At 42.1% G+C, this 144,179-nt stretch overlaps 1 protein-coding gene across 3 annotated transcripts; it reads right to left on the bottom strand.

Moving 5' to 3' along the window:
• Positions 1–43,118: 43,118 nt before the first annotated feature.
• On the bottom strand, positions 43,119–123,040 carry gria1a (glutamate receptor, ionotropic, AMPA 1a). Of its 3 annotated transcripts, none has more exons than XM_034092612.2 (16): positions 122,754–123,040; positions 122,510–122,644; positions 95,106–95,345; positions 90,245–90,429; positions 83,531–83,584; positions 80,604–80,762; positions 79,913–80,080; positions 78,860–78,964; positions 77,845–77,955; positions 71,526–71,732; positions 70,041–70,483; positions 55,206–55,404; positions 54,116–54,363; positions 50,939–51,053; positions 45,827–45,961; positions 43,119–43,455 (listed from the first exon to the last, which is right to left on the bottom strand). In XM_034092612.2, exons 1-16 carry the CDS (start codon positions 122,839–122,841, stop codon positions 43,288–43,290), a joined length of 2,760 nt encoding a protein of 919 aa, XP_033948503.1. In that variant the 5' UTR covers positions 122,842–123,040; the 3' UTR covers positions 43,119–43,287. The 3 variants fall into 3 exon arrangements, with proteins under 3 accessions (XP_033948503.1, XP_033948505.1, XP_033948504.1); XM_034092614.2 differs by lacking the exon at positions 50,939–51,053 and adding an exon at positions 50,116–50,230; XM_034092613.2 differs by having other exon boundaries at positions 43,367–43,455; positions 45,672–45,961.
• Positions 123,041–144,179: the final 21,139 nt, after the last annotated feature.

Here is a 144,179-nt window from a genome sequence, read left to right as displayed (position 1 = left end):
GCTGGGTCTGAGCGATATGGACATAAACGCGAGTGAAGTATAACCGGACGAGAGAGAGAGATCAGATCAGCTGCTGAGTCTGACCGAGACACGCAGCTCTGCATAATCACCTGAAGCCCCGCCCTCTGTTTAGCGGGCTGCATGAGAAACTGACGTGCTGTCAGGAGAGAGGGAGAGGGGAAAAGAGAGGCTCCGTTTCTCCCGTGTTATTATTCAAAGTAATGTAAACTTCTGAATAATGTACGTTATCTACTACAAGTAGTTTGTTTGAATGTAATAATTATGTTGTTTGTGGAATCATTTATTGAAAAATGAATCTGAATTTTTCGATCTGTTACGATTATAAACTGAACTGAAGCAATATAAAAATGAGCCCGTGAACTGAGTTTTAAACATCAGCATATCTGCTCATAGTCCGGTAATAACCTGCTAACGGCAACTCTGCTACACAACTCTTATTATTATTGAAATATGACCGGTAAGTTTCAAATTAGTCCGGTAAAATAAATTCTGCCCGGACATTTGACCGGTGAGAAAAAATCCTAGCGGAAACCCTGGTGCGGTTGTTGCTCCTCACTAGCACATGTATTAAGGGTTTGAAGTCTAGGAGGTTGCTGTGCCGAGCCTCCTGATGCCGTCTGCAAACTGCCCGAAGCAGGGATGCCTGTCAGGGTGGCACGTAGTCTGCCTGCATCGAGCATCACCCCCATATATTCTACCTGCTGGTGAGGTATGGGACTGCTCTTCTTTCAATTGACCGCAAAACCCAACTTGGTTAGGTGTAGGATCAATTGGGCTGTGTGAAACATTGCCCTTTCCCTGGAACTGGCCATGACTATGAGGTCGTCCAGATAAAAGAACACCTTCATGCCATGGTCGCGCAGCGGCTGCAGCGCCGTGGCCACACATTTGCTGAACGTGCGTGGGGATAGGGAGTAGCCGAGCGGCAGTCTGTTGTACTTGTAGGCCACCCCCTGGAAGGCAAAACGCAAATACTTTCTGTGCTTTGGAGCAATTTTGACATGAAAGTAAGCGTCCTTCAGGTCGATGGTTGTGAACCAATCGCCTGGCTGCACCAGTCCCAGTAACTGTTTCATAGTTAACATATGGAGTTGTTTGCATACAATGTGGAGATTCAGGCTGCAAAGATCCAGAATGGGCCTGAATGGGTCTTGAGAGTGCACAACAGACACCGCCTGTTTTTGCAACAGGGCCTGACTCTCTGCCGAGAGGAAACCTATCTCCTCTTGGGATGATAGCTTTGCCTCTCTTATGCCTCTGAACGGAGGAGGGATGCTGCAAAACTGGAGTGAATAACCCAGTCTCAGCGTCCTGTCCATCCACTCCGTTAACACGCAGCTGCATTTCCATTCCCCATAACAGTGTGTTAGGGGATGTGCAATCAACTGTGGGGCCCCAGCAATAAAGCTGTGGTATTCTCTGGCGATCCGTCCCGCCGCAAAAACTCCCCGTGAAGGGGAAGCTCTGCCCATAGGGGGTCGACACAGAAAGGGCCGACTCTCTACTGAGGTCCTTGAACACGCAGCGGCACACTCCTGTGGGAGCGCGCGCTCCGCCATGATGTTTTCACCCTAACAGTGAAAAACATCAAGCGGAGTTTTCCACTTGGCGGCGTTAATTGTTTCTTAACCCTGCTACGCCGGCCATAATGTCCCTCTACCTGCATAGCGCGGTTTATCACTCTCACCCGCGCATGCGCACTAGCTGCCTCCTTTACTGGAGTAACAACCTGGGCAGCGAGTGGGGAAACTGTACTGTCAACATTACGTGGCTGTGTATATAATTTATCTTTTTTTATTTGAGAAAGATGCCATTGTAACCAAAGGGTCAAACTGGGTGACCGAGGATATCGATCCGAAGAGCCCTTCCATGGCAACGGGGGCCCCAAGGAGATCATCTCAGTCTTTTCTGGTCAGTGCGGTCAAACCTAGCCACACGTGACGCGACGCCACGGTGGTCAGGGACATCACTCGACCGGCTGCGGTAGCCATACCGTGGACCAGATTATTCATCTGGCCCACGCAGCGGTCCGAATAATCACTCCCGTCCTCAGGCGGGGGGGCGGGAGTGTCCTGCTGAGGGGTAATCAGCGACACTCCCAACACACCTAGATTATTGGCCGTCGCCGCCATCTGCGCCCCGAGCCTGAATATCTTATCCAGATATTCAAGCATCTCGCGGTCACGCGACAGCGGGGTTAGGGGCCTTCTCCCCTCTGCCCACCCGGCTGCCTGCAGAAGCAGATGGGCCACTCTGAGGATTCCAGCCCAAGTAGCCTTCGTTCTCAGTGGCTGCCGCCACGTGGCCTCCTCACACCGCCAGATGTCTGGCAGGGGGGGTGAAACGAAGGCCGGCTGTGCTGGACGGGCCGGGCCATAGACTGGCCTCGGTGGCAACGGTGAGGGGAGCGGCAAGCCTGCACGCTCCGCCGCCATAGCCATCACCGCCGAGAAGTCCTGTCGCGCAGACCTGTCGCGCAGACCTGTTCTGCTGATGGCCTTCCTGGCGGTCACCGGAACTCTCGGACGACGAGGTGTCATCATCATCGTCCCTCTCTCCGACGCTCGAACCCGTCCGGGCCGCTGGGATGGCGAAGATGAAGGGCACTCCCTGCTCGAGGTCCTCCATCTCCGCCACGTCGAGCTCTGGGTCCTCCACCGGTGGTCAATATACAAGGAGGAAAACATGACAGGGAGAACAGAACAGCAAAAACCCATTACCCGACACACCAAACTAAAACCGTGACATGACATATTGTAGCAGGATAGACTGTTCAGCCCTATCACCACACGGGGCAACCTTTATAAAGAGAGGTCAGTGTCGCTCTTGCTCCCTCTTGCTCTTTGGCACGAAGGCCACTTCTGGGTTCCACTGACGTGCTTTCTCCGCTGGCACCGGTGAGTTTGCAGTGGCTGCCGTTTGTTGTACACCAAGCATGACAATTAGCCTAAATACTAAATGTATCGCTGGTTGTAGACCCTTGCAGGGATCCTGCAGCCCATGTCTGCTGCCGCTATAAATGAAGCTCTCATGCTGTGTGTTTGTCTGAACTTGGCCTGATCGGTAGATAGACCTTCTGCTAGTATCATTCTTCCTGAATGTTCTTAACCTAGTATTGTTATCGTAACATCACCTTAAACTTAATGTTTGCTAGGCTCTGCGCTGGAAGCGTGATAAAGGACTGCTGTTTTGCCTCCACGTCTGTGTTGCATCCACGACTGCTCTAAGTCTACGAGTGTCTTGCCTGCCTGACTTTTGCCTGGACGGCTGGTCTGCCCTCACGGCTGTGTCTGTCTGCACAACCTCCTTCTTGCCTGCCCTACTGTGCTTCACCGCTACACTACTGTCTGGCGGGTGTTGCTCTTGGCCTCTTGGTATCACTGTGCCTTTGCTCTTCATTACAGGTTCATTACTAAGGGCCATATTTTAAACATTGTTATCACGGACTGTTCGATTAATCTCTGTTCATGATTAGTTATTTCATTGAGTTAAGTTTGTTTTGTTTATTTAATTCAAGATTAAGTAGACTGTTAGGTTGATTTTCGTTTCTTTGGTTTAGTTTTCGACCCTGTTGCTTTAAATTTGTTTTGTTTAATTCAGTTACTTGAAATCAGTATTTTGTAGTATTCTTGACTTGTTATTGTCTTATACTTATCTTATGTGTTGGTCTGTGTATTAATTTGTGTTTACTGTTTATCCCAGTAATTGTTTCTTGTTTGCCCCTCTTAGTTGCTGAGAGCCAAAGGTGTGGTGCCGGTGGTGGCTTCCCCCTTTGTGTGTCTGCTGTGCTCCCCCCTGATTTGTGTTCCTTCGTGTGAGTGTGTAAGTAAGTAAGTACAACTTTATTTATATAGCACCCTTCTCAACACGGATGTACAAAGTGCTTTACAGTACAGTACACAGGACACAATTCAAAGTACAACTATAAAATGTAGAATAAAAGGCATAAAAAAGCAGCAGGTAATGATAAAACATATGACAAAACACCAATAAAAAAAGACAGCCTCTAACTCACCTCCTCCGACGACCCAAAGGCCTGTCGGAACAGGTGTGTCTTTAACGGCCCCTTAAAAATCTCTATTGAGGCAGAGGTTTTTTATTATCTGGGGGAGTTTGTTCCAAAGCCTTGGGGCCACCGCCTCAAAGGCACGGGCACCCTTAGGAGGCCTTGCTCAGAGGACCTTAGGGCCCGGGTTGTGATGTGTGGGTGGATAAGGTCATTGATGTAGGCTGGGGCTTGGCCATGGACAGCTCTATATGTGAAGACCAGTACTTTGAATTGGGTTCTGAGATGGACAGGGAGCCAGTGCAGGGCAGAAAGAATCGGAGTGATGTGGCATGTTTTTTTGGACCGAGTCAGTAATCTGGCTGCAGCATTTTGGACCTGTTGTAACCGGTGTATTGATGTTTTGTTGAGGCAGGAGAATGGAGCATTACAATAATCAAGCCGGGATGAAATAAAGGCATGGATAGCCATCTCCATTTCTGCGTTGGATAGAACCCCCCTGAGCTTAGTGTAGGGATCACGGGTGCCTTAATTTACTTTGTTGGGATCCCTCTCACCCCTCGTCACCTCCATCCAATGTTAAGCCTCAGCATCCCTGAATTAAGAGTTCCCCCCCTTTATTTTCAGTGTGTATAATGATCTTATGGTGTTTTTAATGATATTTTAATGCCAGAAATAAAACATTTGATAAATTGGAACCACGTCTCCTGCCCCTCAGTATCACGAACCTGAGTGCCTTGTTGGTACTCAGGTTCCCTAAACATTTCCCTAATATCTTCAGTTAAATATCGCTTTGTGGTTACCTATTTTTGAAACATTTGTGTGAACAGAAATAGAGCTCTCAAAGAAAACACAGGAATGATCAGAGAGTGAAACATCAGTCACCACAACCTTAGAGATATTCAGACCCTTTGAGATAATTAAGTCCAGAGTGTGTCCCTTATTGTGCGTGGGCTCCGTCACATGCTGAGTCAGTCCATAGTTATCAAGAACACAAAACAGTTATTTAGCCCCTCTGTCCTGGGGGTTGTCAACATGGATGTTAAAATCACCAACAATGACTAGACGGTTAAAGTCAATACACACTATAGACAGAAGTTCAGTAAAGTCATCAAACAAGCTTGCACAGTATTTGGGTGGTCTATAGATATTTAGGAACAGAGCTCGAGAGGAGCATTTCAGCTGAAGGGCCAGATATTCAAAAGAAGCAAAGTTCCCATAAGATGTCTTCCTGCATTGAATGGAATCATTGAACAAAATAGCAACTCCACCTCCTTTCTTATGCATTCTTTCCTGACTCATAAAACTGAAGTTGGGAGGGGTTGATTCGATAAGAACAGCTGCACTGTTATTTTTGTTCAATCCAAGTTTCCGTTAAAAACATAAAATCGAGATTGTGCTCGGTGAAAAAATCATTGATTAAAAACGTTTTTCCTGCCAAAGACCTGACATTTAATAAAGCTAGTTTAAGTTTGTTAAACACAGTCAGGTTTTTTGTGACAAGCTGTGGCTGACATGGAATCACTGCTACATTTGATTAACTCACACAAACGTTTGAGCGCTTCCTGTTTCTAAGCTGATTCACCACTCTCAATCTATTACCTATCAACACAGATATCGGCAAAGCTACTGGCAGGCAGGGTCCCGGCTTGTCCTGGAAAGAGTTGAGAGTGCCATACGTGTTTTGTACACACACATTCTTATCAGGCTTCGGTTGACGTAGGCATGGATATGAAGACGGGGGAGATGGTGCGCATCTCTGCTTCAGTGATTGTGGTGGGCATCGTTGAGGGGCGGGGGTAAAGGACATGCTGCCAACCCTGCATATCGCCTTCATGCGGTCATTGATCTCCAGGAAGGACTTGGTGCCAACCCTCTGTATCTCCTTCATGTGGTCGAACTCCAGGAGGGTGGGCGAGGGTGAAAGGGTGAACGGAGAGTAGAGAGAGCTGGGGGGTGAAGGAAGAGTATCCTCAAAGGTGATAGGGGGGGTGAAGGGCGGTGGAGACTCCTCCATGTGTGTCATAGGTCTCCCATAATCAAGACATTTCTCAGGCGGGTGCAGTGATACTTCTTCAGGGTTTTCTGCACGATGTGTTGTGTCTTTCTCTTTTTTTGATTCGTTTTGTTGCTTGTCCTTGGCAGAGGGAACAGATTGATGACGCAGGCAGTTGAATATGTTAGAGATAAACAATTTCACTCCTGACTTGTTCAGGCAAACCATCTGCCTTAAAAAGATGTCTGCGGTCCCAGAAAAACTTAAAATTGTCAATAGAATGGTCAGTACAGACAGTTGAAAGCCAGATGTTCAGTGCAAACATTACATTACATTACATTACATTGCATTTAGCTGACGCTTTTATCCAAAGCGACTTACAATAAGTGCATTCGACCAGGAAGACACAACCTTGAAGAAAACAGAATCATATAAGTATCTCAGATCTGTCCACGTGAAACTGTCACTGCGTCCAGTTTCTGTCTGGGCTGCATTTAAATACGCACCCCTCTGCGTTGATTGTGCGTGACGTGTAGAAACAGCTGGAGAAACCAGTTCCCAGCTGACAAAGCAGTTAAATAGTGGTCTCAAAAACGAGTTAATTCAGTGTACTCCTTTGACCTGGCTGCTACACCTCCTCGGACGCAGAAACCGCTGTAAGTAATAATCTTGTTTAATTAGACTTCTCTATTTCAGTTATTCTACTCTGTATAATTGTTCTGTAGTTGTTGTAGCTAAAAGGGCACTTTTGAGAGAATTTAAATCTCAGATCTGTCCACGTGAAACTGTCACTGCGTCCAGTTTCTGTCTGGGCTGCATTTAAATATGCACCCCTCTGCGTTGATTGTGCGTGACGTGTAGAAACAGCTGGAGAAACCAGTTCCCAGCTGACAAAGCAGTTAAATAGCGGTCTCAAAAACGAGTTAATTCAGTGTACTCCTTTGACCTGGCTGCTACACCTCCTCGGACGCAGAAACCGCTGTAAGTAATAATCTTGTTTAATTAGACTTCTCTATTTCAGTTATTCTACTCTGTATAATTGTTCTGTAGTTGTTGTAGCTAAAAGGGCACTTTTGAGAGAATTTAAATCTCAGATCTGTCCACGTGAAACTGTCACTGCGTCCAGTTTCTGTCTGGGCTGCATTTAAATACGCACCCCTCTGCGTTGTCGCCCATCAGCTGTTGAGAGTTAACTAACTAGAGGGGCGTGGCACCTTAGCTGTGAGAACTCAGCAATCAGGCGTCCATTTAGGCAGCTGTTTCTTGAGCGTCAGCGGCAGCGTCAGACAGCCGAAGACATTGGAGTCCTGCGGGAGTCACGAGGGTGGCAAAGAGGAGTCAAATCCTACTCTAATTTGAGCTAAGTATCACTGGTGTCTTATTCCTATTTTTCTTTTGTTTAGCTTTCCAGCCCCTCATGCTATAATCATGTGTATTTTCTCCATTCCTGTTCATGTGTCTTCTCGCAATTATCACTGGCCCCGTGTATCTCCTAATCGCTATAACCGGCCCGCTCTCGTCTATCCCACGTGCTCCACTGAGATCCAGCACCTAGTTTCAGGCGGCCTGTGGAACTGCCAGTCAGCTGTTCCTAAGGCTGACTTCATCTCTGGCTACGCCTCCCTGCAGTCTCTGGATTTCCTTGCTCTCACTGAGACGTGGATTACTCCATCCAACACATCCACCCCAGCAGCTCTCTCCACAGCATATTCCTTCTCCCATACACCCAGACCCACTGGCAGAGGAGGTGGCACTGGTCTCCTGCTCTCTCCCAAATGGAGCTTTTCCCTCTTCAAGCTACCTAACTTCACTCCTTCCACCTTTGAATTCCATGCCGTCACTGTGACCCATCCTATACAACTGACCATTGTTGTTCTCTACCGTCCACCAGGAGCCTTGGGGGACTTCTTGGATGAATTAGATCATCTCCTCTCACACATCCCTGAAACTGGCCCTCCCGCTGTACTTCTCGGAGACTTCAACCTCCAGACGGGGAAGATAGACGAACTAACATCTCTGTTAACCACCTTTGCTTTCTCACTGTCTCCGTCCCCACCAACTCATAAAGCTGGCAGTGTCCTCGATCTCATATTCTCAAGGAACTGCACTACTTCTAACCTCTCTGTAAACCCGCTCCACACCTCCGATCACTTCTTCATTTCATTCTCTTTACCCCTTTCCAAACATAACAAACTAATCTCTTCTCATCCTGCACTTGTCCGCCGTAACCTCCGTTCCCTCTCCCCCTCTACCTTTGCCTCCTCGGTGCTCTCAGCCCTCCCTTCCTCTGACTCGTTCCAACTCCTGCCTCCAAACTCTGCTGCAGAAACTCTCCTCTCTACTCTCTCATCCTCTCTGGACTCTCTCTGTCCTCTCACATCTCGGCAGGCTCGTCAGTCCCCTCCTGCTCCCTGGCTAAATGACGCACTGCGTGCTAATAGAACCGTCCTTAGGGCAGCAGAGCGGAAATGGTGGAAATCCAAACACCGTGACGACCTCCTAACCTATCAGGCTCTCCTCTCCTCTTTCTCTGCTTCCATCTCTCAGACAAAAAGCACTTTCTTTCAAGATAAGATCCAATCTTCCTATTCCAATCCTAAAAAACTATTTTCCATCTTCTCCACCCTCTTGGACCCCCCCAAAGCCCCTTCCCCCTCCTCCCTTCTGTCAAGCGACTTTGTTAACCACTTTGAAAAAAAGGTTTACGACATTCGCTCTTCTTTTTCTGACTCACCCCTACTCACCGCCGGATCACCTGAGCCACCTTCAACCGGCACACTAACCTCCTTTTCCCCTCTCTCTCCAAGTGAGGTTCTTACCCTCATTACCTCTGCCCGCCCTACCACCTGTCCTCTGGACCCGATCCCTTCAAACCTCCTTCAGACTATCGCTGCTGATATTCTACCGTTTCTCTCCCATTTCATCAACACTTCTCTAACTTCTGGTCACTTTCCACACACTCTCAAGGAGGCGAGAGTAAACCCTCTCCTGAAGAAACCCACTCTCAACCCGTCTGATGTTATAAACTACAGGCCTGTCTCTCTCCTCCCGTTCCTGTCTAAAACACTTGAACGCGCTGTCTTTAAACAACTCTCCTGCTATCTCCATCAGAACAACCTTCTGGATCCGCACCAGTCTGGTTTCAAGGCAGGTCACTCCACAGAAACTGCTCTCATTGCTGTCACTGAGGAACTGCACACTGCTAAAGCAGCCTCCCTCTCCTCTGTCCTCATCCTGTTGGACCTGTCTGCTGCATTCGACACGGTGAATCATCAGATCCTCCTTCGCACTCTCCAAGAACTTGGAGTTTCAGGCTCTGCACTTTCCCTCCTCACCTCATACCTCAAAGACCGCACCTACAGGGTTACTTGGAGAGGGTCTGAGTCCGACCCTTGTCAATTAACTACAGGGGTCCCTCAGGGCTCTGTTCTTGGTCCCCTCCTCTTCTCCCTGTACACAAACTCGCTCGGATCTGTCATTAGCCCGCATGGTTTTTCATACCACTGCTACGCTGACGACACCCAATTAATTCTGTCCTTTCCCCGCTCAGAGACCCAGGTCGTCGCACGCATCTCTGCTTGTTTAGCTGACATCTCTCAGTGGATGTCCGCTCATCATCTCAAGCTCAACCTTGACAAAACTGAAGTGCTTTTCCTTCCGGGAAAAGATTGTCCCTCTCTTGACCTAACTATCAACATCGGCCCCTCTGTTGTTTCCCCGACTCTGACTGCAAGGAATCTGGGTGTTATCCTAGATAACAACCTGTCGTTTACTGCAAACATCGCTGCTACAACCCGCTGCTGCAGATACACGCTTTTCAACATCAGGAAGATACGCCCACAGCTGACCCAGAAATCGACGCAGGTTCTGGTCCAGGCTCTCGTCACCTCACGCCTAGACTACTGCAACTCCCTCCTGGCTGGTCTACCTGCATGTGCCATCCGACCTCTGCAGCCAAAATTTTCCCACACCACGCCGCTCCTCCGCTCCCTCCACTGGCTTCCGGTAACTGCTAGAATCCACTTCAAGACACTGGTACTTGCGTACCATGCTGCGAATGGATCTGGCCCTTCCTACATCCAGGACATGGTTAAACCGTACACCCCAGCACGTGCACTACGCTCTGCATCAACCAAACGACTCGCTGCACCCTCGCTGCGAGGGGGACCCAAGTTCCCATCAGCAAAAACACGTGGGTTTGCTATCCTGGCTCCAAAATGGTGGAATGAGCTCCCCATTGAAATCAGGACCGCAGAAAGCTTACACACCTTCCGGCGCAGACTGAAAACTCATCTCTTTCGACTCCACTTCGAGCGATAGAATGACCAACAAAGAACTGCTAACAGAGCACTTATATACTAATAAAGGACTGGCTTAGCCAGTTGAGCAGCACTTGAAACGATTGGCTCTTTGAAACCTGATGTTCTTATATGATTCTGTTTTCCTCAAGGTTGTGTCTTCCTGGTCGAATGTACTTATTGTAAGTCGCTTTGGATAAAAGCGTCAGCTAAATGCAATGTAATGTAATGTAATGTAATGTAATGTAAGTACATCAGGTTTCATAGAGCCAAGTATTTCAAGTGCTACTCAACTGGCTGTAGATAAGCCAGTCTTTTATTAGTATATAAGTGCTCTGTTAGCAGTTCTTTGTTAGTAATTCTATCGCTCGAAGTGGAGTCGAAAGAGATGAGTTTTTAGTCTGCGCCGGAAGGTGTGTAAGCTATCTGCTGTCCTGATGTCAATGGGGAGCTCATTCCACCATTTTGGAGCCAGGATTGCAAACCCACGTGTTTTTGCTGATGGGAACTTGGGTCCCCCTCGCAGCGAGGGTGCAGCGAGTCGTTTGGCTGATGCAGAGCGTAGAGCACGTGCTGGGGTGTACAGTTTAACCATATCCTGGATGTAGGAAGGGCCAGATCCATTTGCAGCATGGTACGCAAGTACCAGTGTTTTGAAGTGAATTCTAGCAGTTACCGGAAGCCAATGAAGGGAGTGGAGGAGCGGCGTGGTGTGGGAAAATTTAGGAAGGTTGAAGACCAGACGAGCCGCTGCATTCTGGATGAGCTGCAGAGGTCGGATGGCACATGCAGATAGACCAGCCAGGAGGGAGTTGCAGTAGTCTAGGCGTGAGGTGACGAAAGCCTGGACCAGAAGCTGGGTCGCTTTCTGGGTCAGCTGGGGACGTATCTTCCTGATGTTGTAGAGCGTGTATCTGCAGCAACAGGTTGTAGCAGCAATGTTTGCAGTGAAGGACAGGTTGTTATCTAGGATCACACCCAGATTCCTTGCAGTCTGAGTCGGGGAAACAACAGAGGTGCCGATGTTCATAGTCAGGTCAAGAGTGGGACAATCTTTTCCCGGAAGGAAAAGCAGTTCAGTTTTGTCAAGGTTGAGCTTGAGATGATGAGCGGACATCCACTGAGAGATGTCAGATCTTCTCAAACAATCTGCTGAATCTCTCCACTCCTCTTCTGACTGGCGGTAGAGGGCCACTGATGAACACCTCCGCATTTATAGGGCTGACAGTTTCCAACAGACATTTAAAGTCTTCTTTCAGCACTTCATTTGTTCCAATGTGCAGTACCACATTTTTCACAGTCGGATGTTCAGCCCCAATATGCAGGATCTTCTCAGCAAAGTCAGAGACCATATCCTTGGGGAAACAGAGTACTTTGGTGTTGTTCTTACTACACAGACATTTTACATCTCTTACAGCAGAATCACCCACAATCAGAGTTTCAGGCCCAGTCGTTAGCTTTCCCTCTAGCCTTTTAATTTTGGAGTAGCTATTGGTCCTTACCCTGCTGTGTGAAGAGGACAGGTTATCCCAACCCAGTCTCATAAAAAAACGTGTAATAACTACGTTGGTCCACAACGTAGGACGTAGTATTTCTACAAAAACGCCTCTGAAATTGTAAGATCCCTACGTTTTTTTTTCACCATTCATTCCAATGGCTGGCGTCTATGTCACGTGATCTTCTCATTTGGCCGAACTTCGTTGTATTCTCGGTGTAAAATGCATATTTTAAAATTAGTTTGGCCATTAAAATGCCTTTTGATGTCATTTGATGCGAGAAATATGAGTTGTTATTTCAGATTATGTGTGCAGTGGATGTACATGATCTTTAGTTTGCTAGTTATTACGAAGATTACTTCAGGAAATGGTGTCGATACAACGTTTTCATTGTTACCAAGGTGGTTGCTATGGACGCTGCTATCGATATTATTTCTGTTATGTTGTGTACCTGTTTAATGGTGTTATCTTTATTGCTACCCCCTTCCCCGTCAATGTATAGTGTTGGTCCACAGCGCAAACGTATTAGTTTAACAAAATCCGCATCTAAAATTGTGGCAAAGATACGTTATTTTCCCCTGTGCAATTCCAGTCTCACATCTCACATCACATCGTCATAAACAAATACCGGAAACAGACCGAAAACACTTTATTCCGCGTGTGCTTGCTTTTATCTTTGGAGGTCATCACATAACGGCATTGTAATACACGGTTTGGCTGCATTAAATATGACATATCTGCCGTAGTTCTCTATTTATAGAGCCCTGATGAGAATACTTCTAGACAAACATGAGGAACTGAAAACGTGACGTGGATCATAAATATAGCAGCAATAAAAAAACATTTCTTTTCACACAATACGTCTCCTTGCTGTATCAACACTAATTCGGCTGACTTTTATATTTGATCCAATTGGTAGATAGGCTGTATTTACACCATAAACGTGCACAGCTGATATAAAGGGACACCTAGTGGTTAAAGCATGTTATTGAATTTAATTATTTTTATTATTAGATATTAATATCTATTAATAGCTGTTAAATAAAGCTCTTCTGACCTTAGCTGGCATGTGGGTATATATATTAATGTTGCCCATTATGAGCACAAGCAATTTTCACCCATTTATTAATTATATGTTTTAAATTTGAGTGTTTCCTATCCCCTAAACCTCCAGGGATGTACACAGTTTAATACTGGCAACTTCTTATTATGGACGAAAACGTTTTTTAAAACTACAATTCCCAGTAGAGACGTGCCATAGAACATGTTGCGAAACACACAATAGCCAGCATGTGTAGTTCTGGGGACGGGGTGGACCCGTTCAAATCCAGTTTTGGACAGTCTGCCGTGGTTCCATCCCATTTCAAGTGCTGTTCGACGCTCGGCACACTCTCCAATCACAGAGCTTGAGGACTATCACAGGGTTTGTCAAGCGAAGCGGAGAGAATACTTATTTCCGGGTGTAATATTCTGTAAAGCAAATGAGCTGGTCCGACCCTCGGTCCTGACGGACCGAGGGTCTTGTGTTTATTAATCAAACAAATAAATAAACACAAGGATAATTATGTGTTATTGTTGAGTAAATGGAGAATTGCACAGGGGAAAATAACGTATCTATGCCACAATTTTAGATGCGGATTTTGTTAAACTAATACGTTTGTGTCAGGATTCTTATGATTTGTCACATTTGTAGTTTTGTATGTCTGGTTATGGGTATTTTCCTCCTTGTGTATTGTCTGGTCCTTCTTCCTGTGATTTTCCCCTGTCGTTAGTTTCCCTGGTATGTCTAATTGTCTGATTGTGTTCACCTGTTGCCCTTGTGTTTCTCCTCCCCTACCCGGCTGTTTCTCGTCTTGTGATTACCCCTCCCTGTATTTAGTCTGGTCTCGTCCTGTGTTCAGTGTTGGTTCGTCTTTTGTTTGTGAATGAGTTCACCGGTGAGAGTTCTGTTTTGTCCAAGTTATTTTTATTTATCCTTGAAATAAAGGCATTTTTCAGCGTTATCTGCATTTGGGTCGTGCTTGCTTCACTCACCGTAACAGTACGAACCAACCAAGGATGGGCCCAGCAGATCCATTTGAGCAGGAATTATTGGATTTTTACTTTTCTCTGGCTTACTGCTCTGATCGATGGAGGGGAGCGTCTGGAGTTCAGCAGCGAGAGGCTGCTCTGGCTGAGGCACACCAGAGGGCTATGGAGAAACCAGGTTTAGTTAAATTCTTACCTGGCTGGATTTTGGACTTCCTCTCGGTGTGTGATTCCTGGCCTGCTAGCCCCAGGCATGCTAGCTCCCTGCCTCCCAATTCCCAACCTGACACCATACGCCTCGGTGTGTTCCGTCTGGAGTCAACCTCTGCTTCTTCCCCAGTTCCTGCTCCTGTCCAGGAGCCGGTCTCTGGAACTCGTCTGGCTTTTGGAGGTCCACGGAGCCTCCAAAAGGCTCCTAAGAGAAGGAGTTGCAGGTCCAGGCTACCAGCCCTAGCCCCAGAAGCCATGCTTTCGGCTCCAGTACAGGCCCCAGCAGCCATGGTTCCAGCCCCAGTTCTGGCCCCAGCAGCCATGGCTCCGGCCCCAGTTCTGGCCCCAGCAGCCATGGTTCCGGCCTCAGTTCTGGCCCCAGCAGCCATGGTTCCGGCCCCAGTTCTGGCCCCAGCAGCCATGGCTCCAGCCCCAGTTGTGGCCCCAGCAGCCATGGTTCCGGCCTCAGTCCTGGCCCCAGTAGCCATGGTTTCGACTCCAGCCCCTCGTCTCCGGCCGACACCAGCTCCCCGTGTCCTGTCGGTGTACTGGCCGACGCCAGCGCCCCATGTCCTGTCGGTATTCCGGCCGACTCCAGCCCCCCGTGTTCTGTTGGCGAACCGACCGTCTCAAGTCTCCTCTCAAGTCCCCTCTCAAGCCACAGCTCCCTCTCGAGTCACCTCTCGAGTTCCCTCTCAAGCCTCCTCTCAAGCCTACTTTCAAGTCACCTCTCGAGTCCCCTCTCAAGTCACCCCTCCAGCTCCCTCTCGAGTCCCCTCTCGATTCCCTACTCTAGTCCCTACTCAATTCCCTTCTCAAGTCCCTCCTCTAGTCAATTCCCCAGTCCCTTCTCCAGTCCCTTCTCTAGTCACTTCTCTAGTCCCTACTCGAGTCCCCTCTCCAGTTTCTTCTCGAGTTCCCTCTCGAGTAACCTCTCGAGTCCCCATTCTAGTCACCTCTCGAGTCCCCTCTCTAGTTCCCCTGTGGTTCCCCTCAAGTCTCCTCTCGAGTCTTGTCTCAAGTCCCTATATCCTATGTCCGTGCCGTTGGAGGTTCCACTGGGGGTCCTGCCAACCCTATGTCCTGTCCCGTTGGGGGTCCCGTCGACTACTCTTCTGCCGGGGGTCCTGCCAACCCTATGTCCTGTGCCGTTGGAGGTTCCGCTGGGGTTCCTGCCAGCTCCATGTCCAGTCCCGTTGGAGGTCCCGCCGACTACTCTCCTGCCGGGGGTCCTGCCAACCCTGTGTCTTGTGCCGTTGGAGTTCCCGCCGACTGTTCTCCTGCCGGGGGTCCTACCAGCTCCATGTCTTGTCCCATTGGGGTCCCGCCGACTACTCTCCTGCCAATCCTATGTCCTGTCCCGTTGGGGGTCCCGCCGACTACTCTTCTGCCGGGGGTTCTGCCAACCCTATGTTCTGTCCCGTTGGGGGTCCCGCCGACTACTCTTCTGCCAGGGGTCCTGCCAACTCTATGTCCTGTGCCCTTGGAGGTTCCGCTGGGGGTCCTGCCAACTCCATGTCCTGTCCCGTTGGGGGCCCCGCCGACTACTCTTCTGCCGGGGGTCCTGCCAACCCTGTGTCCTGTGCCATTGGGGGTCCCGCCGACTACTCTTCAGCCGGAGGTCCTGCCAACCCTATGTCCTGTTCCGTTGGAGGACCCGCTGAGAGTCCTGCCAATCCCATGTCTTGTTCCGTTGGAGGTCCCGCCGTCACCTGTCTCGCCGGGGGTCCTGCCAACTCCTGGTCCTCTTCCGTGGAGGATCCTGCCGAAGCCTGTCCCACCGGCTCCGGTTCCTGTCCGGCCGACACCGGGTCCTGCCCGGCCTCCGGAGCTGTCCCGTCAGCGCCTTACTGCCCGGACTCCGGAGCTGTCCCGTCAGCGCCTTCCTGCCCGGCCTCCGGAGCTGTCTGGTCTTCGCCCTCGAGCCCGGCCCCCTGAGAGCCCGGCCCCCTGAGAGCCGCGGTCTTCGCCCTCGAGCCCGGCCCCCTGAGCGCCGCAGTCTTCGCCCTCGAGCCCGGCCCCCTGACTTTCCCGGCCGCGGTCCTCGGGCCCGGCCCCCTGACTCTTCCTGCTGCTGCCTTCACGCTCGGCCCCCTGAGTTTGCTCGCTGTGGCTTTCGCCCCCACCTTGGACTTTGCCTTGCCCCGGGGCCGTCTGACCGAGTCCCCCTTCTCAGCTTCTGCCTTGCCCCCGGGGCCGTCTGACCGAGTCCCCCTTCTCAGCTTCTGCCTTGCCCCCGGGGCCGTCCGACCGAGTCCCCCTTCTCGGCTTCTGCCTTGCCTCCGGGCCCTCCGCCCGAGTCCCCCTTCTCGGCTTCTGCCTTGCCTCCGGGCCGTCCGCCCGAGTCCCCCTTCTCGGCTTCTGCCTTGCCCCCGGGCCGTCCGCCCGAGTTTTTTTGTGAGACTGGGTTGGTTATCCATGCAGGTCATCAGAAAGAAATCTCCGGTTCTGGGTCAGCGGAGCGTATCTGTTCTGGATTGCACACTTGGTGGTTTAGGAGGATTGTTTGTAGTTCTCCCTTTAGCAGCTGTCCACGGCTGTTTCCTAGTACGAAGAGGGGTTGAAGAGGCGCTCTTCCTGGGTGAAAACAATGCAGGCCAGCCGGTCGCATCACAGATTTCAGAGCGCTGGGCTCTGCCTGTTATTCATCCTCAAAAATCCCATGGAACTGATTTACTCTTAGGCTTTGCACCCAGAGAGTTCCAGGGAGGACTACCACTTGTAGATGTATTACCTGGTACACAGCCCTCCTGTTCCTTGGAATCCTTGTAGCTGCTAACTAGCTGTGAGTTAGCATGCCTTTGTCCATTCATTTGCAACACTGGTAAAGTGGTGTCATTCCAACCTAGTCCATTCACTTCCACGTTAACTTCCAACCGTTGCATTTTCATTTCCAACACGGCCATCTTCTGTAGAAGTTTGTGGAAGTCATCTGTAGAGAACGGAGGCATTTTGCTGCTAACTAGCTTAAGCTAAATAGCTTGCAGTACCAGGCTTTAGCTGTTGCTAGGCCACGCTACTATAAGACTGAGGTCGTCGTACACATATTGAAATATGGCTGAAACCCTCCATCTATTTATGAAGAATAACTGTCCAAGTGATAAGTTAATGTCCAGGAGCCGCTGCTCGAAGTGTTCAGAAAAGAAAATAGGAAAATCAGCATAAAAAAGTAAGCAGAGGCAAGAGCAAGCAGAAAAGCGTCTGCACAAAAGGGAGCCTTGTAAAGTGTTAAACTTTTTAGAAAGTCTTCCTGCTTTCTTACAAGTTTAACACTTTACAAGGCTCCCTTTTGGCAGTTATAAATGTTAGTAACTCATAAATGAATGGTCATAAAGAGAAGCCAAGAAACATCAAGATGGATGGGGGGATAATCAACTCAGTTAACAACAGATACCAAGGATGCTGGCTGATGAAGAAGATGAAGTAAGCTAGTGCCAAATAGTGAGCCTGTTGATGTATGCAAACTATGTTAGAACTGGTTTATACATGGTTCCTAATGATTAATAAAGTGTTTACAACCTAATTAATAACCTAATTATAAACCCTTTATTAATCCTTTATAAGGGTAGTCTTAAATGCAATGTGGTACTGTGCTCTGTGCTGCAGGATGTGAAAAAACGCTGTTTTCTAGTTTTTGGGTTCTAACAGCCTCAAGTGTCCAGAAATATAAGTATAAATAACGTTTTTGCTCAAATAAAAGGATGACAGGAAGCTGGGAGACATACTGGGAGATTACTTTTGAAAAATGACCATCTAAATTGTGAAAAACCTTGTGAAAGATCATATCTCCGCGTTCCAAGACATTAGAGAGGATAATGATCACTATAACAATTATGAAAGAAGGAAATAAGTTGTATGAGGTAAAGTGAGAGGATGCAGAAGAAGTGCGATGAAGTCATTCAGGGAGAAAAACAAGATAAGAGAAAACAGCGATTTAGAAGCCAGCTCAATCTGACAAATATGAACACATCAGTAAATACAGTGATATCAGTCTATTTCATCTCATCACCTCGGGTCGTAATTTCCCCAGCGGCAAGTCATCACAGCTTTCTCACAGGAGAGAGTGCCAAGCCTCACCTCGGGCGAGTTTGGGATTTAAGTTTGTTGCAAAGCAAAGGTGTGTCTGGAAGATAAGGCCCCATGTGAATATAAACAGCAGGAGCCAAAGCTGTGGATAATATCATTTACTGTGCAGCCTTTGGTTCTTATCACTATATTCCTGTAACAATTGAACAATATAGCCCACAGCAACACAAAGAAGTAAAGAGACAGATGTGATAAAATAAAGACCAAAATAAATTAAGCATGTTTTCCCCCCCTGAAACATGAAATATAACACCACCAACACTGATTTACTGCTTTGATTTGAAGCTTCTCGGCATCAATGAGCGCAGGGACTTTCCCAGATTTGGATTTCTGGTTGTCATGGAGGCATAACCACAGGCCTTGGTTACTGTTGGATTGATAATCTGCTCACTGGGCATTTCTTAATTTAGCTCTGGATGCAGATACCATGTGTTCTCAGATACAAATATTTAAAGCTGTGTTTGCATGCAAATACATTAAGGTCTATCATTACATCTGCATATCTCCACTCAGAGATGTGAGCATGTGAGTATTCAGCGTACATCCTCCCTGAGGCTGCTGTACAAACACTTGAAGTCAGCATCTTGAGAAAAACAAACAGTGCTCTCATTTCTTAAATCGGTACTAAGTGCTGCCACAACAAAACAACTAAATCAGTATACTAAGTTTATCACTCTTGGCCAAAAAGAACAAAGGGTCTTTTATGCCCGGAACAACATTTTTTTATATTTTAGATAAGGGTCCCCCCCTTATATAGAAATGTAACTTTTTAAATAAGGGTCCTCCATTATGTCCGGAACTAATTATTTAAATAAGGGACCCTTCTTATGTCCGGAACTAATCATTTAGATAAGGGTCGCCCCTTATATAAAAATGTAACTTTTTAGATAATGGTCCCACGTTATGGCCGTAACAACTTTTTTTATATACAAATGTAACGTTACAGATAAAAGTCCCCCTTATAGAAACATTTTCTTTTAGATGAGGGTCCTCCCTTGCATAAAAAGCTTTTGAGGACTTTTGATCCTTATGGTCTAAAGATGATACTGACCAATTTGAAGTCGATCGGATTTCATCTATAGGAGGAGTTTATTGAAGTATGAAGCCTGAAAATTGCCAAAGATATGCCATAAAACACACTCAATTCCAGATAGCGGTGCTAGGGCCGTAAAAAGCAATATGTGGTCATCCTTGTTAAATGAGACCCAATTCGCCCTAATTGTTCGTCACCATGACGAACAGTCACATCTGTCCCATTTTACGTAAGTAGTTTGGTTGCACTCAAAAACACAGCAGGCACAAAGTTAGCTGACTAGAAACACTTCATTAGATCAACACGACCCAACAAGACGCCACAGTGCACTAAGCGCTAATGTTCATTAGAGGAAGTTTACCTCATAGTATTTCTTTTTTTTTCTTTGATATTGAGAGTTTTATTAGGTGGTGGAGGGAACTGTATGAGGCTATTCTGAGCCAGATTTTCAATTATACATGCTTTCCAACATCTGAGAAATATTTGTCCTTTATGGTCCCCCACAAAGAGAAGTAGAACTGCAGCAAAGCTACTTCTCACTGGGATGTGAGAGAAAGAGGAAGCAAACGCTGTATGGTTGTTACATGCGTGTGTGTGTGTTTGTTTGTGTGTGTGTGCGTGCACATTAGTGTCTGAATATTCATATGCAGCTGAGTGTTTTGTATCTGCATGAGGGAGCACTTACAGAGACATATGACAACACTCACAGAGACTTTAAAGTGCATGACAAAGATGCATAATGACTCTAAAGCTATTGAAAAACACAGGGTGACACATTAGAGCAGTGTTTCTCAAACTTTTTCATACCAAGGACCACTTAACCAATAAAAAAACACTTGCGGACCACCTAACTCCACAAATATCCAAAAACACATCGTTTTTTCCAAATCGCCTGAAAATGGTACAAACAAGTGGCCACATGTGTGATGAAGGTGTTTATCTGGGCTATATCATGCAATCAAAAGTGAAACTTAAGCTCGCTCCATTGCGGAGATATTCCCGCGAGAGTGCGGAACACTTACATTTATTTATTTATTTCAAATGTGAAATTTTACCAATATACTCACGGACCAATAGGGGGCGCTCACGGACCACCAGTGGTCCGCGGACCACACTTTGAGAAGCACTGCATTAGAGCATATATGTAGCCATATATATTTATTAGAGCCGGGACTCGATTAAAAAAATTAATCTAATTAATTCGAGGCTTTGTAATTAATTAATCGAAATTAATCGCATTTTTAATCAAATATACATATTTGACCTGAGAACAGTGAGAAGCAATTTTCACATGGATTTTACTCCAAGTGGAGTGAAACCAGTCATCTAGTTGAGTGTGGGTTGGGGTCAGGGTGTGGTTCCTTGCACTCGGAGTTGGGCTAACGTCCACGCTAGCTGCTACATGCTTTGCATTTAGGTGATACTTTAGGCTTGATGTGCTGCGGTGATATGCAAATTCCTTTTTGCATACTTTGCACACAACCGTGCTCTTATCGACGCTTCCATCCGTCCGTTTTTTAAAACAACATTTCCCATCCACGGGGCCGACCAAAGCGGTCTCATCAGCTTGTTCGTTCATGTTTGACTATTGTTCACCGTGGTTTGTTGTTGTTTGAAGTCCCATGCTGAAGTCATGAACGTTAGTTGGTGCTCCAGTATAATCGGTACGCCTGAAACTCATCCAGTGAGAAACGTTCCGCTGTGCACAAATAAGTGTGATTAAAGTGCGATTAAAATGCGTTAATTTTTTTAACGCGTTAATTTTTGTGTAATTAATTAATCTTAATTAACGCGTTAAAGTCCTGGCCCTAATATTGATATATATATCATATCATATGAGTGGAAGTATACACTCTCACATGCACTCTCAGACACAGAAACATGTGCTGTATCTTTGCCAGTGCGGCGTGTGTCTCCTGTGGGGGATTTGCAGGAGATAGCGGTGAACATAGCGCAGGATTTCTGTCATCATTGAACACATGGGGAGAAGAGCCTGCCTAGGCAGCAGCATTGACAGATTGCATGAATAATTTAGGAACAAAGTGAGAGGCCTCATAGACCTCTGAATCACTACCAATGACAGCTGCCTGCTCTGACTTTGCCTCTTCTCTCCTCTTTTTTAATGCATATTATTTCCATAAATTCTTCTCCTTACATGTCTGAGCTCTGTCCAGATGTAAAGAGAAGAGTTGAGGATGTCTAACACATGAGTAAGGGGTGTGACCTGAAGGGTAACGCAAAGTGGCTAAACTCCATGGCCAAAAAAGGATTCGTGGATGACCTAGACCGGAAATGATTACCATCACAAAGTTACTGTAGAGGATCAGAGTTAGATCATGAGCCTTTTATTGATTTGCAATGTCATTTCAGAGATAAAATGGGGGATGGTGATTAGTAGACTTGTTGATTTCATAAGAGGAGGAGAAAATGTCTGCAGGGGAGAAGGAAAAAAAAAAAAACTGGAGGAAAGTGCTTTAAAAACGGATGCTGTATCGCAGAGGTCCTGTTTTTAAGCTATACATCAGAGCTGTGCTGAAACTTTTAAAGAAGCAGATGCTGTCTGAACTCCATATGTTTTACTGATCAAGCCTTATCATTGTTACCCCATCATTGTCACCTGATTACAAATAAAGCTTTTACTACAGTTGTGCCGAGTCATTATTTATGTTTGTATGATCATCACAGCATTTTTTGGCCAGCTAAGGTAATGTGCCTTATATTTCCTGTGATCACTTCCAGGTTCAGTTGTAATTACAACCCATACGGTTTTCTGAAGTAATTGTACTTTAATTGATAATGATTAAGTTGGATTAAATGGCACTATTAAAGGTCACCTATTATGCAAAATCCAGTTGTTCATGTCTTTCATACATCAACATGTGTCCCCTCTGTGTAAAGAGATTCTGAAAGTTTCAGGAAAAAAGATTCACTCACTTTTTGTCCTGATCCATTTATATGAAAACCTGTCTGAAAATGAGCTGATCAGATTTTGGCCACTTTATGATGTCATAAACGATTTTTTTGCTTGTAACCATTAGCCAATCACCAACCAAGGTAACCTCCCGCCCCCCCCCCCCCCCCCTTATTACCGGAATCTCCTCCTAGAGCACCATTGTGTTCTTTTTAACCAAATATTTCGCAGAGGGGCGTGGGGAGGGGCTCCTTATTTTTCATCTAAAGTAACAGACAGAGAATCAGCACTTTTGAAACAGGGCTGAAACAGAGGGGATTATGGGTAATGCTGCAATGCATGATCTGTTTGGTGTTTGGAGCCAAACACTTCAGAGACATGTTTTGTATATATTTGAGACCTATAATATATTGACCTTTTAAAATAAACTTTTCTATCCATTTCCACTCCAATACATTCCTGAGGACAGTATTGTGCTTTTTATTACATTAGACATGTTTTATTAACTTTATTTGAGCAAAGGATATGCATATATTGCATGCCGGTTAATGTTTGGTTATCTTGATTAATTTCAGACAGATTCTAAACTACTTGACCTGACTTTGGCTCAATGTCCGAGGATTTGCATTAGTTGAACTATTATGTGGTTAAAAATACATTAACTATTAATTGAAAGCTTCTTTGAGAGTCTTTTGAAAATATTTTTTTTTTACAAACATACATAAATACACACAAAAGTTAGTGGGGAGGCAAACAACTGTCCCACTCCACTGCACCAAGTTTGCAATTTAAGCCATGCTGCAGGGGTTGAAATATTCATTTGAGCTCATGGTTTAAGATGGTTTAAAATCCTATCTGCAGTGTGTGTGTGTGTGTGTGTGTGTGTGTGTGTGTGTGTGTGTGTGTGTGTGTGTGTGTGTGTGTGTGTGTGTGTGTGTGTGTGTGTGTGTGTATGTGTGTGTGTGTGTCAGGACAAGAAGGTTGGACACGGTAGTCATAAAGGATTGCATGCTGCAGCATCAACGCCTTCCAGCTTGATTGCTAACTTTGGACAACTTCCATCAAATGCAATGACTTCAGAAGTGTGTTCCAAGTCACTTCTCCCAGGGAACCAAAAACAAGGTACACCCATCACTAAATCCCACTAGGCGTTTTATAATCCCCATAGCCTTTATTAAAGATTGACCTTTCTCAACGAGGATTTAACACAAAAAAGTCACGGAATCCAATGATTTTTAAATAGACTTTTTGCACCAGAAGTGATTAGAAACAGCATTCCTGTTCCAGAGGTCACGTACAGAGGGACTGGCAGAAGGACCTACTGTAATCTGCATTTTCCCCACCACCCTCCTCCATCCTTTTTTCAAAGAGGAAGTAGAAAGTTTATTAGAGTTGGTGGCCTGTGATTGTGTTTTAATGAGAGAATGACTGCGGAGGGGAGATAAGGCACCCCCGTTCAGGAAGAGAGGACCTCGTGGGATTAGAATAATCATCAAAAAACGCCATGTCTTTAAAAAACACACAATGGAACAGGGCCACTCCTGTCATCCTCTACTCCTCCGCCCATTCATCCCCTCGACTCTCCATCCCTCCACCCTGACACCAGTCGGTCAATTGACATTCCAGTGTGATAGTCTCCTGCCTGCGTAAGAATGTGACATTTTCTCTCATCATCACTCTCTGTACTGAGCCAAACGTGCGGTTTTACAGATTAGAGAGGGGGGGGGGGGGGCAGTGAGAAAACATGAAGAAGTTGGGGGGTAGTGTGGAGAGAAGATGAGATAGATGTGCGAGGGGGCACAGACAGAGAGACAGAGGGAGAGATGGAGAGAGATAAAGAGACATTCAAGTACTAAATGAATGCAAACTCATGATAATGAGGCATTCAAATACAAGCAGCATCATTAGCCACCCTGATTTCAGTATTCCTGACTTTCCGTGCACACTTATTTACACATTCCCTATTTAATGTCAACAATCAGCTACTGGCGTTGCATTAAGGAAATCACCAGAGTGAGTGGTATAAATATCAGTGTTTTTTATTTAGGTTACTGTTAGAAATTTAAATCAATGTTTTATGGCATGACTTGGTTTGGACGTACCGTCAGCTTAAAAACAATTTTATTCTGAAAAAAAACCCGGAAGTTCTCGCACAATCTTAATGCCAAGCTTTTATTCTGGAAATCCTTCATGACCACATCCGGGGCTACCGTCCAGTATTATTAAAGTGGCTATTGAAGCCGTTATAAAGTATTAAATAAAAAGTTATGAAAGAGATAAGGAGGAGAAAAGGCGTGTGGATGTAAGCAATGAATGTCAAATGTCGAAATCCTCTGTTTGACGCGATGTCGGACATTGAAGACTAACGCCCCGTCCACACACAGGCATGAAAAAAATCTTTCAAAGCTTCGCCCATTCACTTGAATGGGGTGACGTCGAAGATTTTGAATCTTTGCCGAACTGCATTGTGGGGAGCGGAGCATGGCTTTGGAACTAGGGTTGCCAACTTCCAGAAATTGAGAAACGAGACGATTTTCGGGTTTCTGGCGGATTTAGTTACTTTTTTTTGTTACTTTATTTCGGTTTTAGGGTTAGGGTCAGGTTAGGGTTATGTTATTTAATTATTTTGGGGGAGGGCTGGCCCTAGGGTTCGAAAATGTTTTTGGGGGTAAAACCCCCCAAAACCCTCAAAATGCATAGAGGTATATGCATACCTATAACACAATACAAACACAATGGTCTTACACCTGCATTAGGCTAGCCTACTACATCACATTGTACATCAGCATGTTCAAATCGGATAGGTGGGCACTAGGGACCAACCTGATCTCACCAGAATGCGTGACTCCACCACGACTCCTTAACACCACAATGCGTGGTGGAGTCACGAACTTTGTTACATTTGCGTGTCGGCACCACGCAAACAACCCCAATGTAAAGTGAATGAGGCTCCTTTGTCGTGGTGCACACACATTTCTACAACGTCCCGCAGTGAGCTTTTATTCTATACAACGTTTTTTACTACTTTACTACTTTATAGCTTGTAGTACCTCACGGGAGGCTTCTTTTATTTTATTTGTATTCATAATTATTTTAATTTTTCGTCAGAATGTAAAAATGACATTAGTTACAAATTTGTGTTCTCAAAAAACAGTGCATTGTGTGTAATGCAACTGTGATTTTTATTAAATTAGTTAGTTTTTAAGGAAGGCCAGAGCTTCAGCTGTGTCAAATAGATTGTTCCCTTTAGTTAACGTTATTTAAAAGATAATGATCATGTCCCCTGTATTGTATTACGAGCGTCCATTCCCATTGGATAACGGAGAATTTTACACCCGGAAGTAAGTAGCCTATTCTCCTTACTGTCGATTGATTTTACAGTGATATCTGCACTACTCATCGACTAAAAAACACCAAATTGTCCTTGTTAATTACACAACATTGATTGGTTTGAATTGTGTACAATGCTTTTGTATTTTCCCCCTTCGATTCGGAGAAACAAATATTTTTTCGGAGTTTTAGGACGGCAGAAGACTACACTACCCAGAATCCTCAGCTATCGTTTGGGACTACACCATGTGCTTAGCTTGACAAACCCCGTGATCAGTCCTCAACCTAACCCTACCCCTAACCCTACCCCTCACACCAGATATTACCTGGTTTTCGGACCCCCCCAATAAAGCAAAACTGCACGTTTCAGAGTGGCCTTTTATTGTGGCCAGCCTAAGGCACACCTGTGCAATAATCATGCTGTCTAATCAGCATCTTGATATGCCATACCTGTGAGGTGGGATGGATTATCTCGGCAAAGGAGAAGTGCTCACGATCACAGATTTTTTCAGATTTGTGAACAATATTTGAGAGAAATGGTTATTTTGTGTATATAGAAAATGTTTTAGATCTTTGAGTTCACCTGATGAAAAATGGGAGCAAAAACAAAAGTGTTGCGTACTTGCGTTTATATTTTTGTTCAGTGTATTTACCGGGATACAAACCGTAGGAACCAGCCATGGAGGTAGGTGGCAGAGACAGTGGGTGAAACTGGTAGGTTTTCGCCTGTTTGGGGAGTTTATATCCAGTTTACTTCGTTGTAACATTGCTATTGCTTTGTATGTCGGGGGCGGGAGATTCATGTGATTGGTTGTTGGTCGCGTTGCTCTCAAAAAATCGGCAAGCTTCAGACACGCCCAGCATCAACATTTTTCAAGATTTGTTTCATGCCTGTGTGTGGACGGGGCGTAAGGTGGGCCCCCCCCCCCCTTTCATCACAGCACGAGAGCATATAAGGAGGCACCAGCAGCAGCTCGGGCCTCTTCTTCCTCCACAGCTGCCACACCAAGACAACACCGGCTTTTGTCTCTTCTTTACCTTCTGCTTGTTCTATTACCATGTTACTTAATCAAAGTACCCATTTGAACCTTATGCCAGAGACTCCATTGGTCTCTTTATTTTAAGTTTCTTTCCTGGGAGCGAGAGGAGCATCACTATTTTCTATAAATGTCACATGCTAATGTGACATTTATAAGACCTGTGATACAAAAAAAGAGAACTGACTGTGATGCAACAGCGTTGTTCATATACTCGGCTGCAGACTTTATTACATCAAATATTTCAGTCAATATAGTACAAATTACCTTGTTTCTGACATACTGTTTTTAACTTTAACTTAAGTTTCAATTGCAGAAACAATGGTTGATAATTTCTCTCCTTTTTTAACCACATTTTTGCTTTTTTTCGCATCCATATTTCATGTTGATATAGTCACAGAGTTTTCCAGCAATCATCTCGTTGTACTCTTGGAAAAAAGGGTTGGCCGAAGTTCTCGAATGACAGTCCAAAATCAAAAATAAACAAAAATCCCGTTCTCTAGATCCTCAAAAAACCCACCTCACCACTTCATGTGAAGAGCTTGTGTGGGATGAAGTGTGTGAGTATTATGATGTGATTACCGTGTGTGTGAGGGAGGGAAAGTTCAAGAGGTGTCTGAGAGCTTCTGCTGGTATATATAGTAACACCTCCATCACCATGCCTGAGTCCTTTTACTAATTTCACCTCACTTCGTATGAATTATGATCTGTCATTAATATAATTCTCCCATATTAGCTTAGCATCGACTTGTAGATGTGAGCAGAAGCATGACAGTTATTTTGAGGATTTGGTTATAAACAAGTCGTGATTCTGCAGATTAACATTGATACAAGCCACAGAGCCCAAACACAAAGATGCTGCAGAGAGCGTTGTTACTTTTATCCTAACAAACATATCTCCATGGGGAGGGGATAGGGATATGTGAACTCTGCTCAACTGGAACCCTCCCTTATTTACCGCTCATTAATTTCTGCTTAAATCACACCAGTTAATCTGAAAGGCTTTACCAGTGTTGATGTGCGTGTGCGCAGTGTGTGACAGAGAGCGAGAGAGAGAGAGAGGGATGGAAAGAGAAGGGTAGAGCTAGTTTGCGGTCTGTCTCTACAGGGACAGGGGATTATGTTTCTCTGCTGTCATGTGTTCTGACATTCAGAATGTTATTAAACTTCAATAGGCTGAGCTCAGGGTTCACTGATTACTCTTACTGAGGCTGAATCCATTAAATGGGATGTACTTCACACCGTTTGTTTACCGAAAATAACAATCACACCTGAACGCTTCACAAACCGATGCATATACACCTGCACATGCATTCAACTACGCATATGCATATATGCACGCTCCCTCAGACGGGCGCTCAAATACAGACGCAGGTAAATGCATTACTTGGAATGCTTTTTAGGTAATGTGACTGACTGTCCTGGCCGATTTGAATTGTGCACCTACTGGAATTTAAGTTTAAGTTAAGTTATGAGTTGAGAATGTTTCTATAGAGATGTGAGTTTCTTTCAAGTGAACTCCGGCTTTGAGAACAGAAAAAAATTCCGCTTAAACTCAATCAGATATCCCACTCACAGCTCATACACCACCATGCACTGACTGGTAGAATGAGAAATGTCTCCTATTCTCCAAAAACTGTTCCTTTTCAACAAATGGAAAATACAATTGAAACATTGCTTTGTGTTGAGGAGATTTAAGTCGGGATTTCTGGCCTATTGAGTGAAATATTACATTGCAATGGAGGGTATTTCCTGTTGCTTGGATTTCGACCCTATCCACCAGAGTGATTGGCTCGGAGTCTACCTGTGTTGTGCGGGGAGCCTCCCTAACTTTGATCACTGTGGAAAGCAGCCCTGCTCCATAATCCCCTCATCTGTCATTCTGTCTGAGGCGATGTGGGCTGCCATACATCTCTCCCTCACTCCCTTTCCTGTTCTTTTTGTACCCAGCGTCCGTTTACTACCGCCATCCATCTTCCCCTCAAGGCCGTCGTCTGCCTCCGTCGGCCGAGATAGACAGATGGGAAACGGAGGAAGAGGAGTTGGGCTCAGTGTGCCAGCTTTCCTTCAACTTCAGGAGGTCTGGCAGCAGAGCAACTTTTCTGTTCGCCCAACAACGAGGAAGCACATATCTCAAACAGGGACAGTTAATCTTGAGTGCATGGCACTAACAGGCTCTGTTTGGTGATTGACCGTCCATTTCAGGCGGTCCCGGGGTGACCCTCAACACCACAGAGACGCAGGAGGACCAATAAGGCTTCTACTGGATAATAACTCATCATAAACTCAGACGTTTTAATACAGAGAGCAATATAAGTTGCTCGTATTATGAGTTATAAATCAGCTGCTAATGGGATACGTGAAGCTTGAAACTGCAAACCTTGATGTGTGCACTGACCACTGAAGTGTTAAAGCAATATTTAACATTGATTGTCCAGCCTCGGCCAGTGTAGTATCTTTGTTCACCCACCTCTTTATTTTAGTCAGAAAGTACCTATTTTTTGTATTATTGTGTTTGCTATGTATTACAGCACAAGGAATATTCATTGAAATAATTCAAATGTATTTATAACTGATTTATAGCTTGAATTTTAAGCTTTTCACATCCACATCAGATTAACAGTGTGGCTCGTTTTACTCATACCCAACTAGACAGAAAATAGTTATTAACACAACTTAAATCCAGCATAGAGAGGCAAAGTCGCTCCATTTCAGAGTGCCTATTGGGACCTTATTTTGCAAGTCAACAAATTGCAGTTGGTCATATGACAATTTAGTTTATGGTAAACCAATCAATGAATTACATAATGTGTGCATAATAGTGTTATCTTATCTGACGCATTTTATCGAGATCTGGTGGACTTTATATTTGACATAAAGCAGAACATTAGCAAGAGTTGACCCTTGCCCACATGAGTACATCCAAGGATGAAACACTCAGAAAGAGAGAAAGTTATGAAATCACTTTCCAGACTTTTGGGTGTTTATAGTCTTTCAAATGTTTAGGTAGACAGTTTCACCATTCTTGGCACAATTCAAATATGATCGTTTTGTCCTTTGGCGCTAACTTTTGAACTAATCTTTTCCGTAATAAGGGTAAGGATTTGACATTTCAAAATTATGAATTATGTCAATTTCAGAATTTGTGTTTTGTTTGTACAATTGATACGTCAAGTGTGTGTGTGTGTGTGTGTGTGTGTGTGTGTGTGTGTGTGTGTGTGTGTGTGTGTGTGTGTGTGTGTGTGTGTGTGTGTGTGTGTGTGTGTGTGTCTGCGATGAAAGAGGCATGCACATGCATATACCAGTGTTCTTGTAAATCAAGCAAGAACTAAGACTGTCCTGAGGCGGTTTCTGTGTGTTGCCAATGTGCCGTTAGATAGTCTTCAGATCTCATCCTGCTGTGACGTAGAGATAGGGCCTCGGGCTGGATGGATGAGAGAAGAGGGGTGCTGCATACCATTGAACTCAGTCTTGCAGCATCTCTGTGGGCGGAGAGTGTGCTTGGGCTTATGTGCACCCATGTCCATGACTGTGTCTATGTCGTTGCTCGTGTTTACTTGCGGGATAAAACAACTCCCACACAGAAATGTGCAGCCACTGCCTGCAGCTGCTTGTGGGCAGGGACAACACTATTACAAGTGACTTCCAAGATAAAGTTAATGAAGACGAGTCAGCATCTATGAAGATATGTGTGACTCTGCCCTTTTGCTATAGACTGAGGCCATTTATCCAAGAGCAGAGCAAGCATTTCCTCCCTGATGGCGGCAGGACTTAACCTCGTCTCCCCAACCCGAGCGGGCAGCAGCATCTTCACCACTATCGATTTCCTTTCCTCCTCTATTTGGAAAAACATGGCTCATATGCCAGGAGGAGAAACTGATACAAAGTTAGACAAACTCTCTTCATGACTGCATAATTAAAATGCAAAGGAAACAAAGAAGAGAGTTTGGGAAAATACCTAATTTACAAAATAAAACACCCAAAGCAAAAATCTATATTATGCTTTTTTATCATAAAGAAGTAAGCAAATACTTTTTGCAAAAAATAAATGCAAGGCTGGTGGTGTGTTGATCGTCCCCTGCAGCAGCAATGGACCACGCATAGCTTAGATAGCGTAACTACAGCAGACTTGCCAAGCTCTGGATATTTGTCCGTGTTCTGAAGCCTGTGTCAGGTCTAAATTTAGTAGCATATATATTAGTAGTTCATGTAAAATGGTAAGTACATACATAAAGATACATGTAACTGAATATTGTTTGTTAACCAATGATTGTATCTTGCAGCAGCATTTCCTGAGTTTCGTCTTTTTCCTGGGGTGCAAACCCCCAGGTGGCGTTGTCGGTCCTTTATCCCCTTTTGAAGATTCACTCTAAATATTTATACACACCACCCCACCACACAAAGTTATATAAAGTTAAGATGACATACTGCACATGTTCCATATTATGAGTAGATCATTTGATATTAACAGGAGGAACACAACTGAGAGAATGGTGGGACTTGGATGAATCAGAGGTAGTCTACACTGAATTATAATTTCTTTATTTTTAATGTCTTATATTTGAATCATTATTGCATGTAGCCATTAAGTTTGTATTTGAAGTTTATTAAAGGGTTAGATAGCGACTGGAATCTGCTGGTTGACATCTTTTGAGAGTGTAAGAAAGTTGTTTCCTTTTATCTATCTGTTTGAAGTCTTTTTTTTAATAATTAGATTTTGACAAGTGTAGCCATAGTAGGCAATTAATAAACGTTACATTTTGGGTAAAGTATATATTTTATTTTGTGTGAATAAACTGTAGCAGATCCACAAGTGAACAGGTGAGTGAGTCAACACCTGTGTATGTCGAGGTCTCTTGGAGAATATCCCAGGTGCTAATAAACTCTCCCATTCAGCAGATCTGATTATTAGTATATGTGTGTGTCCACTTATCATCAAAGATCCTCTAATGAGAGACAGAAAGTGAGAGACATCTGCACCTGGACCAAATTAACCTGCATACACTTTCTATGACTGGCCCTGTACTTCACACCTCTTTGTTTTTATGCTTTTAGGTTTTTTTACAAGATGTATTCTTCACTCCTACATGTACTGCCTTCACCATCATCAGTGCAGGCTACACCTCTGGGTGTCTTTGAGACTTTTCATTATATCGACGATAGATAGACGAAGATATTACAGTTTTGAAGGACATCGTAATTAAAGATGATTTACTGGTCCTCAAATGATCCAGGGCAGGTGACACATCCAGATTTAATTTGAGATAAGGACTGATTAATTAAAACCTGGGGACATGATTTAATTCTCCCAAGATAAAATGTAATCTGAGCTCAGATCTACCATGTTTTGTGATGAAGTGGGTAGACCCTGGAAAATCATATACCAATCCTATAGCAAGGACAGAAAGTTAGTACAGTGTCTGTTGTCATTCAACTAAGTGGGTGCTGGAAATCACAGTGTATTACAAGTCTCTTCCAACAACTTTAAAAAAAAAAAGTTATAAACAGGAATATCTGTAGTTGAGTGAGAAAAGACAAATGCAAATCCCCGGTTGAAACACCTAGCTGGACAGAGAAAGAGAGATGTTAATTATACAGCAGGCCTTCGGCTGTCAGAGTGAGAAGGAGCTGATGTCACTAATCACAGGCTGTGACACAGCATGCCACCCTGCTATCTACAGTATTTGTAACGCACACAAATATAAATGTACACAAAAAGCATTTCATCAAACAATGACACATTCTATATTTGTATCTCCATCCTAATAGCCATAATTATAGCATACAGCATAGCTAAATGTATGCAATCAAAGTGAGAACAAAAACTAAACCTATTAAATATTCATCATGCAGAGATGTATAATCTTGCACATATAGGTACGCAGAGAATCTGTCAACAAACACCAGATAGTAATTGACATGTCACAGTATGTTTATGTTAATAACGTTCCGTTGAATTCATTTAAAAAAGTCATGTCACAGATGTTTCATAATGAACAGGATAAAGATTGGGAAAAAGCTTTGCAGTTGTCAAACTCCAAATGACTGTTGATATAACTGGCTACATTTAACAAGGTAATCGTTCTACAAGTCTTTAACATCTATATTCTAAAATGTCTCCACCTCACCTCCACCAGCATCTAGCTGTAGGCTCTGAGTTTTACATAACCCCCACTCCCTGCTGGGCTCAGCTTGCTGTTCCTTGCTGGGTGTGATGAGGACAGAGTCTAGTTCCCAAAAATGAATAGTGTAAATATTCAAGACTTACATAATAATCTATCTCAAATGAATGACAGGATTGAATTATCCCTTTATCGGGCGAGGAACCATATTTGGTTCCCCCCCGCGACTCAGTGAGGTCGAGAAGCATGTGGTTTTCTCCCAGCTAATCAGCGAAGTTCAGAAGGTTAAATTAATTCATCTGTCACAGCTGAGCACACATATTGTGTCAAACAGAGTTGTAAAGGCAACAGATATTTTTGTTAACATAATGATATGTTGTCTTAAAAGAAATATTACAAGTGTATTGGTAATACTGACCAACCCACGCAGAATTGACACCTTATTGAGTTAAGGTGAATAATAAAGCACCTTAACGAATTAGCTAGCTAGTGCTAACTAAGCATGTTCTATTCTAACCGCACCTAGCCCTGCTAGGCCTCGCTGCTCCTGAGCTCCCTCGTCCTCTTGTTCTTCCTTCTGGTTCAAGATAGACAAAATGGTGAAGGCCAAAATGGTGAAGGCCAAAATGGTGAAGGCTAAAATGCCAAACTCGAAGCTTCATAACAGCAGAACTAGTGGGTTTTGTCAACGTGAATCAACACAGTCTCACGGCATTTCGTGTTATAGTCAAGAAATTAATCTATTGATTTGTGTTCACCAACACGATTTCGCCATTTTTTTCGTGTCACACAGAACGATTTTAAAAGCAATAATAACAAATTAGAAGGAAAAAAAGATTTTAAAAAATACAGATTTCAGTATTCTGACACAGAACGATTTTAGAAGCAATGTATTTCTATTGGTATATGTTTCGTGCCTGCACCAAATATTAACAAATTAGAAGGAAAAAAAGATGACAAAAAATACAGATTTCAGTATTCTGAGGCTCTGTGTTATGATTCTGTTTAGTTGTATTTTTGTTGTGTGCTTTTGTGTGCTATTTCCTGTCTCACCCCTCTCTTCTCTGTGTTCCTCTGCAGGGCTGGTGTGTGACAGGGAGTTGGCTGGCTCCTCCCAGTAGCAGACGAGGCACACCTGTTTCCACTCACCTCTTCACCTGTAGAGATAAAAGCCCGGTCCTCATGCCACTTCCCTGCCAGATAATTCCTCTGTGTTTCGACCCTCCGGTGTGTCTCGCTGCTCTCCTCGTTGTTTGGATTATTGTTTGGATTTTTGCCAGCCAACTTCCTGACTCCACTGCCGTATTTTTTGTTCTCTGCTTGAATAAAGCTTTTTGTTTATCGACCATCTCTCTCCAGTCTTTTGCTTTGGGGTCCAAAATCCTATAGGCCGTAACAGAATTATCTGGCCAAAGCATGGACCCCGCAGAGACTGAGAGATTGAAGCAAGCTATTTCGACACAGGGAGCTCGTGTGGGGCAGCACGAACAAGCCCTACAAAGTATCATGGAATCCCTCCACAACCTTAATACCGGTTTCACTCAACTCAGCGGCCGCTTGGACCAGTCTTTCACCCAGCTCAACACTCTGACGGCTCCAGCTCCTGCGCCACCGCCTCCAGCTCCTGAGATTCCAGTCATTCATCCCGGCCAACCCCGTGAACCATTCATCCCCACCCCTGTGAGGTATTCAGGTGATTCAGGGACATGCAGTCAGTTTCTTCACCAGTGCTCCATAGTTTTTGATCAGCAGCCTTTAACTTACTCCTCTGACAGAACTAGAGTAGCTTTCGTTATGAGTTTGTTATCGGGTAAAGCAGCTGCATGGGCGGTGGCCATAGCCAAGAGTAACCCAGCTATCTATAACTCCTTTCCTGTGTTTGAGACCGAGATGTATCGAGTTTTTGACCACCCGCTTCAGGGTAAGGAGGCCGGTAATCGGCTCCTTTCTTTAAGCCAGGGTTCTGAGTCAGTCTCCACTTACTCAATTGATTTCCGCATTCTCGCAGCAGAGAGCGGGTGGGATGAGACGGCTTTACAGATAGTTTTTTCCCGTGGATTAAACGAGGAGTTAAAGGACGAGCTAGCTGCTCGAGATGAGACTTCGTCCCTTGAGGAGTTAATTTCTTTGGCCATTCGCTTAGATAATCGCCTCCGTGAGAGGCGTAGGGAGAGAACAGACAGGCAGAGATTCCCTCTCCCCTTTTCCCAACCCAAGTCACCATGTCCGCCTGGACAGTCTGCACCTCCTCACCAACGCCTGGAGCCTTTCTCCTACCGGGACCCACCCACCGTCTCCTCATCCCTAAGCCCAGAGGAGCCTATGCAGCTGGGGAGAATGAGGCTTTCACCTGCTGAACGGGAACGCCGTTTCCTCCAGAGGCTCTGCATATACTGTGGTCAGGCTGGCCACATTCGAGCCAACTGTTCCGCTCGGCCAAAAGAGCAGGCTCAGCAGCCGAGGGAGGGGCGCTGATGAGCCATACTTCTGTCTCCCCTTCCCACGCTAATCGTCTCCAGTTAAAGGGTACGGTTTCTAGTTCTCAAGTTTCCCTTCCTCTCCAAGTCTTAGTTGATTCAGGGGCTGATGAAAATTGTATTGACTCTGACCTGGTTTTCCAGTCTAATCTCCCCTCAGAACTCCTTCCCGAGCCCAAGAACATTTTTTCCCTTGATGGTAGGCTTCTTGCCCGTGTAACTCACCGTACTGCCCCAGTGTCATTGTTACTCTCAGGTAATCATCACGAGACCATTTCCCTGTATCTCATTCCCTCACCCCTTTCTCCGCTGGTGTTAGGTCTCCCCTGGCTTAAACTCCACAACCCACACATAGACTGGGCCACCTTATCCATCGTCAATTGGAGTTTGTTCTGCCACTCTCACTGTTTACACTCTGCCATACCCACCACTGTTACTTCAAAACCTGTTCCCCCCCCCAGACCTGTTGACCTCACGTCAGTTCCCTCTGAGTATCATGACCTCCAGGAGGTTTTCAGCAAGGATCGTGCCATGTCTCTACCACCTCATCAACCTTATGACTGTGGCATTGACTTGCTCCCCGGTGCTCCCTTGCCTTCGAGCAGACTTTATAATATCTCCAAGCTGGAGAGGGAGGCCATGGAGACTTATATCACTGACTCTATTGCTACTGGTCTCATTCGCCCTTCTCGCTCTCCATTGGGGGCAGGTTTTTTTTTGTTGACAAGAAGGATAAGACTCTACACCCCTGTATTGATTTCAGGGGCTTGAATGACATTACTGTAAAGAATAAGTATCCTCTTCCACTCATAGACTCAGCTTTTGGTTTCCTCCATCAAGCCACCATCTTCTCTAAGTTGGACCTCCGAAATGCCTACCACCTAGTTAGGATAAGGGAGGGAGACGAGTGGAAGACTGCGTTTAAGACGCCCCTGGGACATTTTGAATATTTAGTTATGCCTTTTGGGTTAACTAACGCCCCTGCTGTGTTTCAGACACTCATTAACGATGTCCTTCGTGATATGCTTAACAGATTTGTCTTTGTGTATCTTGATGATATCCTCATTTTCTCTCGTGACCCCCAAGAACATGTCCAACACATGAGGTTGGTGCTGCAGAGACTCCCGGAGAACAGACTTTATGTTAAGGCTGAGAAGTGTGCCTTTCATGTTTCCTCTGTTTCATTCCTGGGTTTTGTGGTGGAGAAGGGACAGGTCAGAGCCGACCCTGCCAAAGTCATGGCAGTGGCCGAATGGCCCACTCCTACAACGAGAAAGCAACTCCAAAGGTTTCTTGGTTTTGCCAACTTTTACCGCAGGTTTATTCGTGACTATAGTCGAGCAGCCGGCCCACTCACCAAGCTCACCTCAGTTAAAGTTCCCTTTGTGTGGTCATCTGAAGCTGAGGCTGCTTTTGCTATGTTGAAGTGTTTGTTTTCCTCTGCTCCTGTGTTATCTCACCCTGATTCTTCAGCCCCTTTCGTGGTCGAAGTGGATGCCTCCGACACTGGTGTAGGGGAAGTCCTCTCCCAGCGCTCAGCCTCCGACCAGAAGTTGCATCCCTGCGCCTTCTTTTCCCACCGGCTCTCCCCGGCAGAAAGAAACTATGATGTGGGAAATCGGGAGCTTCTGGCAGTAGTCTTAGCCCTGCAGGAATGGAGGCACTGGCTTGAAGGCACAACTCATCCGTTTGTGGTATGGACGGACCACAGAAACTTAGCTTATCTCCGTTCTGCTCGCAGGCTCAACTCTCGCCAGGCTCGATGGGCACTTTTTCTGGGCCGGTTCAGCTTCACCCTCACCTATCGGCCAGGCTCACGGAACATCAAGGCAGATGCCCTGTCACGTCAGTTCGCTCCTCCGGTTGAGGAGCCATCCGCAGGAACCATTCTTCCATCCTCCTGTGTGGTGGGAGTAGCCAGGTGGGAGGTTGAGAGGGTGGTCCTGGAGGCACAAGAGGACCATCCAGCTCCTGAGGGTTGTCCACCGGGTCGGCTGTTCGTTCCACCGCACGCCAGATCTTCAGTGCTCCAGTTGGGACATGATTCTAAGATAGCTTGCCATCCAGGAACACTTCGGACTCTAGGCCTCATCCAACAACGCTTCTGGTGGCCCTCCATGTCCTCTGACGCCAAGAAGTATGTCGCCGCCTGCTCCATCTGCGCCCGCAGTAAGGCATCCCACCACGCCCCTGCTGGTCTTCTCCGCCCTCTTCCCATTCCTCATCGGCCTTGGTCTCACATCGCCATGGACTTCGTGACGGGTCTTCCCCCATCGGAAGGAAATACAGTTATCCTGACGATTGTTGACCGCTTCTCCAAGGCCGTACACTTCGTTCCCCTACCTAAGTTACCTTCTGCTCTGGAGACTGCTACACTAATCACCCAGCATGTTTTAGATTGCATGGCATTCCTCTGGACATTGTCTGGAAAGCCTTTTGCCAGGCATTGGGGGGCGTCGGCCAGTCTGTCATCAGGTTACCACCCGCAGACCAACGGCCAGACTGAGCGTGCGAATCAGGACCTGGAGGCAGCCCTTCGCTGTGTCTCTTCTCACCATCCAGTCTCCTGGGCCTCCCACCTGCCTTGGGTTGAATATGCCCACAACTCCCTGGTTTGCTCCGCCACAGGAATGTCTCCATTCATGGCTTCTGTTGGGTTCCAACCCCCTCTCTTCCCCGCCCAGGAGAGGGATGTGGCAGTCCCCTCAGTACAGGGGCATCTTCGGCGGGCCCGCAGAGTCTGGCATGAAGCTCGGGCAGCTCTCGTTCGCACTGCTGCTCGCAACCAGAGGCTTGCAGACCGCCATCGCACTCCAGCCCCGGACTACCAGCCCGGTCAGAAGGTCTGGCTGTCCTCCCGTGATCTGCCACTCCAGACTGACTCCCGCAAACTGGCACCCAGGTACATTGGCCCGTTTGTCATTGAACGGATTATTAACCCCGCTGTGGTTAGGCTCAAGCTGCCTGCTGCCTTGAATGTCCACCCATCATTTCATGTCTCACTTCTCAAACCAGTTTCCTCCAGTCCTCTGAACCCTCCGGCCGAGCCCCCTCCTCCCCCCCGGAGTATTGACAATCATCCTGCTTTCACCGTCCAGCGGTTGTTGGATGTACGAAGGCGAGGCCGGGGGTTCCAGTACTTGGTGGATTGGGAGGGGTACGGACTAGAGGAGCGTCAATGGGTCTCCCGCTCCCTGATTTTGGACCCTGCTCTCCTTAGGGACTTTTATGAGAGGTACCCGGACAGGCCTGGTAGGACGCCAGGAGGCGTCCGTTGAGGGGGGGGTGCTGTTATGATTCTGTTTAGTTGTATTTTTGTTGTGTGCTTTTGTGTGCTATTTCCTGTCTCACCCCTCTCTTCTCTGTTTTCCTCTGCAGGGCTGGTGTGTGACAGGGAGTTGGCTGGCTCCTCCCAGTAGCAGACGAGGCACACCTGTTTCCACTCACCTCTTCACCTGTAGATATAAAAGCCCGGTCCTCATGCCACTTCCCTGCCAGATAATTCCTCTGTGTTTCGACCCTCCGGTGTGTCTCGCTGCTCTCCTCGTTGTTTGGATTATTGTTTGGATTTTTGCCAGCCAACTTCCTGACTCCACTGCCGTATTTTTTGTTCTCTGCTTGAATAAAGCTTTTTGTTTATCGACCATCTCTCTCCAGTCTTTTGCTTTGGGGTCCAAAATCCTATAGGCCGTAACACTCTGAGCCCCATTTATTTTCCTCACGGACGGCAAAAAAACTCAGACATTATACAATTTAAAATAAAAGGGATAGGGTTAGGCCTTGGGTAAGATATTGAGTAAGAAAATGTTTTTATGAACCACACAGCTTCTGGTATTCCAAGACTCGACTGGACAAAAAGACGTGGTGCAGGCACGAAACATACTACCAATAGAAATACATTGCTTTAAAAATCGTTCTGTGTGACACGAAACAAATGCGAAAATGATAGATCAAAAAATCAATAGATTAAATACATACGAAATGCCGTGAGACTGGGTTGTGTGAATATATCCACTGCTTTTATACAGTCTGTGATGGCCTTTTGTTACCTTAGCATCAATGCCCCCAAATTGAACCCGCCCATGAGTCTTTTTTTGCATGTCATACTGTAAGCCTCCCTCCCTCGCTCAGTCCCCCCACATTTATTATCTCTGTCTCACTCTGCCATTCAATAATGGAAAAATGGAAAACAAATATTCCGAAATAATACACTAAATACAGTTTTCTTCTTTTTGTCATATTGATTCTATTTACTTAGTAATTAACATGTAAATTATGTTTACATATGTTTGGTTGTTGTTGGATTATAGTCTATATTCCCCATAAAAAAATTAGGACTATCAAGACGACAGAAAGTGTTTATTTCGAATGACCTTTTATGACCTTAAACTATTCTATTCGATACCTTGCAGATCATGTAACAGAGGCTATTTCCATTTGTTATTCACACATGCTTTTTTTGGATCACAGCACTCTTCCCTGACCCAGGCAGCACTTTCTCTGCGTGTAATATCTAAAGTCATGTCATGCCATTTGCCCGAGGCAAGGAGTGATTTATACGAATCCCGTTGAAATAAAACTGAACAAATATTCATAGTTTATTCCTTTATTCAGTTACAAAAGCATGATGACTTCCTTCCAGGACACTTTGGTTAGAAAAAAAAAGTTATTTCTCAAAAGTCTGATTGCTAATAGTTTTTACTTTTCTTTTTCTTTTAAACTGTGAAACCATTTATTGATCAACGTTTTGATTTAAAACCGTACAACCCTTTCCAAAGTTTAAAAAAACAACTATGTTTCTGGTGATTAGATTCCAGTAGTAAAATACTGTGAAAAAGGAAAACGACAAAGAATATTCAAATGGTGTTAAATTTCAAGCACAAAACACCAACAGGAAATTATTTTTGAAATTGCAACAAAATAAGATGAAATGAACTCAAAACTGGCTTAAAACAACATTAGCGTCTACAGATTACTCAACATCATGTGTTTTATTTTTTACACTCGTTAAAGTGTATAACACTTTCCCGGCACCCAACTCTCCTTTATAATACAAACATTGAGTGTCTTTTTTTATTATTATTTGTTTTTTTAACAAATCTTTTATGGCATATAAAACATCTGTCTGAAGGTAAAGCCTCCGTTGGAGAGAGCTGTGCCGTGTTCTAATTAATACAACATCAGCAAAAGAAGACGCATAGATGGGGGAAGTAAAGGAAAAGTACAAACATTTCACCGGGGGGAGAGAAAAGCCTTTTATATACATAATAGGTGGAGATATGTATGATTTCAGTAAACTCTGACTGCCTATTTTTCTTGCTTGTATGACAATCTAGACAAAGAGAGACGTCATACATTGGATTTGGTACTATATTTTTTAAAGCAGAAACTCAGAGGAGAAGAAAAATAATATGCGGGCAGCAGTGGAAGCAGGGGGTGCCGCCTTTGTACAGGCGCTTGGCCTCTGCTGTGAGATTAGAGGTCAGCAAGACTGGGCCGTACATAATCTACAGCTGACCTCTGGCATCCAGCAGCAGCGAAAATCCCATTTCAAGCAACAACCTTCCAGTCACCTTAAAGTAAAAACGCACCTTTGGACACTGTCTGACTCAGATGTCGACCGTGAGTGGAGATGATGATGTTCAGTGCATTTCAAGGCTTATGTTGTGATGAATTACTGCAGTTTTACGATTTCTTATACATCATTCCTCATCTTTCATCTACCCGAAATGAGAGTGGAAGATTTGTGTAGGTGGAAAGGTAAGAGGAGCAGATGCTTGTTTTGGAAGAAGGCACAGAATGTACCCTTTATATAACCTCGGGCTGTGAAGCATTATTACAAGTTTTATTCCAGCTATGGCAGTTTTCACCGACAAGATTTAAAGTTTAAAGGATGAGGCTGTCCAAATTCAATATTCTTCTTCTTGTCAACATTTCCTATGAAAAGACTACAACTGACAATAAAGTAATCTTACAATCAAGTATCGCCTGTGTACTCAATTGTTTGCTATTGTATTTTATTTAAAAACATATGAATGAGCCACAGCTTCTGGCTGAAATATTCTTTAATTAACTTATAAATAAGGGCACTGTACTTTAGTACCACACTTCCCGGCTGTTATATATACTTCATATAGTATACCAGTGCATCAATTGTGTATTAATCCATCGCTGAATTATAGTATAGTATATGCTCTATGTTTTTCTGTTTAAGTAACATTTTCATAAAACTACATAACCAAGTCGGTTGTTTTAGCAAAAATACCAAGCATTCTTTAAATTTAAAACATTACATTTGTGAGATGTTTTTAATATGTACGCCTTCTGTAGACACAAACGGGGTAAGGAGTTAAGAAGTTTTAAATTCCATCGAAACATTACACATTCATTAAGACATGCAAAGTCAAAAGTCATAAAAACTTGTTAAATTCATTAATAGTTTAACACTGAAAAGTAATCAGCTTTGTTGGGATTACGTGGGTGCTGTTTCATCCGATTCGTTGGATGGCAAACTGAAAATGTCATCACTTATTGTGGCATATATTGCTTAATCCTCCAAATAGATGACATCCTGTTGTTGTGTGTTTTCACAATATTTGTTGACAAAAAGAAAATATATGATTATGCCAGCCTTATTCTTTTCTTTCATTTAAATGGCCTGTTATGACCCCAAGTCCGTTTTCTGCTGTGTGTACCACTAACGGACATAACGACCCGAGAAATGCAAAGCACATCACCAATAGTCATTTTGTGTTAGAAGTATTGAAATGGTGGAATTTTGGTTTAACATGCCAAACCGAGGCAGTCATTTTTTGTCATCTCTGCCCTCTGCTGTTCAGGACCCGCCGCTCTAATTCTGTTTACATGACATCTGAAAAAGGAAGAACTCTACAGCCAGGCAGTATGGGACAAACGGAAACCTTGACTGTTAATAAACACGGACAAATGTGAAGGTGAGTCTGCCAGTCACATCGCATGTTTCAATTCTAAGCTAGCTAGAGGAGGCCAATTTCCCCTTTATAGGTCGCGCGCGATCTGCCCGGGATGAATTGAGTGGCTTCACTGCCCATATCAATAACAACTGAATACAGCTGAAAATACATCACAGGAGGGAGGGAATTATGCAGCTCCAACAATAGTTTGAAGAATATTTTCTGCAGATTATATCTGAATCTGTCAATCATTGTTCTTCAATGTTTGCTGCAAATAGACTCCCCAGTATATCAATGGATATGCTATGAATGTCACAACAGTATAATACAGTGTAAGGTCACTCAGTACTGTACAAAGCCACGGAGTAATGTGTCAGTGTTTTGTTTTGTTCCTGTTTTATAGCCTTTGTTAGGTCAAGTGATTTCTGAATCTCTGACTAAATATGAACTCTTATGTGTATCTGTGTGTATGTGTGTGTATGTGTGTGTATGTGTGAGAATGGTCATATGGCACAAAGACAAGGCATGTTGTGTTAAATGAGGTGTAGCAGCAATGCATGTTTGTTGTGGCCTGGTCAACTGCTGATCTAAACGGTGTTCACCTTCAGTTGCGGATAAATCGAATCAACCTTGTGACAAATATCTTTGCGCTATTACAGTTTTGTAAAACCATATACTTTATCTTAAAATCTGTCTTTGCTCCGCAGAGCACTTTGTCATCCCAAAATGGCGTGTAAATGTGAGAGGGAAAGAGAGCAGGAGTGTCCCAAAACAATATGAAATCATCGTAGCAGTCACAAGTGTTTGTCCACCCCTGCCACATCTGTGCAAAGACATGTTCCATCAGCCATCAGAAAGCGTCTAGGTAGTACAAGGTCAGCAGTGGAAGTGAAGATATTGCACAAGCAGACTTACGTCAACAGCTCCATCGAAATGGCACAGCGCAGGCGTCACACTAAACAATAAAGTTATTTTCTTCCCACAAAAATTAACACTGTAAAAAATTCCAAAAACACGCCCCGTTGACGGCTTCTTTATTGCAGCACAAATCCCTTTTTTTTCCTCAGTGTCTGTTTTTTCAAACATCCACTTATTAAAAAAAATGTTGCGAGTCTCAGTTTTGTAATGAGCGGTTCGAGAGTGCATTTTGGCAGTAGGTAAAGTCTTGTTCAAGTCGGGCACGTTGACAGCCAGGAGGAAAGATGGGGCAAACCAAACAGCCATGATTTTTGAGATTTAGAGTCTTGTGCTCTTTTTCTGCCTCACCCTGCCGATTCCTCGCCGCCAGCACAGTCATGTGAGGATCACATGCCGGAGGCACCCAGTCCCATGCTGGCGGTGTGGCTCATACAGGGCAGCGTCTGAACGGTCTTGGGGAAGTCGTGGGTGAGGATTCGTCCGTTCTCTCCGCCGCTTCCGTTGCCACTCATTCGGGTCAGGGAGGAGCAGCGCATGGCGTCGTTGATGGATTGCTGAAGACAGAAACATAAAAGGGATTATAGTTAGTCCACATATCTCACTCTTACACACATGCATGCATTATATCCTAATCAGAGCAGAGTTAATGCAACAGTTAGAGGTAGCAGCGCAGACAATTACTATAAAGGACTTTAAAATATAGGACAATAAAGATAGGTTATGCAGTTTCTCTTTCTTTATAAGATGAATTTAATCAGCTATTTGTGTCTCTATCTAAATGTGTTGCTGGCCCGCCAAGAAATTCAGGAGCAGATGTAGCTGTTCGGAGTCACCGGGTGCCGGCTTTCACCCTCTTAATGTGGGTCTGAGTGATATTCGCGGGTGGTAAACCGTGGTGCCGGCCGATCAATGTCCCACTCTGCAACAGGAGGAGCAGAGCAAAGTGTGGGCAGTAAGAAGGGGGTTGAGGCTTCACTCATTGGTTTGATAGCTTCATTCCCCATTCTCGCGTCATAAAAGCCACTGAGCCTGAAAGCCAACCTAATGATGTGTGATACACATGTGTGTGTGTGTGTGTCTTTAGTGTTTGCCTGCACCCCCTATAGTGGATTCAATTGGGCAAAGCGAGTGAGATCTAGAGGAACTGGTGAGTGCTGCATGGGGTTTGGAGATTCACACCAGCCTCTAATTGGAACGCCATTGTTGTTTCTTTCAAGCCAAACAGCATAAAGGCACTTCTGCACTAATACACTGCTCGCAAATCTCATCAGCATACTGATCAGGAGCCTCTTCGTGGGCTGATTAAAACGTAAAAGAGACTCATGTTGAAAATCAGTCCTTGTCTTGGGCCTGTCTTGTCTTTTTCGCTGTTTACACTGAGAGTATATCAGCGGGGGCCTTTGATGTTGAAAGAATGAAACAAAGGTTGTTTGTTGCAAATTGGTCCATGAAGCAGATGACTAAAAGCTACAATACCACTGCTGTCAGGAGAAATCTCACATCTCCCGATAAAATATAACAAGCAACAAGTCCTTCCTTTTAGTTTCTGGACAGACAACAGTTTGAGTTAGACTGTTTGAGGTTCGAGCAGTGATAACACACATGTACCAGGCCTGCCTTATGGTATACATATAAAGGATGTTCACCACAATGGGCCCTGCGTTTGCGAGACAGTCAGCAAAAAGAGAAGAAGGAGCAAAGGAGAGATTTGCTCAGAGCGACAGAGGTAGATAGATGTACCACTGTAATTCAAATTGCCTTTATACCTGTGCTGTAAAAGTAGTAAAACATATTCATTTGTGAGATTATATAAATGAGCAGAGTAATGGGATTTAACTAGAATTTGCCTTTTTTATGTGCATTTAATTAGTTGGATTTCATATAATCAAACTCAGTGAGTAACTCATATAAATCAAATCTTTATATCAACACATTGTCAATATAATACTGTAAAGGGGATGAGAGCAAACGGTACATTTAAAGACAACCTTTTCTCAAGATGAGTTCAACCCTGCAAAACTAACGGCCATGAGAGGCATGTTAGAAAAATAAAAAACGTTTTCTAAGTTAGATTTAAATAGATTTATTTTATTCAGTTTGTTGTTGCAATACTCATGTCTGCCACAAGAGGCTGAAGGGCACCACTACCCCTTTAAATAAGAAGACTTAAAGAACTTGACTTTTACCTTATGGCAAATTAGCAGTAAAAAGTACTTAACACAATGTAAGTATATGTGTTTGAAGTGCACAGAAATATTACATCTTAAGGGAAAACGTGGGGTAGTGGTGCACTTTTAGTCTGTAGTGGGCGGCAAACACTTGTATTACAACAACAATGACATGTTTTAACCTAGCAAATATCGTTTCCCTTCCTGTTTTGGATGAACAAAAATAATTATGAATTTCAGAAAGATTACCCCCTATTTTTTAAAAAAAAGATGATCTTTACAGTATTGTTTCTCTCTTGGCTCTGTAGTTCTGTAATATCAGCTAAAGTGCTACAAATAAAAAACAGGCATAATGGCAATTTTAGAATTAAGTGATTCAACAACATTGCAGTAGATCAGGGACGTAAAGACTGAGCGAGGTAGCGGCAGAGTTAGAGAGAGAGGTACAGGACAGCGTTTGGACTGCGGTGGAAGCCAACAGAGGCCCTACTGTGATCACGGTTAGATGGGCGGAAGGGTGAGGAGGCGGATGTCATCATCATCATTATCATCATCATCATCATCATCATCATCATCATGGTTTGAATCACAGCGTTTCCTACCCCATGGCTGTGCTCTGCCCTTATATCTTAACAGTGTTGTTGGCGTACAGGCCGTAGCTCTGCAGCTCTGTGTAGGGGGCGCTAGCACCACTGTCTAAGGCTGAGCAGTGAAAGGCCTGAGCGGCTGAGGCGGCAGCAGCTCGCGCGGTGGACACCTTCATTCGGCGCGACTCGGTCCTGGACTTGTAACAGAACTCCACCAGCGCCACCAGCATGGCCAGGCCCAGGCCGCCGATCAGGATGTAGAAGACCCCCGCCACATTGCTGAGGCTCAGAGCGCTCGTCTTGTCCTGGAGGGGGAGGGAAGGAGGGAAGAGGGCAGAGCCAAGGGGTGAGGAAAGATAGTGGCAACAAAACAGCTTTAAACACACAGGACTAAAACACTGATTCATACACACTTAATTATAGACAAACATTTGTTTAACTTAAATACATTACAGCATAGGAACACATACATATACACAAACTCCAACCCATACACACTTAAGAGTACACACATTTTATACAGATGACCCTGAAGACGAACTAGGCCCACATAGAGACAAAATACAGCACATATAATATACAAATAACATGTATAGTAAAAGACCAGAGGACAACACACACACACACACACACACACACACACACACACACACACACACACACACACACACACACACACACACACGCACACGCACACCACACGCACACGCACACGCACACGCACACGCACACACACCAAAACATCTTTAACGGAACCATATTTTGGAGGCTTGTCTCACAAAGTAAGATTGAATGTGTAAGAAACAGTGAAACCATTGTATAGTTGAAAAAAGCAAATAATGAAATCCACTTCTGCATATCGTATGCATTGTAGACATCAACTTTGTTGATTTAAAAAAGGACACCCAAAATGATCTCCCAGTGATTTATTCAATGTACATTTTAGTCAAAGGCATTTATCAAGTATTTGTTTTAATTTGGGAAATCAAACTCCTGATCAAAAGCAAATGTATTGAAACCTTTCAATTGATAAAGAAGACACGTATTCCCTGTTTCAGGCTACCTAGCATATTCACGTGGGAGCCATATCTTAAAAGCTGACTGTATTGCACTCGCTTTGTGAGACAGGCCCCAGAAGATGACAATAAATACTGGTCTGGAATTTATATTACTTATGTATACAATACTAAGCTTTTTAAACAAAACATATATTAACATTAAAGTAAAATACTGAAACACATGGTTCTTTTTCAAAAATATATATTTTTTAAGGGGATAGGGGTAAAGTAAAATGCACTCCACAACACATGCATTCATGCAGCAACAGCACAAACAAATCTTGGTTTGACATTGCTCCATTTTATCGGTCATTAATCTCTAATGCACTTAACTCACATTTATGCCTATTTATAGTCTGCTATGAAAGGGAACCATTAAGACCTAAATGAGTCAACCTAAAGGGCTCTCGTGAAACAATGGGGTCTAATGAGGATGTTGTTTTATGTAAATCCATTTTTGGAATATATTTGTGTCACTTGAGGAGATTAATAGAACATGAACACACTTTATTATGCCTCTGAACTCTACCTCTACATTTGGGCTTTTATTTGTTCTATTCACTTAAACCAAACCTTTTCTAGCCTATGGGAACATTAGCATTTAAATTACATTAAGTCTGCATTTTGACCAACGATAAAGTGGATACCCTGTGAGTCAGTAGAATTATGAAAATACATTTTATACCAGGGAATATGTGTCAAACTATGTGCTATGGAGGACTGAGAGATTGCAGCTTTTTGCATCACACATGGACTACACTTCATTTGAATGACCATTTAATTCTCTTCTGCTACATTCTTGTTTATCCCTGGAAGCTATAGTTGCTAAGCTTCCTGGAGTCGGTCCAATTCATTAAAAAAAATTAAAATACAATGTGTGTCCAAACAAAAAAACTAAAATTATACCACCCAAAGTACTTATTAAGTCTCTAGTCTAAGCCCTTCATAAAGCTATTTGCGTAATTTAGGGTAGTGAGTTGGAGTAGTTTGGGAAAACTTGTGAGTTTTTTAAGCAGATGGGGATACTACTGACAGTCAAATATATCACATTATTCAGGTTGTGAGTGCTGACTAAATATTTAAAGAATAGCTTTTTCCCTTCTTGCAGAGTGATAGATAAAAAGATCAACAACACTGGCATTTAAGTAAGCTTATGTTAGCATAAAGACTTCAACATGTGTAAACAGCTAGGGACATTTGGACTTGTTTGTTTATTAGATAAAACACTCTTCTTTTTTTTGTTTTTATATATGAGGTTTACCTCGCTAATCAGTTAGCATTAGAGGTGCTGGTAGGCAGAATTGGTCCCATTGGGATAGAGATAGCATAGCTTTCCCATGATTATCCTTCTGCTAGCCTAAGCTAACTTTAGCTGTTGGCTGTTGTTAGCTACATTCAGGTAGTTAGCGGTATTCAGTGGTATGAATCGTATTATATAACTTTCTGCTCTAAAGCAACAAGACCATTTCCCAAACTGTCAAATGATAACTTACTGTACAAGTCAATGTATGTTGCAAAATTAATACATCTTTACTATAAAGGGATTTAAAATGTCATTGCGGAGTACATTTAAATATAGATGTGACTGTAGACTAGCAAAACTCTATTTTGTTTATGCTACAAAATCTCTCCTTAAATGGAACTCTATGATACATCCTTAGATACATCTCAATTTCTTCAGCCCGTCATGGCACATCATTTCACACCCCTGTCCTTGAGTATCCAAATGTAAGGAAAAGGATGACAAAAAGGTTGGCACTTGTACTGTGTTGACAGGTTCAGAAGGCCAGCTGGCAAACACATTCAAGCTTTTCTGTCAGGGAAAACTACTGTTTGAAACAGAAGACAGCATTAACTGATAATGTATGAGCACAGTGGCAGATTGGTGTGACTCAGGGTCGTTCGAGCAGATTGCCAGGGTTTACATCCACACATGGACACAGTGCAGAGTGCTAGGGGCAGGATTATTATCAGGACCAGAACGCAAAAGGTTACAGCTTAACATGTTTGAAAGGTTAAGCAAAGTCAAATGCCTAATGTCATCATCTGTCCCCCTCACGTCCTTCTCTGTTGCTTTTCTAAGTCTTTCTCCTTGGGAAGGAATTGCAGATTGCGTTTAAACTGATTCATATTCAATCTACAGTACAAACTCAAGGTTATCATCACACTTGATCTGTATGTTGGAGAGGTTGGAAATGCATTTTTAAGGGGACTGGAAGTGGAATACAAATTACTCATACCACTTTTTACTTGCAGATGACTGCAGAGGTTATATATTTAAAATAAATATTTTTTCTATTTACACACTGTCAATGAACATTAAATATCTGAAAAAAACAAACTCAGCAGGAAAAAAAGACACAAGAGAAACACGTGAGTAATGGCCCGAATATAAGACAATGATTTTAGCTTTTGATGGCTAATGTTTGCCTACCCCAGAATTGTAATCGCAATTACGATTATGGCTTGCAACGATTACGAAAACAACGTAATCGAAATAAAACGATTATTTTTTTATTATTACTTTTCTTTTTTAATTATTTTGTTTGTATTGGTTTTTCAGCTAAATTATACTTAAAGTTCAGGGTAATCAACTGTTAAAAACATACTGTTCAAATTTGTTTTCTCCAATAAATTGATGTTTTCAAAGTAAATGGATAATCGTTTTTAATAATCGTGATATCAATTATTGACCCAAATAATCGAGATTATGATTTTTGCCATAATCGAGCTGCCCTACCCCAGAAAGATATTGTGGTTCAACTGACATAACTGAGTCAGTCTGCTGACTTTATGAACCCGCTCTATTTCTACTACTGTTAAACTTTGCTTTGGCATTAACTATGGTCTTTTTATTGGCATTGGCCAGTTACAAATCAGGCAGACTCTGTTTAACTTATGGAACGGTTCTGCTGCCACATGTTAATGCTACAGCACAAATGGACTGGACTGTCATTCTAGAAAAATGTCAAACCCAATTAAACAAATTCCCACGTTTAAAAGTGCTTGCTGATCACGGCATTACACGTATGTATCATTTATTCTCAGCAGTAGGACTTTCAAACTAAAACAATTTTTTTAATTAAATCAAGAGGATTTAATTCAGTAATTTATTTTAGCAGATTTAAATATTGATTCTCTAACACAATATATGTTAAGCACAGTGTATCTGCCTACTGTATATTGTTCTGTATAGTGTTCAGCCGATGTTTAAGTCAATCCCAAAACTGGTACATGGGAGTTTGCCTTATGTTCGGGCCAATACAGCAGTACTGCTAGAACCACATGGGGGGTACTGCTCAGTGTAATAGAGGCTGAGGGCTGGACTTGGGGGATGGTCTAGGATCAGGGGTAGTGCTTGGAGGTGGTGTGAGGGGACAGGTTTTGGGTCGGAGACTAACCTTTCTTCCGGAGTCCTTGCTGCCACACTCCCCTTTATCGTACCACCATTTGTTTTTCAGTTTGTCTAAGACGGCTTGCTCATTGAATTTCAACACCGCTAGGTTTACTGGGATTCTTCCAACCATAAGAAAATAACATAAATAACATATTATACCATGTTATTTTATGTTATTGATTCAGAGACACAGAGCAGCAATTACATACACACGTTAATGCTTGCTTAAAATGTAAAAAACAATACCTTTTCACACACACCACACACACATGTATATAAAGCAGAAACATCATTATAAACATCAGAGTTAAAGTGATATGCATTAATACTCCATCTAGCTTGGTCGGTGGCTCCCTGAGACACTAGATGTGTATTACTATATCACTTCGGGGTAACCGGCACACTGCGAACGTCACTTAAGCAACACGGAGGTCCCAATTGCATCTTTTGTGAAAGGCGTAATTTGCTAAAGTTAACATCTAATTTTAACTAAATAGAAGCATGGGCTCTTAAAACACGATTGAGCACCGGGGATGCAGATGGTTTAATTAATAAACACTGATCACTTTTAAATCATCAATGCTGGTTTAGTTGAAGCAGGGGACATGATGCAAAATGTCCCTCTCTGTGGTTTGCAAATATAGCCACCGCTAGCCAAATAATCACCCCCCTTCGCCTGTTTTCTTTGCCCTTTCGCTACACCACAGAGAGATTAAGTGTTGCTAGAGTGGCAGTGCAGTGTGGGCCTGCCGGTTGCCCCCCTCCCCACAACCTCCCACTCCCAGTGGTGGTGGGTTACCCGCAGGGTTTATCAAACTGGCTCTGACCTTGGAGTCCCCGCCCCCGCTGCCGCACTCTCCCTTGTCGTACCACCACTTGTTTTTCAATTTGTCCAAGAGGCCCTGCTCGTTCAGTTTTAACACTGCCAGGTTTACTGGGTTTCTTGAAAATATGATAAAACGATAACCATTAGGAGACACTCTATGGGACAGATATAAAGAGATTGGTCGCATGGTGGTGGTGATTATGAAAAGATTGACATTGAAACTCCTGCATGTGCCTACTGATATGGAGCAGGAGTGCTGTCTTTAGATGCATGTTAGTTGTGTATCTGCAATGGGCTGAAGAGTGCCCATACAGTAGCAGAGTCAGGTTTTACCATCAGGGGCCTCAGAAGGAGGCAGAGCACAGACTGTGAATGGAGATGCCTTGGATGCGGAAGTCGATCTACAGATGGTAATTTCCTTTCAGTGGCATCAGCATACAGATTGCTATGGTAACTACCCATCAATATTCAAACCACAAGTGCTTCTCAGTGAATAGAAGCCTGTCTTGATTCATTTTGAACTGTAAGAAGATACAAATGCAGACTGAGGTTTTCAATGTTTTAACTGCCAGGTTCAATTCCACATCAAGCTGTTTCCTAATCAGGCTGAAAGGAAACTGTGTGGCCAACTGTAGCTGGAGTCCTGATCGTGAATCTATATGAAGCAGCTCATCCAAAGCATCTCCCCAAGGCTTGCTCTCTGTCTCTGGTGAGCGTGTGTGTGTATTTCCTATAGCTGACTGACGGGCCACGGACAAAGACTCTCTCCATCCACAAATCACAGAAAGGCACACTCTGCAATCAGAATTTGCATAAAAGAAGTGAAGATTACAGCCATTACCAGATGGTTTTTTCTCTCAAATCAGTGTCAATTCTTCTGTGGAGTGAAATTTGAGTTTGGTATTGTGTCTTTCCCCCCTAACCCTAATAAACAACACAGCTGTAGGGAACACAGGTATCCTCAGAGCTGGTAAAACCTCTGAATTCTTTCTCAGCCCAGAGTAAGCAGGCAGAATAAAAGAAGTCAAAGTGAGTGAACATGGAGACCTGCAGGTCACTTGTTACGTTTGAAGTGAGCAGACATGTCAGTCAGGCTACTGTACTGCATGTAAGGTGGGATGAGTTTAACAGTCAGGCAGGCATGGTGGTGGCTGGAAATCATACGTGTAAAAATGAAGCAGGGGGAATATATGCAGAACATTTCACAGACGTGTAGTTTGAAGACAGGTCGTCAGTACATCCTCTAAAATGAAGAGTTAGGTCATTTTAGTATCTTTATTTTCAAAGTGCTACTTTCAATTAGACCTGCACTGCAATACGCATGTTAGAATGCATATGTATTGTCATATATCCAGTGGCTCAGATCTGTCAGGTCAGAACAGCCCCAATACTGACCTTAATAAGCAGATTGAGTATCATATTACATATTTTCTTTTCTGCTTTGTTTATGTGCTGCAGTGAGCTTACTTTGATGTGTTAAGGTACTACTGTTACTCTACACTTGTGAAAACATTCGTAAGCTTTTAATAATATATTGACAGTGTCATTATAACTTAGCTTTATAACCAAAAGTGGATGCATGGAAGTTTTCTTAAAGTATATTTTCTGCACTTTGTCCCGGAAATTAGTTTGAAAAGTTGGATGGACAGACTAATACGTGTGCTGTTTGTAAGTACTCTATCCATACACATCACCAGTAATCAAATATCGTAAACTGTGTATGTTACTGTACGGTATGTATTTAAAATGATAACCAGATCCTGAGTTAAAGGTTTTAAAGAGAGAAAAAGTCTAATCAATTGCAAATCGTTGCATTAACAATGCATTGCAGGTATCATTGAACCCAACTCTTTGAATTCAGTGGACATCCCCTGATGTGTGACCCCAGGTGACAAGTAGTCAAGTTCTCCTTTAACCATTAAAATGTATGAATTATTAGGAACATACTCAGTCATGAATGTTTGTCATATGTGGCCAAAACTCAGTATCAGACATATGCGAATGTCCACAGAATATAAAATATCACATTAACAGAGAGAGAAAGAGATAATGGGGACATCCTCGGCTGATCAACACAGCAGCACATTGCTACATTATAGGTTTGGACCAATCTGAAATGACCTGTGAGCAGATTACTCTCACCAGTTACATTGTCACTAATACAACACTTAGTTGCTGCTTGAACTGTGTTTTTAATGAAAATTGAAATGGAGCCTTGAACAAGACGTTAACGACATCTCAAGACAGCGGGCTCTTTCTTGGGGCTGCCAAACAAGGTGGAAAGCCTGAATGTATCTTTAGTACGTTTGAATAACATCTCCCCATATGGCCCATTGAATGAGGCCTAATAAAGATAGATTAAAAGCTTCAGATGCCACCAGCTCCAGCGCTCTCTCTGTACTTCCAACACACATATGAATGGGAACTTAGTTTAGGGTGTTAATGTAATATGAAAAGGTAGCACATCAAGTATGAATTATTGTTCATTACATTCATTATCACATTGAATGTGTCAAATATAAATGCATCTCCGCTGACATCACATTTGAAGTGTGAGCCTTGGCGTAAGTGGAAAAGTAGCCATATGGATTGAAGCCCTCCATAAATGGTTATCCTGCTTTTAAAGGCCTTGTTGGTTCGTGAGAGGTGTATTTACATGTTGTACGAGTTTCTTTGTGTTGAAGGGGACACTTCAGATTCAAAGCAGTCACCAGCCACAACACATGCTCATCAAGGTCGAGAATGTAATTATATGGCAGCAGGAAAACAAGTGCTGCTTAAACAGGATGGTGCATCTCATAGTCCTACTTTACACTCCTGCTACTGCTCACAAGTCAGCTATGAATAGGCTATCTGCATACATTCATATGCAGGCACAATTAAAGATGGTTGGTAGTGTTGAACATTGGAATCATGAAGATGTAAATGTGACAGTGTGCAAAAAAAAGGCCAAGTTAAATGAAGCTGGACAAATGGATGCCATGCGTTATATTTCTGAGCATAAAACAGGATACTAATACTGAAATGTTGTTTTATTATGATAAAAAAGTATGCATAAAGGCTTCAATAACTAAGGTCAATGGACAAATCAACAGGTCACGGATGAGGCTCATGCACAAGCTCCACTAAAAGCTCTCATAGGCTTTTATCTAGCCATGCTGCAGTGGCAGGGGCTTACCTGAGAGGGGAGCCCTTTGGTGTGGCGATGCCATAACCTTTAGAGTCAAGGTTTCCTCCCACCTTCATAGTGTCGCACGGTTTCCTCTGCTCTATGTACTCGTTCATTGTGGACTCCAACAGGTAGGCATACTTGCCCTTAGACTTCCTGACTCTCATCACGCCCTCGTCTGTCGTCTTGACAAACACAGGCGGGTCGGCCGACTTCATGTACGACCACATCTTCTCAAACACGGCGATCTTCGACCTCTGAAGGCCAGAGTTGTTGAAGAAAGAGATGGGAAGACAGAGAAAGAGACATTGTCAGTGTGAATACTCTAAGTTAAAGATATATGATGCTGTTTTGAAGCTATAATTATTTACATTTTCATACAATAATTAGATTTTAATCATATTAATTTGAACCTGCCTCGACTGGTGACCGGCCTATCAGTTTTACATTTCCGTGAAGAATGAAGAAGAAATCAAGATTGTAAAAGGGTTTGACAACAAGAATACCGCCCAACCTGTTGCCATTTTGGATAAGTCAACATTTAAACAATTCTTTGAACATTTTAAATTGAAAGGTTACTGAACACTGTCAATTTTAGTTCTCAGAGAGAAAATAAATCGATCCAGTAAAAATCTGAATTGGCCAATCAGATTTTGAAATTTGAAGAAGAAAATTGCCATCAGGCATCTCTAGTGTTATTGTTATAATACTTCAAATTTCCATTTTATCATTTTGAAATACTTTCTATGGTTGGCATTTGTTTTGTCTATGGTTGGCATTTGTACATTTTGTAGTTAGCTAACTATCTAGTAATTTTCATTTTAGCGGCATAGCAGGCCATTCCTATTCTGGATTCAACGGGAAATGAAGGATGCATGATATCCAGTATTACCGTGAGTAATTTTATCTTGCGGATGTGAGCCTTACTGTTCGCTGTAACTCCTAACATAACTTCTGATGCTTCTTCACATTAAAAGCGTCCAACTGGCTGCTAACCACAGGGTTGATTTCATTGTGAAGCAGTAGCAGGAATGCTGTGTATCTGTCACACAGGTAGACATTGATGGTCTGAATGAATGTTTCAATCTCGGTTCCCCACCCTGAAGAATTCTTTGGTGGAGCCAGCATCCAGCGTTCCATAGGCGATCTCCGTCTGCTTGGCCAAATCCTCAGCGCTCTCTATAGGAGACACCATCCTCTCCACTGTCAGAAAGGCAGCCAAGTTGGCAGTATAGGAGGAGATGATGATGAGGGTGAAGAACCACCACACGCCTCCAACAATGCGGCCCGACAGAGAGCTACAAAAAGAAGGTCAGGACCTTTGGTTAGTCACAAATAGATTGAAGACAATCAGGAGTCAATTACATGTTAAAGCAGTGCCATGGAAGACAAATAGCAACACTGTCTTTTTCTCGACAGTTTTGCACGCAATCGAGAAAAGCAATCTAAATACCTTGTGATGTAAACACCATCCAAATGACCTACATAGCCTCACACTCGGTCTGCACTCACACATCTTCGTTCCACCAGGCTTGGAGAGCTTAGCCCCATGTGCTAAGGAAAGATAACCAGATCCACAAAGGCCCACTCAGCTTCCTGCCTGCCAAATTAATCTCACTTTAAGAAAGTTGCCAATATGTTTTGTTGAACCACGCACTTTAATTGTTGGATATTAATAGGCCGAGGGGAACACTTAGCAATACTCTAATTGCATTTATTAAAAAAAACAACGAAAAAACAACAACTGGGTGATTTAGGAGCAACATCCCATGAGTAAAATTGCGGTGTCTTCTCTCTCTCTCTCTGGGCGTGTATCTTCACCCCCAGAGGAGCCAGCTCGAACAACAGCGACAGCAGAAATCATGTCGCGTAGCACGCCGGGTCCCCGCTAGCAGAGCCGAGGCACAGAGCAGGGGAGCTTAAGCAATGAACATGTCACAAATCTGAAACAAAAAAGGCTTTCATGATTCACCTTTGTGCCGTCAAGCCAAATGGAGCGTGAACATGAAGGCGAGATTAAGTATGAAAAAAAAAGAAGGGAGAAGCTAAGACGTTATCATTTAAGATGCTTTTCAGATGACGGGCGGATGATGAGAGAGCAGTCAGGGAGCGAGCGCAGAGAAAACACAGGATGGATGCAGAGCCTTTGAAAATCAGTTGGGAGAATGCAGAGCTGTCTGCAGTGTGTGTGTGTGTGTGTGTGTGTGTGTGTGTGTGTGTGTGTGTGTGTGTGTGTGTGTGCGTGCGTGCGTGTGTGGTTTCTGACTTGTTCACTGATCACTGTTCAAAAGGGAGTGGGTACGGTTAAGCTTTTCTGCGCAGTGAGAAAAGCAACATGCTCTTTCAGATACCTTTGTGCATATTTAGTGTTGCAGTAAATAATTCACAATTGTCTTGTGTCATAACTCTCCGTGTCAGCTCTGCATAGTTATAGAAGTGAAACATTCCACACACTGTGACATACTTATACTCCAAAGTTGACCACATCTCAGTCCTCAGACTTTCTTTGACAGATTAAATACATATTCATGTGAACATAGTTTAAGAAGAACCCATCAATCCATAGGCACCAGCAGCACCGCCTGTATCAGCATCCAAGTCAAAGGACCCCCATGCTGAGCTCGTCATCACACATTTATGTTGCCACTCTTTCCTGCATTTACCTGCAACTGCTGCAAAACAATTCCCCTCAGCATCAAAACGTTTTATGATCATTTATCTTTCAAACTGTGAATCAAGAAATGTCTACATGTAGAAAAAATATCAACTACTTCCATAAAGAGGGAGACATCACAAAGAAAGTACAGGGTCACAAGATGACCAAATTAAGTCTATTGGTGGGAGTTTAAATGTAAAAGGGTTAATCAAGGATTTCAACATCGTAGTATTTTCATAAAGTGGCAAAAGTATTATAAGGTCATGCAAATCCGTACTATTAGTATGGAATAAATACAGGTCAATATTATCTTAAGATCAAGTTGTAAAAAGATGACAACAAAAAAAGTCCAGGGTGACATCTGCAAAACTTTTCCCCCAGAAATACAATTAATATAAATTAAAAAAAAAACATTATCCGTATCGCTTCACACCATATCACAGCATCACACTGAATGAGAAGTGCTAATGACACCTTTGGGCTTATCGTGTTATGTATCTAGAAAATCACAGGTACTGCAAGAAAGCATGAGGAGGGAAACTTTAAGATCTGCTCTAACATAAGGGAGGGTGGAGAGACAGTTTGTTCAAGTGAGATGGAGGGAGAGGGGTAAATGGCGTAGATGAAAAGTAAACTGGGTAGTACCACCAGAGGCTGACAAACTCCTTAGCTTTGACTGCTGCTGGCCTCCGGAGATGGCAGCTGTCTAATCCTTCTCCTTCAATCGTCCTTTTCCCCCTTTCTATTGCTCTCTCTTCCTCTCCTTTCTTTTCTCCTTTCCCCTGCATCCACCCTACGTCTCGGCTGTGCTCCCTGCCTGTTTATTCATGCTGGGGGGGGGCTGACAGGCGCTTGTTTTGGGCCAGACAACAATGGCCTACACCTTGGCACTGACACTGACGCATTCAGCTATGCACGAGCAAAAACACACACACATACACACTCATACTATTTCTTCCTGAAGACAATGTGTGAGTTTGTCTGAGCAAAAGAACAACCAGGCCACCATTTACTGACTGAGAGAAAGGGAAATGTGTGCGTACATGTGTGTGAGCGTGTGTGTGTGTGTGTGTCTTGATTCTCCTGCAGCAGTCCTCCCTAGTTGAGCAGAGCGACTGGCAAACACAGACCCGTTTGTCTCTTTTTGAACGCTCGCTTCCTTCTGAGCCTCCTTCCCGCTCCTCATACATTATTGCACAGCCGCAGACTTTGGTGCATCAGTAAAACGTTAACTAAGCCGCCTGACTACAGCACGTGAAATCTTGCCAAGTAGCACTGTCATTTCATAGTCTTGTTAAGGCAATGATTAATCAATTATTCAGTCTGCCCATTTTATTGCAAAAGGAATAAAAATGAATATAAATGAGAAAAGCAAATGCACTCGTAGTCTAGTGATGGAGGAATGCAGAACAACTGAGTCTCAATGGAGGGCTGAATGTTTGGAATGTATTAATTGATAGTGTCATTTAATAAGGAACTTTAACTAGAAAATAGGCCTGCGTTTTTATTTTGTTCAGAAAAACATTTCAAAACATCATTATAGGCTCTGAGAAAAAAAAATGCTATAATGATTAATCAAAAATATTTTTGTTGATTTTCAATCTAATTCAGACCTGATAGTATGTCCTTACACTTACATCCAAATGTTAGTGTAGCTATTAACAGTTTCAACTAACACAAGTTAGAAATAACCGCATATTTAACATGTGGAGTGACTATGAGAGATCACGACTTCGGAACAAAGATAAGCATTTTTTGGGCCATATTGAGCAAGTGCAACATGTAATACTTACATATCATCGTGTCCTTATGTGGTAGCAAACATGTTCTTATATACATGTAATGCTATAACATGTGCCGTCTGCAGATAGTTTATGATTGGAGGGGGGGGTGTTTTTCTGCAAAACATTTAGGTTACTTATGTAACTCAAGTGCTTACAGTTGCAAGAGTGAGACGTTTCACTATAAGGGTTTTTACCAATAGTTAAACATCAAAATGTGTAATGTAAAAAGAAAACAGCTGATGTTAAGTCTGGAACTGGGGTTAACTTGACTGGTGAGACTAAATAAATAAACATTGAAGTTGGGAGCCGAAAGAAAAAACAAAACTAAAAGACGCTAAAACCCTTTATAGCTGAAATACATTTGCAGATTATGGGGCTCTGACACAGTGTGACTGCTTTCTACACACATAGTCACACAGTAGATATGAATCCAGGTATGTTTTCCTCTTGCGTGTTTCTCCAAATTGTAGCCATTACAAGAAGTGAATAAGAGAGACCAACTCTCAACTCTTCATGTGTGTCTGTTATGATGGACAGCAGAACAAATTGGACCATCTCTTTACAGTATGTCAGATCCTGATCTTCATCCTTCGCTATATGATCTCCACCCACAGCTCCCAGAGAATCTGCTGTACTAAACTCTCATTAGAATTCCCCCGGCTGGCCTCCTCTATTCGATATGGTAATTAGCAATGACTAATGACTTTAGCAAGTGTAAAAAATGAGCCATTAATGGCCACGTTACAATGGATTAGGAATTACAGAGGTTTAAATGAGAAATAAAATGGTCTCTAATTATGATGTGATTCTAAGACAAATCAAGGACGGAAAAGGAGTTTACTGCTACACTGCTTTTTTTGCTTCTTAAAAGAATTAGCGAGACAGCTATACGTTTTTTTTTTTACCAGGCCTGGCCACTCCCGATATCTTGTATGGATGGACGAGACTTGTGCAAGAGACAGAATGAGAGTCTCAGAATGGTGAAGTGGAGCCTACAAATAAAAAGCAAGCTGTAGAAAAACCTCCAAATGCAGCAGACAGAGCTGGTAACATACATTAGTACATTCAGTACATCTGTGCTGACTAATTGGCCAACGCTGTGGTGAGATGCAGGAAATGTCTTATCAACCAAACTAGATGAAAAAAAGACCCATAACTTAAGAGCATTGTTTATATCAAAACTACATCAGCATCAGTGATCATCTTCCACTAATGAACACAACAAGATCACAGCTGATCAAATGAACTCGATGATTAGAAACATAAATACAAGTCAAGGGCTTAGTTACATTGGTTGAATACACTGCAGGTATTTACATATACATATGTAATGCCATGAAATGATAGACCACATTGAATTTGTTTCCAAAAGGACAATGTTATTTTTTTCCAGCATAGGAATTTGGGTGTGAATAGTTAAAATATTATTTTTGTTTTTATTTCTATGGTCCTATTATTCAAATGTTCAGGTTTGTGTTTGTACTTTGTGTCTCTACACATTGTTTCCGTGCTTTATTGTTAAAATGGTCTCTATTTTTCTCACACTGCCTGTGCTGCAACACCTCTTTTCACCCTCTGTCTGAAACCAGAGCCCAGTCTGCTCTGATCGGTTAGCTGGCCGGCGGGGGTGTGTGTGTGGGAGGGAAACTCCTTCTCGGGGTTGAACTTTGGGATTTTAGCCTTTGCATACCATTTACATGCACACAAACCTACACAACAAGTACTATAACACTACAAGGCACACACGTCTATTCACCACTTTAAAGTGAAACCTGATACACCAGGGAGGTTTACTCACATAAATAAATACAGGCCCAACAGCATTGTTTCTGACCCCAAACAGCGAATACAAATTGTTACCATCATATTGTAGATTAGTGGGTTTAACAATCTTAAAAGGTAAGAATGAAACATTCTAGTCATGGACCTGGCAGCCCTACAATTAAATATGCATTTTAATTGAAGATCAAATGTAGGTTGAAGGATCTTGAATAAATTCTCTTTTGTAAAGTTAACAAATGTATGTGTCCTTGTTTTGGGATTTCAATACCTTTTATTTTGTCTGTGTTGTTGTTGCAAATGGAGCTGCTGAGATGAAGTGAACATGTCGGATAGGGATATACAAAGCTATGTTTTCCTTAGTTGTGTTTACACAGTGTCTATATTCTATCCTATATCTAAGGGCTATGATAATTAAGGAAACAAATACAGCAGACATACATTTTGCTCTCTGCATATCATTTGTGTATAGCAACAAAACATGAATCGTTGTAGGCCCATAGATCTTAGCTGCATTTTTCTGGTCTAACAGCCGTTTCAATCCGCTGACTTATATCACAGGGCTTTTGGTAATTAGCGTTTCCTTAACTGAGCCTGAGCTGCTTGTAAATGTTATGAGTAGATAAAAGTTGTATTAAGCTCTCGATTCCCCATAGCCTCCTCAATGAATAACAGCCTGTTAAAAACATGCATAGTAATGTGGGCATGTCTGGATAATTAACCGGAATAAAGTATTTATAAACGTGATTACCTTTTTATGCAACTCTGCAACCATACAGGTCCCAGTGCTTCCTGAAAACACAAGTTAAAGCCAAAAGGTGTTCCTCTGCTGGGGCTTCAAAATGTATCTCTGAGCACACACGCCATATTGCTTTGATGTGCAAAACACAATGCTTTTGTGGTCACCTGGACCCGAAGACACGTTTTGAAATGCACTTACTCACACTCAGTGTCCTTATTCTGTCTCTCTCCGTCTCGCTTTTGCTCGATGAGGCTCTGGGGGGTGTGTTATGGCGAATATTGTAACCGAGTGGTGCGTTTTTATCAGATTTGTGTTTGCTTTTTGTTTCATAGCCGCATGATTGTTAAATATTTCAGAGCGCTTTTAACTTCAAGGCCAAACTACCATGCAAGCTTTAACCAGGGGGCAAAAAAAAAGATGTATTAAATAAATGATCTCCCCCCCCCCAATCTCCCACTAAAGGTCAGTATTACCATGCCAATGAGATGAAAACTGAATATTATGTTAATTTTGTTACAAGCCTGCAGCAACCTCACCATAGCCTATCATTACACTCATTTCTGTATGCAATGGAATATTTGACAAACAGCATTATGACTCAGAATGCTGTGTAAGTGTTAAATGCCTGTAAGAAGCAGCGAAGTTAAATGCCACTTGGCAACATGCAGTAGCCTACGTCTCGCTTGAGTGATGGTGCATGGAAACAAACAATTGAGCTCCGAGCCGTTTCCCAGGCGATGGTGCAGAGGGATCGATGTGATTGAGATATGACTGTAATCATTGTATCCGCGGATGCTCACGGGTCGCTTAGTGATATCATGGATTGTGTCTTAGCGGCGTGTAAACTGAGATAAGTCAGTGCTGGCGAGCGCTCACTATACTCGCCCACACACATACGCACAGCCTCTTAGTCACTCGGACCAGAAAGAACAGGAATCAAAACACGGATACATCGCAGCTGAAAATCAATGCTGTAAACAAACTGACCTATGGTGCTGTAATGTGAAGCGTGAAAACACAAAGAGGTGACATGCATGTGCACTGATGTGCAGTTCCATGGAGCGGAGACACTTGAAGCTGCGCCGCTCTGACAGAAAAATCTGTGTCTCTTTACGGTTACCATGGCAGCACACTCTCCAAACAGATTGTAGTCATCCCGCTGCTCATACCATATGAGCATACCCTCCCTCTCCCTGCATTTCTCTCCATAAGGGCAACCACCCCTATAGTAGGATGGATCTGCTGTTCCAGATAGAAAGCTCTCATTAGGGCTCCATGCAATATACAGTGTAGCAAACACGGGGTTTGACTGGTAAGCCTCGAAGCATAACAGCGCACATCTGGCCTGTCAAACTATCGACAATGTTTACTTTAGTCCAGGTAGATTTCCCAAGTGGCCTCGAGCCTTGTGTATAATTCATGGCTGCAGGAAAGACATACACTGTTGCACAGCTTGATAAGGCCCTCCCCCCCCGCTGTAGGAAACATATGTGGGGGACTGTTTTTAAATGCAGATTTGACAGTGTGTGTGCCTCTGAGGAGATGGTGTCTCTGTCAGTGTACAAAGTGTGATACCCCAGTGAGATTCTCTGGGGGTGAACGCGTGTGAGTGTCCCCTACTTTTTTTGCGAGTGAGCAGGCATGCATGTATGATCAAAAGTTGCCTTCATGCAATCTCCAGTCCAGATTAATAAAACATAAGCGATGCCATGAACTAAACTGAACCGTCTCCTCATGAATAAATCATGTCCTCCTACCACGTCTTCCCCAACTGCTTTGACAGCAACTCACTAACAACACAATTATGTAACTCAGTGGCTCGCAACATCATCTAATTTATTTTTCGTTAATGATAAAAATATCAACAATAGCGCAAATTGATAAATAATACTATGGAATCAATTATTCCCTTCATCAACAACAACAAAACATCTCTTGGGTCCTCCCTTAGGACTTTTTAGCAACTGCCTCTTGCATTAGACCATACAAGATACAAGACAACATCAAATGCATAACTTTACATCAGCTTTGCAAAGCTGAATTATCAATGTATGAGAACGTTTTCCAGACAGTATGTAAAGTACAGGATCAATAAGACAAATATGCAAACATGTTAATATAGAAACAGTAGTGCCAAATTATGGGACAACATGCATGATTTTGCTTATTTTATCCCAATAAAATCTTTCATGCTCGACTGACAATTTTGTAGATTTGCCACTATTCAGACAGCCCATAGTTTTTCCTTCCCCTTGAGTGCACAATGAATATCAAGTTGAAGAGAACTGGAAACATTTTGTGACGGACACTGCCCCACAGTGAGCATTTTGATGTCTTTCTTATTTTGTCAGCTCTACTTTTACACATCACTAACACAGGAACCATTTTACACTATGAAAAATATTTTTTTTAAAACAACATATGTTCAGAATAGGATTACAACAAGCACATATTGACAAGAAAGCAACAAACATCACTGGGAAAAAAACTCAGTTAGAGAAATACTGACACCCCCCAGGGTTCCCATAATGCACCAGAGGCTCGATCCACTATTGAATGATTCTGACCGCCCGGCTGAGAAATTGCTGCTGTGGCAGGCAGGGCTGTGAGTGACAGAGCTGATTTATTTCAGCAATGAGAGCACATAGGCGCTGAGGAGAGGAGACAACTCCACACGGCCGTAGGTAACACAGATACACACCTAGGCGCACTCACACACAAACAGATATCATACACAGACAAAAACTTTTCAAAACATATTCGCCGGAGGAACATCATGAATCTGCGCCCTTCTGTACTTAAGTTCGCCTCTATTAAATAGCTCCCAGTCGACAAGCTTTACACATTAAGCCAAGCCATGTTTAAATCCACAAGGTCAGAAAAGTTAACGTATATGCTGCCTCTGTTATTATAACGTTATTCTGTCTCACCTTCAGCTAACATACAGTAAATAAATCTGTTTCCTGATATTCTACCCGTTGCCATTTTGTTGTTGGTGCTGTGTGGGAGTAAGTGCCTCACTATCAATGTTTAAAACACCTGGATTACACCATTTCTGTCCTGCTGCTGCTTCACAGTGTAACCATAACATTGGTGCTTTCACAAACAGATGTGCTACCAGATTTTGGAGTCTAAAAAAACAAAAGCTTCTTATCTTACATATACTGTAGGACCACTGTTTGTGTCCCATCAAAGTTGTTTTGTTGAAAACAAATTCTGCTTTGTTTCGAATTACGATGTCAGCCACATGTTTAAAATGGTTATTCTAATCCGGCAAAAAATACATTATTTGGTAGGAGACCGGGTTGGCTCATGACCTTTTTCAGGCATGTTCAAATCTTTACGGATGTGATCCCAGAATCAAACAACGACAACTTAGCAAAGTTAAATAGAAAACACATGCTGTTATTACTGTTCAAAAGTTCAAATCAGACTGGAGGTGTGAGGGTGAAACAGGAAGCAGCTGTAGAATATGATGTGAGAGGGAAAAGGCCACACAAGATGAACTCTTAACCAATTACTGGAAGAGGCACTAAAGGACGGGAAAACAGCAGATGAGGAAGACTGAAAAGAGAGGATAGGAGAGGAAGTAAATGGTGTGGACGGACGGATGGAGTGTTGTGGCAGGGGGGGGGGATCACTCTCAGAGTCCACCTGTCTGCTGAGATAAACACAGGGAGGGCCCAACAGCACGGACTGGAGCTTATGGGAGGGCCTGACTGACAGTGCTGACATTTGGAAAGAGCACGGTAAACAAGATCTCACACTGAATAAATAGCAGTGGGAATAGGGGGGCTAATACACACACACACACACACACACACACACACACACACACACACACACACACACACACACACACACACACACACACACACACACACACACACACACACACACACACACACACACACACACACACACACACACACACACACACACACACACACACACACACTTAAGTACTGTACACATTAATGCATCACATCGATGTATGAATGCATGCCTACGAGCATGTAAACACACACTACAAAAGCACATGTACACACTCACACAGAGACACCTTGAGATACCTTCAGACGGGTCCAATCAGATAGTGTTAGGCAGCAGATAAAGAGGATGGCAATAAGGGCTTGCTTTTAATAGAACCCACCCACACACACACACCCACACACACACACACACACACACACACACACACACACACACACACACACACACACACACACACACACACACACACACACACACACACACACACACACACACACACACACACACACACACACACACACACACACACACACACACACACACACACACACACACACACACACACACACACACACACACACACACACACACACACACACACACACACACACACACACACACACACACACAGAGCCACAGGCAGACAGGGAAATTAAACACGCCTACTGATTAATCCAGGACAGAGTGGATCGTCAGCGTTGTTCCTTGGCCTTTTGTCTCTGATTAAACGGAGAAGCATAAAGAGTGAGGTGCTTTGAGCTGTCTACCTCCAGGCTGAATGCACCTCCAGAACATTCTGTTCTCACCCATTAGTGACAAAGGCACAGTGATGAGAGGTTTACAAGCACATTGCTCAGAAATGTCAGAAAAATCATAGACAGAATGTTTTTTTATATGTTTTGCTCTTTTATAATAATTAGACAGTAATGCATATCAGTGGCTCAAAGTATGACGCCTCAAAGGTTTCAATACAAAAAGACAATATGAAATGAGATATCCTCGATTTTAGAAAGGTCTTTCTTTTTCTCACACTGCCTGTGCTGCAGCTCCTCTTTTCACCCTCTGTCTGAAACCAGAGCCCAGTCTGCTCTGATTGGTTAGCTGGCCTGCTCTGTTGTGATTGGTCAACTGCTTAGAGATGTACCAACTCTAAGCCTATCACGTACAATGTGTTGAAGCACTATCCAATAGAAGCGTAAGTTTGAGTGATGTCACTATGTTAAAGAAATAATCAAATAATGTAAGCCTTCGCATTTGCATGCATGAAAAACTATATAACACTACAGGTATGGGAAAACCCCCAAAAGCAAAATAGGGTCCCTTTAATGGCAAGTGGCTTTGGTTTCACTTAATATTCTAAATACTTCTAAGATGTTCTCCGATTCTTTTGTCACTGCAAAAATTAAACAACATTAATCTCATGTTGTTGCTAAACATTTCTGAACATAAGTTAATTAAGAATGAATGTAAGACAAAATAAATAGAACTAGGTTCTACAAAAACACACCAAACTTGATACTATAATTATGTGAGGCTAATTACATACTTGGAAATGGATTAAAAGAAAGTGCTTAAATGCATGTTGAAAATGAGCTTGAGGCAAACAAATCTAAAGAAAAATGCACACTCTCCCAAGCATACAGGAACAAAAATGTTCCCATAAAAGCCTTGCAGTATGAAAGAATAATTATCTCAATTCCCAATGGACCAAATGCATTGGTACACAGTGTTCATGTGAAACAGAATGTGTGAGGTTACAAGTATTATTACTTCTATCTGACAAAACACTAGCAGTAACATAACATGTCCTTTTACATTTAGCAGGAGCTCATAATGCTTCAGGAGATCCTTCCACACGCTGCTCCGTGTGTGAGAACGGGCTGTGCTAACCAGAGCAACTGGGTCACCCAAGTATTCAAGGAGAAGATGTTTCCTTCAGGGCAGTATTCAGCGGGGTGAAACATTCACTGTGTTGGTTTTTAAGATACCATCAGACTCCACTATGCTGATTACTACAGCGTGGACTGCTGCATATGCTAAAGAACTTGTGATCTTTTTTATTTTTAAATGCCGCTTACAGTTTTTTCTGAAACAAGACAGTGGGTCACCTTGGAAGGACATTGTAAGAAAGACATTTGACTCAAGTCTTTGGAGGATACAAGCCCTAAGGCTCTCACCCTCACTGATCACACCAAGGAAATCTTCTCTTGTACCTGAAACCTATTTGAATGAGAATTTTTTTTTGCTGGAACATTTGTGGCATGTGTCAAAAATACTCATCAATGTCGGTAAAAGAAACGTGGCTATAGAGCAGTGGACCTTGAGACATTTTAACCCATGGCATCTATCTAACCACAAGCCAGCGAGCGATACACCGTTAAACACAGGAAGACGTCCCCAGGAGTAGAGTCAAAATGGCAGCTACGCTAACACATCTAGCACTCAAAGGCTACTCGACTATACCCACCCTGCTCCTGGCCGATGTTGCAGGAAAATAACAAAAATGAAATTAGGCTAACCCAGCAACGGGATTTCAGAGACCATGCTCCTTAGAGGCATCCAGCATCATGCTGCAGGACAGAAAGCAGGCCTCCAGAAGGACAGGCTCTATGTCTACGTTAATGATGCTTGGTGCTCAAAGTTGATAGACAATATTTCCCTGATGTCCGATTTGGTATATTATGGATGTAGGCTATCTCCCAAGAGGATACACCATTGTGTTGTTGCTGCTTTTACATATCTTCTGATGCAAATACAAAAAATGAATTACAGGAATGCACTACTTGTTGTGACCTGTTTTTATTGTGTATTATAAAAGACTAAGTTATAACTGCCTCTTGTTGTGCTACCCTGTGTTGCATGATGTCATAATCCTTGAATCTTTGAATACTTAAATGAAACTCGAGGCCAACAGTCTTGTTTCAGTTTTCACAACTTGTGATGAAATACACATATTTTACATCTAGTTAATTTGCATTCAGAGGTGTCATCAGCAAAATGGCTTCAAAGTGAAGAAACAATCTGTTACTTACTAGCGGTTTGGTCCTTTTTTTAAACAGTCTTTGAAACGTCTTGCATCAGCAGAGCTCGCTATCTCCCAAAGCAAAACAAATGCAAATCCTGTGCAAATATGTTTGAACCCATGGGTGGGTCAAGCACACACACAGAGACATACACACCAATGCACACAAACACACAGAAATAAAATGTGTGTGCGTACACAAAGACAGACCACAGGGAACGGACAATTTGCGGATGCGTGGTGACATTCTCTTTCTCTGTGAGGCGTACGAGGAAATCAATAGTTATTGAAGATGCATTTTCTGGCTGTAAGAGAAGAACGCTCGGACAATAGGCTTCATCCTGCAAGAGGCGCAGCCGAGGCTCCAGGCAGAACGTGGTAAATGTCAGGTGAGGGGCCCGTGGGGGGAGGGATTCAGTATCTACATCATGTACAGCTGAGCACCTGCAGCATGCAAGGTGCAGAGATGTCTCCCTTCTGATATTAATGCAAGGTAAGAGCACAGTGAAAATACATTTTGTAAATGTCACAAGATGGAAGCCAAGATAAAAATGGACCGTTACACATGCTGTAATTCCTTCAACCTTCAGCCACTGAATCATGGAAGGCTGACTGAGCTATGCTGCTGTTTCTTAGTAACACCCCTCTAAATAAAGACAAGCAATGTTTTCTTACCTACCTGGAATTGTATCTACCTTCAAATCCAGCCTGAAAACACACCTTTTTAAACTGGCGTATTCCATTTCTTAATCTCTGCTAAACTGATTGTTGTTTTTAAGTCTCTGTTTTTTTTTTAAGTCTTGTATTACTGTGTGCTCTTCTTTAATTATGCTCTGTAAGGTGTCCTTGAGAGCTTTGAAAGATGCCCATAAACAAAATGCATTATTATTATTATTATTATTATTATTATTATCTAGCCATGCAGATCGTTTTGTTTTTATTTGCTCAAGCTTCAAGATAACAGCTTTGAGATATTCCCTCATACAATGGTGGTGAAATACATGTCATGTGTGGTGCTCGTTACATTGAATACAAAAATGGAAATAAAATTCAACAGCCATATGACGTCAAAAACAATTAGGATATATGTCAAATTGTACTGTTAGCAGTTTCCATTGGAATGACTTGTTACCATTTTTATAATGACTATTCCTCTATAATAGTTATGAACCTTGTGAAAAAGTGCTAAGTCGGGCATTGTTTCTGGAAACATTAGCTTATACATCTTTATAAAAAAGGATTTTCAGTCCACAACAAACCATAGGCATTCACCTCCATTGTGTGGGTTGAAGGTGAAGTCCTTGAGGTGGATACCTCAAAGCCTGGGCAAGAATAGCATCAACCACGAACCCTTACAATATTTATTTGAAGCAAGAGCATCAACCTCTCCATCCAGAAACTGCAGTATAGATGTATCATGTAAAGGTGCAGCACCACACTACATGTATACATAATGTACTGTATGTATGTTAATGTTTAAAGAGATACGGAGCTCTGTGTCGATCCATGACCTACCCTGTCTCTGCTGGTTCACAGCTATCGGTGATAATACTGACGTTATGTTCTCATCTCCTCCGGCTGGTCCCTCTGGAAAGCTCAGAAAGTCGACCTCAGTGTCTCTAATTTCAGACACTTAATGAGATTTTTAATTGGTGACCTTTTGAGAATGGTTTCACACCAAAGCTCATGAGAGCCCTCGAGGGGAAGCCAACACGTACCACTCACGCCAGGATCCTGCTTAACAATCTCTGAAGGGTCCAATATTTACTTTTGCCTATGGTTTGACCAACACACTTAGATACAGTTACATATCATTGGAAGGAAGAAACAAGAATGTATAGTCCAAGAAGTGTCTGCCATGTGTACAGTATACCACCACAGAAGGTTTCTGTGAAACACAACACTCTGCAACATGACTACAGCTTAAACTCCCTCTGCGGCTCTTCATCAAACGTGTATCTTTGCTTTGTATGACAAGGGACAAAGAACAACATCTCTCAATAAACAAAGCCCGAAAGAGTTGAACTAGAAAGCCACACTGCCTGTTGGAGAGTCGGTGTGGAAGACCGAAATATTTTGTACGTAGGAGGCACTTAGTGTCTCTTTTTGTACTAACAAACAAAAGCAGAGACTCAAAGCACAGTGGACTCAAAGCACTAAAGAAACGTAGGCCTTACCGTGGTGAGATATCGCAGCCCTGCTGCATGAAGGCCCCCAGTGAGAACCAAAGGGAGTTGAAAATGCCAAACTCATTGGTCTGCTCTAGACTCTGCTGGTTGTTGTTCTGTTGCGGGGGGGCCTGGCCCTGCTGCACCCCGTTGGCTGAAGCTTGGGTGGGCGACTGCGGCTCAGCGCCCTCCTCGTAGTCCTCAGCGTGCCACTCGTACGGGCTGAACCGACTGACAAGGAACAGAACCACGCTCACGCCGATGTAGGCAAACACAATGCACATCCAGATCTCGTAAGCTAGCGGGTCCAGGAAGGAAAACACGCCAGGTTTGGATTTGGTGGGTTTCTTGATCATGATGGAGATGCCAAGGGACATGAAGGGCTTAGAGAAGTCGATCACTTCTTCACGCACCAGGGTGATGGTCAGAGGGGCCACAGCCACGTCTGCTTTCTGAGGGAGACAAAAAGAGACAGGCATGTGACCAGACGTACACAGTGGCAAGAATATGTCTTTTCATGTTCTAAAATATGTGTTTGTTAATGGGAAAAGCACAATAGTTTCTTTATCAGAAGACCCACGTCAAATACTGTAGTAAATCCACGATGATAAATGTTTAAGCATCTCTACAAGCTATGCTCTAAAAATGTCACCAATGTCATTTAACCAGGGGGTATCATCTATATTGTGTGTTTGTGCTAATTACTGTTTTGCCAATGACAAAGACACAATGTAATTTTTTTATGTTGTTTTCCTCTTTCCTTTGTCAAGTCTACTAACCAAATTCAAACCTGATCTTCAGTATCAAATATCTGTTATTTTTAACTCTTAACTTTTTTAGTTGTTGTTTTATATTTAAGGAAAAACAACACAAACATAACGTTATTTTCATAGTAAATGCTGGGGCGTAGTCAGAGTCTGGGATATGCGAAAGATCACCAACAACATATATTTAAAAGCTTTATTGTGTGAAAGTAAACCTTCAAATGGCACGTAATAGGGAAGATAACAACATGGCTTTATCTGGTATAAAAAAGTTACATTTTTATAAAACATGTTATTAAACATTTGATCTAATAGAAAGCATGAGTTTATGCTGTAATGGCTGTAGGATCAGAAATAAATAAAAAATGTAACTGTGGTTTTACTGGTTTTAAATGGAAACATTTTGGTCCTTAAGGGAGTGTCTGGTGGCCTTCATAGATAATTGTTCACTTTGTATAAGAGTTAAAACTTTCCTAAACTCATACCCTTGCCAGGATGTACGACAAATGCTTTAACACAGCCAAATTGACAGGAAAATGTGAAATGTCCCGAGTGAGGCACAAGGTTTAAATACTGCAAAACGATCAAGGCAGACTGCTCAAATAAAGTTAGAATTGAGCTGCACGTTAATTGATTGGCTAAACAGCATTCACATTTGACTTTTAGTAGTTTATATCTTTTTTTCACCTTTAAACTGGGAATAATATCCAACACAAAACAGCCCACTCACCCCATACACCAGTTCTCCCACCATGCCGTTCCACATCTTATTCTCTGGGTCTCTTGCTCCATATTTGCCATCTGAAACCACCTTCAGTTTGTACTGGTAGCCGACATGTTTGGCTATCTCTGCAGCCAGCTCCACGATGTAGCCCTCATATTTGTCATTCCCCACAAGCTGCTCATGGTTCTTCTTCATCATCACATACGGAGACTCCTGTTGGATGAAAGGGCAACCATGCAATCATTAACTGTAACTCAATTACACCAGGTGTCAGAAATAACATACATGAAATCAATGAACGGTTACTGAAATAATTGCAATTTTCGCTGATGTTAAAACTAAATGAACACTGATATACATCATTTCTTGACATAAGCCTGTATCATAACTTTTACAGCAGGGCAGTTTGTTAAGCTAATTAAAACAGAGACAGTTTTATGGCTGATAATAAAGCTTCAGCATGTAGTTAAGCTTTATATGAACATTTAAAAATGCGGGAAGGTTTATGGATGAATTCAATGCATCACTTAGCTCTTTACCCCTGGATCATAACGGAGGCTTTGGATAATAAATCTCTCTGTGAAAGGTTCAAAGATAATTACATGGAATCACAAGGTATTATTTGTGCCTTTGTTCATAAAGGTATGGTGTATAATTGAAATACAAAAGGTGGTAAGTATGATTACGGCGTCATTGCCTCATTGAAAGGAGGGTTGATAATATGAAGCCGGTTGCGAGGATACGGGGGAATTGTAGGGTGTTATTAAAGCTGAAAAGACAAAGCATCTGAGAACAAGAAGTGTGTGTGTGTGTGTGTGTGTGTGTGTGTGTGTGTGTGTGTGTGTGTGTGTGTGTGTGTGTGTGTGTGTGTGTGTGTGTGTGTGTGTGTGTGAGCAATGTATATGGTGAAGAAGACATTTTTGACCTCTGCTCCAGGGCCAGGCTGTTCTTCCTGTCACATCCTTCATCTGTACATCTCACACTGATTGGGTGTCTTCCCGCCGACATAACACCTGGGGCCCCGCTTTATTTTAAGAAAAATCTATTTCATATAGAATACCAGTCAACTCAATCTACAAGCACTCAGGCCTCAATTCCAACAACAAGATGTGTGCCTGCTCTTAGCTAAGGCTGTGCTGAGCCGAGCAAATCCTGCCGTAAGATTTTACCAGGGTCTAGAGATGTGGGGGTGGGTCGGGGTTCCTCTGTGTGTTACAGTTATCTGGGTTCTCCTGCTCTTTATGGTTGAGGGGAAGGTAATCATTGTTACACATGGAAACCTGAGGCAGGGAAACGGCACCCCAGGGAGACGGTGGTGGGAAAGGCTGGTGTGCAGCGCTTTTGACAGGGTATGCACTTGCACTGGCAGCCACAGACTAAGTCAGATACACATACGTATGCACGCTCTCAAAAACACGCACTTGAACACACACACATAGATGCGTGACATGGCATAGAAGGTCCTCCAGGACTCATTCTCATTGGTCCGCAGAGATCTGCTGTTACTCAACCATGGTGGATATAAAACAGACACAAGAACACTTTTCAGACACACATTACAAAATCTAAATCGACACAAAATTATAAAAAATCAGACCACTGCCAAAGCATTCACCTACACCTCGGATGGTCCAATTTCCCGAGTTGGAAAGTTGTTATTTCGATTTGATGAGCTTTAAATGGTAATGCGGCAACAACTTTGACGTTACAAATTCATTAAGTATTATTTTATTTGTTAGAGAGGCTTACCAAATGTTGGATGTCTGTTTAAAGTTGTTTTTCTGACATGTCCATGTGAATATTCATATTCAGGATAATCTTTTACCAATTATTTCGTCACCACATAAACGCAGCACAAATCCTGTTTCGAAATAATAACGAAAGTGAAACATGATGCACATTATCTGTCCCGTTGTTTGATACACATCAACATGTACTGTAATGGGTCCTTCACTGGCCCATGCAACACCATGCCGCCAAGATTCATGAATATCGTGCTTGTAGTTTTTCCGTGATCATGCTGATAGCCAAACAGACCAACAAATTATAAATGTTTGCCGTTGGAATCATTTAAAATGTAAACCTATATCATTCCTCCGAGACCCATTTTAAACACAACATACAGTACGAGAACGCGAACATTACGTAATTTGCTTATAAATGCTAGTACTCCTTGCTGAAAGCATTTTACAATACCTGCACTTATTTGTAGTATCTGCACACGGCGAGTATTCCAATCATAACCAACTACTTGCATGCTAACACTAAATCTTGAAATTCCAGCCATGGCCTGGTTTTAGTGTAAGCCATGACGGTGGAGACACTAAGCTCCAGTGCTCCATTAAACATGCTCTGCTTCACTCCTCCAGATCTCCTGGTAACACCGGCCTGGACTGTGTGCACAGGCTGGGACAGCAAGGATTCTGGGAAAGCACAAAGTGAGACCTTCGAATTGGCAAAACAACACGGTCCCTGAAGCAACGAATCAGCGAGCATAAAAGTTATACGGTGTAAAAACTCTTCTGCTGCCAAATAACTGTTCACACCTTATCTCTTCTCTTAGCTTCCAAGACTGGGAACCAATTTATCTTCCGTGAGAAGGGGACACTGATAGGAGATTATGTCAGAGTTATTTTAGGTCCGTTCTTTATGAAGACCGCAATCTTCGGGTTGTAAATGAGGATGTTCACATTTGTTTTAATTAGATGCCAAAAGACTACATGTCAAGTTTAGCAAAGTACACCCAATGCTCTACATCTGCACATATGTATTCCTGGAGTACTCCTTCATCAACACCAGCTGTTGTTCCCCAGGTGTTAGTCTGTATTTAAAATCATGTTAAACTGGTCTTTATTAGATCCGTTTAATTCAATTATTTATTATTATTTGTTTTAACCTCTCTCCTGGTTAGCAAACCATTTTGTATGCAATAGCTAGTATATGTGTGGATTATTTATGATCATTTATGAATAACTTAACCTTTCTAAAAGGTGGCCTTTTGAAGTACTATTTGCATAAGAACTTATTCATCCTGGCAAAATGGTTTGTCCTGCGAGTATTATTATACAAATGATGTATGTACATTTCCTAAACGCATTTTTAGACTTTTATAATTTAGTTAAATCAGGTATTATCGAACGGGTGGAAACTATGTAGCTCATCTTTAATTGGCCCAAATTCAAAAATAAAAATGCTTAATTACTACTGCAGCCATTTTAGCTCCAATTCGCTCACACTTGTGCATTGTTTTTCCCCTACGTCTGAAATAAAATGAGGGTTATATATTTTGTTCCACTTGGGTGCTTGTATTAACAGTGTGTTTGGTATGACATGAACGCAGCGTTGCCAGATGATTCTCTTTGTCACAATATTATTATAATATTATATAATATAATATAATATTGTCGATATGCGCATCTCTCCTTATTAATACTCTACATGCCGTTTCAGCTCCATCACCTCCCACAGACCTTTATCCGCAGAGCTGTGAATTTGTTCTTAAGGGAAGCACATCGTTGAAATGGTTTAGCCCATTAACCCCCACAGTGGAGATCAGCCGCACACACATCGCCTGCTAGACCTGGAGCCTGCTGCAGAATTCCAATTCTTCTTACACATTTCATTCATGCATTCCACATCTGCCTCAAGTCCCACAAATAACATGATCCGAAGAGATAAAAGACATTTCCACTTGAAAAAATACCGGGAGCACAAAAAAAGTGTAGCGCTGAGCTCCAGGCTTCACACACAGCAATATGCTCTGAGAACATCCTGTACCTGCATACAATCTGTATTATCCCCTATTGCATACGAGGAAGGTATTGCCAGGTATGTTCCTATCTTTTGAGAAAACGTCATGCTATAGGTCATGTTCACCTATAGCTGCTATATAGCTGGTCTGATTGAATCTTTGCTGCCCTATTCTCAAATCCTACCTTATTAACGGCCCCTACGCACGGCGGCGTGCGTTGACGCTTACCGGCGGGCATGTCTGAAGCTAGACCAGTGGTTTTCAAAGTGGGGGGCGCAGAGGCATGCCAGGGGGGGGCGCGAGAGAAAAATGGTTATTTAAAAAAAAAAAAAAAAAGATTAAAAAAAATCATAATTTGAAAAATTATTGATTCGAAAATAATATGATGCAGTACTATTACGTCTGGGTCTCTGTGTTTCATTAAAGCTCGGCTCTGTGTGTGTGTGGAATGAGCCATTTTGTGTGCGCGAGCGAGAGAGAGAGAGAGAGAGAGAGAGAGAGAGAGAGAGAGAGAGAGAGAGAGAGAGAGAGAGAGAGAGAGAGAGAGAGAGCGAGAGAGAGAGAGACCGGTACCGGAGATCGTTGTTGTTAGCTTCTGGTGCTAGCGAGCTACGCTAACGGATATAAGGAGTCTTTTCAACAACAAGGTGGAGGAGAGTCCTCTCCTGTCAGACTGAAAGACTCAGTGAGCTAAAGGACTCTCTCAGTGTTATCTCAGTGGGTCTCAAATGTTTTGGTCACCATTAATGTAAACAATTATTTCTTGATAGCTTGACGTTTCATAGAGGGTGCTCAAACATTTAGGGTTTCCCATTAATGTACCGGTCGCTACAGTGGAACTTTCTACTGCAACAATCCCCACGCAAATACACAGTGTACCCACAACTGTTACAATGAAGTCTCGATATCAGCTCATGGCATATAGGTGTAAGCAGGGGTCAAGTGCTATTTTTATAGGTGGTGTCTGGACCTCACATAGGGGGATTGGGGGGCAAGCTCCCCCGGGAAGATTTATTTTTAAATATTGAAGTTAAATGCGTCAATCTGGTGCTCCTCTCAACACATATGAAACAGAACTGTAAACAGATTTACTTTTTCTATATGGATATTTTACAAACCACCCTTTTAAACTGTATTCTTGTTTTACTGTCATATAGTATTTCATACCTGTTTTTCATTTATTCTCTTATTTTTTTATAACTATAATGATCATATAAATGTGTACCCCACAGCACCCCCAAAAGAAATCTCTGGCGCCGCCACTGAGCCTGACTATTTGTGTTGGGGGGGCCCGACTTTTTTTTTTCTCCAAAGGGGGGGCCTGACAGAAAAAGTTTGAGAACCACTGAGCTAGACCAACAACCAATCACATGAATCTCCCGCCCCGGACACACAAGCAGCGGTTTGATTGGCTAGAGCTTGTACTGGCATATGATTCACTACGCTTTGCTCCCACAATGCAGTTCGGCGAAGCGTGACGTCACCCGATTCAAAGTGAATGGGCATAGCGTTGAAGCATCAACGCACGCCGCCGTGTGTAGGGGCCGTCACAGACCCCTGAGGCTCTATGTCTGCAATGTAGGTGAGGACAGTAAACACAATCTGCCAATGGGGAAAGCTGAGCCAAATACAATTAAAATAACATAATAACATGGGCGGCTAAACAATGATGGGCATGTTCCTAGTTGATAATTAGTATTGTTTAACTACTATCACAATGTTGAGTGGACACTGAACACATTTAAAGGGGGCTCTATCATGCTCATTTTCAGATGTCATAATCAGATGTTGTTTCTCTAAAAAATGGTTTAAAGGCCAAAGATTCATGAGGGAAGTCTTAAAACAGGTTTAAATATCCTAATTCTGGGAATTGAAAAGAAAAGTGGTTTAAAGGTCAAAGATGGGTTCGGGTAACAGTACAGCAGGGGGACATGTGTTGTCTGGGGATGCAACATGGATGAAAGGAATATAGGTTAGAAAACTGTCAAAAGAACTATAATTTCACAGGAGGACTAGGGGTAGAGGAATGTGAGAATTCAGTTAGGGATATTATCAGATATCTGGAACAAACCAGAAATCATGTTTTATTATCATTGCTTAATGTTTCTAGTGTGCTTTATGCTCTTAATGTCTTTCATTTTTGTTAAGCACTTTGAATTGCCTTGTGCTGAAAAGTGCTATATAAATAAACTTGCCTTGCCTCTAAATGCACAAAAACCCAAATAAGCATGATATGGCACATTTGAACACATCTTAAATATGTACAGGCAAACACTGCAAGTCTGTAAGCCAGTGTCCTCAAGATACGATTATTGTGTTACTTGGACATTTATGTAATTGTGATTCTGTGTAGGAACAAGTCAGACAGAGAGAAGTTAGGAGATAATAGTTGGCAAGGGAAGGGAGGAAGATACAATCAGAGATGTCAGCCCAATTCTCTCAGGGGCATGAACCTTAAGGAACACTATCATTAAAGAAAATGAAAAATGTTACCATGCCTTTCTCCATTTGGGACTGAGCCATTTTACCAGCCCCATCCTCCCCATAATCCCTCAAGGTCTCTATTTTGCTTACCAGGATCGTGGTGACTATGTAAGTCCTGTTCTGCAGGCCGTACGTTTCGTTGCTGCCTCTCACAAAGCTGGCGGTAGTCACATACTTCTCATCTTCATTCCAGTAGCCAACCTGAGACAAAGGATGATGTCAAAATGTCAGAAATTGACCAATAGGATAAAAATAAAAGTTATTCAATATGGCTCCTAATCAAAAACGTACGTATAAAAGCTTTTAGTATAATTTCTTAAGAGATTTGACACACTTAGAACAAACCTTCTAAGACATGAAAGTGTATCTAAATATATTTTAAGGGAAGTAGCATAAATTCATGTCTCTGTTTTCAGCTTAAAGCATAAATAGGATTAATGATATGATCATTATCACCGCCAGACTTAAGCCTAGGGGGATCATCTGTTCTGTTATGTGTGTTATCTGTCTGTTTTTATACAGTCATTTACTGCTGACTCCTCACTGCTTTTAACCAGCCGGTTCGGACTGTAAGTGTTAACCAACTGCTACAGTAGAAAAAGGCATTCACAGCAAAAAGGCTAAAAACAACCATTACATTTTGGCCTTTGTTACAGTATGACTAAAAAACTGAAAACCACAGAAAACGTTGGTCTCATTTTGAACAGAAGCATCTGCAGATCAATTCCATAGCCTATGTAATGATCTTCTTGAGTAACACCAATAGAATTGAACAAAATCCCTGCTTTTTGTTATCTTTGACGCCATCTTGACTGTAAAGGAGTTGTGGAGGGACAATTGAGTGTGACTGCGTGCACTTTTTTTGTACAAAAAAGGTACAATTTCACTTCAATGTGTATAGGAGTAAGTCTCCTAATAAATGCCTAAATATCTGCCACTAAAGAACGTTTTACTCATAAATTGTCTTTCAGAAAAAGGCTATTGAATCCTTCTGTAAGGACCTTAAATGAACCACAGACTTATTCCACTAATACACTTGCAGGTTCTAACAGAGTCCTTGAGCAGCAATAATAATGCTTAATTGACATTTTGGCTACAGACTTACCTTCTTTGGTCCGGAGGGGGCCAGTTCCATGACGCTAACAGTGTAGTTGGTTCTGCGGCCTTTCTCATTGAACTGAATGTGACCGGTCAATCCATCTATACGCACCTGCAATACAATCACACATATTGAATACGTTATCCACACAGGCTTTCCCGGCAGATGGGTGAATAATGGCTGCCGTGAACCATGATATTCGCTCACTTCATTCTCTCCTTGTCCACGCAGGCAGAAACACTTTGCATGTCACGCTTACATGCGATGCATGTTAAGCATAGCTCGCCTGTGTTCGTATAGTATTCATTTGTGAAAGTCTACAGCTCCCACTCCCAGGGGAAGTGAATGACAGACGGTGTGCGTGTATGTTTACAGTGCAGTGTGTTTGTCTTGGCTGTGTGATGCAGTTAATTGAGCGAACACGGCTTCAATCTCCAGTCCGTCCGCAGGCAGATGGCTAGATTGACACTGAGGAGGCCACTGCGCAGCCACTCTGCAGACTGCGCCTCGGGATGCACACACGCACACAAACACATATGCCCTCACAAACATGCATTTATTATACATATAAATGGTCTTCTGGAGCATGTAAACAACATACTTCATTGTGTGTTTAATTGGCAACTTCATTCCTGCATAGGCTTTTAAAAAATGCTATTTAAAATATAATAACATAATAATGGTCCTTGTTCCTCGATATGCATGAGTGTCTCAATGAGACAACACAAAGTCTCAAGGCCAGCCCAACATTTCTATTTCCGTCGCCAAAAATTACATTTCTAAACTCAATTTCTGGTGTCATATTCCATGATGATCACGGCTGAGTGTTATTGCCTGCAGGTTTTGTTTACTAGCCATGATGTCACATTTGATACGGCAGAGCTCTGCTATGACTCAATGTGAACTGTACACGACAGGATGAGACCTCATTTGTTCTGCCAGCCCCAACTCAGGAGCCGTTAGCCAACGTGCCACTCAGGAATGTGCACAAGTGTGTGTGAGTTTATGTCTGTGCATGTGTGTGCACGCATTATTGCATTCCTATGTATGCACACAGACCTGCTGCAAGGCTCTCTGGATGTCTATGCCCTGTCCCCAGGGAGCTGGTGGGTTGGCAAGACACTCTCCAGCGTTGCCCCGGCGAGAGATGTCTATCCTCTGTCTCCGCAGGTTCTGGAAGGCCGTGGACATGACTTTCACACCGTCATATGTTAGAGCGCCCGTGTACTGTAAAGAGAGAGCAGGCGAATGAAACGGAAGCATTTATAAAGACTCGCTGAAGACAATTATTTCACAAATTGAGTTCGCCCAAGCTTTCACACCAAAGGACTTCATTGCTATTTTTTCCTGTCTTTTTATATATGAAAAAAAACCACACAAAGGCAGTTGGAATCAATCCTCTATCTCAGCTGGTTGGACAGTTGTTATGGTTGACAATCAATAATCATTTAGCAGCCTTACTCAGACAGGATTATCTGTCCACCAAATGTAATAGAAATGCTTTCACAGCTTTTGCAATACACTGCTGAGAGCCACGAACTAACTAACTGACAGGGGAAATAACAAGTCATTGTCCAAGGTAACCATAACTTCACGAAGAAAACGTAATCATTCAGCTCTTAATAAAAGACCATCATGATTTATTTTTCCTTCAACCTGCCATCTTGTGCTACATTACTACTTCCTATACAAAAGCTTCTGAGACAAACAAAGGTACATAAATCAAGGACAGATAAGAGAGCAGAAGTACTTTGAGTCCACTCTTGCGCATTTTGGAGTCTTTGTTGTCAAACTCCTGCCACTGCTGGACCACACGGCTGATGGTGGGCTCGGAGTTGTTGACCAGCTGGAAGCCCGTGATATTCGCCCCGCCTTTCCTCAGGTCAGTCAGGTCGATGTCCAGGAAACCCTGGGACAGGAAGTGCACAGGATAGAAGGTCAAATATGAACAAACAGGTGGTAAAAGAGATTTAGGTATATGTTAAGAAAATTAGCTTTTTAGTCGGCAAAAACATATTTAGAGGATCTAACTAAAGCAGTGGACATTGAACATTACCAAATATGTCACTAAGTCAGTAGTTCCAAACCTCTTTTAGATCTAAGCTGTCAATTAAGGTCTCCCTTGAAAAAGAGATCTATGACCTCAAGGGACCAATCTGGTTAAATAAAGGTTTGAAATGAAAGGATTAAATGAACAGCTTCTTGCCGCCGTGTACAAATACCTCACCATTTGTGTGTCAGAAATCTGTTTGATCTTCTTCCTATGTATTCAAAGGCACATTAAGTGTACCTTAAAACCAATGTAAAGCTCAACTAGAAGGGTGTGGTGGGTCTGGATTCACTGAAACCAATACAGCCTTATTATTATGCTGTATGCAACAATTCTGGGCATCAACCTCTCTAAAAAACATATTGATCAGGTGTCACAGCGTTAACATGTTACTAAGACAAAGGTTTGAAAATGGCAGCCACAGTGCTGAAGAAACGGCAAGCGGACAAAGCTTGTCCATAAAAGGAGGATGAGTCTGGGATTGAATTGAGTCGAGGAGGAGGGGCAAGGTTTGAATATTGTGTTTGCAAACCGTTACCGACATTTCCTAATGAACCAATGGAGAACGGATGGGATCTGAGGAAAAACACATATCATGCTGCTTTTCTTTTGCAGACCTCACTTTGACATGTGATGTTTTGTGAAACCGTGGTTGACTTTAACTGCACAATCATTTTCAAATTGAAAGAAAATGTGCAATCCTATGGTGATGCTTCATTTTACAAGCAGGAAGAGGTTGAGAACCAGTGGTCTGGGTGCACCTGGCATAAGAGGGTAACTCTGCAGATTGGATAAACATCGTAGTTCGTGATTTTCAGTCTACCCTCAATGGTTAATGGCATAATGAAAACGGCAAATTATTCTTTTCCACTTAGAGAGGTTATCCAACCGAGTATACCTCCACCCTGTCTTTCCTGAGGGGCAGGAGACAGAAAATAGAGAACCTCATTTCATGGCTGTGTTCAGTCCGGAGCTAATCCTTGAAAGACTGAGTCTTCATATGCTGCTGATGGAAATGGCACAATCAAAAAACCTTATATGCTATGGGAACAATGTAGGGCAGTGCCGGGGGCAGAGCACACAGGAGAAAGAAGCGATTTGCTGTAATGGTATCTCCTACATGTCTTTCCCCCCTGACCATTATGTGGAGAAAGCTGTTTTTGAGAGCGGGAGAAAGGCAGGATCGGTCTCTCAGCAGGCTGCCTGTCAGCGTGGGGAGAAGACGAGGCAGGCGAGAGGGAGCGGGTGGGAGGAGAGAACAGAGCAGCTGAGGGGGAGATTTGTCGGTGATTTTACAGCAACGTTTCTGACTGATGAAAGGAGAAGGTGTCTCTCAGGTGTTCCTCCTGCTCACCAGGCTTCTGTCTGACAAAAACATAACTTACCATTGTTTCTTTTTCTACTTTGTTCTCATTTCTCACGTCACTTAGAGCTTCGCCTCTCTCTTAGACATATTTCTCTCTCAAACTCTAGCTTGTTTACTTTCTCTGACCTTCACATCTACACAAACACACCAAGTCTAAGAGAAGTGGTCGACTGAAGAATAAAGATCATTTTGTTTCATGCCCTTTTGGTTTTGGACATGGTCTCATGCTACAGGAGACAAACGCAAGCAATGACGAGGGGCAGTCCCCCCCCCCCATCTACTCACCAACGCTAATCTACCGGTGTGTTGCCACACGTCGATATGTTCTCAGCTGAGCAGACAGACTTTGTGTCTTTTGTCTGCTCCATGTATGAGCTAATGCAGTGTAGCGAGCTGAAGAGGTTACTATAGAAACTAGCTTTTGCCAACACTGGATATTGCGTAGGGGTATTTCTGACAAATATTTTATCAGCATTTTCCTTTCAGTATTTCTCTATCATTCTTTGCTTTTCAGAGAAACGCAGCTGCAGACACAAGGAAGTATATTAGGATTCCCGAAAAAGCGTAAGGACAAACATTTGAATGGGCCCATTAGAAAAGACTGTGGCCACTTTGCGTATCAGCTGTTATCACCGTCAGAGCCTTATCGCTCAGAATTAAATCTGGCAAACTGGCCAGACAAGAGAGATTGAGCCAATCTAAAATTCCAGCAGTGAGAAATTGTTCAAGACAGCAGCTGCATATTAATGCTGATCATTCTACAGCTCCGGGTGATGTCAATTTTCGCTTCATTTGGTTGCATTTAGTGAGCCTGAGCAGTGCTGACTGGGTCGACGCACCATTTGCCCTGAGAAAATGGCAGCAGACAAAAAGAGCTAATGGATATAAGCTTGCATACATTCACTGCCTGACCTTTGTCTGTCAGTGTGAGGAAGACGCATAGATTCCTGACTGTCACACCGTTGTGCTTTACGCTAGTCTTCTACTCTGCTGCAGTTATGTCTGCAAGGATTGACGGCCCAATGAAAAGAATATATGAAATAGCTGAAGAGGAAAATGGGATAAGAAAAACGACATAAAACCACATCGTTTAAGGCTAAATTATTGGGCACACATGCAAGTATATTAAAGCGGTGATAAAGAACTTTTAAAGGCCACATTAAGGCAAGTTTATTCATTGAGGCATGAAAGAAGGTAGACAAGTAAGTGGAACATTTTCAAACATTTACAAAAGAAATGTGATATAATGATGATTTCTTACCAGGTTAGCCAGGATGTAGTGGTAGCTCTTTGCATTCTTGCCTTGTTCGACGATCTGAAAGGCAAGGTCAGAGGAGATACAGAGAATAAAATGCCTGTCACACACACAACAAAAACACTGTTGGTACAGTATGTGTGTATAACTGAGAGAGAGGGGCTTTGACAGTGTCTCAAAATAATTCCTGTTTGAGTGCAGTTTTTAACTTTGTCAAGGACGGCAGAAAGTACGAGTGCACAATACATCATGGAAAAGAGACTAAAACGCTTCACCTTGGATAGAATAAAGGGTGAGCAATTTATTAAAGATCAGCTTCAATCTATGAGTCAAACAGTTCACACAACATACTCCATATAATACAAGTGATAGAGGTAGCTTAAGGGTTCTGAAGTTTGTTATTTAAAACAACAATGAAACAAAAGTAATGCCCTTTCCTCTCCTCCTTCCTTTCAACTCTTCTCTTAATTCTTCCATTCCTCTTTTCCTCTCCCCTCTTCTTGTCTCTCCCCCCATTCCTTTCTCTTTTATGGTCAATTGTTTCCTCCTCTCTGCTCTTAATTCCCCCCTCGTTCCTCTCTTCAGTAACTATACAAATGAAGGTAATAAAATAATAACACTGAGGCTTTGTAGTTTGATCCATAAGGACAAACTCTTTATTGCTTCCACTATAGCAGCGCACTAGACTCCTTCTGTTCTTGTCTTTCACAATAAAAGCCCCAGACATACACTCCATCATTTCTTAGTAAAAAGCATTCAGCTAAGAGGCTACTCGACAAATAGCTTGCTGTAGAAACCCCCAGGTAGCAGAACAACTTGAGAAATGTTCACTGTGGAAACATTACCAGGCAATAGAGCAAATGGGAGGCAAAGAAGAGGAAGCCATTTTGCCATTTAAAATATTACAGAATTACAATATTACACAATGACATGCCGACTGCAGTGGGACTCCAACTTGCTATCACTTGATTCCAAGTCCAGCACACTATCCCCTGAGCCACAGCCTCCCATATGTAATATGTGTGATCACAAATAAAGGCGATTTGCACAGCAAAACAAAACTGCGCTGACAACTTGAAAAGCAAGAAAATACAGTTGAAATGACTATAAAAAAGGAGTTTAAAGCAATGAATAAATGCATGAATATTCAACCCTTTGATGAACGTAAAGTGCACATTACACTTCACATCCTCTAGGCTATACGTGACGTAAAAAAGTCATTCATTTGAAGTATAATGCTCTATTATGTACCATATTAGCTTCCCTCCTCCTCCATCTGTTTGGAATATGTTCGACCTGAACCCTCTCTTTTAATCTTGGATCTAATATTTAAATAACGTACGATATTCAAGTGTCCTGGAACTCCACCATACAATAATATCTATACATGTTTAAGTCTGTCATTGCTGAACTGTGCCTACATCTCTCCTCTGCCCATGCTGCTGTCATTCTCTGACTGCAGGCGTCTCGGTCAGCTCTGGAGGTCAGGGCACTTTGAAGATCACAGTGATAGGTGTGTACTTTAGTGCCAGAAGGGGTTTATAGTACACAAAATGGGTACAAACATGTGGCGTGAGATTTGAAAAAAAGAAATCTGCTGGTGCAACTGTGTAGCTGGCCTGTGCCTAAATAAAGAGCTGGCTGTACTGTGAGTGTTTATGTGTAATCACAGCACACAGGGCAGCCACAGAAAACGAGGCAGAGTGAGCAGCACTTATTCAAAGCCACGCACCATCCAACTAATAGCCTTGGGACAGTGGATAAGGAGCTCATTCCACCGTCTCTGTTCAGGCATCATGCTTGACCTCACACATTTTTCACTCCTCTCCTTCTCTGTGAGCATTTCCCCTCGCCTATACTTGGGGGAAGTGTACTCATTTGTTTGTGTGTCATGTGTGTGTCTAACGATGCTGTAGGTCACGACAGAAGGTGGCATTTGTTATTAATGGTGACCCCAGCACAAGATGGGCCCTGCGGCCGAGCCCCGGGCAAAGAAAGAAAACTGAAGGGAAGGGGAAGAGACACACACCCGCGGTGACACCAATACACTCGACACCGGGGGAAAACACACATTACTGCCACAGTGTCACACAGAAATGTTTTGGAAGGAAGGAGCTTTTTAATTATACATGCAGATTTGAAGAGTCATTCAGAGTTCAGCCCCGAGAGAATGGGTCCATTTTTTTTGTCTCTGTGTTGGAAAACACACTAAACGTTTTCGAGGTAGCTCTTCTGTCATGATGAATGTTCTCTAAGGAGGCTACATCAACATTCCGTTTATGTGAGGAACCGCCCTGAGGAAACTGTCAGTGACATTATCGTAGGAGAATCTGTGTACTGTATGAGATGAATGAGATGAACACAGATGGGAGTATAAAGGGCAGGACAAGAAGCAGACCTGCTGTGTGTGTGTGTGTTCCTCAATAGAAGGAGTGTGGAGGCAGAGAGCAGATGTGGGTGATTGATGGTGGACGTCTGAATGGAGAGCTTCTCAGGCTCAGCACCTGTAAACTGGTGAGAACTGATGCAATAACCTTAACTGTAGACACCGGGCCATCAATATCATTCACACACAGCCTACACACACAGATGGGGACTGTGTGTGTGCTTGTGTGTGTGCTATGAGCATTATTAAAGAGTATGTGTTTGTGTTTCTTTACTTGTGAAAAACAATGTAGTGAAACGGAAGAAAAATCTCACTGATTAGTCGTATATTATACAAGTGACACCAACCAGCAAAACAATGCAAATATGACAAATGTGAAGATATTTCTGGGGATACAATTGCCTGTTTGCACACAGCAGCAGACATGTTGAACCTGTGAAAGCAGCAGAAGCACACTGTTTCTTGATAGTTGATTGTCCCAGTAAGCAAAGGCAGTGAGCCAACATGCAAAAGAGGCCTGAAACAAGCACCAAAATGTATGCTTTATTAATTACAGCTGATGCGTTTCCAGCCATAGCATGCCAGGAAAAGATCTATAATCCCAATAGAACATTTACGCTGACTATTCCTGAAACAACTGGTTTCAGATAGAAGGAGGATAAATACAGGCTGGAAAGTCAAGTGTCCCCAGCAGTTTACATTTTTTGAGCTAGCTAGCTTATTAAGGTGTAAGGTTGACTTTTAATACTTCAGCTGACTCGTTCCAACAACTGAACCTAAGAGAGGTTGGTTAGCTGGTTGACTGCATGCAAGATATTGTGTATAAAGACTAAGGCTAAAGCTATCTCTGGAAAAAAAAAGTCAGCCTCGCCATACAGTATGACAGCTGTTATTTTGTTGTGCCCCATTTGGCTTTGTAGCTAGCATATTTGTAGTATTTTCAAACAACAGGTTCTAATTTCACATGAACAATATTATTTTGTTATACTATATATATATATATGTATATGTAAATCTGGGTGGGATTGCTAACTTTGCTCTTAACTTTAATAGTTTCCAGGCCCGCTTCCACACATTGTGGATTTGTATAGACTATTAGACTATGGAGTTATGGATTTGCCGTCAAAGAAAACATGATTACGAAGGTAGTTTTGTGGGAACTAAGCTGGTTGCCAGACATGCTAACGATTTCAGCACACATCAGAGCAGACAGACATTGTTTAATCAATTCATAAATGATAACTTTTGGTTTTGGAAAGGCTACAAAAATACAATGTCCACCCAAATATTTACATGCTGATTATTATTGTTATGAGAGCCACATTGTTTCAATGTGTAGGATCCTCTAAAGCATGGGTCGGCAACAGGCGGCCCGCGGGCCATTGTTGGCCCACCAGCAATAATATTTGGCCCGTAATTTTGAGAGTCAAAAATAAAATATTATTTTGAGATTTTTTTTAATTAATTTTTTTACAACATAGGACCGAGAGTCGCACATCAGGGTTTCTGTTAGCCGGTAATTACCGGTTTTTATCTGGTAAAACCAAACCTGTTGGTCAAAATGTCTAATTAGGGATGCTCCGATCGATCGGCCGCCGGTCATTATCGGCCGATATTCACTCTTAATAGTTTGATCGGTGCTCTCTATAAAGGCCGATCAGGAGAGCTGGATCTGATCGATATGGACATAAACGCGAGTAAAGTATAACCGGACCCGAGAGAGATCAGATCAGCTGCTGCATAATCACCTGAAGCCCCGCCCATTGTTTAGCACGCTGCATGGGAAACTGACGGAGAAGGGTCTAGCTGTGGCCGCGGCCAGTACACGGCGGTACACGACACACCCACCTGACACGACACTACGGTGGCTGAGAAGGGTCTAGCTGCGGCCGCGGACAGTGGAGGTTGAACCAAGCCCCCAGGAGTGCGCCGGAGTCTTGTGGCCAAACGGCGGTACTACACTTCCTTTGTCGTCTCTAACTCGTTGGATAATTTTTTTTAAACTAAATAAACTACCCAGTATGAACGTTCCCGGGTAGCAGTTCTCTTCCCTCCCTTCAATCTAACCCTTCCCTTCCCCCCATCCTAACCCTAACCACTCCCTACCTTTTTACCTAATCCTAATCTTCCTTCTTCCCTCCTAAACCTAAACCCCAAACCTCTCCTACTGTAAGAAATTAAAATCAATGTTTATACTACATGGGCTGTGTGATGTAAATCTCGTCAATTCGCTTTTAACGGTGGTGCCTCTCAGCCACCGTAGTGTCGTGTCAGGTGGGCGTGTCGTGTACCATCGTGTACCGCCGTGTACTGGCCGCGGCCGCAGCTAGACCATATTGAACTGACGGGCTGTCAGGAGAGAGAGGGAGGGAGAGGGGAAAAGAGAGGATCAGTTTGTCCCGTGTTATTATCCAAAGTTAATGTAAACTTTTGAATAATGTACTTCATCTACTACAAGTAGTTTGTTTGAAGGTAATAATTATGTTGTTTGTTGTTTGTGGAATCATTTATTGAAAAATGAATCTGAACTTTCGATCTGTAACGATTATAAACTGAAGCAATATAAAAATTACTCCCATTAACTGAGTTTTAAACATCAGCATATCCTGTCATAGTCCGGTGATTACCTGCTAACGGAAACTTTGCTACACCATTCTTATTATTATTATTATTATTATTGAAACATGACCGGTAAGTTTCGAATTTGTCCGGTAAATAAATTCTTGTCCCGGACATATACATTCATAATGTCAGCGGAGGGAGGGGAAGTGGCGCTGTGGAAGAGCAGAGCGCGAGGGAGAGCTGTCCATCTTCCCCTTTACAAGCTTCAAACATGTATTTATCGTGTGATTTGGAAATAAAAGTTCCATATTCTGAAAGCCAAGACTTTGTTTATTTAAAATCAAACAAAACACCCGAAAAACTAGTTTTTTACGCAAATCCACGTTTATTTTGAAATGAGCCGTTGCGATTTCCGACTGATTTCGATAGAGCGGGTCACATATGGCAAATGTGTGGTTGTGGGGAACCAGGTCAATTAAGTACTTATTTAACTATTAAATACATTGGAGTTTGAGTAAAATACTTGGTTACTGATTAATTTAGGTTATAATATTATTAAATTGCAAAGCAAATCCTAATGTGTCCTTGAAAAGTTGAAATAAAAGAAAAGGACAAAGGATTCCAGTTGTCCATGCGTCCTCTGTTGCCCCTCAAGCCTCTCAATGTGTGCAAACGCTCAAATAAATGCAAAAACCCAGAGAACTTGACAATACTTGTCAGAATAAAGTATGTTAATAACACTGCTAACTAGTTAATACTCTGCTTTACTCAGTGGAGGCTCGTCATTGAGGAAAGGGCGGACCATCCTCCCTAAAATTTCAGGGAAAATGTACTTTGAAGAGAACAAGTAAATACACTCAATTTAAAAGATAAGTCTGTTAAAATACAGATAATAGCCCTGGCTTTGGGACTGAAATGGGGCTAGAGAGGACGAGCCTCCCTTTGGGGCGGGTCTAGCCAGAGGCTCTGGATTGGGCGCCTATATCATCAGTGAACCAATCAGCGGATCTGACTGCGCATCAGAGTGTTGATGGGGATTTTTTTCTGAACCGGGGAACAGTGGCGCTGCGCCCTCTTACCAAAATAAATTCCTTGAATTAGGCTTTGATTATGTTCTGGCCCGCCATCTTGTGGCTCAGCAAAAAAATTGGCCCACGGCCAAACTTACTTGCCTACCCCTGCTCTAAAGCCTGACACACCTGCTATGCACAGTTACGGTTGCTAAACTGTGATTGGGTAATCTCTGATTGAGGGCGAGGTTTAGCGAATAGTCAGTTGTGATGCCAAGATCCATTTCCTTCCAACCACGCTGAGTTGAGTAAGTGATGATCCTATCACAGAGGAACTTCCGACTCTAAATGCCAAAGCTATGTTATTTATTTATCCTGTCCTTGAAGCTCCAGGAGACTAAAGACCACGGCAGACCACCAACCTAACCCCACTTTCCATTTATATACCCTTCTTTCCCTTTCTGCCTCCCTCCTTTGTTCATCTGATTGAAACATGCAACCCTCTGAAGTGTATATTTTAAATGTGCATAACATGTTGTTGCCATTCAACATTCAAGGTCATTACTCAGTTTATAAGAGGCTTGATATGTGTACAAAAAAGACAATTCACTGACAGTTTAAAATGTCTATTTGTGTCTAATGCTTGCATGCAGTATGATTTTATTATGTTATGAGGTTGCAGCATTTCAGCTAGAATTGCGTTACGCATTGCATACAATTACCTAATCCGCTCTGATGGCAAAACAGAAATAAGCTTTTTACCTCTTTGAGGATGCCAGTGAGCCTCTCGGTTTCACAATCGATGATAATCTGGCCCTCCTTCCTCTTGTCCAAATCCTGGAAAACTTTCAAAAAGGAGGCCTCTGTCATGGTCTCCACGTTGACCGAGGTCACAAGCCAGTTCCTCTCCGCTGCTGTGTCCAGAACCTTCTGCAGCACAGACAGTCCTATAAGAAGAGGAGGAGAACGCTGAATCGTGAGTGCTTTATTAGCAAAGGTTCTGCAAATAACGGCCAAGATGAATAAAGTGATGAATGACTAGTTTGTATTCCACGAGAGGGATCCATAAGTATCATCAACTATGTGCAGGTTCATCTCATACAGTGTGCAGATTGTATTATGAGTTGAATGATGAATTAAAAAAATGTTGGAGCAAAACAGAAGTTGTGAAGAACTGCTTCCAATAAGCGTATCCATCAGGACCTCCCCTGTAGCCTCGGTTATAAAGTATAACGAGCGGGACAGTCCATTAAGCACGCTGACACGTACAGGTGTGATGTTCCAGTTCTTACAGTTAATAATCACCCTTTTCACACATAATCATCATTGCAGAAAACACACTCACAGCCATCTTCACATCCTCCAAGCACCAATTACAGGTGGTGTTACTCAGTAATGTCATTGCGGAGACACTCTAGCATCAAAGAGGCTGATGTAGAGCAGCCAATGAGCTATAGGCTTATGTTAAGACAGGAAATAAAAGGCGATTAGGGAACACATTGATCTTGAGCTCTGATTTACAATCTGACTCAGTGTTGTACTCCTTTGCTGCTGGCGGTGGACCAATCAGATTCCTCTCAAGCTGGCAGCGGAAGTGTTTCCACAGAGTAAATAAAGTAATGCCACCCGCAGCAGACTGGCACACATTACCCAAATGAATTGCAGCATTACAAAAACTAACACATGATGTAGCTGTATTTGTTTTCCACCACTATCTGGCAAATGCTGTAAAAGCCATCGTGGGCCTACACAAAATGTGTTTTGTGCATCCTCCATGTTTGTATGTTCATACAGGCCTTTTATGCACATTGAGTAAATGTAAATATGGCTTATCCCAGTGACACAGAGCCTGTCAAAAGAAGAATGAGACAGGCAGTCAGCCCCTGAAAGATGATTGCCTGACCTTATTAATAAAATGCACACAGCTGCTCTCCAGGCAATTCATGGCATGCCTATTTGACACCAGGTTCATTAAGAGATATAAAAAATGGGAGTTGTTTCAACTTCCACATATGACAGCTATACGGTACATGTACATACATTAACAAACCATGAAGAATGATGTATACAAATGGGAATAGAGACGATAGCCCCTTTCATGGTGTCTTCTATCCAATCACTGTTGCATGGGGCGGTGGTGGCGAAGTCGATAGGGACTTGGCTTGGCAACTGGAAGTCGCAAGACCAAGTGCTACCGAGGTGTCCCTGAGTCAAGGCATCGTTCCCTACACTGCTCCGCCGTTCAAAATGGCAGCACACTGCTCCTAACACAGGAATGGGTCAAATGCAGGGAAACAATTTCCCACGGGGATTAATAAAGTATATCAAAATGAAGAATCCTACGAGTGATAATTGTGCCTCGAGCTGACTGATTCAGTAGGAGCTGTGCAACTGATGACAGGCATGGGAACACAGGGGGTGCAAGTTTAACATGGCCCTGAATAAGGAGAATAGACAACTGTCTTCAAATGGAGCGTGAGTATAGGCTTCAGGGACCATGGACAGCACCTTGCTCTAAAATCTGAGCCACAGTTTGGAAAGAAAACTATTTGCCACTTGAAGCAATTCACTCCTTATCGTCTTCTCACTTTGTAATTATCTTGGCGTCTTTCCTGAAGTCTTTGTGTGGGTATTTATTTGTTAATCTGCATTATGTACATAATGTTCCGGCCCGGTGAGCAAGACAATCTAAAATTAATTCTTGAATCTCATTAATGCTTCCAGCTAAAATGTTCAGCACAATGTTATCAGTGTGGCTGGACATTACATTCTTTCTTTGCTTATCTTGCATCTATTCTCCACGCCTGGCTTGCATTCTCACAGTTCATTCTCTCACTGTGTTTGCATTGAATATCCTCTTTCCAATTACCTATCTGCAGATGCCCTCCTATAAATCAGAGCCAACCTGACAGTGTGGCTCTGGCCCAGCTAAACATGGTCCTCTGAAGGAATCCTGGAAGGAAATGATATAATGGAATCTGCCTGTCATAAGCACCCTTTCTGGCCGGAGGCAATACACAGAGACCTGGGCACGAGGCAAATGAAAGTAGATAACATAACACTTGCACAAAACATTTCCTGAATATTGTTTATGGTATGTTTAATGGGCTATCAAATTTGTTTTCCTGTCCTTGGCTTTCGAAAATAAAAATGAGGAGAACTTTTATTAGCGGATGCTGAGCGGTAAGATAGCAGGACAGATGTTAAAAGATAAGAAGTGGGGAAATATTAAACATTATCAAGTATTAGGAAAGTGACCCTGCATATGGCATATTTATAAAACATATCTAATACAACTGTATTATACCAGATACTAGAAAGGGCTGGACATTTGATACTAAAATAGTTAGAAAATATTTGGAAGAAGCAGAAACACATATACTGTATATAACAGACAAACATAATTTTTCTTAACGGCTTAAAATAACCCTGTATGCAGGGTGACTACAGCGTAGTATCCAGGCAACAGCGGACTACTGATATGGATTCCACTGGCTCCATCGCACCACTCAATTACACAGGGGTGACCCTTCACACACACACACACACACACACACACACACACACACACACACACACACCACACACACACACACACACACACACACACATACACACACACACACACACACACACACACACACACACACACACACACACACACACACCACACACACACCACACACACACCACACACACACACACACACACACACACACACACACACACACACACACACCCATTTATACATCACTTCAGGGGACATTACATTGACTTACATGCATTTCCTGGAGACTTATCCTAACCTTAACCATAACCAACACATGCCTAACCCTAAACCTAACCAAGTCTTCACCCTAAATGAATGATTCCCCCTCATGGGGACCTCCAATTTGTCCCCATAAGGGAAGCCAGTCCCCACACGTGACTATGTAAACAGATTTAGGTCCCCACATGTATAGTAATGCTAGACCACACACACACACACACCACACACCACACACACACACACACACACACACACACACACACACACACACACACACACACACACACACACCACACACACACACCACACACACACACACACACACACACACCACACCACACACACACACACACACCACACACACACACTACCAAACAGTAAGTGAGTGGGTAATGAAGGGATCACAGAAGATAAAGTAAATCGGCGGGACATGTGTTATGCTCCGGCCGTCATGAATCAATAGGACGAGACCGCTGTGAAATCTCCCCTGTCACTGCTTGATCTCTGCAGAGTGACATGGTGGATTCTGTCTTTTAAAGCTGACTTAAGCCTGCTTATGTCTCCCAAGTCAAAATCGTGGGAGTGCATCAAAGTTGTGCAAAGTGTTCAGACAGCAGAATGCTTTAGGGTGCACAAAACACCTTTCACAGTCATGCTCTGAAACCCACAACACCTGGGACAGATGGCAAGGCATTATGGGAAGGGTATGGCTGATTGGCTTAAGAGGGGAAGGCGAGGAGGAGGCTGACATGTGTGCTGGTTTATTTCTGCGAAGGATTGTACGCGACAGCACTTTTTTTTGTGACCGTAGCAACAGAGCCGAGGACTTGTCGACGAGGAGCTCAGTCTTTTGTTCCATTGTGTGATTGATCTGCCAGTCAGTGCGGGTCAATGTTTCTTTTTCTGTGTTCTCCGCCTGCACAGAGATGGTGGTCTGAATTACATGTTCTGATGGCGGCTCATTGCTGCACAATGGCTAAGATTGACCCCATTGCTGTCGCCATGGCAATATGAAGACAGCTAATGGTGGATGGTATAATGACCGGTTTCGCCTGTGACCGTGTTCTTGTGCGTGTGCTTGGAATTACTTTCAAAGAACGAAATGCCGGAAGGAAACTGTCGATATTCAGACATGATTGAGGATCATCGTACAATTGAAAACCTTCATATGAAATATTTGACGGTACAAGTTGCCCACATCAGGGTCATTTCCTTTTCATATTGTTCGGAGAAGCTTAAAGGATATTTTAATCAAACATAAAGGATTAAAGTCATCTCATGTCTGGGAGTCAGTACAAACTGAGATCAGAAAAGTGGCATAGATATACCTTTTAACTTATAAAAATGTGTCCTTGGATCAGATTTAAATTACGAACGTAGACATAGGCATATTATTGGTATTGCTCTGTATGCAGCACGACTCACAATCCTCCAGACATGGTTGGATGAAGATCCGCCTAATCTTTTGTTATGGTTTCAAAAACTGATGTCAATCCTGCCATTGGAGCGGCTGTCACACGTGCTGCGAGGAACTCTGGATGAGTTCGAAACTGGTCCCCAATTGCACCGTACATGAAGGAAGAATGGTCAGGGGTTATAATTGTGGGAGTAAATATAACATGATAAGTGCTCACACATGAGTACTAGGTTGCTACTGTTGCTGTTTTTGTCATTGATGGTTGTTATTGTTTTGTGGGTTTTATTATGTGTTGCCCCTAATGTTTTTTGTATTGTCTCACCTGAAAATCCCAAAAATATATATTGAAAAAAAACAACAAAAACATAAATGTTTCCATTCAAATGTCTCGTTTAAAATTACAGTATGATGTGATGTGAAATAAAATGATTTCCTACCTGAGTCTGAACTGTACATGTAGACAAACTTGTTCCACCCGTAGTGGTCGATCACTCCCACCAGAGCGTCCTGGAGCTCGGGCCTCAGCTGGATGACAAACTGGTTGGCCGTCTCGATGGGGAAGGACGGCGTGACGAAGCAGACGTGCAGCGCTCCGCAGAAGGACATGAGCATGTTGACCGTCTTCCTGTCATACAGGCCGATGATGGCGTACACACCTTTGGAGAACTGGGAGCAAACTGCCGAGAAAGAAAATACAGGGGGACAGTTAGTCTCTGGAGAGACTATGAAATATACGTATCAACTCCTGTTCAACACAATGAATGAATACCACCTTATCAACCATTGTTACTTAGTACACAACAAATGTTATAATAATCTAAGTGTTCATACAGACGATTTAAATGCATATAATATATATTCTATGTTGGCTTTTAATGATTATACTTATAACTAAAAGGGGACTTTCAGGGTGCTAACCTCTGCCAAGTCAATGCTCTATTGTTGAAAGTGAAGAATAGTCAGTGCAGTTGACCCATGTTTTGGATACGCTCCAAAATGTAAGAGGTGGTGCTTCATGAAGCCAAGTTTCATGAAATTCAGGCCATTCTTTTTTATTTTTCAGAAAGCTGCTGACAAACAAACAGACACATAAACCAATCTGAAAAGATTGCCTCTTGTGGGAGAGACAAAAGCACATTGGATTAAAGGTGGGGGAGGTAAGAATGGAGAAACCAGCTCAAGTAAACTAGAATTTGAAAGTACACAACCGAAAATAATCTGCCCTTCTGAAGCGAATTCCCTACCTTTAAGGCTGTATTGATTCGTCTAATAATCTGTAAAATGGTCGATTCCAGCGTTTTCCGAGTTGAAGATGTTCTGCTTTTTATGGTATTGAATTACAGTCAGTGCAAACATTTTTAAGTTTGAGACTTTTGATCAAACATAAAACTCATCCCCTTTTTTAATCATTTTCAGAACAAACGACTCTTCAATCGTTTTCATCGTGCTTTTGTTTCATTGTCTTCTATCCTAAATCTAAGAGAATAAGCTGTCTCTGATGTTAAAAGGAAAAACACATCTAACAAAGGGAGAATAAAATGAGGAACTGTCATTGGTCAGACTTTGTTAACTCTTTCAATTAAAACATGAGTCATCCCAAAGTGCTTTTGAATTTTCAGTTCAAAAATAGCTCTGGCAGCCTTGCCTCTTTTAAACCAGTCCTTGGCCTGTTTATGCCGATCTGGCCCTATTGTCCATCTGTAGAGAACCAGTCTGTGTGTTAGCCTTCAGTGATTGGAGCAGAGGCTGCAGGCAGATTAGGAGTAGAGAGGTTAATCAATGCATCCCCAGGGTTCCATTGACATTCCACTGGCAGCAGGAGGAGGTTTGCATCTCTCATTTGCTTTTCTTCCCATTTCCCTTTCTCTCATTGTCTGTTTGTCACTCTGCCTTCCTTCCCACCCCCAAATATCTCAAAATAGCTAATTTATGTACACAGTTTTCTCTTAAGAAGGTATGCCCTCTCCACACTTTCTAAAGAGCGGGCTATCTTTGCCCTTGCAGGTCTGGCGTGAGTTATTTTCTGCCACAGCAATGGGTGGGCCTTACTTATCTCTGTATTTACCGAACAGATTGAAGCTGCTGCCTGTCCCTGCGCGAGGGCCAGCTCACTGCTTAGAGCCGAGGGGAAGACAGAGAGAAGGATGGCCCTCACCCAAAACGCCTAACCCGTCACAGACCTGCACCCGGCGGGCAGGCACATGTGTGTGTCTGTTTGCGTGTGTGTGACGGAGATAGAGGGAGAGGGATCACATAAAAATACATGTGCATACAAGCACGCACACGCACACACACACACACGCACACACACACACACCACACACACACACACCACACACACACACACACACACACAACACACACACACACACACACACACACACACACACACACACACACACACACACATACACACACACACACACACACACACACACACACACACACACAACACACACACACACACACACATTTAGTCTCTAGTGCTCCAAAAGCCTGGTGACTCACCCTACTTAAAGCAAGCCCTGAAAATAGACATTTTCGAGCCTCGCCACACTGACTCAGTAACAGAACTATCTGTCCTTCATGGTCTGCACACGCTGTTGCTATTAAATCGACACACTCTCAGCTATTGCTTTCCACTAGCACACGTTTTATTTCCCCTTACAATTTTCTTGGACCAGTTCTGGGCGCTGGCCTCCATGTTCTGCCTGGATGAAAGGTAATGAGAGCTTGTTTGACTTTTTGTGCAGTGTCCCATTACTCTGCCTTGCAGCAGGTTACCATGTCTCACTGAACCTGAGTCATTTCTCATACCTACAGTATGTGAATCCGACGAAAAAAGAAAAAAAAGAAACATGCAGCCATGTGGCACGGACCTCCTGCTCCGAGCTGGCAAGAGAACCATGTGCACGTCTAATTCGACAAGAGCGTGACACAGAATATTAGTGTAACTCAGTGGTCTCAGGCCTAGTTCTGATGGCAGTGCAGAGGAGGAGTATGTTGGTGTTCGAGGGGCTTGTTAGCGCTGCTCCACATGTGTAACGACGTAGGAGGATGGCCTAGGAGACCCTTGGTGATCCCGAAGACCCCGGTAACACCTGTCCACCCTGGCACTCGGCGTCCCCTTTGCCACAGTTACAGCTGCCATGGTGGCAGAACTGAGGTTGCCTGGGCAACGGTCTGTTTCCCTGGCAAGGATAACAGTAGCTCAGAGCTGCTAAAGGACTTTTGGAAGATGAAGTGGGAAATGTGAGTGTTTGGACATTTTGTCATAATTAGGTTGCCCCTCGAGGATTTAGCACATTTGAAAATTGACATTGCTTTGCAAAATCCTCAGATAACTTCTTAAATAATGGGAGATTTGGGGCACAGTTCCACGCCATGGACATTTGAATTTGAACTAAAAACAAACATCATTATTCTCAACAGTCAACAAAACTCTTTAGCATACAGATGATGAAAGAAGTGTCTTTTAAAGGTCACCTATTATGCAAAATCCACTTTTTCATGTATTTTATACGTAAACATGTGTCCCGTCTGTGTAAAGAGATTCTGAAAGTTTCAGGCAAAAATATTCACTTTTTTTTTGTTCTGATATATATATATATAAAAACGATGAGTTGATCAGATTTTGGTCACTTTATGATGTCATAACGATTTATTTGGCTAGTGTAACCATTAGCCAATCACTAACCAAGGTAACCCCCCCCCCCCTTATCACCTGAATCTCCTCCTAGAGCACCATTGTGTTCTTTTTAACCAAATATCTCTCAGAGGGGCGTGGGGAGGGGCTCCTTGTTTTCATCTAAAGTAACAGACAGAGAATCAGCACTTTTGTATAATAGGGGACCTTTAAACATTACATTTTCACCCTGTTTAAACTTCTCCTATGAGTTGATTTGAGCATTGTAACTGGTCAAATAGTTTTGGACTGCAGGGAAAAAGCCCAAATCCTAAAGGGACACTTACTCGCACAACAGGAAGAGCTGTCAGAAACAACTCACGCGGCTACTGTTTTCCCTGTTCGCTGTTTCCTGCGCCCCGCAGCTGTTCCTCTGCTTAGCATGAGCCAAATATCGAATGACAAACGTGTCTGTGCCGGCTGCACAAAGAGGGCGTGTTAGTGACAGTTGTTCCTGCATCTGAAGTTGTGGATGAAGGGAAGGGGGGATGCCAAAAGGAGGGCGGGGGGGGGAAGCTAATGCTGCATCCTTCATTCTCTATCTGGGCAACACATCACATGATACCACTGAACCACTGAACTCACTCTTTAAGGGACTTTGATTTTATGACAGCATTAATAATGAATCTGTAAAAAAAATATTTGTTGTTTTTAACAATGATGAAATCTAAAAACGTTTAAACAAGCACAAACAGATATCTTGAGTTGTTGACAGTGCAATTATCCTGATTTAAAATTGGAATGGGCACCTTAACTATGTAAAACCAGGTTTATTTTTAATGGAAAAATGATCAGTAAAATGTTTCAAGGTGCCCTTGTGTGCATGGCACCTGCCTCCCAGCTGCTCCACCAGAGCTACACACACTAACCTGTGTCTGTGGTATTAGAGCAGCTCCTTTGGGTGTGTGTGATTATTTTTAAATAGCTCTTCATTGCTGTCTATGTAAAAAAAAAAATCAATACTGTCGAATTGAAATGTACCGGGTGGACGCAAAACAATTTCTCAAATGTATTTTTGGGGGAAGCAACAACCAGTTCTGTGAGAATCAATATGAGGAAAGCATGTTGGCTCAGTAAGCACATGTGACCCGGACTCATGGGTTTACTGTGACCACATGAAAACCACCAATTCCAATAAGGATGTGATATACATCATACGCCTCCACAAACACACACAGAAGCGACACAAGGCTTCTACTATGTTCTTCCCATAGGAATTGCATGCTATTATCCTGTGCAACATTAAGGTCAGTGGTACAGAAGGAATTTCACAGCGGCAGGAAGATGGGTTCAGCTGGAGAGAATGCACTGATTGGAGGGCTCATGTTCAACCATGTAGGCAAGGCAATTTATTTGTATAGCACAATTCATACAGTGATGCAATTCAAAGTGCTTTACAGCAGCGGTTCTCAAACTGTGGTCCGCGCAGGTGGTCCGTGGAAAAAAGGATTTTCGGGGACCACCTCATATGTGACTTCCTCTATCGAAATCAGTCGCATTGACCCAAAGACACATTTTGAGTTGTATACACTGTTGGAAAGAGGAGATTCCTAGCTTTCTAATGATATCAGCATTGTTTTTGTACTCCAAATATTAAGCAAAAAATGCAGACTATTTTAGAACATTAAGAAAAAAATGTTTAAGTAACCTTTCCTCATTCATCAATAATTAACATTAATAGAATGTTATATTGATAATGTACTCACTAAACGTATGATTTATTTAACTTATTTTCTTCCAAAAGTTAATTATCCAAAGCCTCTGTACACCCCCTTCTATTTACATGTAATGGTTTGGTCCTGCCTCTGCCTCCAAACGGCACTTTCTAGCAGAGAGTGAGAGCATGTGAGGAGGGATACTATTACTTACGTGTGTACGATGTCTCAACGACTAACAAAGTCAGGCTTTCAAAAAGAAAAGAAAGGAGAGAAAGAAAACAGAGAGGGACTAAAGGGCGACAGTATGTCACCCAGTTTTTCAAGAGAAAAGGTGGGTATGGTCCATGAGCATATTGCCAACCTTGAGACCTCAGAAATCGGGAGCATTTCAAAACCACCGCGCGGGGGGGGGGGGGTCTTTTCATGGGGCCCAAAATCCCTGGCGGTGTCCCTGCCTATGATTACTATACGCCTGACATTCATAATTTCAGCGGGAGGGAGGGGGAGCGGCGCTGCGGAAGAGCAGAGTGCGAGTGAGAGGTGCCTGTCATCTTCCCTTTACAAGCAAAAGAAAGAAAGAAGTTGTCCGCCGTCCTCTTTGAGAAACATACACAACGCAGACAGACACCGGTCACACGTGCAACAAAAGTATGATATAGGCTTCAATTGACTTTTGATTGACTATAATTAACTATAAAAACATATCGGCGTTTTAACACTACGGTTATATATTATTTTTACGGTTTGCATATGAGGTGGTCCGTGAAAATCCTTGATAATAAATAGTGGTCCGCATAAACTAAACGTTTGAGAACGCCTGCTTTACAGGATCAAACAGATAAAAACATAATACATTTTAATATGGTCAATGTAGTCTTTTTTTAAGGGAATAACTACTGAGGAATCAAGGGATTTCACAAAAAAAGAACATTCAATTAAGTAGCTCATCTATTTACTACTCTGTATAGTTACTGTGACACTACAAAGCAAAAATGTAGTTTTTTCCCCTCAGGCAGCGAAGAACAAGGCTGGGTAAAGAAATGGTAAGCAGCTGAATGCAGCTCTGATATTTTCCCACCTAAGCATAACCCTGCCAGTTTGACTCCCAAAGTCACACACCACCTTCATTCGGTGAGACTCAATCCCTCTACGACACCAGGCTTTATGTTGTCCATCCAATGTCACCTCTAAACCACCAGACCGCAGATTCAGACCTGAATGCCTGAGGAGGTCAAACTTTTTTTTCTTCTTTTCAGTCAAAACTGGTAGCAAAAAAGAACACAATACAACTGTTCTGAAACTATCAATTATTTTTAAATCATCAGTATATCCATTTTCTTTAAACTCAAGTAAAAACTGAATCAATAAAATCAAATGAAAAATGTGTGAAAAAGAGGTACTTTAAAGCAGTTCTGAACACCATTGCAAAGCAGAAAGACCTCATCATCATGAGACAGTAAATCATCTTGTGTGATTTCACACTTTTGCAAATCTGGCTGCCCCAAAAGGTGATGTGATGTAGACATGGAGGAGAAGACAGTGAAGTGAAGCAGGGAGAGGCATCCCTTTCACAATTTACATATACCATAGAACATTTTGGCTAAATCGCCAACTCCTACCGTCAGCAGTTTAAAATGTCCACTCATCCTCGTCAAATATGTGAAAACGAATGACTTCCCCATCAGCCTTACAGTAGCTGTACTTGTGATGTACGTAAATAGAACATTATAACTGAACCCGTTAATCACAACATTTTAGCATTGTTCTTGCAGTACAGCCTAAGAGAGCTGCTAGCATGGCTGTGGACATTTCATCTTGATGCTTTATAATTAAGATAAAAAAATCTATTGAACACATTCTTAAAACATGAAACAGTTGTTTCAGCCATGTTTTATTGAGGAAAATAGAATATTCTATTGATGAATATTTAATGTTAAAGATGTTTTGTTATTACACCAGTAGAGGATTTCAGAATAAAGCTCAACATGACAAATACTATAAATACTTTATACTAACTGCCTGTCTTGTGGTCAGTTAGCATGTCTCATGGTTATGGAGCTGTCTGTGAAACTGTAGAGTCCCTCGATGTGTCTGGTTTGGCACCTTCGTTGTGAGTCACCCCCCATCTCCCTCTACCCTCATTTCCTGTCATCTGATACTGTCAGCCTTCAAATAAAGGCTTAACAGAGGGTATAATATCTTTTTAATATTTAGTTTAAAGTTTCCCGTTGAAAGATGGGAGGGCTGAGAGGAGCAGGGAGGGTGCTGTCACATCAGGCGGTAATATACACCACCTCCACAAGGGTGAAGGGTCACTCAATCAACCACAGAGCACTTTGAGGGGAGATAAACACATCTGACACCAGACACTAGAAGACGCACACAACCATCCACCACCCAGCCACCCATGGCTAATAACTGTCAGATGATGTGTGTAATAAAAACAGAGAGCATGTTGTGGTCCCTCTGGTCCCATCCATCTTCCAGAGAGCTAATCAGCTTTGTTAATGAGAGGCTGGGCAAAAGAAGTCGATATCCGAGTCACACCCTGGCACATTTGCATCCATTGAGACAAACAAAAACTGTCTGGCTGACAGGAGAAGAGGGATGTCAGGACACCAACAATGAAAAAGTCGCTAACAATACCAGGGAAATTCTACAAACTACAAAAACAAAACAATACATCTCATACACTCCCATATAACCACTTGCGCAGGATTATTGTTATGAAGATACACTCGTCGTCATTATTTCTCTTTTTCTAGTTTCTATTGCTGAGGGAACCATCTTCTTTAAACAACCACATTTTATACAAGCATCGGCCAGACTGATATACGAGTACCGTCTTGTTTTGGGACTTAGCATCCACTTTGTGACAATGTATTGATTCTAGTAACATCCTTACAAGAGAAAACACTATTTAAACCTGTATTGCAAATGCTAAATAGTTTGCAGTTAAAATAAATCAAGTTTAAGCCTGGTCATCATGTTATACACCCGTCACAAGTTGAATAACAAAGCACAGGACTGGTGTGAAAGAAAAAGGTGAATCTCAAATGTTACCTTTTATGGTTTATATATTACAATTGAGACGTTTTTGAAGAAGAAGCAGTAATAGTATAAATATTAGTAAGCTATTATCATATGTGTATTTTCAACATGATATCAACATGTAATATGTCACGTCATATGTCATCGTTACATTTAAAACGATTATGTCTGGGCCTTGAGGAGCTGCAGCATTTCTTCATAGACAAACTGAAACCTACATTGTACATTATCAATCAATCAATCAATCAATCAATCAATCAATCAATCAATCAATGTTTATTTATATAGCCCAATATCACAAATGCTACTTTTGTCTCAGTGGACTTCACAGTTTGTACACAATATCAGTATGACAATACGACACCCTCTGTCCTTAGACCCTCACATCGTACAAGGAAAAACTTCCGAAGAAAACCCATTACATTAACATTACATTAACTCCCACTTGACAACTTTACTGCTAATTTCGCGCACGACCACACACTGAGCTGTTCCCCAAATTGAGTAGAAGGGTTTTAGTGTGAGGACACGTTTATCTGGGATCTCCTACAAACTAAATCTGATCTGAAAAGCAGTCATTGCATGATAATGTGTCAATCTACGGCAAAGACATTTTTTCATCTGGGGTAGTCGACCGAGTGAAGCAATGCAAAACAGGTTTGAGAGGTTATTAGGAGGAGGTGAGCCTTGCTTCACTGCCTTTCTGCCTCTCTAGAGTATCCGTATGCTCCATGGAGTGTTGCTCTCCAGAGAGGTGCACTCGCTATTCCCCGGTATAAACAGCTTTAGCTCCTCAAGCTTAAGGGAGATTTACTGTGCAAGAGCAACACAATTGTGTTTATGTCACTGTGTGTGCATGTCAAAAAACAGAGACAATAACACAGCAAAGGGAGAAAAAAGACAAACAGGGAGGTGAAGATACAAAGAAGAAAAAAACTAGCAAAAAGAGTTAGATGGCAGACAGGAAGGCTCTAATCTCTTAAACTCCCACTGCTGGGAATAGCAGCGATCAGAGCAGTTGACCAGCCAAACAGATTTTAGATTAATGTCGGAAGCATTGGATACTCATGAGAGATTACATTAGTCGAAACGGGGGTAATGGGAGGTTAATAAGGATGAGCCAAAAAGCAAGCGTGTCTTGAAAATGTAGGTGAGGGCAGACAGAAGGCAAAGCTTGTTTCTGGAGAGAAGAAGAAACAGAAGCATTAGTGTCTGTAAGAGGAGATGATAGGGGGACTGCTGAGAACAAAGGGAACAGATGCCAGCCTATCAGTGGGAAACCGTGGGACCACACGGCGAAATCTAGATTCCTCCTATTTCCTCTAAGTAATAAAACAATGGCACGGCATCGCCTCATTAAATGGGTAATCGAGGGTGTAAGAGCACTCCCCTCAGCGCCGAGCACATTTCTCTCTTCTTACTCTCTTACCCTTTCACACTAGGCCATTGTCTCTCTTCCTCGCTGTTCCTCGCCACATTTCCAATCTGGTTTATACGTTGCCCCGCCGCCTGCTGAATAAATGCTTACCTGGGCAGTGGGTCAGAAACCCAGCACAGACCAACTCCTGTCAGGGGGTATGGAAACTCCAATTATCTCCTTAACAATCATCCCTTTGCAATTATCTGCCCATCTGCGTATCAGTGTCGACAGGTGCAGAGGGACGTTCCCTCTCACACATTTATTCTCTGACAGCTGCAAGTGATGGAGGTGGATACGAGGAGCACAAAGAGGCAAACACACAGCCTGCATGCTAATTCATTAGATATACTGATGAATAAATTAACAATTGGCTTTAACACATTGCTGCCGAGCCAGTGGGAAATGAAGCGTTCATAAAAATACCTGAGCAGAATCTATGAGTACAACCAGATACAGTATGTTGCATTACTTATCTTACAGCAATACAGCTGCAAGTGCAATTCATGTTAATGCTGATAATATGTTTATTCTTCTCCAGAAAATTCTCAATGGTGACATCTTTAAATAAAAGCAGCACATCCGTTCATTGGAAATCCTTAACTTAGCACTTTTTGTTACAAATGAAAATAATGATTACTATTTCAACATTAGAGGTCCCATGTCATGGCCATTTCTACTGATCATAATTCCATTGTTAAGGTCTACTAGAATAGATTTATATTGTGCAGTTTTTGCTAGTGGAGCACGCTCAGGTACTGCGGAGTGCATGAAGCTTAGCAGACTCTTCACACAAACGAAGGATCACTTCTAGGCTACTGTCCCGCAGCTCCTGCCTCTCTATTGGATTCTGTCGCAGCGGGGCTACTGCTGTGCTGCGGAGCGCATAAAGCAGACTCTTCACAACGGAACACTTCTTCTTCAAGGCAGGGAAGGCTACGCAGTACGCAGTCTACTGTCCCGCAGCTGCTGCCTCTCTGTTGGACTCCGGTACTGCACATTACTCACGAGACGTTGTATAAAAAAAATGAGTGGGGGGTGAACGCACTAACGCCACAGTCACCCCCGTCGTGCGGGCCGGATGAGAATGTCTGGCGGGCAACCCGATGTGGCCCGCGGGCCGCCAGTTGATGGTCACTGATATGTGTATTCACTCTCTGTCCTGAATAACCCCCCCCCCCCCTCCCTGTGAGCCCAGTGTACTCTGATTGGTCAGCTCGCCCACTCTGTTCTGATGAGTCCACCACCGTTACAGCGGAACATCAGTGATTATATTGATAGATGTCTTGTAATGCACTGTTGAGGAACCTGCGACCCAAGTTTTTCATCTCCGGCCTTGTCAGGTATTGAACAATCAATAAATAAAGTTTGCTAGTGTAACGAATGGCGTTAGCAACCATGAAACCAGTAATGACAAACAGATGAGAATGCTGTGTGGGGTCTGGGTGCCGTGTTGGCGGGACGTTGCGAGGCTCGCTGCTGGAGCGGACAGTGTGAGCTGGCTTGCTGGTGTTGTTTCCTGGTTGCTGTGTGGGGTCTGCGGGACGGCGGGACACGGCGAGGCCTGGCCCGAGCTCGGCCGGAGCACACACACACACCCACCCGCAGCCTGGTGGGCAATCTGAAATTGTAGGATCCCTACGTTTTTTTTCACCATTCATTCCAATGGCTGGCGTCTATGTCATGTGATCTTCAAATTTCTCCCTGCAGAAAAAAAAAACATGGCCGAACTTCGTTTTATTCTCGGTGGCAAATGCCTATTTTAAGGTTAGTTTGGCCATTAAAAAGTGTTTTGATGTCATTTGATGCGAGAAATATGAGTTGTTATTTCAGATGATGTGTGCAGTGGATGTACATGATCTTTAGTTTGCTAGTTATTACGAAGATTACTTCAGGAAATTGTGTCTATACAACGTTTTCATTGTTACCAAGGTGGTTGCTAGGGACGCTGCTATCGATATTATTTATGTTATGTTGTGTAACTGTTTAATGGTGTTATCTTTATTGCTACCAGCTTCCCCGTCAATGTATAGTGTTGGTCCACAGCGCAAACATATTAGTTTAACAAAATCCGCATCTAAAGATACGTTATTTTCCCCTGTGCAATTCCAGTCTCACATCTCACAGCACATCGTCATAAACAAATACCGGAAACAGACCGAAAACATTTTTTTCAAATAAAATAATACTTTATTCCGAGTGTGCTTGCTTTTCTCTTTGAAAGTCATCACATAACGGCATTGTAATACACGGTTCGGCTGCATTATTACATATCTGCCGTAGTTCTTATAGAGCCCCGATGAGAAGACTTCTAGACAAACAGGAGGAACTGCCTCCAAAACTGAAAACGTGACGTGGATCATAAATATATCAGCCATTAAACAACATCTTACATTTCTTTTCACACAATACGTCTCCTTGCAGTATCAACACTAATTCGGCTGACTTTTATATTTGATCCAATTGGTAGATATGGCTGTATTTACACCATAAAGGTGCACAGCTGATATAAAGGGACACCTAGTGGTTAAAGCATGTTATTGAATTTCATTATTTTTATTATTAGATATTAATAGGATCCCTATAAAGTATATTCATTACTCGTTATTCTCTACTAATAGTTAATTAAAGACTGTATATAATGACTATTTTGCACATCCCTTTCAAGATTTTCTAAGGTTTATTGACATATCATATACACAAACTGAGTAGTTATGCAATGAATGAAAAACTCGCAGGTTCCTCAACAGTGCATTACAAGACATCTATCAATATTTGTGTATATCTCCAGCAATGTTAACTATGTTGAAGCACTTATTTTAACTGATATTATACATATGTATTATACTCTTATAATATGTATGTAGATAGTATAAGAGATGTGCAGAATATGACAGTTTAATGGTGTAGGTATACACACATATTGATAGATGTCTTGTAATGCACTGTTGAGGAACCTGCGACCCAAGTTTTTCATCTCCGGCCTTGTCAGGTATTGAACAATCAATAAATAAAGAACACAGAATTATTAAATATAAAACACAGAATTGTTGTGATTATACTAAATGATTTACAAATAAACACCACTGCATATTTACAACTGTTACACATGCTAATGTAACGCACATGTTTCCAACTTGGGATCAATAAAGTATATCTTATCTTAAGATGATCGATGGCTGCTGCCATATTTGCCTCTGAACCTTGACAAGTGCATGTTTCAGGCTCATCAATGAACAACAGGAGGGGTCACAGACATAAGAACAGTTGTTAAATAAAGCTCTTCTGACCTTAGCTGGCATGTGGGTATATATTAATGCTGCCCATTATGGGCACAAGCAATCTTCACCCATTTATTAATTATATGTTTTAAATTTGAGTGTTTCCTATCCCCTAAACCTCCAGGGATGTACACAGTTTAATACTGGCAACTTCTTATTATGGGAAATATGAAAACGTCTTTTAAAACTACAACTCCCAGTAGAGATGTGCCATAGAGAATATGTTGCGAAACAGAATAGCCAGCATGTGTAGTTCTGGGGACGGGGTGGGGGAGGGGGGGACGGGGTGGACCCGTTCAAATACAGTTTTGGACAGTCTGCCGTGTTTCCATCCCATTTCAAGTATTGTTCGACGCTCGGCGTAACCCTCGGAGCACACTCAAACATCCAATCACAGAGCTTGAGGACTATCACGGGGTTTGTCAAGCGAAGCGGAGAGAATACTTACTTCTGGGTGTAATATTCTCTAAAGCAAATGAGCTGCTCCGACCCTCGGTCCTGACGGACTCCAACTTGTGTTTATTAATCAAACAAATAAATAAACACAAGGATAATTATGTGTTATTGTTGAGTAAATGGAGAATTGCACAGGGGAAAATAACGTATCTTTGCCACAATTTTAGATGCAGATTTTGTTAAACTAATACGTTTGCGCTGTGGACCAACACTATAAATTGACGGGGAAGGGGGTAACACCATTAAACAGTTACACAACATAACAGAAATAATATCGATAGCAGCGTCCCTAGCAACCACCTTGGTAACAATGAAAACGTTGTAGACACAATTTCCTGAAGTAATCTTTGAAATAACTAGCAAACTAAAGATCATGTACATCCACTGCACACATAATCTGAAATAACAACTCATATTTCTTGCATCAAATGACATCAAAAGGCATTTTAAGGGCCAAACTAACCTTAAAATAGGCATTTTCCACCGAGAATAAAACGAAGTTCGGCCATGTTTTTTTTTTCTGCAGGGAGAAATTTGAAGATCATGTGACATAGAAATGAATGGTGAAAAAAAACGTAGGGATCTTACAATTTCAGAGGCGTTTTTGTAGAAATACTACGTCCCAAGTTGTGGACCAACGTAGTTATTACACGTTTTTTTTGTGAGACTGGGTTGGTGTGCTCAAGGGCTGTACCCGAATATCCGAGTATTCCTTCGTTGGAGTACTATTCGGGTTTCAATTCCGTTATCCGGATATTCGTTTTTTTTCCACCGTTTTCTTTAATTGAATTTATTGAAATCTCCAATATCAACGTAAGAGCTTGTGCCTCTTCGGGGGGTGCTAACACCTAACTATAAACGTTATCGTTTACTTTCTCCGTCTTTATGTCATTCTATAATTTAGGGTACATTTCACATCAACAAAACTGTAAAAAAAAGTGTTCTTTCTCAATAGAACAATCAGTGGTTCAAGTTAGTATATTCCTCAGTGTAACATATCCACTAGTTGCAAAGTTTAAACTTTTTTTTTTTTTTTTGTATTTGAAGGGAAAGGATGTTTTCACTACTCAGTTTGTCAACTATGTTACGGACAAACTTGATGTCATTACAATCATTTGATTAAGTCCTGCACTTCAAGTAAAATCCAATTTGAAAGGCTCTTGAGTCTATTCTACCGTATATCCAAAGATTTTTAAAAGATTCAAAAATAATTGTATTAAAGTTTTGTTTTTTCATGTAATATGTTCAGCACTGTCATTAAGGATAGGGATATTTTCTATTATAAAACTACCATACAGGTCATTTTGATAGTTTTAAGAGATGTCACGTAAAACTCCAACCTGTGTAGATGTACATTATGCTATAAAGGATATCAGAAGCACTATTTTATATATTTTAAATTTGAAAAAATGAGGTGCAACATAGTTGACAATGAAAGTCACACATTTGACGCAAATAACATAGTTGACTGGACACATTATTAACCATCAGCACTATGTTTATTTCAAGGAAGAAGTGCAAAATTAAATTGAAACTTTCAATTAATTCAATTATGAAACACCAAATTCATACAAAATACATTACATTTGAAATGTACTAACAAGCAAAACAAAAAATCACACAGTGCAAATTAAACATTCCCTCTGATCAGTAACCGGTGAAGGGTTGGAACAAGTTCTTCTAATTCAGACATTCAGAATTCATTTCTAATTCAATTCCTACAGAACAGTCTAAATAGTTTACATTTACATTGAGAAATGTGACGGTTTTATCGAAAGTGACTTGTATGTCAGACAAAGATCAAACCCACAGTAGAGGAACAAATAAAGAACAGTTTTTAAAGTAATGGTTTTGTAATGGGTTCAAACCAGCACAGGGGTCCAAGTGAAGCCTTACCGGATAACGAAATATTAAAGAATAGTACAGTAACATTAATATTCAACAGAACAGTACTATTCAATTGCAACATTCAGTTGGACCTTTTAGAAACTAGACCAGATGTCTTTGTCAATCTCCACGTGGCGTGAGGTCACTGACTTTGGAGGAGGAATCACTCTCAAAATGTCCTCAAAAGGGTACAAAAGCACATCCTCTCTCAGTGGCCAGAAGAACCGGTTGACTCCGGCAACGTGCATGCACTTTACCTGCACATGTGTGTCCATGACCTCCTGATGACTCCTGGGTAAATGTCTTCATCATATTTAAGGGCACACCACTGGCCAATTGAATCAGGACCCCACAGCCTTTCATTCTCTTTGCTGTTGCCTTTAGGTGCTTGAGGCAGCGAAGGGGTCGTTTGCTGAACCTCAAAACTAAAAGTATGAGTGTCATCACAGCGACACTCATAACTTTGTCTGGCGGTGCAAGGGCAACTTACATCTCGATACAAGATCTCTCCTGGTGCCCCTGTGACCACCTGGTGGATACCCATAGTTGAGGGCACTGCTGGCAGATGACTTGGCATCTTGTTAATTGCTTCATCCACAAGATTCTCTCTGATGTAGAACACCCTAACTGTTCCGCTGTTGACCAAAGCACTGTAGAGATGTTCTGCTGAAGGGATGTCATGACCTTGGCTAACAAGCCTGTCAGCCGTTCGCTTCAGGAGGCCTCCCACTCCATCTGGAGCACCCTTCCCATGGCTTGCTTCAAAAAAGTTCCATGTCCCCCTTTTGAAACCACGGTTCATCAGCTCTGTGCTAAAGAGGAAGAAGTTTCCCTTCTGTCTGTATTGCGTGCATGGACCGTTACTGAAGAAATGCACCACCTCCACAGAAGGATACGAGGCCTTCACTTCATCCAGGATGGGGGACAAATGTGCCCAAATGGCAGGTGGGCCTTTCTCCTTTGATGCCGAAATTGTGCCAAAGCACATGTGCTCTGCTGTCCCACCAACATGAAGAATTCCTGTGTGGAGCGTTGCTTGCTTCTGGTTTGGGGCAAAGTGCATTGCCTGGATTTCTGCTGCAAGCTTACATGAGTAGTTCTCCGAAAAATCCACATGAATCAAGCATTCTGGGTTGGTCATGCTTTTTCTTAATTCACGGTAGTGGGTGAACTGGCTTTTAATGTTAAATGTATGCCGTTTGAAATGTCTCAATTGGCCTTGAAATATCTCCAGCAGATCCGCCAACACTATGTCCTTTTTCTTCTTCACAGTGATTTTCATGGGGACCTTGTCCTTTTTACCATCTTTGTTTTTCTTTTCTCTGATGACTGTTTCAGTTGACCACTGAGTGAGTTCGACATTTGGTGGTGTAGCTAAGTTGTCAAGCCTGTGCTGTCTTTCTCTGCTTCTCTGCTGTGCCTTCCTCCAATAGGCCCTCTTGCTTCTTTTATCTCTGTCACTCATCTCTGCCACTGTTTTCACCTTTCCTTCTGATCTGAACCTCTCTCTGTTTCTCTAAATATGCTGCCCTTCTTGCAGGATCAGCATCTCGACGAGCCCTGTATCTCCGCTGTTTCTCAGCCGCTGACATCTATTTTAAATAATTGGATAAAAAAGTGTGTTGGACATATGTAGAATGATAATGCTGTGTAATGACGTCTACATGTCATACAAATTGTCAACTAGGTTACCTGTCAACTAAGTTACCCAGTAACTCAGTTGACAGGTAACCTAGTTGACAATTTCCCTATTTTGATCCATCATTTCAATGGTAGGCCTTGCCTGGATGACCACATGTCATTTTCTTGAGGTTAACATCCCATTTGAACATATCATTGAATTAAAATCATTAAACAACTTTAAACCATCAACAATGTACGTAACATTGTTGATGGTCAATTAATATACTCATTGACAATGTGCTATTATACATAGAATATTGTAAAAAATTAGAGGACACTCACCACAGTGTGTTCAAAATGTCAGCCAAAGAGGAACATGGCATCATGTGATGCTGGTGACATGGTATTGGGACAAACCATTTTTGAGTTAAAGGGGGGAGTTCTGTTTGTAACATAGTTGACAGAACTTTTGCGGACATTCATATATTAAGATATTTAAATTATTTAAAGGAGGAAATCAATTACAAAAATATGATTAATCTTTAGTATTTAGACTTTTGAAATAAATGAATAATAGTTTTTATTTACTTTAATGGTTTTTATTCATTATTTTGAAACCAAGATACCCTCAACTGAAAAACAGACAGAGGAAAAACTGTCAATTTAAGAACATCATGACACATTTCAAGCTAAACTAAGTATAGGATGCACATAATGTTTGTGTGATATTATAACATGCTTTCCAATAATAGGCAAAATATGATATTTTTGAAGAAAATAGAAAGAATAATTATAATTATCATCAATAGACATCAATGGACATGGAATGTACCCTAAATTGAAGAATCACGAAGATATTACTTTTCTCCGTTAATCTCCGTCACATTTCCACATTTCCATAGCAACAACAACTTCCTGTCAACAGCGCTAACTCTCCTTCAAAATAAAAGCATGTCCATCCAAAATAGGAAGCCAAGCCAAATTACACTTAAGACATATACAACTGCAACGAAAGTAACACACACAATGCAATATCCTTTTCAATTTCAAAGAACACAAATTGGGTTGTATAGTATACATAAACAAATAGCTATAAAACAACAATACAGTAGAATAACGAAAATAATGCCGTGAATACACCGAAATACACGTGTTGAAGCGGTTCGCTGCTGATTACTACGCCCCCATTTTGCCTCATGTTGAAATAAAAACCATGGGGTTTAGGAGCTAAATCTATGTGTTGTCGCTTTTAAGCCTCTCCAAAACACGAAGGCAATTTAGCAAGTGACCGAATGTAGTGTTCTTTTCTAAGCAAAGTAGAATTTCAGATGGTTTCTCCTTGAAAAACAATCAAGTCAATTACAGATTTAAACTAAAGAGCAGCTAGACAAGAAAATATGCTTGCACTCAGGAAGGAAAAAGGTTAGTCACAATCTATAGATGAAAAGCCTACTACTGCCCACCTTTGGACCGTAGTTAAGCAAGAATATCTTACATATAAAGGGATACAATAGTATGAACTGTATGATGAAATGAGTGGTAAAAATATCTTTAAACGTCCAATGGTTTTCAATCTCTTATTGTCTACCAATGATGCCTGACATCTCGAGTGTGCTAAAACATTCAGCAACTGTTGCAGTCCTCGTGTCATGGCAGTCGCTTAGTAGAACAAACATTTACGCACAACAACGTTTTTGTGCTGTCACTGTAATGTTACACTTTGTCTCTGTGTTAAATATGCTTGTAGGCTTTGTTCCTCATTAAAGTGAACAGAGGCTCCTGAGATAGGCTCTGAAAAAAAGCGAGACTAGCTTCTGTCTTTTCTGCGAAAACATGACAGCTGCCATCATCCGACGCTCGTCCCTCCACCCCGCAGCACAAATCCTGGTCCTCATCCCCAAACACATTGTTTTCTAATTGCCAGCCCCACATGTCTCAGCTCAGACCTCCACGTCCCAGCTGCCATTAAACCCAGCGACGACAGATTTGTTTAAAATACTTGGTAAGCTTGTATGAATACAGAGAAGGATCTGGAGCAGACTTAGAAAGACAATGAGGAGAACAAGCTGAAACATGGAAAAGTGTCATCAGGAAAGTGTAGTGTTTATGTGGCAAGAAGTGTAAGTGTGATAAAGACTATCTTGCCAACACTAAATAATTCGAACCTCTAGGCACTAAATCACCATTGGGGTAACAAATGAACAGTTATAGAGGTAGAGGAGATTAAATGACAGGTTGCATATTTTCTCCTTCATAAGCTGTTTTTCTTTTGCACTCCTTGCCACATTCCCTCTTCCTTTCTTTTGCAGAGCAACAAAGGCACACAAAAAACAGAAACAATGTCCATCCCCCTTCTGCCCCACACGCTTTCACCCTGCTGCTTGGGGAGCAGTTTTGGCTGATCTACATTGATTGCTATGGGCCATTCTCTAGCCTTGGTGCTCCGGAGGAAAAAAAAAATCCAAGCCTTCTCATTCATCAAACTAGCACCTGCCAGCCTGTAGCTCGAGAGAACAACCGTCAGTTTCAAGTCTTTTTTGTTTCTCCGGCCACCATTCTCTTTCTTTCCTCCTCGACAAATAACTGTCATGTCCAGAAGATTCAGGAGGGAGCGCTGATCTGCTATTTGTCCGCCTTTTCCAATAACACATTGACACTCGGTAATCCCTCTGAACACACGTGCACTGAGGAAGCCAGTCACCACTGCTGTACCTCAATAACTGACACGGTAGCTACACAATAAAATACAACACCCCTGAGCCTCAGTGACACCAGCCATCGGGTCTGAAATTACAGCTTAACCTAAAACCCCCCGACCACCTTCTTCTTAACACATCCATCCCAGCTGAGTCACCTTTCTCGGGTGTTGTTTGCCCCTGAAGGGGTAAATGATTTGAAGAAAAAAGGTGACTATAAGTAATAAAAAAGTAAAGTCTCCAGGGGACTGATATTTATTTGTTGGTTTCTTCTGGCAGATCCTAAAGAGGGCTGGGTATTTTTAAGTATTGCGATGCTAAACACAGTCAGTTCAATTGTCTTCTTATTTTCCCCTGCGAAGCTTTATTGCATATTTCTGCTCATTACTGTGTGAAGTGATAGCATTAGATGTGCTGCATTGAATAATACATTAAATGCATCTGCTCGAGCACTGTTTCTTGTTAGCTATTGTATGTGTGCAAGTGTGTGACCGCAGAACTTTACAAAGCAGTCTCACTAGCTCACACACATTTCTATTTAGTATTCGGAGCAAGAAACTACCCTGATGAGAAAACTTAAGTCAGGTGGTTTTGCGGTAGACGGACTCCATCTCAATACTTTAATCTTTGGTTTGAATTACGAGGATTTTAAAATGATTGCAGGCAAAAATATTCCACTGGTCATAACCCAACAAAATATGGGATCTTTGAAAATGGGTCACAAGTACGGACTGCTTTATTTTAAAAAGGTAACTAGCCAAAGAGGTGTGGAGCTATTGATCTAAAAAAATGTTTTAAGTAAAACACTGAAATATGCTATGCAAATTGTAGTCAGTTTGAGTAATCATTTTACAATATTCCTTCATTCCCACAATCAAAATGGTTTCGTTAATCATGTTTTTTAATCTGTTGGACTACCTTTAGGGATGAGCAAGCGTTCCAAGATTCCACTAGCAATTAATTTGCTGAAAAACAAAACTACAAAAATGTAATTGTAATACCCTGGAATTATGTTGAGAAACCACTGCACCTGCCTTTGAATATTCAATGTCTGTCTCAGTCCTATGCCTTGAAGCCCCTGCTAGTGAACAAAATAACAATGTAAACTTTCACCTGAGATTTGCAATGCTAAATGAAACTAAGTAAAAATATTCAAACACCTATTTCCTTTACAAACACCCATCCTTTGGTCCCAATGTTGTTTTGATCAGGGATTTATTCTACTACTCTCAATAATTTATTTAAATGATTAGACTATCAGACCGAACTGTAGCACTACTTTGATCAGCATATATTCCTGGCTACATCAAATAACAACAATGCCATACTTATATAGTTATAGCTGTTATGTTTACACTCATTATTGACAGTGAGTTTATTATATAATAGTCCCCTGTACTTCACCTGTACACTTTCTGTGCTGCGGACACCGATCATTTGTTCCGTCACTTAACAGTGATTCATATCTGTCCCGTATGTCTGCCAAAGGGAAGCCAGCCGCCCCCCCCTTCCTCCCATCTGTGTTGTATTGATTGGCTCAGCAGGCATCTTTTCACTGCTCAGTTAATTGATCATGGCTGCCTCATAGATTGTCTTCCAATCTTATTTAATTGACCCTCCATGATGCGGGAAAATACTTGTGCCGACACTGCAGTGACATTCAAAATGGTCTTTTTTACACTAATTGTTTATAGTGAAAGGTTTATTATCACCATATCTGAACTGGATACAAAGCCAAATGCCATTTTTTTACATATATACTGTACATTCTGACATGTACTAAAATTCCATTTTGAAATGTTATATTTTGTTGCTGGGTGCACTTTCCTGAATACACATTTCTATCCCAAAATAGCTAAAGCTTAGCCTAAATCTTGCCACGCACAAGTATAATATCAAAGAGAGAAGTAGATAATATAGGCGTGAGCTTGCGGGGGATTTGACATGAAGCTAGCGATTCAGTGACGTCCTTATTACAAACCAAGTCAATACCAGATTATGGTAATGGGATATCTAACTGAGGGGAACATTGAATACAATTCTCCAAACTGGCAGTTATTTTTAACCACTGGAAACACGTAAAAGGAGCCAGTCCAGTAAGCCTTTCTGTGATAATGTGAAAACAAAGACACTTATAGAAGAAATGCCACGATCCATGTTGATGAATGCTAAAAATACAGGTGTTTATTGCTTGGTTTGTGTATGTGAAGGGAAGAAAGAAGACAGAGAAATGCAAATTAGCTCCAGTATCCTGTCTCACATTATGCCGACAGTGCTGCCATCGTCATTACTTCCCCAATGACTCCGCAGACGGGTAATAAAATGAAACATTCAATGTCTCTTTCCATTATGTTTTCCTTTCTCTCGCCTCTCTGTTTTTCTGTTTCACTTTTGCCCTAGTCCATCAACCCCCTCAACCTCTTGCCCCTTTTATCCTGCTTTTTAGACAGGTGCCAGCAAATGTGTTTGTGTGTGTGTGTGTGTGTGTGTGTGTGTGTGTGTGTGTGTGTGTGTGTGTGTGTGTGTGTGTGTGTGTGTGTGTGTGTGTGTGTGTGTGTGTGTGTGGGTGTGTGTGTGTGTGTGTGTGTGTGTGTGTGTGTGTGTGTGTGTGTGTGTGTGTGTGTGTGTGTGTGTGTGTGTGTGTGTGTGTGTGTGTGTGTGTGTGTGTGTGTGTGTGTGTGTGTGTGTGTGTGTGTGTGTGTGTGTGTGTGTGTGTGTGGGAGGGCTTGCTTTTGGAGGAAGTTGCTAGTCATAAGAGCCAGCTGATGAGTTTCACCCTCATCCGGAGCTCCATTCACCCCGTGCACAAGGACCCATTCACCCGCTGCTTTTCACACTTGTGGACCCGAGTGCCCCGGGCACGTTCCCACACTGCTGCACGCTTACGGAGGTGAGCTATCACTCACTCAAGACATCCTACACAATTGCAAGCAAAGGCACCCAGATGCAAACACACACACACACATACACACTCCTCCGCACAGGTATACTAAATAGATACTCAGGAATAGGCTGTTTTTCTCATCTGATTCATTATAAGCATGCCCTGGAGCCCTTTTTCCCCTTAGAAACAAATCTCTATATCCTCCACATCCAAAAAACTCTTTCAGATCGAGTGACACAGAGCAGGAAGAGGTGTCACTTTCATTTTTGCCGTCACCCTCAGCTGTGAATCTTTCTGACATGCTTGTTCCAACAGCCCACCGTCATACCCATGGATGGCAGGGATATGCATGACACATTGAAGAAAATATGTCAGATTTGATGGCATCGTGCAGAACACTGAGAGGGGTGGCTGGGTGTAGGGAATACCCTTTGGTATTCTGTGCTGACAGCAGATAGATCCAGTTAAGCTCTAGTAAAACCAGAATATCGGCATTGATCCTTGATAAAACAATCAATCTCACGTTTCCAGAAGTATGGGTATTATATCTTTGTGGGTAATTAAAACAGTTGTTTTAGCAACCATACCAATAGACTGAATAAAAGACAAAAAGCAGTTAACGGATGGTGCTTTTAAGCCAATTGAGTCAAAATCACCATATTGTTCCAGTTGTATGTATGCTTCTGTCCCACCATTAGGGGCATGACAGTGACATTATTATGTACCACCTTCCCCCCCACCCATCCCTTCCTGCTTATTTGCGCCATGTTTTTTTCCGCCGGCAACCTCCCTGGAAACATAAGCCGCAGCCGCACCCTCAAATTCACATCACATTCCCTTCTGAGCAAAGGACCATCTCATTAATGAGGGCATCTTGGGTGTGTTTACATTTCATTACACAGCTCTGCCTGGCTACCTGCACCTAAATGGCTGGGGGGAAGGGAAGGGAAGGGAAGGGAAGGGAGGGGATGGGGGCTGGTGGTGGGGTTGCCTGGGGGACTGTCAGGGTTTCCAAATGTTTTACTGCAGCTCTTGGTGGCTTTTAAATGCATCTCCGCAAAAAAGACGCACGCTATGAAGCCAGATATGGACAGGTTGAATTTCTTGAATGTGTTTTTATTAACAGGTAGGAGAGTAATATTAAGTGAGGGGCAATTTGTGTAAAGTATATGGATATCTGTCCACTCAAAGAGATAAGAGCAAAACCTTTCGTTTTGTACCGTTTTTGGAGCATTTTTGGAACTCTCTGTTGTTGCTGTTGTGTATGGTTCATTAACCATAGATTAAATATTCGAATGACTTTGATTATCTGTTATTCTGGTGCTGTTGTGTTGACTTGATTCAATGAAAGTCCTATTGAGTTTTGAAGATATGGTACCAGGAAATTCGGAAGTTGTAGAGTCAGTAAGGTTTTTCCTAGTAATCAGCATAATCTAGAGGGGTCTGAAGATGTGATCACGGTCCAAGACCAAATATCGGTACTAGGTATATTGCAGACAGTTACAATGAATCTAATAAAGGATATATTTTGTACCACTTGCAGCCGATGTTGTGCAACTGAAGCATATTTGTGATCACAGCCAATCAGGAGAAGACGTTAATGACTTTTATGTGGAGAACCATCTCTAGAACTTTGGTTTAGAAGAGGAGGCCCAATCCCTGGTGCTAAGGTTTCACAATCTCCTAACTACAGCTGTGGCTGAGCAATAACCCATCTGTAACTAACCTTCCTCCTGCAGATGCCAGAACTACCTGTGCTTGATTGACCTTTAGATCAATCATTGACAAACAGATATCTATGAATTCTCACTCACCTTGTATTATATATATTATACCGGTATATGTTATCTTAAACAGCACTGCCGCACTGATTACACCGTGATCCCCAAACAGAGTATTTACAATGTTTTAACTAGCTCTTCTTACCCTGTAGAGTACATTGTCCCCTTTACCACCCAAGATACAATCTTGATTCAATGCCTGTGGGATGATCTAAGGCTTCCTGAAAACCTACTACATGCATAACAGACCGTGAAGCAGAGTTTTCTGCCACAATGCTGTTTCAACCTAAACATTGACACATCAAGAACAAGATACTTTAGTGTATTTTGCATTGCAGCAGAGGGTTTGTACTCCTCAGCTTTATCTGGTCACAGAGCACCATGATGGATGGATTAAAGCCCTTGCAGGAAGACTGCGTACCGGCACAGGACTTGCGTACGGCACATCCTACGCCGGTTTCCCTTTATAAATCACAATCGACTCGAAATGCGGTGCAGCTTTTGCGGGCTTCACGTAACGCTCATATTTGCCTATAAATAGTCAAAGAAACGCCCATTCATTCATTCTGACTGACTGCATGAAGAAGATCGCAGGAAATGACGACAGAACAGCTAAAACAGACATCTCACACCGTGTCAGATTTTGGTTATTTTGGTGAGGTGGAGACAAATTATATTGTTTGGTGGAGGCAGTTTGAACCAGAGTAGCAGCATGGAGGTCGGATCGTCACCAAAATAAATAAATAAGTGGTCCGAAAAAGGTTAATGACAAAAACAATACACATAGCCTTCCTCAGGCAGTGTGTTTGTACCGGGGACAGGAGACACCCCCTTGATGAGAAACTCTAAGAAATGATCGGGGAATCCCTCCGGAGTGGAGTCATGACGACTGGATCTGAATTATGTTTTTGTATTTGGTGGTTTGTGTTCCAGCTTTCGATCAGCAACTATATATCCATAATCCACCAGTTAAAGGAAATACAACTAATGTGTTGTGTTATATTAGCTGTACAATTTACCACATAACTGTTCTTAGTTTCCATACCTCCTGTGTTTTACGAGCGACTTATCAAGTCTTGGCGAACGGCATAAAACATGATTAGACATGATAATATATAAAACCATGCTCGTATCTACAACCTATAGAATGCAAAACAGCGTCAGTTTAAAATAATTCTGTCCTCCTGCTTACCGCATCATTTATGAGAATACATTTCTTAACAAGAGAACATAATCGAGGGGTGATCTATAACATTTCCGTATTTATTTATTTCTCCAAGTTGTGTTTTTGTGTGCACTGAGGAGTCTCACACAGGCGTTCGTTAAATCATTTTAAGATTAGCTTGAATCAATTTGTGAAAATGAATTCTTCATATATGATACATGAGAGGTAACATTTTATTTTTGGTATTATTTCCACATATTTATCTCCATCCTTCCTTCTGCCAACGGTGTCGCAGTTTCTCGTCCCTCCCGTTGTTGTGCTTAGTGCGTACGCATGGGTCAGAGTTTGCGTGGAGGACCGCGCATTTTCCCGTCAAGTTAGTTTTTTATAAATCACAAACAGTGCGTAGAAACTGGCGTACGCCATCTTTTGTGCGTACGCACCGTTTATAAATGAGGCCTCTGATCTTTACTTGGCTTCATAGTCTGACTAATAAGGTGTTTTGTTGGCACCAACGTGGGCAAAATCCAGCAACTGACAAATCATGAGGACTTGGACCACATAGATACAAATATCAACCCCGCGGATGACAGCACTCAGGGAGGAGACTTGTCGAGCTGTCAATTACAAGTTGGTGGCCAAATAGACCCACATTTATCGGGGAGCCATCTGCAGTGCCTATAATCAGTAAGCCATACAACCTACCCTGTGGCTTTAGGTTCCAAATGTTATTAATATGCTGATGATTGTGTTTATTTAGCCATTATGTAGATACACATTAGGTATTTGCTTACTATTAGGGCTAAAATATTTGAAAGAGGTGCACTAGTCGAGTGCATTGATTCGTGTGGTGACTGTATTCAATAACCTTTATGAATGTTTAATTATGGTCCCTAACCAGATGTGATTATTCAAGATACCAAACCAGACAAATAAGAAAGGTTATGAGTTCTAAGACTTTTCTTACCTCAGACTCAGAGTCAGAATGTCCTTTTTTCTGTATTTTGTGTCTAGATAACTGCGTGTGTTCTTTGAGCTATTCATCTTTGCAGCTGCATGCATTCAAGCCAGTGGAAATGGAATAAAGACCTGTTTTTAAATCCAGGAAAACTCTAAAGAAGCACTGCTAAAATCAATGTCTGAAAGAGCAATCAAATAACTGAGGCGCACACCTGGCAGTGTCAGGACAGCGCGGTCGTCAAAGGGTATCTCTTGAAAGTGTGCTTCTTCACGAGTGAGTGTGAATGAGCCACAGGCAAATTCAAAGGAGTTGAGTGTGGATTGAGAAAAATGATCTGAAATGCCTCCAGGGGGACAAAATCTTGTCAGAATACAAAGGAAGGATAAGTGCAGGGTTAACAAAGAAGAAACACTTACGACTGGCATTTATTTTGTCAAGCTGACTTGGACTTTTTGTTTGGCTGGCATAATGGCACACATTATCAACCACAGGAGACCTGATCACTCAGAGCCATGATTTTGTTTTTCTTCCTTGTTGAGCGTAATATTGCATCCAACTGCAAGAATGGCATACATTTCATTTGAAATGACTCGTAATTATTTATTAAGGTCACTCAGATCTGTCTGTCATGAGCTGATTCATACATTATAAAAGATCAGAAAGATAAGGCAGATAAAGCCATTCTAAAAGTTGAAATATGTGCAAGCCTGTGCGAATATCTTTGTTAAGGGAGGCAGGGTTTCATATTGTATGTTTAGCCATAAAAAGAGATTGTGATCCGTGGCTAATTAAAAATGCACTTAGAGTCTTTTTTTCCTCTTTGTTCACATCGCCTGAGAGCCCTGATCTGCGCTCAGGCTCTGTTTTCTACCTCGGGGGTTAGAATGAAATGCGCACAGGGATCACTTTCAACCTTTTTTTTTTTTATTCATATAAAACCTGATGTTATATGACTGTAGGATCTATGCTGATGCTGCAGAGGTTGGTTTTAAATCCCCTTGGATTCTCAAGAGCTCAAAATCACGCTGCAACCATGCAAAGGAAAGCAGTGGAAATAAGTCATTTTGCGGGCACGCAACAGTTACTAAGATGATAACCTCATAACACACGCAAATCTGTGCAGATCTATAATGTATGCGTTTATATTATGCGCATGGTTTTAAACCATGGAGTTCCAAGCGCTCTTTACGAACTCGATACACAGATTGAGGGGACGGAACAACATGCTGAACACACAGCATATTGAACATGCCAACAAATGTAATATTCTTCACGTGAGGGAGCCTTAATACTTACAGGCATATGTCATGGAGAAGCTATTCCCCACCAAGACCATATCCACCTGCGGTACCAGTTTGGGGATGTCCTGGTGGTGAGAGAGGGCGAACCGAAAAACCTCATATTCGTGTGATTCGGTTGGGAACAATCCTCCTGTTGAGCAGCAAAGAAGCAGGAGTTAATTTTGGACACAATACAACAAGAGACACGGGGTAAACTTGAAACAGAGGTTTCAGAGCTGAGACGTGTGCGCCATTCTCACCTATATTGATGTTACTTGGAAAACTTGAGCTTGATGCAAAGCACAGCCCCAGTAAACTGGTGTAGAGAATGGTGAAGCTTTGCTGCATATTTCCTTTTGCATTGGCGAAGGAAAAAAGAGCCGAAATCCAAGCATAGATTTGTCCGTGTGTGAAGTTAAATCCAACGCTTCCCCGCCACTCCTAAAGCCTCCTATTAGAGCAGCATGCACACCGACATGGATTCAACACCGATACAGTGATCGCAATGGCAAGAGGAGGCACCTTTCTCTCTCCTCTGTTTCCTCTCTCTGCTGATGCTCCTTGTCCTTGGCTGCTGTTGTATCAGACGGAGAATGACTTCAGCAGTAGCCACACTGCAAAAAATATGATCGTGTTGCAAAAGTGTTGAGCCTCAAAGTCTATTTATTTTGTTGTTTATCTCAAAACAGCATATTTTTCTTCCACAATGCGGCAATATATCTAACTTATTCACTGTTTGCAGGTACATTTTAGTTCTTTAATAAACACGTCTTTATGAATCAGGTTATACCTAAGCATACACCTGAGCAGATTCCTTTGAAAGGAAATGACACATCGACAACAATGACACACGTCTTAGTATTTTTGCACAGAAGAGAAGTGACAGTTTTGTAACCTAATGAAGGATGTCTTCACTTCTTAATAATTCAACATACTAACACTGTTCACACTCAATACTGCATTAATTGCCTTGCAAGGGTGAACATTTTTTGCAGTGTACACCCTCAGAGCGCACCCACAGGTCCCTCAGGAGACGCACGGGATTTCATGGATATCCATTCACTTGCCTGCACTGCAAAACGTGTCCATATTACTAAAAACAACCATTTATAATCTTCTTTTATTCTGTAAATATTTTTCGAAACACTTCAAGATAAAATAAAATGTCAACGTTTTGCGTATAGGTCTATTCTTCATCTTGAATTTATTGTAAAAGGGACATCATTACCCAGATGTGATTTTAAGCATTATAGGGAATGTATGGAGGTAAATTAACGTTTTTTTAAATGTCTGCATGTATAGTGAAAATCAAACCAGTTTAAACCATGTGGCTAAAATAAATGATAACCAACCATTGCACACAGCAGCGGTGCAAATTTGTTAATTCCTACATTTCCTTATGATCCGAAACCAATTCATTTTCCAATTGAAATACCAAAACTTCCCAAGGTCATAGACACACTTTCAAACCTTTATAAGCATATATGCATGACAAAAAGGACATTTGAACATGGGCAATTCCACGACTGACAAGGGGGTCATCTCAAACCGATGATGAAAGCCGTTTGATATGACTGAAAAATCAAAAATAGCAAACTGTGAACCTCAATGTTATCTATATGCAAAAAGAACCAGCTCTAATCTCAGAAGTGAGGTGATTTATATTCAATAAAACACATGTCTGTCTGCTTAATTTTGAAAAACATATCTAGTATGGCAATTACAGCATCAAGGGAGGCTTACTGTTTGTACAATTATTTACATCCTTATTATATCCAAATGGACTTGCAAAAAGCTGTGGGGATTGAGAGCACTAATACATATGTACAGTAATAGTCTACATTAGATCAGAGGAGTGAGTACTAAACAAAAAAACTAATATAATTTTCCTGTGTTAAAAAATCAGCTTTTGCTTCCAATTCCTATTGTTTTATGCTGGTTCAAAGACTGATTAGATGATTACGGGTTGCCTTTGCTTATCCAGTAACACAGGATAGTAAAATAAAAACAATTAACAGATGGACACATCTCCACCGAGGATTACAGCGCTTTGATATCCCTGGGTGCTGGAAGCTAATGGCCATTTGTATCTCAAGCAACATTTTTTGAGTTTTAGAACGGGTGGACACTCTAGATAATGGGCGAATAAATTATTACCAGGATTTACTCTTTAAAGTGTCTAGGTTTGTTATGAAATGTATAATTTTCAATGTGAAAAAAGGCTTTAGCTTTGCATGCTCCCCCTTCCTCTCACACAGTGCAGGACTGGCAAACAGCTGATAAGAAGGGTTATGATTTAAACCATGTATTTACAGACAGCTACAGCCAATTATTTCCTGAAGAAAAGGTACAGGCCCCCATGCTTTTGTACACACTAAGGAACTAATCAGCACTGGTGATATTTACAGAAGATTCATTGCAAACCACACACGGAGTGTTGTCCAAGCTTGTTTAGAAACTAAGTGGTAAATCCTGCCATTGACACAATCATGGATTAGGGTTAAGCTCATTTATTAGACCAAGGTAAGGTTATTTATTTAGTGAAAATCTCTTTCCCTACTTATTGATTCCACCACATGACGGGAGCCTGTAACACATTTCTGACTTAAAATGAATTGTTGAAGATTACGAGCTTATGGTAAATTACATTTCCGGTGATTCCAATTGAGCAGAATGAGACAAAAAGACGACTCTGGCTGAAGGACTCAACACACTTATAGAACTGTAGGAAGTAAAAGGTTATACAACCCATGAATGATGGATGTCTAAATGCACGCAGAATGGTAAATGTTCCTCAGCTTTGTTGAAAATGATAAGGGTTAGCTAAAAAATAAATGGTTGGTCAGGCTTTCATTACAACACTTCAGTTGTTAACCATCTTTTTGGATTTGCATTCTCTGTGTGCAAGACCGCGTTAGATTTTTGCATATTTTACCAGCTTATATCATAGAGTATTCAGTGTTTGTGTGTGCTTTGTGAGTGTTTGCCTGCAGTGCCCCATGTGTAATGAGTGCCATGCAATCTTTTTTAAACTCCTGATTAATGCAAATGGGTCTCAGAATAGCTTTAGTAACAATGGCTAAGTAGTCTATGGTGCTTAGAGGAGGAATAACAATCACAAAGCTTGTTGTTTGAGTTTTAAAATATTCTAATCATCAGACGGACGCCATATAACAGAAAGAAGGAAATATGCTTTTTCCTCACTTTCTATTCTTAAATATGTCATAGTCATAGGTCATAACGTGATGTTTCTGTCTGTGGGTTTTTAATAGAAGTCAATGTTAAGAGTATAATGAGGTTATAACATTAATATCTGTTGGTTCCACTTCAGTTTGAGTGAGGAGAAAAAAGAAATAGTAAAGCTCCCCAGTGTGTTACTCCTATATTTGAGCCACTAGGTTGTCAAGTACTTGTGTACGTGATTCTGCTGGAGGCAAAACTAAAAAAACCATGTTGTTTCCGAGGTGACAAAGAAACAAAATATGTCAAACTGTGGAAAAGCAGGGTATTGTCAACCTGCCTTAGCTCTCTAGGGAAAACGTGATTGACAGTAAAACGTAAGAGGATGTTGTTGGATATTAGAAACCCTCTTTATTTATCATACACATGTAGATGCACAGCACAGCAATAACCCATAGTACTAGGAGCAGGGCAGCTATTGCACAGCGTCCAGGGAGAAGTGTGTGTGTGTGTGTGTGTGTGTGTGTGTGTGTGTGTGTGTGTGTGTGTGTGTGTGTGTGTGTGTGTGTGTGTGTGTGTGTGTGTGTGTGTGTGTGTGTGTGTGTGTGTGTGTGTGTGTGTGTGTGTGTGTGTGTGTGTGTGTGTGTGTGTGTGTGTGTGTGTGTGTGTGTGTGTGTGTGGACGGGCCGTTACAGTGAGACCCAGCAAAGATGGCTCAGCCGGAGCCTGCTGCAGAGAGGTAGAGACAGCCAGCATCAGATGTGAGAGGGAGTTTCCGTTATGACCTGTGCGTGCCGCTATGTCGTAGGCCTTACAGAGCAGCTCGTCTGTGACCCTGCACTGAGGCCGAGGGCATCAGGTGCCAGAATTTGGGGAGGCGATGGCAGGCTCAATGGATGGCAAGCGACCCAGGCCCACCCTCGCCGGATCCTGCATGGCAGCAGAGTGGGAGAGGGCCCTGGTGTCTCTCCAGCATGCATGGAGCTCCCTCAGGTACTCCTCTGAAGGAGGAACAGTGGGAGTGACAGGGAGGGTTATGCCTGAAGAGGGTTCTAGCCTGAGCCGAGTCGGCCTGCGGAACCTGAAGCTGCAAGTAGCAGTCCACACTCCATAACCGGCAACCCTATGGTTCAAGTCCTTGAACACATATGTGCACAAATCCACAAAAAGAGCCAGATATTTCAAACAATGACTGAGACCAAGAAATATCTAAACGGTTAATAAATATTAGGCTTATAGATATTTTATACAAATGGTACTTCAAATGTTGCTCATTGTCTGCTAGATGGGAAATTAGCTGCATCAAACTCATACATGTAAGGTAGCTTTGTGGAGTTTGTTTTGTATTGTCAGTTTATTATGATATTGTATGATATTGTTCGGCCCCCTAGTGGCAACACAAAGTTGAATTCATTGTATATAAGAAAGAAAATGTATTTCAATAGTTAATTACTTTAAAAAAGTGTAACACTATGTTTATATTAATTTGGCAAGTCAGCCGGATTTAATATTTTAGCATTTCTTGTGTTTCTTTTGCCTGAAAATAGTTATATATTAGTTTAGTAGTTACAAATCAAGAAGTAAAGTTAAAAGCAGATAGAGGTTTTATATTGGTGTTAGCCTTTTAAATAAATAAAAGGATATGGCCTCTGTGTCGTTAATAGTAGTAATAGTCGACTAGACAAGTTAGACAAGTGTAATCATATTTTTTGGGTAATTGACAATATAACAGGAGTGAATTCTATGTTCTGTTTGGCTAGTATGTCCTCTTAAAACTATGTAGAGAAAGTAAGACTCTGATTTGTATTAAACATTTCCCCAATGGGATTTTTCAGTCCATTAGCCTTTGTGAAACACTTAACTATAAAAAGAAAAAACCACACCAGACCAATTGGGCATGCTTATGTCCTATTCTTCAGCAACAAAGAAAATTGCTGGATATGAAAATGGTCCTCCCATCTCCTTCCATGCAATCTTTCTTGTGCAGAAGTGATCAATCTTCATGTCACACACAGAAAAAAGTAATTGTTTGTGATGTTCGTGGCTTGTTTCTGGCTCTATCTGCACACTTGATTACAGCACTTGTTGACGGAGTGACAGACAGTGGAAGTACACCAGCCTCAGACAAATGCCTGGCATTAGTGGAGAATCAATAGGAAGCACCGCAGTCCGGACTCGGTGCATGTCTGATTCCTACTCTACCTTAATTGGGATGAGGTATTGACATGTGGTCTAATTATTTTCCCAAATAATTGGTTTAGCAGGTCTGGCAGAGAAGAGGAGTGCCTTTTAAAAATTGTTGAAAATTGAGCATTTTAAAATGATGATAACGATTTATTAGATTTTACATTGTATTTAGAAGAAGAAGAGAAGGTATTCTTAGTCCTATAAGGAAACATGTCGCCCTGCTTTGAATCTCCTCAATCATCATCAGACATACATCTTTAATAAAGGGTAGAAATAATTGTAAATAAATCAAAGGAAAATGGAGAGTGTGTTTGATTTCCCTTCTAGCTTTTATATTGAAATTATATTGAAATAAATGTGTATTAGGCAGTGGCGGTTCTAGACCAATTTGACTGGGGGGGGGGGCAGTTATTTTCTAAGAGGGGCACAATAAATGCAGGACGAAAAAGACAAAGACAGTATGAAGTAATTGCGCATAAGAAAACAATGCAATACAGTTATTGATACACATATGTATTTCATATACATTACATTTAGCTGACGCTTTTATCCAAAGCGACTTACAATAAGTGCATTCGACCAGGAAGACACAACCTTGAAGAAAACAGAATCATATAAGTACATCAGGTTTCATAGAGCCAAACATTTCAAGTGCTGCTCAACTGGCTATAGATAAGGCAGTCCTTTATTAGTATATAAGAGGTGCCGATGTTGATAGTCAGGTCAAGAGTGGGACAATCTTTTCCCGGAAGGAAAAGCAGTTCAGGCTTGTCAAGGTTGAGCTTGAGGTGGTGAGCAGACATCCACTGAGAGATGTCAGCTAGACAAGCAGAGATGCGTGGGACGACCTGGGTCTCTGAGCGGGGAAAGGACAGCATTAATTGGGTATCGTCAGCGTACTTATAGTTACTGTTTTTACACTCTAATGGGTCCGACTAGAATGACAAATAACGTTAGTTCTGCCTATTCCGTCAGCCAAGAAATCGTTTAATCATAAACTTTTCATTTTCAGGGCCAAAGTCAGTGTTAGGGCCCCCCCCCCCCCCCCCCCAGAACCGCCCCTGGTATGAGGAAAGCCTCAAAAAGCTACAGCACTATTGTATGGTTGTCAGTGAACTACACCATGGAAACAACCATTGGCAGTTACCAGATTCTGTTAAAGCATTGCAGTTGGTCACGTTTAATATTTCTATCATTCAGCTGCGTACACCCAAGCAGGCTGTTAACGCAGGGTGAACTTATTCAATCAGATAATTCCAATTATCCAACATGCATTGTACGAACATAAAACATTAGTGGTGTGGTGAATTAACATGCTTCCTTCATCCTTTTTGTTGCCATTCAGGTGCTCTCTCTCTCTTTTTCTGTCTCTGTCTCTACCTCCCTCTCCCTCATATCCTACCTTGCCTTTCCCCTCCACTGGCCGCGGGGGAAGTGGAGCTCTCACAACGTAACCGTGATAATACTGATTGATGGAGTCGATACTTGTGCAGCAATTCCAGAACATCGAGCATCGGCGCACACAGACATGACACATTTCTGGGAACAAATTATAATGGCCTGATTAATTCCCTCTAGGGAAATGGAAATATTGTGAATACCTGTGAACTCATAGAGGACACAGAGTTGTACAATACGACCACATTCAGGGGGCTTTTGTATCCATTGTCTATCTGCACACATAAGAGAAGGATGACGGAGAGGAAATGCATAGCTAGGGTTGCCTAACTATGCATGAAAGGGAATTAAAAGATAAATCAGCCAACTTTCGAAATAGATTGTTTTGTGTGACAGGATTGATAATTCATCAAACAGTGGTAGAATCCTTAAAAAGTGTTTTAACTGCTCACTTCCTGATTTATAGGAAGTCACTGAGGAAGTGGTAATTCAGTGTCTCAATGTTAAAACCAAAGTATCTGTCTCCTGTCAGTTCAAACCTAATATGTTACTGTTACTAAGGCTCACTGCGCTGATGTTTATCATTATAAGAAGTCATGAAAAAATAACATATTGTGTAATAAATAAATCTAACTATAGAAAACTTGTATGGATAAAACTGTTTTTTCTAAAGATTACTGATTTGTGACTTTTTGTTAACGGGCCATTTTATAAATTTAAGGAATCATATGAAGACATATGATCACAAGATCATGTGCTATTGGTTTTGGCTATTGTTAATACAAGGTTAATGCAGCTAATTTACGTAACAATGCCACGATATACATTTCTGTAGTTAATATTTCAGGGGTGCAATGACTGCCAGGTCCAAAGTGATACATTATGAATTCATAAGCATTTTTAATGTAATAACTGCTTTCATGATTCTTGTTTTTAAATAAGCATTACATCTATTTTTCTTTAGCTCATTTGAGAAATAATATCATTAACTACAGTTGTAAAATAAAAATCTGTAAGTTATTGTTCTCACTGGTTAGCTCATTTGCTTATGTCATACATACAGAGACATACACATTAAACTGAGACACACTAAATAAGCCCTTATGCAACTGCATCAATGACATTTTCCACATACATTTTAACTTGTCATATTAGTAAAGGCACAGGCATGACTTAAAACATGGATACTGTCTTTATTCTGTTTAAATGTCCCAGTGAGCCATGACAGTGAAAATGCATGCACAATAGGACCCCAAAACAGCTCACGTATTATATTATTAACACGTGTTCTTTTGCTACCGTGACATGTCAAAATGTCCTCTGTGAGGAAGACCTATTCGAAACCTGTGAAACATCAATGTGCCTGCACTTCACAACCCATTCACGAGAGACTGCATTCTCTACTGTGTCCGAGTGACCTTGTGAACCCACACCTGCTTTATATCCGACTTTGTACGACAGGAAGTTCTTTGTGTAGCAGTTTAAAGCATTTACTGTTTATTCTGTGGTCATTAATTATGACACCTTGGTTTAATTACGATAAACAAATGAGCAGTGTGTATTCCTAATTGCTTTACTGAAGAGGATAAACACATCTTCTTATTTACATAAAATCTTTTAGTCTCTCCACCATCTGCTATTACAAGGAACATAACAATTAGTATTTTTTTTATTTAGTATATTTTATTTGACATTCCTTCATTATAGAAGATGAACATTTCTAGTAAAAATGTTTTAGCAACAACTGATAATTGATACGTTACCAACTGCCTCACACAACTCATCCTTTTGAATATCAAGCCTGTCGTATCTGTATTAATGTTCTGCCTTTGCTAACAAGCGTTTAGGATCAATCAAAGCAAATTAACGTTCTGCACGGCTAACAGGGTCAGCCCAAATGAGATCAGACAAGCTAACAAACGGTAAAGGGAAATAAATGATTAACAGAACCTTGAGCTGTCAATCTTACTGACCATTGTCCCTCGGTAAATCACTTTCATTAAAATCCCTTCAAATTAAAAGTTTAAGCTGAATATGGGGGTAGTATTTTTTGTAAAAGTTAAGGGGAATGAGAATAAAAATACAGCGTTGACATTTTTGACTTCAACATTTTAGACATTGGACTAATTAGTATACAGTGGCCTGAGAGAGGAGTGTACACCCAGCAGAGGAAAACTTCATTAAGAAAAAATAAATTGGTTGCAAAGTAATTACATTTTCTAATCATGAAATCCCTCCGAAACCTGTGAGGTTTGAAAAACCTCTCTGCCCCTTTATTCCTCTCTCCCCATTACACTCACTCACACACACATAGGGTTCAATATCACGGCTCATGTGTTGCCGTATACATTGCAGGGGATGGAGTTGACAGCTTCTTCCCATGAAAGCAACCACGCATGGCATATTTGCCTAGGGAAGTCAGCGCTGGTCCAATCAATTTAGATGTCCGTGTGTGTGTGTGTGTGTGTGTGTGTGTGTGTGTGTGTGTGTGTGTGTGTGTGTGTGTGTGTGTGTGTGTGTGTGTGTGTGTGTGTGTGTGTGTGTGTGTGTTGTCGGCAGCCCAAACCTTTACTGCCGCAGCTGCACTGGGTGCTATGAGCTCCTTAAATCAACAGCTCTAATGATCTCAATCGGCGCCTGATGCAGTCAGACTGACTCGATACCTGCAGTGGAAGTACAGGAAAGCGGGAGAGAGAGAAAATGATGGAAAGGTGATTGAATAAGAGACAAAAGGAGAAAGAGCGAAAGTCAATAAAAGGTGCAAGTATGAAGTCTCACCAACAAGTGCCCATTCACAACAAACATCTCGAGTAAGCAGGGCAAAAAACACTTCATCATTCACCGGAACATGACTCCTAGTCAAATCACAAGGAAAATTCACACTTGCTCGCCAGTGAAACCTCATGCTTGTCTTCTTCTGTTGCACACATCTCTCTGCTTCGATCATATGGCAGAACTGTTTACAGCAACACTCAAAACAGCATTCCCCCTCCAGGTATTATAAATAAAGTTTTTTTTTTTATTTCGGTTTTCATATCGCATTAACACCAACGTGCATTGCGGCTAAACAATCGAATCACCGAGCTCAAACCATAGCTGAGGATCTTGGGTAATCAGTTCAGTGGGTGTGTATCTGTTTCCGGTTATTTTATTTTGAAATTCAGTTCCTGACGGATGCCAAAAAAGCCCGAGATTATAGAATTAAACAAATAAATAAAAACAAGGATCATTGTGTGTTATTGATGAGTAAATAACTGTGTTATTTAGAAAAGAATAACAAATTAGAAGGAAAAACATATTTAAAAAATGAAGATTTCAGTATTCTGAGGCTCTAAGCCTCACGGATGGCAAAAAAAGTCTGACATTATACAATTTAAAATAATAATAATAATAATCGTGGCTTGATATTGAGTAAGAAAATGTTTTTATGAACCCCACAGCTTCCGGTCTTCCAAGACCCAACCGGACAAAAAGACGTGTTGAAGGTTTTTAAATCGTTCTGTGTGACATGAAAAAAAGGGGGAAATCGTGTGGGTGAACACGAATCAATAGATTAAATGTTGTGACTATAACACGAAATGCCGTGAGACTGGGTTGTAATACATGGTGGACATGGCCACCGCTACTAGGTCAGAAACAAGTGCACATACTGCATTTACAAATACACACACGATGGGAAGTCCATTTCATATACCTGTTCAACACACTCTCACTCCCTAAGCATCCAATAGCGACGTTTGGTCAGTGTCCGTGGCGTCCAATTGTGACGCTCCTAGGCTCCTTCAGCGTCATAAAGGGACGCAAATAGCTTTCAACTGATTGCAATGTATTCCCATCTGCGTCGGGATTTGACGCTCATGGAAGCACGGCATTCGTTTATGTCGGCTGCCCTTAAAGGCAATGTGAGCGTCCATTCCCATTGGATAACGGAGAATTGTACACCCGGAAGTAAGTATTCCTCTTACTGTCGATTGATTTTACAGTGATATCTGCACTACTCATCGACTAAAAAACACCAGATTATCCTTGTTAATTACACAACATTGATTGGTTTAAATTGTGTGCAATGCTTTTGTATTTTTCCCCTTCGATTCGGAGAAACAAATATTTTTTCTGAGTAAAGGATGGCAAAAGACACTACACTACCCAGAATCCCCAGCTATCGTTTGGACTACACCATGTGCTCTGTTTGACAAACCCCGTTTTTTTCACCATTCATTCCATGGCTGGCGTCTATGTCACATGATCTTCAAATTTCTCCCTGCAGAAAAAGAAAACATGGCCGAACTTCGTTTTATTCTAGGTGGAAAATGCCTATTTTAAAGTTAGTTTGGCCATTAAAATGCGTTTTGATGTCATTTGATGCGAGAAATATGAGTTGTTATTTCAGATTATGTGTGCAGTGGATGTACATGATCTTTAGTTTGCTAGTTATTACAAAGATTACTTCAGGAAATCGCGACGTTTTCATTGTTACCAAGGTGGTTGCTAGGGACGCTGCTATCGATATTATTTCTGTTATGTTGTGTAACTGTTTAATGGTGTTATCTGTATTGCTACCCCCTTCCCCGTCAATGTATAGTGTTGGTCCACAGCCTAAACATATTAGTTTAAAAAAATCCGCATCTAAAGATAGCCTACGTTATTTCCCCCCTGTGCAATTCCAGTCTCACATCTCACAGCACATCGTCATTAACAAATACCGGAAACAGACCGAAAACATTTAAAAAAAAAATAATAATACTTTATTCCGAGTGTGCTTGCTTTTCTCTTTGAAAGTCATCACATAACGGCATTGTAATACACGGTTCGGCTGCATTACATATTACATATCTGCCGTAGTTCTGTATTTATAGAGCTCTGATGAGAAGACAAACATGAGGAACTGAAAATGTGACGTGGATCATAAATATATCAGCCATTAAACAACATCTTACATTTCTTTTCACACAATACGTGTGAGTATCAACTTGCAGTATCAACACTAATTCGGCTCACTTTTATATTTGATCCAATTGGTAGATAGGCTGTATTTACACCATAAAGGTGCACAGCTGATATAAAGGGACACCTGGTGGTTAAAGCATGTTATTTAATTTAATTATTTGTATTATTAGATATTAATACGATCCCTATAAAGTATATTCATTACTCGTTATTCTCTACTAATAGTTAATTAAAGACTGTATGTAATGACTATTTTGCACATCCCTTTCAAGATTTCAAGATTTTCTAAGGTTTATTGACATATCATATAGGCCTACACAACTGTGGTGTAGTTCTGCACTGAATGAAACACTTGGGTTGCAGGTTCCTCAATAGTGCATTACAAGACATCTATCAATATTTGTGCATACCTCCAGCAATGTTAACTATGTTGAAGCACTTATTTTAACTGATATTATACATAATGTATTATACTCTTATAAGATGTATGTAGATATTTCATCTCCGGCCTTGTCAGGTATTGAACAATCAATAAATAAAGAACACAGAAGTGTTGAATATAAAACACAGAATTTGTGTGATTATACTACATGATTTTCAAATAAACACAACTGCATATTTAACTGTTACACATGCTGATGTAACGCAAATGTTCCAACTTGGGATCAATAAAGTATATCTTATCTTAAGCTGATCGATGGCTTCTGCCATATTTGCAAAATGTGCCTCTGAACCTTGACAAGTGCATGTTTCAGGCTTATCAATTAATGTAATGTAATGTTATCACAGGGGTCACACACATAAGACCAGCTGTTAAATAAAGCTCTTCTGACCTTAGCTGGCATGTGGGTATATATATTAATACTGCCCATAATGGGCACAAGCAATTCTCACCCATTTATTAATTATATGTTTTAAATGTGAGTGTTTCCTGTCCCCTAAACCTCCAGGGATGTACACAGTTTAATACTGGCAACCTCTTATTATGGGAAATACGAAAACGTCTTTTAAAACTACAACTCCCAGTAGAGACGTGCCGTAGAGAACATGTTGCGAAACAGAATAGCCAGCATGTGTAGTTCTGGGGACGGGGTGGGGGAGGGGGGACGCGGTGGACCCGTTCAAATCCAGTTTTGGACAGTCTGCCGTGGTTCCATCCCATTTCAAGTGCTGTTCGAGAATCGGCTTAACCCTCGGAGCACACTCTCCAATCACAGAGCTTGAGGACTATCACGGGGTTTGTCAAACAGAGCACATGGCGTAGTCCAAACGATAGCTGGGGATTCTGGGTAGTGTAGTCTCTTCTGCCATCCTTTACTCCTGGGAATGGACGCTCACATTACCTTTAAGGGCAGCCGACACAAACGCCGTGCTTCCATGAGCGTCAAATCCCGACGCAGATGGGAATACATTGCAATCAGTTGAAAGCTATTTGCGTCCCTGAATGACGCTGAAGGAGCCTAGGAGCGTCACAATTGGACGCCACGGACACTGACCAAACGTCGCTATTGGACGCTTAGGGAGTGAGAGTGTGTTGACCTGTTCCAACTGACGAATGCTGTAGCGTACTGCTGCTGGACATTTCCTTTATCTTTCTGAATACAAACTAAGGAGAAAGTGGTCCGGAATATATGACCAGCCCCGAAGAAAATACATGCAAATAGACGAGCCACGAGAAATTATGTTACCCAACGTGTTAAGATATTGAGCTTGTGCAATGATTGTAGTTTTGAAAACATTGGAGAGAGCCAGATGAGCATTTGGGGTGCGGCGGCGGCGTGTGTGTGTGTCTACAGAAGGGTCCAGTTGTGATAGACTCGGTTCGCCACTGCATTTTACCAACTGTTTTCAGTTCATGCTATGCTAAGCTAACATGCTGCCGGTGTTACCGTTTAACTGGTGTCACTGGGAACTGGTGATATTCTATAACGGTAGGAAGATGTGTCAGGGGCGTGTACTTTGAGGAGCCATTGTCGAATAACCAGTAAATACACATTTTGATCACTTCTTCTGTCGTTTACATTCATCTTTTGGTATTTGACTCCATAGGAACACTTTGATGATGCACATTCAGTAGGCCTACCAGTGAGTGTGTGAGGTTGTGGTTGCGATGCCGATATCCGGACGCGTACAGCGAGGACTACAAAATAACAACGAGGTGACTGGGGATGTCTGTTCAAAACATTGCACGCTTGAATAAATAATTTAAAGCACTTATTTTTGCCTGACTTATTACTGAATATCGTTCTTAATGTGATACCAAGTCCATCTGAGACCTGTGTACACCTTCAGACAGCCTACAAGTGAAGCACATGTTGTTTACTCACAGTTTGAAAGCAGCGTGGAGAAGTCTTCAGCTGCTGTGATCCGCCCAGTTTAAACTGTGATACGTTATGTGGCTATCTACCAGCGATCATGTTTAATATTAAAGACTACGCACATGTATCCCTTATCAAAACGGTATTCTGCACTTTGCAGCACTTATCCAGATAAGATGTGACTGGTTACTTGGTTATTTTGCAGCGACACAAACCGAATGACAAGGATACTCACATACGTTGAGAACTACAAACACATTCATAATTGTTACTCTGCTGTGAACATGTTTTCGTTTCTATCTTAACGTTCATGCTTTTATCTTTGTGGTCTTTTTTCTTTTCTTTTGTATCTATTTCTGTGTAACTTGGTAATATCAATATTAATTCCTTGTTATTGTTGTCTTTCCATCTGTCGGTGATGATTATACTACATAACGAAACACATGGCCTGATTTGCATATTTTATATTTATATTATATAACTTAATGTGTGCACTGGAATACATTTATATGTAAAATGACCACTTATCACAACATAATGTAGGCTCGAAGGCTGATAAACTAGGATATCTGATCTTGGTGGGTCTTAATGAGGCTTGATACAGACCTCAGTCAGTATACTATTTAAAAGCAAATATGCCTTCTATCATATTTATATTATATGGCTTAAAGTGTACATTAATTCGCTCACATTATAAATGACAGGGTTGTATTTTTCGGAATCCTTTAACAATGTTAATGAAACAAATGTAGCTGTGGTGGTCTACTATGTCGTATTGATTTGTGGCTCACTCACAATGCGCGGGACTGGAGTGATTTTTGCTGTTGGGACTCGGGTTTGAGTCCAGCATGAACTTTTTTGTTATTTTCATGTCGATGGACACTGAATTATATTTTTGAATAGAGGATTTATAATATTGTTTGCGGAGACCAAAGTTAATGACCAAGCAGCATTTTAAAGTCTAAATATCCCTGCATGCAGCAATGACATGTCTGCTGCTATGTATCTTTGCAAAACGAGTAAATAGTCACATCTTATCTGGATAAGTGCTGCAAAGTGTAGAATACCGTTTTGATAAGGGATACATGTGTGTAGTCTTTAATATTAAACACAATCGCTGGTAGATAGCCACATAAGTTGTATCACAGTTTATCCTGGGCGGATCACAGCTTCACAGCTGAAGACTTCTCCACGCTGCTTTCAAACTGTGAGTAAACAACGTGTGCTTCACTTGTGGGCTGTCTGGTCTCATGGACTTGGTATCACATTAAGAACGATATTCAGTAATAAGTCTGGCAAAAATAACTGGTTTAAATAATTTATTCAAGCTTGCAATGTTTTGAACAGATATCCCCACCTCATTGTCATTTTGTAGTCCTCGCTACGCGTCCGGATATCGGCATCGCAACCACAACCTCACACACTCACTGGTACTGAATGTGCATCATCAAAGTGTCCAAATACCAAAAGATGAATGTAAACGACAGAAGAAGCGATTAAAATGTGTATTTCCTGGTTATTCGACAATGGCTCCTCAAAGTACACGCCCCTGACACATCTTCCTATCGTTATAGAATATCACCAGTTCCCAGTGATACCAGTTAAACGGTAACACCGGCTCCAGCTTTAAGCCTGAGAGCCCCCGGTAGAGGGGGCTGCAGGTTTTTTTTTCATCACGAAACTGTGTCTCAGGGCTTCTTAATATTTTAAAAACTATTAATGTGTCCTACATGATTAACGGGAAGAAACTCACCTAACTGACAATACGAACCATTTTTACCAAAACAAAACACAAGTCTCATAAGAAGCGTCTAAATGACCCCTGAGCGAAATAATGCTAACGCACTTAGCACAGAACTCAAGGTAAAAATACCCTTATTACTTATCGTAACTGCACATACAAGATAACGGATTAAAGCTGAGATTCCACAGATTCAATACGTGTTAGTATCATCACTGAGCAATCAGAACTCGCGACAGGGGAAGCAAACACAGACATCACAACGTAGTTTTACGGAGCATTCACGGGAGATCGTCTCACTTTAGCTGTTATTCTTATCAAAAGTCGTGTTCAATGGCATTACGATAAAAACGCTGCTGAAGGTTAAATCCATAGGTTAATCCAATGTGTCTGTCACTTTGAAAAAAATATTGATAATCCATCATTCAACTTTTAAGTCAAAAACGGAGATTTCATATTAGCTGCTAATGATAGCCGTCAGAGTGTATCACAGCTTCCGGTTCCAGGGCATTCTGGCTGCGCAGCACTCATTCACCAATGGCAATGGGTAATATTTAGATTAGGGTTTTAGGAACTTCCCCTCGATTCTATTGGCTCTAACGGTTAAAAAGAGATGTCAATCATCAAAATCGAAAGAGGGGGGCCAGAGATATGGAAAATGCACCCAAATGACCCCAGAAGTGGGTTTATTTTTCTAAATCTCTCTAAAAAGGTCAAACTTCACTTGTTTTGCATCAATCTTGATACAGGGTACTTGTTATATGTTGTAGTTTGGATTCCTAAAGCTTTTAGTCTACTATCCCATCATTCAAGGGTGGTTTTCACTATAAGTAATTTTATTGTTTTGGACGGGAATGTAATTTTCGCGCCTGAGATCTGAAAAACCAACACATCCTCACTCCCAGGTCGGCCTATGTTGACGTTATGTTAAGTCCTCTGAAGGAAAAAACGATTAAACAATACAGATTTCAGTATTCTGAGCCCCTACTCTCCCCATAACTGACGGCAATAAAAGTCCTACATTATTCAATTAAAATAAAGAAGTAAAAACAATAAGTGTGGCTTGATATGGAGTAAGAAAAAGGTTGATAAACGCTGTGAGAATGGATCTACGGGTAGCATTCGCTCGCGATCTCAACTCGTCTACAACATATGTTTAGGGAGCTATATAGAAGCCTCTGGACATCCCGGAAAGTTGAAAATGTACGGTAAGGGCCCCCCCCCCTTGCGTTGGAAAAAGCAGATACGGCCGCCCCCCCTTGCGTTGGAAAAAGCAGACACAGGGGACTTGACATAACGTCAACATAGGCCGACCTGGGAGTGAGGATGTGTTGGGAAAACAGGCTCAGGGCTTAACAAGTGAACACCTCCTGTAACTGGTGGTAATTGCCATACTATAGAAAACACTCCTTGAACAATAACTTTATTGAAGCCAAACATTCAATGTCGATTTGATAAAGTACTTTCTCAAAAATAATGTCTTCTCCTCCTTTTTACATTGTTCCGTTGCAAACAAAAATCCATTGATGTGAAAATGCAGAAAATAACTTTTTTTATGTAAGCATTTTGAAGATTGCCTTCGTATAATGAGATATAATCACATAATTAAAAAATACTTTCCTCTTGCTGCATCACTATAAATCGATCCCGAGGGAGCAATTTTAATCTGAAGCAGCAGAAATATTTACTTTGCATTTGCAGACACTTGCAAATGCAACATTGTTTCCTGTGAAGTTCATTCAAATCTAGTGAAGGAATGGCTGACCACTTACAATGAAGTTAGTATTGAATGCAGATACTGTACATTAAAAACAAGTTGCTTAAAAAAACGTGTCCATGGGACTCACACACATTCCCATAGTTTGCACTACAGTGAAACCAATTGAGCTCTTCCATTTGGTGATGAGTCCAGATTATTGACTAATGTACTGTGAAATGCTGAGAGGTCATGGCTGCAGCAGTGGGATTTGTGTGGAACCAACAAGAGACGAAATGTTGTCCATTCCCCATAAAGTCACGGGAAAAGGGTCTGTGAAGGTTTGTGAAGGTCAAAGCACATTCTGGCTGCCGGGAAATCAATTTCCTATTGAACTAAAATGTCCCTTGTGTTTTATTGACCCATATCTTTCAAGTCGCCAACCCCATTCCCTGGTCACCCCAAGTGTCTTAGTGGCAAATATTGAGAGCAGCAATGGGCCATTGAATGAAGTAGAGCAGCTTGCAGCCTATACAACCATACCTGTTCATGCGTGTGATGGAATTGGATTACCTTCATTTGCTATTAGTCTCTGTGTAAGTTTTGCATGTGCACGATATGCACTGCCTGCTTGAGTGTGGGGTGGACTTCTTTAGTATTGTGTGTGTGCATGTGTGTGTAGCGAGACAGCTCCTCTGCAGATTAACTCTCTCATTCCAGACCCCTCTTTTCTCCAAAACACCCACTATCTCCAACGTCTGTCTTTTCTCCGTCCTCCTCCTCCTCCTCCTCCTCCTGCTCCTCCCTCATCACTTCCTCCAGTTTCTCCCTTATTGCTTCTCTTTCTCTCTCTTGCTCTCTGTCAATCAGGGTACCTGCATGGGCTCTTGTATATTTGTGTGGGAGAGCGATACATCTGTGACCAAGGTGGATCCGAACCCTGTTGAGTGCATATAGCCTCTGCATCAAAATCTTTCCTCTTCAGAAACGGGCATCACAGGAGAGACTGTATAAGGGGATGCACCAAAACGGAGGCCATAGGCTAGGAAAAGGCCAATGTGAGAAAAAGGAGCCCTCTTTTCGCTTCATTCATTAACTGAATGGGAGAGGGGGACATTGTTTTCCATCCAATTAGCCGGACATCTATCTGCTTCCTGTCTATTCTGTGAGTGTGTAGCTTGAAGTTAAGAGGGAGTGATTTCAGCGAGAAACAGAGAATGAGGTCATGTAAAGGATTGAACAACACACCTTCATGACCCTTGGGAACTCTATGCAACCCCCTCCCTCTAGTCAGGCTATCATAAGATGAGAGAAAAAATCATTTAATAAAGAAAGAGAAGGGTGACATATTGATAGAGCACCCTTTTGTTGAAAGGTTGTCAATGAAGAGAAGAAAAAAAGAACTGATAGGTGTCCAATACATTAATCTGTTTTAGGTCTCCTTTTGTAAATAAATCATGGGCCGAATACACTAAAAAGGGGAGGCAGGTGGGGCTCAGACTGGTTGGGGGTAGCGATGCTGTAAAAAAAGTGTGATGTGAAGCGTGTGGTTGGATGAGAGGAGTAAAGAGGAGGTGTAAGGAAACAGCAAGGGTGCTAGCACTCTGCATGCTTTCATTAGCACTCTAAATGCTAATGAATAAGTTCATAGCTTTGAAGATGCTGCTATGTTAAATATGCATGGGTTATCCAACACAGTGCATATAGTGGGCAAAAAGTGGGGTGAAAGAGGAAGGGAGGTGCAGGGAAGAAAGGAAGAAAAGCGAGGAGACTCCTATCTCTGTGTCTCTCTTTTCTTTGTAACGCTCATATGAAACCCCAACATCCTTCTGGAAATACTTTAACAAAACGGATAAGAAGAGAATTTCCGCCTTAATTGTTGCAAATAAGAGTTAGAGAGACTTTTCATAGTGCTCTCGGCCGCTCTCGACCCCGCAGGGACAGATACAGTCAGTCATTAGTCTTAAGTCAAAATACATTAAGCCAAGCTGCTTGTGGTGCAGTAATGACCCAGCAGTTTGAAGCGATGACAACAGCAGCTAGGGACAAATCTCATCTGAGAATGGCTTCATTTACTTTCAGCCTGCAGATTGGGAAAATGTAGTGTTTGGCTTTGGGAAGCACTACACTAATGCATCACACACTGCTGCGAATACACACCCAAGAGAAAAACTAACCATTAACATTATCTGCATTTTCTGCATGTTTGAGGGCTCTCTTTTTGTGCTTTGCTGTGATGTTTAAACTCTGCGACTCAAATAGAATAAATGCATATATAATGTAACTTAATTGAACATTAAAGTATGGTCGTTAACAGGTTAATGGCTTTCCATTAATACCACCGCAACAGTGACAGGGGGATGGAGGAGCTTCTCCAATTTGATTTCCAATTAATATGTATGAGTGGACCTGTATGAGAGAGAGGATATGAAGAAACATTATCTGATGACTTGGCTTGGAGAGGAAGTGACCATACTATTAATGCTCGCACCACCAATACGGCAGAGCAAGGACAAAGGCAATGCTAGGCAAGTTTATTTGTTCAGAGCCTTTTAGCAACAAGGCTATTCCAAGTGCTTTACTTGAGACATAAAAAGGCATTAGGAAAAGCTATAAAGGTATAGTGCAAGACTTGAATCGTCCGAAATTTATTTTAATAAACTGTAGTGGCCAACAAAAAAGTCTTAATTTTAAAGGACTATGGGTTGGAGCGGACCCTATTGAGTTTTGTGTTAGTTACGGACTTCTGGTGCTTAAAAACTGAAGGCTTCTCAAAGTTACATTTTGACTCTATGCTGTAACATGCTTTGGTGCTTTATACGTGTAAAGAGTAGTATTTTGATCCAATTTATCTGAAAAGAATGTTATTTCAAATAGTCTTCAAGACCTGTGATTACATTTCAGGTCTTGAGGACTATTTGAAATAGCATTCTGAATCAGCTGCAGCAATCTGATCAACATTTTTGTAAACAATCTGTGAAGACAATGTTACAGTAGCCCAATGAAGATAGACACATAGCGAGTGCTAAGAGTGGACACAAACATGTTGACACATGACACATTTTTCACAGTCACAGTCACTAGGTGATGTGTATGTACATTATATAGTACCCACGTTTGAATAACAATATTTTTTTATTTTTTTATAATGGGAGCATGTAGATGTTAAACAGAAGAGGCCTGAGGACAGAGCCTTGAGGAACCCCACTATGTAAAACGTATACCCTCCATTGCGAAATTACAGAGTTCATATTTTTATGTTTTTAAATGTAATGTTAAATAAAATAAAAGTAGTTCCTGTTATCTAATTTGGCTTCAAACTGGTTCATCACTATGCCATAAAAAGGACTGACCAGTTTTCCAGTCTGTCCAGTATTATGTTGTAAGGAAGGAAAAAAAGCATGGGAAATGGAGAGAAAATGGTGGAGGAGAAAGCGGGATTGATTCTAAAAACAGCCATGCAGATTTCAGAACATATGGCACACAAAGCTGGATAGGTGACTCCTGAAATATGCTGATGGAAAGCATGAGAGCCAGAGAATCCAGGGAAGTTGGATAAAAGGTTTAAAAGTTGAGTAGAATTTGCATACGTAGGCAGTGGGAGCAAAATAAGACCCTACATTGCAACAGAAATCCCACAGAATGTGTCGTTTTTTACAGGGAATATTTTGATGTCATAAACGCGGCGCTTACTATAACATATCCTATGTAAATTAAAAGACTGGAGCATCTACTTTTTCCCCTTGCATTGATATGGATGTTAATGACCAGCTATTTGTCTACTCACAGTTGACAGCATTAAAGCACATTACTCCTCCATCTGTACAGCTGCTTTCTGTGTTATGAATTATGCCGTTTAATGGGTTCCCTCCTTTAGATGAGCTCTGGGCAGGGGCTGTGGAGAGGCATCCAATGGCAGCTAAATGAATTCATGCCGAGACAAGGCGTAGGCTACATACAACAAAGCAACAACAGCTGTCAGAGACATAGAGGGAGGCAGAAAGAACAAGAAGAGAGGGGGAAGCAAAAAGGGCCGAGAGATGAAGAATGATACAAAGATGTAAAAACAAATGGAGTGTGTGAACAGAAAATAAGAAATAAACGCTGCTGTGCTATCTAGCCTTTCAACAAGTGAGGAGGAGTGAGGGTAAGAGCAGAACAGGGAGTAACATTAGTTGTGAAGAAATATATTGATTGCCACAGCAGGTTTTATCCTCTA

This window comes from Pseudochaenichthys georgianus, chromosome 10, assembly GCF_902827115.2.
Source record: "Pseudochaenichthys georgianus chromosome 10, fPseGeo1.2, whole genome shotgun sequence".
Taxonomy (NCBI): Eukaryota; Metazoa; Chordata; class Actinopteri; order Perciformes; family Channichthyidae; genus Pseudochaenichthys; species Pseudochaenichthys georgianus.
Note: the sequence above shows the minus strand (reverse complement) of the source record. Positions and strands in the feature narration are given on the sequence as shown.

What these genes read in the sequence shown, in the direction of transcription:
- gria1a (XM_034092612.2), bottom strand. Translation starts at nt 122,841, where the DNA reads ATGCAGCAAAGCTTCACCATTCTCTACACCAGTTTACTGGGGCTGTGC. An exon ending in TGGGAGAACTGGTGTATGGG is followed by an intron (nt 70,484 to 71,525) that starts GTGAGTGGGCTG and finishes TGTCTCCCTCAG; the next exon opens with AAAGCAGACGTGGCTGTGGC. An exon ending in CCACCAAAGAATTCTTCAGG is followed by an intron (nt 54,364 to 55,205) that starts GTGGGGAACCGA and finishes TCTGGCCTTCAG; the next exon opens with AGGTCGAAGATCGCCGTGTT.